The 144,179-nt window shown below is 42.7% G+C and overlaps 3 protein-coding genes across 3 annotated transcripts; all 3 read right to left on the bottom strand.

Moving 5' to 3' along the window:
- Positions 1–48,040: 48,040 nt before the first annotated feature.
- On the bottom strand, positions 48,041–62,133 carry PLCXD2 (phosphatidylinositol specific phospholipase C X domain containing 2). Its single transcript, XM_041464071.1, has 4 exons — positions 61,979–62,133; positions 52,053–52,513; positions 50,613–50,854; positions 48,041–48,204 (listed from the first exon to the last, which is right to left on the bottom strand). Exons 1-4 carry the CDS (start codon positions 62,058–62,060, stop codon positions 48,048–48,050), a joined length of 942 nt encoding a protein of 313 aa, XP_041320005.1. The 5' UTR covers positions 62,061–62,133; the 3' UTR covers positions 48,041–48,047.
- Positions 62,134–63,340: 1,207 nt separating this feature from the next.
- LOC121351735 (translation initiation factor IF-2-like) lies at positions 63,341–72,170 on the bottom strand. The gene is made up of 2 exons (XM_041464106.1): positions 71,695–72,170; positions 63,341–63,946 (listed from the first exon to the last, which is right to left on the bottom strand). The coding sequence occupies exons 1-2, from the start codon at positions 72,168–72,170 to the stop codon at positions 63,673–63,675; spliced, it is 750 nt and encodes a 249-aa protein (XP_041320040.1). The 3' UTR covers positions 63,341–63,672.
- Positions 72,171–74,145: 1,975 nt separating this feature from the next.
- CD96 (CD96 molecule) lies at positions 74,146–101,324 on the bottom strand. The gene is given in 18 exon segments (XM_041464118.1): positions 74,146–74,257; positions 75,303–75,426; positions 81,193–81,267; positions 82,144–82,188; positions 83,964–83,992; positions 83,994–84,015; positions 85,194–85,371; positions 85,749–85,835; positions 86,913–86,926; positions 87,181–87,187; positions 87,698–87,738; positions 92,221–92,291; positions 92,293–92,441; positions 93,896–94,003; positions 97,923–98,128; positions 98,131–98,196; positions 98,199–98,345; positions 101,267–101,324. Coding segments are annotated over 18 exon segments (1,539 nt in total).
- Positions 101,325–144,179: the final 42,855 nt, after the last annotated feature.

Below are 144,179 nucleotides of genomic sequence, written 5' to 3'. Positions count from 1 at the left end.
AAGAGTAAAACTGAACTGTGATCATGCTGACTGTACAGTAAAGGAAAAAACCCAAAACCTCCAAGTGCAGCTCTCACTTTGCCATTTCAACTCTAACAAGTAAATATTGCTATACAGAAAGCTCCAGTAGAATTGATTTAGGCTAGGTGGGTCTGGTTTGTGTTCTATTCTTACCTGTCCTTTTCTTTCTAATTAATGCTAATTTATATTTTCCACACTGGAATCTGAAGTTACATTCCAAATAAAAGGTTCACTTGCTTAACTACAGTTAAAAGCTGAGACACCTGCTTCTTTGCCACAGCAATAATGAGATCTATCAGAGCATTGCCATGTTGTAACGGGTCAATACTTTTGCATAACTTTTTTTTTTAATACTTTGCATAACTTTTGCATAACCTCTTTTCACGTGGACAAGAGTTGGAATCTGGTATTGCATTTTTTTTATAGAAAGCCTTGTGATTTTGGAGTAACTCATTAAACACAAGTTCTCACATATCAGTGAGAACTTCAGAGCAGATAACACCTTGCTTTCCTGAAGCTCCAGGTGCCTGACTTCTGAAATCAGCTTTTATTCAGTCAGAGAGAAAGTATTTATTTGGCTGTCACTTTATGCCTTCTCTGCATGCTGCCCTGTTGTCTTTCTGGTTTCTCTTCCACATGAACAGTATTCAGCCACCTGCATGTTAATTCAGCCTGTTGTCAAACCCTCCACCTACACAACACTTTCTTAAACAGCTTTGTACAGAGCCTCATTTTTGGGGTGGTGGCTCCTATTGTTTCAGCTATCTATTCCTTAAAGCCTAATTGCACTCTGCAGTTGATTCAAATGAACGGTGGTTGTTACACCCACTATCTTCAGCAAGTGCCAGCATCACAAGATATGCATTTTTAGTATCCAGGCAAGCCACTGTGTTTATGTCCCTCAGAACTACTCAGCAGGACACTAACCATGGTTTACAAGTTTGCTCATATACACAGATATCTTCCCAGGGAACTTCTAGAGCTGCAGACAATCTTCCTCTACATTCCTACAGTAATGAATACCTTGTATTTAAATGCAGTGGCTCCCTTTTTTTTTTGACAAAACTAGACTCTGAGTGCTTTGGGAAAATGACCTGTTCCAGTCTACCTCTTGCTCTATAAATAATTTTCCTATCCCTGGCTAAATCTATTTTCCAGTTAAGTATGCCAACAGGCTGTTCTCTTTGCTGAAAGATCTGGATTTTGCCTTAACTGTAGATTCATAACTTTGTGAAACGCGACTCTACACATTTCAAAATTAACCTGTATTGTCAGCTAGCCTTAATGTGGTAAGATACAGCAGGGCCAGAGTAAAGAGATTTTTACCTTTCTGTCAAAACTGTCTTTTATGGCAATGAGTAGAAGCTGGCTTCATTCTCTGGAAAGCTCTTGACATTGGGACACCCACATTCAAGTTCCTGCTTTGTTTATCTTAGTGGGTCTGCATTAAAAACCACTGATCCAACTTGGGCAGAACTTTTAAGTGGGATACTATATCAGGTCAGTGCCTGATACCGCAAAACAAATATTCAGGAATTAAAACATCCCATTAGCATCCAAAAGCAAACATTAGTGCAACTGAGTTAACAAGAAAAACATATATGTAAAAAAGAACATTTCAAACAGTTCTCTTTTCACTCCATTGAATGAGTTTTTGGCATTGAATAAACAGATTTCAAACAAACAAATGAGGCATTGAATAAACAAATTTCAAACTTCCAGTACTGCTGAGGAGCAAGCATTGCACTTCAGCAGTAACAGAACTGCAGCACTGGTAGCAATGGGGTTTGGGCAGAAACCTTTAAGATTCCACTGTTCACAGGGTGTTTCAGACTTTTGCATGGTTCTTCAGATATGAGTCTCTTAGAAGCCAAATTGTGCCAACTTGTCTCTTCCCAACTTGTCCAGGTTTCTTTACTGCCTTCGCTTCCTGGGCAAAAGCTGGCACCTAATGGAACAGACTGCTGCCCCTTGCAGAGCTTCACAAAGCACAGGATGGTGCTCTGAGGGCAGCAGCAAGCTCTCCTCCCTGCGCTGCTGCAGATCCTCCACCCTGACCCTGCCCTCTGCAATCATCCGCATTAGCACAGCTTCCAGATACTCGGCTCTGTGTTGGACCGCTTCCAAGGCTGAGGAACAACCCTCGTTTACCTAATGACACCAGCCTGGCCTAGAGCAGGGATGTCCTTTCTCTGACCCATTCGACAGAGGAAATTTATCAGCTTTGGAGCTTTTCCACTTTAAACAGAGACTTCAGTGCTGCTTGCCAGGACCTGCTCCATAGACCACACTAAGGAGCACAGTGTCATGGAAATAAATGAGCCACCTCCTTGGAATTCTTCAGCCTGGCAGTCATGCCCTGGCAGGAGCCTCACCTAGCACCTACTGTTGTCGACCAACAGGTCATAACCTAGAGGCAACATGCTGCTGCGAATGAGCTGTTCATATGAACAAAGAAAAGTGAATGCATGGGCAGGCTTTGGAAATCCCATGGAAGTTTTACCTGATGAATTACAAGGAGATTGCAAAACCACTTAGATACTTCTGGGAAGTACCCAATCCCATAACTGCTCCCTCCCAGGAAATTGCCTCATCACTAGGCAGAGCAGTCATGCTACCTCTAGCTTTTTGCTCTGTGTTTTGATGAATCTCCTTTTTCTGGCGAAATCATTACTTCACATCCACAGGTGAGGTGAAGAGCATCTCCGTGTCAATTCTTTAACAGGAAAAGCCAATTATCCTGCACAGGGAGTTTCCTCAGGAAGGGGAGGAACCTCATGCTGAGCTGATTCTCCTGCTTAGTGGATGAGAGATGGGCACACAACTCCAAAGAGAACAGCAAATCCCCCAAGTGACAATGCAAGTGCCTGAGCCCAGGCTATGAATCTTGATTTCAGATAATCCCTCATTTCAAAGTTGTGAGCAGGCAATCAACTTGGGAGAGCACAGGAATTTTTTGCACATTTTTGTTCTTGTCAACAGCCCCATTCCTGGGCTGTTTGCTCTCTTTATTAGGCTATGGCTAGTAGCCCCATTTTGGACACTTGGACCAGGACTTGGAAATGCAGCCCAAGCCCTCAGCTTTTAAAAGTTAGACATGTTGCAACTCCATGTTCCCATTCTGCTGTTCTCCAAAACGGCATGTGCTGCAGAGTAGACCCACAGAGGAATCACACAGGTGACTGAAAGCTGGGAATTTTCTAACTTTCAAGCACTCAGTTCTCTTTTAATGAGGTTCTAAAAACACACCTCGATATGTTTCTAAAAGAAGGTTTAAAAAAGTGTGGAAATTATATCACATAGAAATTTCAGAACTTAGTGTGAATCCCTGATCTCCGGGGTTAATGGCAAAGTACGTGCCACATCTCTGCCTTGAAGCATGAGGTACTAATATTAGTCTCTGAAAAGGTATGTACATTTCCTAACCTAAGCTGAGAGACCTTCAGTGATATTCATTCTATCATATTCAGCATGAGCATGTTTCCACTTACTGAATGGTCCATGCTTGACATTTGGAATTCATAACATCTAAAGCAGTCAAATGGAGCCCTTAATGTATATATTTTTAAAGTATCCTTGAATGCACGTATTTGTATCTGCTCTTTCTGTAACAATACTGCGCTCCTCAAGGGATGGCTGACAGATCATGGATGCTTACTTCTATAATGGGCAGTGTGGGAGAGAGTGAGCTTTTGCAGTGCTCAAGAGGAGACAACAAAACCAGCTGTTCAACTTAGCTGGCTTGTCAACACGTTGTCCCCATAATTAGCTGTGCCCTCTGCAACCTCTTATTACACCAGCTGACCTAAGAAACATCAACATCTCCTCGGACCTGAAAAGTGTAGAGTCCCGGTCAAGAAGTGGTACGAACTCACCTTCACAGAGGTGTGGTAATCCTCAGTGTGAATGACTCCTCAAGTTAAGCTGTCACTCTCCAAAAGCTGGGGTTAGGACCCAGGACTTCATTGATGAAGACATATTAAACCCTGTCCAGCTCAGAGCACACACACTGAGGCTGCTGTAGGCAGAATAACCGTACAGTCAGAGCCAAGTCACACTGATATTGTATGGAGCCTATGTGGAGGCTTGGCCTCAATTACCATATAAATGAAGTGGTACACGCAGCTGCTGCTTGCCAGAAAATGAGACAAAATAATCTCCCCAGTTTGGCAGCTCTCTAGAGCATTTAGTTTGTGAATGAAGAACCAATTTTGAAGAACCAACTTCAAAATTGGCACACTTTGAAGCCAAGCTTGGTCCACAGCTTTCAGCTTTGACTTTATGTGGCAAAAACATGTCTTGAGAAGCCATGAAGGAGACCAGTGCTTTTCCTGCTCTTAAACTAAGTTTCTATTATAGGAAAATGACTTTACAGATATTCATCACCATTCCAGGAGACTGATAGCATTTCACCTACTGCATCCACAGGCCCAGATGAGCCGTAGTATGGCCCTCCTGGTGCAGGCTTCTGGCCATTAACAGAATGCTTGATTTTATTCCAAGTAAAGGAGAAGGAAGGGAAAGTGCACAGGAAAAATGATACAGAGAGACATGACCACATAGCTGGTGAGCTTAGACACAGACAGAAATTTTACTTAAGGAGCTTTATTAGGTAAAGAATAAGGACACAAAAACGGTTTCAAAGACCTTCAAAACTGGTGCAAAACAGCATAGAGGGAATGAGTAGCCATGTTTACTTTTATAGCCTATACAATTGAGATAGAAGAAAGAAGGCTTGTGTTTTTGTGCAGATGCCTTTCACATTCATTAGGGTTTAGTTTTTCTTCTTTAAATATTTTCAGTTGTCAGGGGCTCGGCTCAAATGCAAAAGCAGGGGAATGTAAGCACAAAGGTATGCAGATTTTTCCACAAGTAGTGCAAGTCTTATAAATACATAGTCTGCTTTGGAGAGACTTGGATTTCTAGGAGAGAAAGCAAAATAGATTTAAACATAGGTAAAATACAAAGGGAAGATCAGCACTGGGCAAGAATGGTATTTTTCTTCATACTTTAAACTCTGCTTTAAATATAGCACCTTTAAAAAAATGCATTCTCCATTTGCATTAGCAACCACAGTCAAGCCTACTTTGACTATACACATAGCTGCATCTTGTTCCCTATCCTGGGAAAAATGCTTCTCTTCATTAAAGGGTAGAAGTCGCAAGAAAATCGTAGAAATCTCTATTAAAATCCTCTTGGCACCCCTTCAACTAACTTACAGCTTATTTCTACACTGAGTTTGTCCCTTCCCTAGTTTTCAAGCTTCAGTATAGTGCTTTCCTATGGTGCTGCAGCAGCTGCACTCTGGAATTGCACAGGTGACTCACACTTTGACAGAGCCCTGAGCCTCCTCCTCAGTGGGGTGAAGTGGGTGCTGTGCTTCTGCTCTTCTACCTGTTTGGCCTTGTAGGCACCTGAACATGTGGGGTCCTGGAGCTGCTCTAGCCATCAGGGAGATACTGCCAGAGGTCCCATCTGCTCCTCACAACCAGGAAAGCTGTGATGTGAATAACCTCTTCTTCCATGGCATGAAATAGTCAAATGAAAAGCAGAAATGACAGCATGCTTGAGCAAGAGCTGGGAATTTTAACAACTTGGATTAAAGAAATATGTGACATCCAACTTGATTCAGTGCAAAAAAAATTAGATTAATATCACAAGACATGAAACATCAAAACATAGGTACTCCTTGAAAAGCCCCCCCTTGCCCCTCTCATTCACATTACCCACCCCTTGGCAATCTGCTTTCCTGGTGAGCCATTTCTGGCACAGCTATTGTGTAAAGGGTGGTTTCTGATCTTGCACTCTGTAATATCCCATTCAAGTTCCAACAGGGGAGAAATATTTCACTGAGAAATTAGCATTTGTTTAACCCACCTTCACAAAACAAAACAAAACAAAAAAATAGGGAGCAAAGTGGTTCATCAAAAATGAGTATAGCAGAATGAAATAATCCTATGACTCAGGGTTGAACCAGAGTGATGATGCAGATCTACTAATAACTTCAACTTGCATCTGTTCAAATTAAAGGGCAAAACTACTGTAATCTTGTTAGGTCTTGTATATTCTGACAACACCACCTGAACTGGAACAGCAACATAATTTTCCAGTTGTTTGCACTCTTTGCTTTCTTGTGGTCAGGAACCTAAAAGCAGCTCTGGAAAAAAGAGAGGGCTGCTTCCAAAAAATTTTGCTCTGTAAATACATTTCTTATTCATGCTTCTAGGCACATAACATCACCTCCAGGATCATGAAACTTTTATGACCATGACCTCCAGCTTAGAAACTACAGTCTGTTACAAAACGAAAATGCTGGCTCTGTCCTGAACTCACCCACAAAAGGTCATGCACAGATTAATTTGTAAATCTTGTCTCTATCTATCTTCCCCCACCTCAAAAATGCAAAAAAGCAAAGGAGCATATCTTAGTAGAGCAGGAATAATGATAATTATATAGAGCTTTTTCTTTGTCTGTATTATTTTTGCACACAGTCACACTGGCCACCTTCCTCTGCATCATTACCTTGGAGGCTGCCAGAGCTGCGTCCAGCCCTGACACCAGCGCCTGCCTCTGGTGCAACTTCCAACTAGGAAAGTGTACATATACACTTTGTAAGTATTCACAAAGTATTGAGCCTCCCTCTACCTAGTGCTTGCAGCACTTAGGTCAGGAGGAAGGTTGATTTCTCATTTTAAAGGAACTGACATGTAATACAAAGATCTCAGAGAAGACAACTTTTTGTGCGCTTCAACATAAACTACAGAGACCAGCTGCAAAATAACAGTTGAGTTTCAGCTATAAACAGACTGAGTTCCACAGAGGGTTTTTATATCTATTTGTATTTTTGTTAAGTTATTTATTCTACAGGAAAAATGCCCTTTTTAAGGCCTCAGGAAGGCAGGGGGATGAGACAAGAAAAGGAAGTCCTGCTTATGTTGTTAGAAGCTTCACTTCTAGACTCAGAAAGGGACTCTAAAATAAATGTTTCACAAAGGCACAAATTTGGAAAGTCTTCAAGAAAATGATACCTTTTAATAAATAAATAAATAAATAAACCTCACAGCTCTTCCATCAGGATATTTAAAGCTACTTTCCTGCCTTTAAAAGTCTTTTGTTTCCTGGCTGGGTGGCGGAAAAAACCCCACAGAGGTACAGAAATTACAGCCCAAGGTAAACAAGAATAGTGTGTGTTTCAGTATCTGAATGAGGCAGTGAGGCAAATGGAATGGACACTGGATTGAATATAAGGAGAAGAAAGAGACAGATTGCTCAGGTCAAAGACTCTTTGAAGATACAGATGAAAAACTGTCCTCTGTGGCCTTAATACAAATAATACCTTTAAAATTAATTAATTTTACTCAGTTAATTACTGCCTAAGGGTAAAGCCCACGCTGAAAGAAGGGCAGCTCTAACTAAAAGAAGCTTCTAAATGAAAACAGGTGATATCTGTCGTCTTCATCTAGTGTAAAACACACAAATACTAAAACATGCCATTTCTCATGCTATCCTGTTTTTTCCCTCAGAGAAGTCCAGTTTCTTCCATAGCTAAAACTGAAAAGCAGGCTCTTTTGGTTTCTATTTAAAATAATCAAGTGGAGAAAAACCAAAATATGAGGTATTTATTTTTTATTCTCAAATTTCTGCAAAACACCAAAGTGGTGTGAAAACCCAATTAAGAGTAACAGACACCCAAATGACGCCAAAGCAGGAAACATTTCCAGAAAGCCCCATGCCAGTAGGACCCTGTGAAACCAGCACAGCTTCACTGAAGGGCCAAACTTGTTCATTCCACAGAAGAGTTTTGGGAGCCAGGAGCCACAGATTCTAAGTCTTAAGACTACATCAGCCACTGATTTGTCATCACTTGGTTTCTTCTCCCACCATAACCTATCCTACAGATGTTTGGGTGTTTAATCATTAACTTAAACTAATATTTAAAAACCTAGCCTTTTTGTCCCTCTTTCTCTGCTTTCTGATTTTATTCTCTCTATTAACAGTGGCTGAAGGGGTTTTCTTCTTGTTTAGTATACAATAAATACTATATTTAAATATATATATATATATATATATATATACACTCTGCTAGTTTTGTCACTTATATTACACATTATATTTAATAATTTAATCCAAGAGCATGCTCTACGCTCTTGTTTAATGAAATTTGATGTATAAATAAAATTTTCTTATTCAGTATTAGCAAGAGAAGAAGTATTAGCACAATATAGTGAGAAATTTACTCAAACCAAAAGTACAAATTCAGATCAAATTTAACCATTTTAGGCCAAATAGACAAGAGCACAAGGGCTAACAAGTTAGATTTGTGTGCTCCTCTTGGTGAACAGCAAATGCATTCTTGTTGGAAAAAAAAAAATCAAACCACTGAGATTTTTACTGCCCATCTCGTTCAGAGCCTGTTACTGTCGCGTTTCAGAAGGATGGAGTTCTCAATCAGTATCTCCAGCAGCCAACCTCTGTGATTTTTGTTATCTCTGAGCAGGAACCCTTGGGACAGGAGCATTGTCACATTGTCACGTGGCACCCAGGCAGCTGTGCCAAAAGGCAAGGCATCTGCAGGGATTCTGCCAGGAAGGATGGCCCCAGGGAAACACTGCCATGGCCCAGAACCAACAGTTTGGCCGAGTGACATGGTGTAGGGGAATTTCAAATGTTATCTTCTATCTCAGCAGGTGAGCTCAAGGTGTATCCTGCTGGGCCTGGGAAGCTTGGTAAAGTATTAATATGGGTATTTAAAGCAAATAACTCACATTTTCTAGGAACCATTGTAAGGATTCTATGGGGACAGACATTCATTATTCTGTTTTTAACTAGCAGGTTGCCCTTTCAGGGATTAATGCAAAATGAAATTTCACTATTGCCATTTTAAGGTCTGCCTACTTGTTGGTTACAACTCCTAATGCTCAATTCCTGCAACCAGGCTGTTAAAATTGAACTCACAGTATATTATACATCCATTTAACTCTAAATAAGCAGCTTTTCCTTAAGTATATAGTTCCACTTAATATTATGTTTCAGAAAATATTTTAACAGGGTGCAACCAGTATCAATTAAACCATGGCTTTATTTTCCACAATCAGAATGCTCTGTACTTTCAGTTTGAAATAATGACAACGTAAATATACATTTTAAGACCTATGTAAACATTTTAGAAGTTTAATCTGAGGTGATTCATTTGAGAAAACTGGAATCTTTATTAAAGTTGCAGAAGTTACCTGGGCAATATTTCATTCGCTTGCCTGTAAATATGTAAATTTGAGCTATGTATTGATTTTGGAAGAATTATTATAGGTCTGCATCAGTCAGAGTAGGGATTTTAGACCTTATCATCCAGTGTAAAGGAAAGGAGTCAGAATAATTTGCTATAGCTGCAAATGCTTGCTTTTTCCCATTTAATTTTTGTCAGCTAACAAAATTTATTTTAATTCATCACAAATGTATTGACATTTTGGTAGAAAGCCAAGGGTTTTTTCTTTGAACATCTTTTGCTCACGTGTCACATATGGAAAAATTAATATTTTTGAAGTCTTGCTACACTTCACTTAGGTTTTGGTTTGTGATATACAAGAAAATCTAGATTTGAAAAAAGAAAAAAAAGAAAAATCTACAAAAATTTAGTGCCATGATCTAGTTCACATGGCGGTGCTTAGCCAAAGGTTGGACTCTTTCTCAGAGGTGTTTTCCCACCTAAATGGTTCTGTGACTGATTCTCTGAAAAAGACTGCCAAAAGTCACCATGTAACCAAACTTTTAAACCAAAGACTATGATTTTTCTCTGCATTCAGTCAGAACAAAGAAACCTTATTAAAAAGGCTGAGATTTTCTTTGCACTACAAGAATTTGAAGTCTTACAACACTCCCATTGCTTAGGTACCTACAGCAACAAGAATGAAATTGAAAGACTGACAGCATCCATGTCAGTGGTGATCTCAGGAGAATTAACCCTGGAAATAAATTGATGAAGAATAAATTTTCTTATATTTTAGTCCATATTTTCTAAAGTACCTCTGAGTTTCGATCTCTGATTTGCCAAATGCAACGCACAGAACTGTTCAGATGATTTTGTTTTTCAGTTAGCATTGAAGACTTTCCCTCTGAAAACCCAGATCCTACAGTGTATTTTAAGTAGACACCACTGTCACTTCAGAAAATTACACTATGCAATTTTAGCCTGTGACTTCATTGCAGCAGTGACTTCATTGTGGATTACACATAATCCACGTGCAGTTTTCAGTCACAATACTTAAAGTAAATTGTAAACAGCTATTTTCATTGCCAAGGGAAGGATAGGGTAATTTCACTGTCTAGGCTGCATTACAGGACCAGTCTCCTCATGCAACCCCCTTTCGCCTTTGATCTTTCTATCCAGGATATATTAGGGAACAGTGTCACTAATACATCTTTGAAGAAGAGACAATACAGTATGCAGGAGCTCTGTCAGGAGAATCCCTTTTTGTTTCCTTTGTGAACTGCCAGATACCCCTCCCATACCATGGAATAAGTTTGGTCCAAGGGGGATTTTAATTCCCTGGGGGAAGTGACAGCATGAAATAATTGCTTCTGTAGATCCTTCCTGGCACAGGTTGGTTGGGACAGCAGTGGCCTGAGCCCTATATGTGAGCACCATGGGGCTGCCATGGCAAACAAAGCCCTGCTGTACTGTACAGCACCCACTGATGACTCCTGACATCTTGGATGTAAGGAATGGCCAAGTGCTTCTCTGTGGCAATGCTCCTGCTCCAAGCTGCCTGCCTGAGTGAGGCTTTCTCAGCCTGGCCCCACTATTTAAGTGGACCAAGTGCCCTTGGCACTTACTGGGGAGATACAAAACATCTGCAGACATCCAGCCTGAGCCCTGGAATTTTTTGGCAGCTGACATTCACCTTCAGGAGGGTAGTCACTGACCTTGACAGCATTCAAACTGCACTGGGGGCTAGAACATGCCTCAGCTTCTCCCACCACCCCTCATGTCTGTTCTGCCTTTCTGTCCTCACATCCAACTCTTGCATGCTCATGTCCCTAAAAGTGACAGAGGTACTGTAGAGAGCCCAGGAAAAGCGATGGGTGTGCACATACATGTGCTGCCTTCTCCCAGTTTCTGGCCATCCCTCTCCTCTAAACTCCTGTGAAAGGGGTGTTCAACCACCTCCTTTTCTACTTCCCCCATATACCAGAGCTGCCCATGTTCACTGACATCATTAATGAGTCCAAATAATATAGTCAGACCTGTTGGAATATCTTCTAGAAGTGCAGAGTAAAGGAGGTGGAGTGAGAAGACTCATATTAAGAAGATAAATCTGTCAGAAGTGTCAGTGTTTAAGGCTGGCTAAAATATATATATATATATATTCAAAACTGAAAACCTAAGAAAGAAAATCAACTGAAAAACTGAAATCTTCTACAAGTTAAGAAGTTCCTATACAAAAATCATCTATCAACAGAAATAGCCTAAGGAATGTTCCTATAGATTCAAACCCTAAGTTGCCTGCAGGTTTTATGCAGATGTATCTCCATTTTAAAATTGAAAAGACTGGTTTTCTGACTGACTGTTCAATAATGACTAAAACATATTTTTTAATTGATCAGAAGCAGCCATCTCTAGAGGCTGGGAGGCACTAGGCAGGGGTTCTGCTTGCAAGAGAAACCCAAGCTATATAGCCTAAGCAGGCAATACATCACAGGACCAGAACAAATGCAGCCATACTAAGGTCCATCCTCACTCTTTTCTTTAGATTTTGCTCTGTTAATGAAGAATGATGACAGATTAAATATCCTCCTCCAGATTATTTATTCCCTTCACCAGTGAAAGAAATGTTTAAACTTACAAGCCAAATAGTCTCAAAAAACCATCAGTAAATACTACCTAACAAGGTAAAATAATCAAGTACCTATGCCAAATAAGTCAGCAAATACACATAATCCTTTCTAAGGAGAAGAAATGGCATACCAAAAGCTGAGTCTGTTTAGGCAAGTTCTTCTGCTTCTTACAGACAGGCCCATATTACCAGAAGTGATGACACTAGAAAGACTGGGACAGGGAATTATTTACTTCAGGATATCAGTGACTCAGTGAGGAATGGAAGACTGCTTTTTTTTCTTCAGTGCTAATATTTTCTCCCTCAGCAACAACATATGCCCTTATGGAAAGACTGCTACTGCCCATATATCCCTTTGCCCTATATATCATCTATGGCTGTGGCAGTATTAGCATGAGACTGCAGCATGTGAACCTCTGTGTTCCATGGATCATCAGAATTTGTTTGAAAAATGGCCCACTAAGACAAAGCATCACTTTACAAGATGAAGAATCACATGCTTAATTGCCTTCTCTGAGCAAGAAGAAGTAATTGTAATACTTGGCATTGATGGCTCCTCTACAGGTAGGTTCAAAAGGAGAAACAAATGTGACATGTTTTGGAGACATGTTTTATGGGACTACAGAAAGGGGGGACTCTGCAATCAGAGCTGTTTTTCTCATATGAAAAAATTATTATTCAAACAGTGCTGACTGTTTAAGAAGGAAAAATAACAACACGGAACAAATGAGCAATACATTCAGCTGAATATTGCTGCACTCCATTGGAGAAGAGCAAAAGTTTTACTATTAATTGCCCAATCATACAATTTACCCTTCAATATAGAAAGCCACTTGCATGGACCATTCAGAGATGGAGCAATTTGCCTACAGCTGAGACACTGCAGGAGGTTTATTGCGCTTGCATACATCAGACATTTCTAAGACATCATGCAACGCTGTAGAAATAACCAAAGAGATCTCTTACAGGGTAAAGTTTAATTTTATTGCCTAATATTATAAAGCTGTATTTTCCTCTTGAAGTTTATGGGATCTAGCAGCAAAATGATTTTTATTTCCAAAGGATGCTAAGGGACTTACATAATTATGTGTCTTGCTTAGTTTGTATTTAAAACAATTAACCCTAAAATTTAGGAGCCACACAAATAAATCTGACATCCCAAAGAGCTAGACAGTTAAAATCTTTGCAAAGTTTTGAGCCTGTGCCTCTCTATTGCCTGTTCCACTCAAGGTCTCCTTTGGTAGTCATTAGATCCACTACTCACATGTGATGTGCAAGACACATATCAGTTGTTTCTTAACTTTCTTTCATGAATTCAAGAAAAGCAGAAAATGGAAGTCTGGTACCAAAAATAAGAGGCTCACAGTTGAGGCTCTAGGTAAGTCCATGACATCTCCTCATTTCTACATCCAGCTGTAGATGTACAATGGTCTTCATTAGGGTTTTCTAGATAAGCTGCATGTCAGATGTTACAGAAGCTCTGTCTGAACAACAACTATCTCTTACTGTTCATGCACAAAGCACAGAGTCCAAAGCTCCTGCTGTTACCAGCCTCAATAGTGGTGTAAATTAATTTTCAGAACCATACTTCTAAATGAAGATGTATCAGCAAACATTTAGGAGATGCTGGAGGGAAGAAGGAGATATGGATTTTTTGTGGGAAGGTGGTACTTGCTGATAGCAATCATGAGAGCTGCCTGGAGGCACAGGTCAGGAGCTTTCTGTGCTTTGTGCACCAGCCAGTTGGCACAAGGACCATAAGAGCGACTGCCAGTGCCAAAAAATGTATTTCTTGAACTAAGTTGATGTGGTGGGTTGAATCTTGCATGGACACCAGGTGCCCATTAAAGCTGCTCAATCACTCCCCTCCTCAGCTGGGCAGGAGAGACAAAATACAGCACAAGGTACAGGCTTGCCACAGTGTTTGCCTGCTTTGGGCATGCACCCATTCTGGCATGGCCTGCTCCATGGGCTGCAGGTGAATAGCTGCTCCATCACGGACCTCCATGGGCTGCAGGTGAATAGCTGCTCCATCACGGACCTCCATGGGCTGCAGGGGCACAACCTGCCTTGCCATGGTCTGCAGGGAAACCTCTGCTTTGATGCCTGGAGCACCTCCTGCCCTTCCTTCTGCAGTGACCTTGGTGTCTGCAGAGATGTTTCTGTCACATGTTCTCACTCTGTTTTTCTCTGGTTGCAATTTGCTTCTGCACAATAATTTTTTCCCTTTCTTACACACGTTGTAACAGAGATATTACTATTACCACTGATGGTGATGCCTCAGGTTTTAGTTTTTATATTTTTCAGATTCTGTACTGCTTTAGTGTATAGTTCTGAGTTTCGTCTAGACAAAACAATTCCTTCTCTAGCCGGGGACCCAAGGACAACTGATCCAAAGTTCAAGCCCAAGAGCACAAACAACAGTGGACTGAAGAGAGAAAAACAAGAAAGATGGGACTTCATGGGCTTGAGCTGTAATTGGACAATTAGCTCCAATATGCTAATAGATCAGAACTTATAAAAGTGTGAGACCCCATGACCGGTCGTCCATTTTTTGACCATTTTGGGCTCACCCGGGCTGTAGCCCTGGCTGGGCTCTTCTGTTGCCCAAGGTGGATCTGTTGAGGTCTCCTAATAAATACCTACTTTATTCTTTAGCTCCATCTAGTCTCTGTTCTAGGTCAGCCTTCACAAGGCATCAGTGGGCTCAGCATTGATCCACGGCAGGTCCATCCTGTGGCCGTGTGGCTTTGGGTCCATCAGATGTGGGGGAGGCTTCTGGCAGCTTCTCAGAGAAGCCCCACCTGCAGAGCCCCTGCTACCAAACCCTTGCTATGCAAACCCAACACAGTCGAGTTGCTGCTGCAAGAAAGAAAGAGAAAAGCAGCCAGGGCAGCAGTGGTGAGTGTGGCCATGTGCACGGCAGAGACCCTGGGAACAAAGCACAGCAAAGCAGCAAGAGAGCTCCCAGCCTCAGGAACCCAAAGGCCCTGGCTTCCTGTGGAAAATGATAGCCTGTGACAAACACAAACGCCTGTGCCTAGCAGCAATTTCATCAAATACAGTAGCATGGGGAAAGAAAGCTTAAAATAAAATACAGCTTTAAAAAGAAATTAAACCTGTAGCTTAATTTGTGTTCATTTACCAGACCAGAATATTAAAGGCTTGAAAATGTTTGGAGATTACCAAGTATTTGTAAAACTATTCATGGCTCCTAAAACAGTGATCAATATTAACGAGATTATGAATTTTAGGATGTCTAAATGCCTTTCTTTTCTTTAATGCTCTTCTGCCAGTGTGTTTTGGTCATATAGTAAGGAAATAGAAATAGCCTAATCGGGATTACTAAACCAAACCCAGAGTACAAATAGCAAATTATCTGAAAAAAAAAATTAAGCAAACCATATATACACACCATACAAAAATGACTAATGCCACATACATCTGGAAGAAATTAGAGCTAATTGGAAATAATGAACAAACCAAGCAGGGCCAACTTTATATTCACTATTATTTGTGGTGGCTAGAATAGCAACAGTCAAAAGATACACCCATATTTGTATGCTCCATTTTTTAGCTGTCACTGCAGCTCTACATAATTAATTCTCTCACATCCCCCATCATCCAGATATATTGCCTAATATGTAAAAATAAATTGCTATATTTCTTCTCATCTCTATTCTATCCAAACCACAGATATCTCCCTTATGCAGCATATTATTAAAACTTTGAGAAAGGCAAAAGTTAATAACTGGTTTCTCCATAGGAAAATATTTTATGCTATGAAGGTATTTATTATCTGAAGTCAGGCAGGCTGCAAAGTCTGCTGATGAGAAATAACCCCTCTGCCATATTCAACTATTTTGACAGCTGTTAAATACAAGTGATGACACAGTGGAAATACCTAGTCTGAAACAAGATAAGATGAATACCTCACATTAAATACTTTCTTGTACTAACGCCTGTTTTTGCATGTATTAGCACCAATAGCAGAACAGCACTTGATACAGATGAAAGGAGAATTGGACTTGTAACCTTTAGGTGAGTCAGATGGATTCATAGCTCAAGCTGTAACATCCCTATCTGTACTTGCTTATTTTGCAATAAACAATGGACCTTTTATATTCTAATTAGCACGGGATCCATAGCCTGGGCCACATGCTGGCCATTCAAGCCTAGGACAGAGAATGAATGGAGGAAACACTGTTGTTGCTGAATAGGGAGGCTCACTAAAAGACATCCCAAAACCCCAGCCAAATCCCCAGCAGGCCAAACACAGGGATCTTCCCACCTTTCCTGGATCCCAGCCCAAAGCCACTCTGTTTCTCCCAACATCTTTTCTTATTGAGCAGCAAAGTCACGGAACTGGATCAAGGAGGCAGGTCTGAGGCTCCATCTTATGAGCAAAAATCCCTGTGCTCAGCAATGAGACTCACCCAGCATGACAACAGTTCTCCAGCATCCCTCCAGAATTTCCTCAAGGACACAGCAGTCTTGGGAAAAAATGCCCTGAATGAAAAAAATCTCAGTGCACAGACTTATGCTTGGAAAGATATTAATACATCAACAATATGAAAAGGCAACAGGCAGACTGGAATTTCTTTGTGAGTAGCTTGCCAGTAGTCTACACAATAGCTTGCATGGAGTGAATACTGAAATGTTGAAAAGAAGTTTGTTGTCAAAGGCCAGTAGAAAGCCTCTAAGAGAGAATAAGCATAAAGACTACTTTACTGCTCTAATGTATTTGCTGTGTGGCATTTTATAGGCAGGTGAAAAATTCTGTTCTCAGATAAACCAATCATGTATTCACAGCCCACCAAACTAAAGCTGAGATTTTTGTACAGTGTGGATTTCGTTAAGTTTAGCGTCCAGACTTGGCTAGCAGAATGAATTATTTTCCTTTGATACATACCATCAATATCTCATGAACATTATAACATGTCCAAGTCCAAGCAACTGCAGAGTCAAGCATTTGCAAGCAGGAAATGACAGTGCAGAGCTGTGATGGGATTTGTCTCTCTAAATGCAATCATGGGATGCCAGTGCACTGAGATGAAACCACACTCAAAACCAAAGCATTTCACACAGCTGCTTCCAGAGCAGGGCAGTGACTCTTCTGGTTCTAGAAGGTTACCATAACTGGTTAAAGAAACACGGAAATTCAGTCTACAAGAACGAAGCAAGGAAAGAAGCAACCGAAAATTACGCTAGGTGTTTCAATAAAAACACCACTGGTTTTCAGCTGTTCTCATTTACACATTCTAGATTTACATACAGTATAGTGGGATTTCTCTACAGAGCTGACAGCTCCAATGGCAGCACAGATTCAAAAGAAAGCTTATGCAACCCTAAAGTGAATTTCTCAGCTTTGTAGTGTGAAAAGTACCAATGTTAGATCAACAGCAAAGCACACTAGCTTTTCTATTAGAAAAACTTCCAGGAGAGGGTAGGAGAAAGGGCTCCAAGTCAGTGCATTGCATCTGCATGGCAGATCTGTATTAAAGCCCTGCTGAGGGAATGTTATCTATTTCACCATCCATGAATCTCAAAAAATAAATGGAAGAGGAATATTTCTGCCCTGCCTCACAGAAACATGTAGAAGCAGCTCCATCTCTGTGCCTGTTCTCTCCTTCTTCATGCAATCCGAAGCAATGAGTCTTTCCTTGCAGCCCCCTAATTCAGGCTCTGGACAAGGGTAATCACATTTCACACTGCATGGTTTAAACTGATCATCATATGGATTAGGAGAGAAACTGTGTCTCACTGCATATGAAATGATCACACATGTTCATAGCTCTGAAAGTGGTTTGTTTGCTGTAGGCTCACAAATTGGGTATTTGCCCCAGAGGGAGATGTGGATGCTGGACATGTATATCTTCTTGCTGCTTTACTTTTCTAGCTCTGTGTCTCTGTGTTTCTGAAACTTGTCCAGAGCAGAAATTAAGGCAAGCTTCCTTGCTCCGAGCTGAGCATACCTTTTAGATATTCAACACATAGCACTTTCACATAGCAATAATGACTTGCTAGGAAATTCCCTTGCTCTGCCAGTTAGAATGCACTGGAAGAATGGCTTTGATCATCTTCAGATGGATTCAGTCCACGGATTTATCATTTCAGATTAAGATTTAGCATAGTATCCATAAAGACCTTTAGTCATTTTGGGGTGTTTTGATTTTGGAGGGTTTTGGTTGGCACAAAAGGCACAGATTTTGCATTTGAAAGCTATTTTAGGGAAATCAAAACTTTATAAAGAATTTTTTTTATTTTTTGGTTAGTGCACCTACAGTCTGCCTGTCCAGGTGACTGTCCTTTACAGCTCTGAGAAACCCACAGGGCAAAACAGCTGAGGACCTTAGCAGTTTCCACAATTTTAGTGGGGAATATAACAGCAGTTTCAAGGGCCTGAATCTCCATATAAGACATGTTGTACCTCCAGCAGCAAAGCTCTCTGAAACAGGGCAGGTGATAGGAGTAACTTTTTCCAGTTTTTCCCCACCAACCAAAAACCAAGCAGCATATGGCAGGAGCGTTCATCAGAGGCAGAAAGCAGGAGGGCAGAGAAATGGAAAAAGAGAAAAGGCTTTTGGCCCATTTCAAATAGCTTTGGATTCTTCAGTGCTTTTTGTAATCAGCTCTCAAGCAACAGAGCTGCCATTCCTTCAGAGACCATGTCCAACGGGAGTCACTTGGCTTCATACGCTGCATCTGCAGCCCCTATATCTCACTCCCTCCCCAGCAACTATTGTTCATATCATCTCACTTTGGAAAATCCTAAGACTTTCTTTTCATCACCCCCTTTCCAAACAAATGGGCTCTTTCAGCCGTCTTTCCCATGGCTGGAGTTTGCTCCCTTTAGGAAGGCTGCACACACATTTCACACAATAGGTGCCATCTCCATGACACCATGTGCTTTCTGCACTAGGAAGAGCCACAAGTTTGCCACATAAATCCTACCATGTAATCAAATTTTGTGCCAATATTTCTGGGTCACAGCAAGCAGTAATGCTCTGGGGAGCTTTTCATAACCAAATGACTTCAGATTGCTCTGCTCTGAATAATCTACTCTGACAATGGTTATTGTTTATGCTTGGAGCACCAATCAACACTGCAGCCCCGCTGATGCCAGATAAATAGGCAGGTAAACACAGCCCCTGCCTGAAAGGACTGGCTGCATAGTTTATGTCAACAAGCAGGCAGAGCAGAGTCCGAGTTCAGGAATTAGAAGCATGAGATTGAAGACAGGCAGAAGCAAACACTGGCCAAAAAGTTAGACCACCACAGGTTAAGGGTTCCTCCCTCCCCCACCGCCTCCCAGCATGATCAGAAGCACAAGACCAGGCAGGACCTTGAATTCACACCACACAGTCACGTTCCCAGGCAGAACCAGCTGACTATACACCACCCCTGATGGATGTCACCTACATGGTTTGAACAAAGAATCTGCAACTTGCCTATTCCAGCCACTGTTACTTTCAGCAAAGCCATCTTAATGCATTTTGGCCACCATGGACCAGAGAAAAGAGCATTGCTTTTGTCTTTGCAAACAACTCATTTGGTTTCTTTCGGCCTTGCTTTCCTTAAATTCCACAACCCATGTCTTTCTCTTCCCTGTGTAGGGCCCCAGTCTTTCTTCTTATTCCTTTCAAGCCTCTTCAGCTGGGTTTTAGAGGGAGCAGGATCCCTTCGCATGTATTATCACCTCTGTCAGTTTAACCTTGTGGAATAACTGACAATATATATTACTGATAAATATAAATATATTACTGAGAAAAAATACTATTTTTCTGCAGAACTGCAATCTATTAATTTGTTTCCCGCCTTGTGACCAACTGACCAATTATTGTTTGTTACAGTGAATAAATTCACATCTGTCTTCCCTGGCCTACATAATCTGTTTTCAAATAATTTTTAAAATTTCTTTCAGTTATTTTGAACCAGAAACTCATTGCCTAGAAATCCTGAGCCCCATTTCCAGCCCAAATATTACTTTATCAAACATATTTAATCATGAATCACTGTTCCATCATCCAAATCTTTAGGGAAAATACTGACTTCAGACCTCTCTGATGAATGTTTTCATTTGGATGATGATCCCAGCTAGTACTTGAAGAGCACTTCTCTAATCTGTTGTTTCATTAGATCAAGCAAGACAACACCAACATTTAGATAGAACGTTTGATTAACAAAGGACACATCCACATTTGGCTGTATCATCTTTTAAAGGCTGATGCAAACTACTGTGATGTTGAAAAGGGACAATCAAAGCCCTTTTTCCTGCAGAATTCTGACAGAAAACTTGCAGATTAAAAGAACTTCAGCAAGCATGAATTTACCAAGCAGAAAAGGAAGTGAAAAGTATCCCATGCTCCCTCTCAGAAGACACAGCCACCTTTTGGCCTCTCTTCCAAAAGCTGATCTCCTAACATCTCCTCCTGAGGCTTCTCTGCAGCAAATGGGGTTAGCTGCTGCTCATCTACTTCCACCAATGCCTTGAAAGACAGGTCCCAAGATGCTCTTCATAGGATCATAGAATGGATTCAATTGAAAATAATTTTTAAAGATAATCTAGTTCCAGCTCCCCTGCCATCAGCAGGGACACCTTTCACTAAGCAAGGTTGCTCAAACCCCCATCCAATCTGGCCTTGAACCCTGTCAATGATGAGGCATCCACAATCTTGGGGGAACCTCACCACCCTCATCATAATGGTCATTCTTCAAGAGGACCACAGAGGTTTGATTTGCTGCTTGTAGTGCATCATACAAAACTTCTTTTATCACTCCAGTTTAAGGAATTTTGGCTCACAGCCCAGCCCACAGTAACTTCAGAGCAAGAAGTGCTCACAAGGACCAAGCCCTCCTTGCAGGCAGTCACTGCTCCTTGGCATACAAGATCCTGCTCCCCTTCCCACGTGCACAGCCAGGCCATGTCTGGTTTTTGTGCTAGGTGGAACAAAAACATTTTTGCTTGCTGCACCCTGCAAAAGGCAGAGTGTAAGAATTGCATTCACAAGTGTAAAGGCTTAAGGTCTGACCAGTTTCAACAAAGCCAGGATCCAAAAAGAACATAAAAAGAATAAGAAAGGAACAGTACCAAAAATACAGTGCAGCTCAAATTGAAAAACATCAGCTGATAGTGTCCATGATCAACATGGTCTGCACATGCTTGGTTTTATTTCCCATTTAATTCCAAGGGAAATATAATAGCACCATAAAAACAGAGTTCTAAGAGGTCTGGATCTGAAAGTATTATTTGATGCACCCAAAACATTCCATCACCTGAGTCCCACAGAAACTCAAAATCTCCAGATTTCCAGAACTGCTAAGTTAAACTCTTTTGCAGCAATTTTCTGTTTTAGTGTTCACAGTTGTACTATTCTCTTCCACAGTCAAGCACGGCATTACAGAAACTGTTCTTTGTTGACTCTAATAGCATCATTCTTCATAAAAACTAGTCGGTAGATCTTTCACTTTGAGGACCAAAGTAAGCATGGTCCTCATTGATTTGCATGAGAAAACAATTATCTTTGACTGCAAAAGTCATTTAAAGTTGGAAATCTTGAGACACTTAGTCATAACGAAAACTTCTAGAACCTTACAGGTCCAGAGAGATTTAAAAACTGCCTACTGCCTACTACCCTGAGATTTTTCCTTTCACTTGTAAATTTCAGTGTTTCATAAATCTTACAATTCTGCTAAAGCCGATTTAAATTCTGTTACGTATTACTTCATAAAATAATATGGCGAGCACATCACTTCCACAGTGTAGGAAATAGACAATAAAGTAGTAACTTGGTCTGTTTGAGAATCTTTAAAGAGAGAGCACAGCTTTTCCACAATGAGAAGTGTCAGCAGCAAAACTGCCATTTACATTGTACCATTGCTTCAGCAGGATTTCCTGCCATTGCTCAATATTCCGATTCTGGCCACCAACAGGAACAGGCGAGCTCTGTTCGCTAAAGAACAGGCTTTATGCCATTTCAATATTGGCCACCACAGTGTGGAATACCTGAAGTTCTGTCTTGTTGAGCATTGTCCCAGCACTGTCACATCCTGCCTTCACACAGTCTATAGAATACTTTGGAGCAGGTTTCTTCCCTGTGGGCACAAAGATGAGACTCAGAACAGCTGTAAGGAAGGCTCAGTATCAACACCATGCTCACCACCCAGCACTCCACACTGCTGTCACACATGGCACCTGAAAGCAGCCATGGCCAATCCCCATGGCAAGAAGAATTCAGTGCTCTGAAACTGAGCCCTGCAATGTGATGCTTGAGAATCAACTTGGGCAGGACATTTAAACTGCACCTCTCTTTAGCAGGTCCAGTAAACAGCTCCACCATCTAGTAACAGAAAGCAGTACTAGGAAAAACCTGAAAAAAAAAGTGTTACATTTTGCGTCTGTGAAATGGAGCCTTATAAACATCACACACTCTTTTGCACCATCTTTTTCATTTTTTTTTTTTTACATATTTACACAACTTTTAAACACAGAGGTAACCTTTAATCTCTGCCATTTAATAGTCATTCCATACTCTAAAACAATTCCCAGGTTGGGAATTTGCACATCTTGACTTCACATTTGTTGCTAGAGGCACAATTCTTCCCCCCATGCCATGCTGCTCATTGCTCAGACAACTGACCAACCTCAGCTCTGTGTTTATAGTACTTTGGGTTTGTAATACCTTTGGGCTGGCATGCAAATGTCAGTGCCCATCACCATTGCTACACTCTGCCACCTCCATTCTCCAACAAACAGGACTTTGCTGAGCACATCATGGTGTGACTATCCTACTAAAACTATTTCCATAAAAATGCTAAAAGAGTAGAGCCTAACCCACTACAAAGGTGGAACCTCTGCAACCTCCCAAGAGGGCTTTCCCTGCCACAAGGCCTCCTCTGCATGGAATCTCTGGGGTCTATGCAAGATTGTAATCACCTCTAAGTTCTCTCTGGGGAACAGCAGTATCTTCACCCTTTTACTGCATTTCATTGACAAAAATTAATCAATTTGAATACCTTCCTCCCACTATCACACCTAAAGTTGGACAATAGATAAAAAGAGTTTTCAGGCAGAAAAAGACATGCAGATACAATACCAGGTCTGATTAAACAGCTCTGCATCCTTAGAAATCATGTTATTTTTTTACCTGCATTAACCCCCTTTCTGCTCCTAGTTTAACCTTTTAAATTTCAGTGTTATATGACTCTTCAATACATACTTTCCTATTTCTAGGCACAACATGACAATCAGCACTAGATTCACACTACTTTGCAATGCCATAACAAGTTTAAAAATAAGTGTCCTAAAACATTTCCTTTTACACAAAGCCTTATAAGCCATTCCTTCAGTTTTAAAATTAAACTTACATTTCAGATCAAGGCAGTTCTGAGTCACATTTTCAAAATGTGGTACATGAGAAACATGCAACATTGGCTGCAACTGGCTACAGACTGGTGCCAGTTTAAAGTATTTTTGCAAGACAGGAATAGACAGAGGGAAATAACTGTCCCAAACCCTACTGAAGAATATGTCCTTTCCCAGGCCCTATGTTTTGCTCAGCCCATAATCATTTTCCAATCTGCTGGAAGCCAGTGGTTCTGCTGCCAGGGAGTCTCTACTGACTTCTTCAAAAGCTGGTCAGGGACTTCTTTCCTGTCCTGCTTTGTCTCTTACACTTCATTTCACAAACATACTTTTAATCTTTTTTTCTCATGGCTTTTCCATCTGACTGTTGCATCCTCTAGGACCAGTGCAGCACAACAGAAGACCTGCATCCATGTTGTCTTCCCTGTGTGTCTGAGGACAATGAGCATATCAAGTATACAAAGAGGTGCCCACAAATGTGATGATTTTTAAGTTCCCTTGTGTTTCAGGATGCTACTAAAAGGGAGTTCTATTCACACTAGCACAGGTGGGGGGTTTGATCTTGTACAGCTTGCCAGGGCAGCACCATTTGGGCTTTTTCTTCCAAGAATCTGAAGCAAGTCAAGCTCAGGTGTGATGTTGGGCTGCCTTTGTCTTCTCTACCTGTTCCATGTGGTACAAAAAGCTCCTGACAAAACACTGTGACTGGAGAGGGGGTGTTATTTCAAGTGAAGAGGTTAGCAGCCTAAATGAAATAATTAAAACACAAATGTCCTGAAGGCTGTTTAGCAGTTAGATAGCTACTTGAATGAAATGCTTTATGGTGGATAAGTCAGTCAAGAATCAGGTTTTGTTCTTGAAAATCATTGTGACGTTCAAGAGTAATTCAGTCTTAATAAGCAAAAAAGACTGAAAAATTCCCAATTCTAAGACTAATAAAAGTCTTTCAGATTCACATTTCTGATTTCAGTCAAGCAAAACCTAGTGGCAAACATTCTTTCTTCACTTTCAAATCCACCTGAAGATACCCAATGCAGTTGGGGTTGAGTTTACTCTCCAACAAACAAAATGAAACATACTGCTTTCTCAAAAGACAATTGATTAGGTATAGACATTTCACTTTCACCAAACAGAGAAAACAAATCACTCTTCTTTTTTTTTTTTTTCTAAATAATTTTTTTCCAGGATCCACAGTTTCATATAAGGTATTTTAGTTTTGATGAAACTGCATTCTCTATTCTACAGAAAATCTTTTCATCAAAAATTTTTCCAGCATGTTAAGCTATAATGCTGGAAAAACCTACTAAGGAAGTGCCTCATCCATGGCATCATCAGTTTTTTCCACAATGGATACCAGTGTTTGCTGGAAGCTGGAAGCACAGCAGTTTCATCTGTAAGCTGTCTGCATGCTTTTGACAGACAGCTATTGTGTCTGCATCACACAGCTGCTATTTGATTATCCAAATACCTCATTATTGTTTCCAAAGGAAAAGCATGCTTCCCTTCTTTCTTCTCATTTCCTTAAAAACAATTTTATTTTTTTAGAAAAACTAAAATCAAAACCACTCCCTGATTCAAGAATTCAAGTCAATTATCCACAGAGTTATCTCAAATTAACTGTTCTGATGGCATTCATATTCTACTTTACTGCAGAATAAGGGGGGTTTTGTACATTGCACAAGATCTCATTCCCTAAGCTTACCCTGGAAGCCTCCCCTTCCCCACGAGGGGCTATTCTTCTGTGTCCTGCTCTGGGGTAGGATGATCTGGAGGCAACTGCTGGGTCCCAACTCAGACATTCCTCTCACAAGTGTCATGCTTTGGCTGGTGCCACCAACCACCATCAGCCTCCAGTTGCCTCAGGGAGATTGGAACTGTGCCTGTTCTTCCAACAGGAAGCCAGAAGGGTAGATGAGGATATAAACAATGGCTACCTTGTAATTAGCAACCACACAAAAAATTCTGGGTTTGAAGGGGCTACACAACTGCTTCAGAGAAACCCTTGTGCCAGATGAGCTTACATCCCCAGCTCCAATGTATTTGGCTTATTCATATTTTAAATCAGAAAGCAAAGAAGCTTTGGTGTTATAAAGGAGCACTGATAACACATCATTCAAACAACTTTCAACTTTGCACAGACACTTTAAACCATTCACCCATGAAACAACATGTCAAAGGCAGCTTCTCAGCACAGGTCAGATGCTGAATGGGAGGCACATTCCACCCCATAAACATTTAAGCCACCAGTAATTAGCTTACGAGAGCCCTTTGGTCTGCCAGTGCCTCCTCCAAACAGACAGGCAGTGGGAGTGGGTTTGTTGGTATGCACCAGGCATTTCAGGCACGAATCCCATCCTTGTCCCAATGTACCCCAGAATGTGGGCGCCGGCAGCTGGTGGTGAAAGCCTCACAAACCATGTCTGAGAACGTGGGTGGTGCTAGGAATCAAAACAGAGGCAGCCGAACAGCGATAACATCAGTATTACAGAAATCTGATAACTGCCTGGCTGAATCTTATTAAAAAGCCCACAGGGGCTGCAGGAGTGGTTTCATTCCTGTAGCACATTTTGCCTGAGCTAGAGGAATAAACTGGCTCTTGTGAAAAGCCACAAGCCTGCTGCATCCCTACTTTTGCACAGGTACTTGGCTCCTTGACAGTCTCCAAGGGCATGAGAAGATTAAGCTTATCAAAATCCTATACCTTCTCCATAGAAAGGATGCAGAAGAAATAGTCAAATTTGTTAGCCTTGGGTACAGGCCACAGGGACTAAAACAAGCCACTGTTTAAGGGGACTTTGACTCTCTTCAGCTCAGTCCTTCATTCACCCTTTCTCCAGCTATCTCAGGACCTAAACCAGAGCAGACTCCTGAACTGGTCACACATTTCCAAATTATAACAGTCATACAGCCAAGTGAAACCAGTCCTCAGCAGACACAGTCATCTTCTCCAAATATCAGCTCACTATCATGCAACAGTGATGTAAAAACCCAGCACCAGCTATGAGGAAAAATTGCAGCAAAATTTCCAGGGCAACATCCCTAATGCAGGTGTGGAGCCTGAGATGCCTCAGCATAACTTGAGATAATCCTGAACCACCTTCGACTCCAACCAAAATAATTCACTCTTACAAATATTCAGGTACAAACCTGAGCACCAAAAAACAAACAAACAAACAAACAAATCAGTGGTCAGCAGTTATGTTTCCCTTGGATATGCAAATACATTTGATTTTTTTTGAGCTCTTTGCTTTCTGCCTTTCAAAACCATTTGCATGATAACTGAGAATGTCATTCACATCAAAAATAAAAGAAGTTTTGTAATGCTTCACTTGTTCATAGTTCTGCCAAGTCTTTAATCCACACAACACTTATGGGAACCAATATTCCTCTCCATCCCACCACAATGTACAAATATTCACAGGAAGTCTGAAAGCAAGGTTCCTTAACTTAAAAATCCTCTTTTCACAGAAAACATTTTGAACAGAGATAGCAAGAACAGTCCAAAGCAAATTGTTCCATCAGCAGTGTCCAAGTAAGCAGTAGGAGCTGTTTAACTATTTACACATTTTTCCTAATATCTTGGTCCTGATAGCTCCCTGACTGCCTGTGACTTTCCCTGTTGTTCTTGCAAGAGTTCTTCAACCTTTTGTTAGATTTTGAAAACGTGGCTATGTAGTTACTGCTTTATGCAACAGATACTTTAATAAATACTTCTCCATTGCTGTCCACCTTACACTCTTCACCTCAGCCCAGGCATCAACAGGTTTCATGCCTAACAAATTCTCCCTTGTGAACAGGTAAATAAACCCTGCAGTCAGCAGAGCTCTTGATCGGATACCACTCCTGTCCCAAGAGCTACATTTTATAGGGCACACCTCAAACATATCACTTGACCAATATCAGATACTAAGTCAATATTTATTCCCTAAAACTATGCATATTATTTGGCAAGCTTGTTTAATCTACTTGTATTTTTCTGATGAATTGTTCACAGGAAAGAGAAAAATTTTGCAAAAAAGAAGAAAAGAAGACATATAGTCTCAGCTCACAAAAATCACTCAACTCTGATTCTCTGTTTGGTTTCATTTCAAGTTGTTTTAGACAAATATAGCTGTCTTGTTCCCAAACTATTTCCCAAGATCCATGGCAGTTGATGTTGGCACATCCCTCCACTCCCCCTACCTTTCAATTCAGTTGCAGTCAAAGTCAAAAAGCTTGATGCTAGAGGACTCCTGTGTGCCTGCCTTTTTAACTTGGAGGACACTGGTAATCTGTCACTCTGCCAGCAAACAGACTCATTTGTTATTAACACAGCCCATATTTAGCCATGCGTCTCCCAAGGAAAAAACACATACTTTCTTCTTAACAAAGACCAATCTCTGCACAGCCAAATCCCTGGGGACCGCTGGATCCCATTCTGCATGGCCAAATAAGGTAAAGCAAGAATTTGAAAAATGCAAACCTGGCCTGAGATTGCCTGAAGCTTTCAGGAGCCATTTTTGCATGTGTTAACTTTTTGTTAAACATCAGAAGGTGCTTCAAGGCCTTAATTTCATCACTTTTTCATGAATATTTAATTTCCAATTAAGTATTTTGGAACACAAGTGAGCTTTAAGGCGATGTAGTAGGAGACCATGTCTGAGAGCAGGAAACAATACTGGAGAAAACAGTGTTAAAGCTTTACTCAAAATAAAAATGGTGCAATTCACTGGGAGATACTGATTGGACATTCTCTGGATTACAGGCAAAGACTCTTCTGAAATGCACATGAGAGGGAATGCAGTATGTTATATAACACACTGTACTTCTCAAGAGGATTTTAATTCTGGCTTCCCACTGAACTTCAATACCTTCCTTCTGAAGGAGTAGCCAGAGATGTCTGTTTCTCTAATGGAAAAAAAATATTATACATTTAAGGCAGAAGAGATAGGGTGAATAATTTGTGTCTACGTGTAAACACCATGTAAAGACTTCCTTAAGGAGGGAACTTTGACTTCATTTTTCTCTGTCCATCTTCCACCACATATGTATCCTGCCCTCCAGCACTGTGCTTCATGACCTACCACATCTGAGCAGCAGGCAGCTGTTCCACAGGAACCCAGAGATTCAAGATCCCCATTATCATTGTGCATCGAAACTAAAAACACATGGAGAAAAGAGAGCAGTTTTCTACCATCCCAGCTGAAAAATGTGCATGCAGAAGTTATGTAGCTTTACACAGAGCAAATGCAAAGTAACACCATGTAGCTCATGCATGCATGGACCAAATTCAAGGGGGTGTGGCAAGCACAGACTTTTCAACCAGCTGGAAGTGAAAGCAGCAACTCAGAAGAAATTGATTTTTGCTATTTGTTCTAACTTGGTCATGAGAAGTGATTAGGCATGATGGGCCTTGTGTGACTGAGAAGATGCTCTTGGCTTCCCTGAGAAGTGAAGACATTGTCATGCCCCAAAGCATTTTATATTTTCGACCATGACCAGTGGTCTTCCATAGGATGATTTTAACACTAACTCAGCACCTCAGCCAACTACCAATTTTTGTGGAAGCATCACAACATTTGTTACCTCAGCACACTGCTTGCTAGTCCTCTGCAGAGACTGAGGAAATACCTGTCTCCATGCAGAACAAGCAATTGAAAGTCACTAGGGAGAAGCAGTCATTCCCTTCCAAACCTCTGTGTTCTACAGGAGATTAGCAACTGAAACTGTTAATGTGTGAACTAATCCCTTTAAGCATTGCATATCAGCAGCACTCAGCCTACTTTACCAATTTAAAGGTGAAAGAGCAGCTTTTAACATTCTCATTCCCAGGACACAATTCAAACAGAAACATACCAAAGTGGAAAACCAACAAATTTAAATATGAGAAAGATTTACCTTTGCATTCAAGGCACAAGGAACACAGGCCAGGTTTAGCCCAGGTGACCACATTGAGACTTCCAAAGCTGCAGATCTCACCACACACTTTTGTACCTCAGGTCTGTGGCCCACAGCAAAGAACAAAACAGCAACACTGATCCACCAGGACCATCCAGGTTTCAAGTGATGGAGTATTGGGCAATCCCGGACAAAAGCAATCTTCACTGGAAGAAGCAATCATTGAGAGCAGCCCTGTGGAGAAGGACCTGGGAGTTCTCATGGACAAAAAACTGGACATGACCTGGCAATGTGCTCTTGCAGCCCAGAAAGCCAAACACATCCTGGGCTGCATCCAAAGCAGCCTAGCCAGCAGGTCGAGGAAGAGGATTCTCCCCTTTCGAGAACCCACCTGGGGTGGGAGCATCCAGCTCTGGCGTCCCCAGCACAGGAATGGCATCAGCTTGTTGGAGCAAATCCAGAGGAGGGTCACGAAGGTGCTCAGTGGGATGGAGCACCTCCTCTACAAAGACAGGCGGAGAGAGCTAGGGCTGTTTAGCCTGGAGAAGAGAAGGCCTCAAAGGACACCTCATTGCAGCCTTCCGGTACCTTATAGGAGGCTCATAAAAAGGAGGGAGAAGGAGTTTTTATATATGGGCAGACTGACAGGACAAGGGGCAATGGTTTAAAGTGAAACAGGGAAGGTTTAGATTAGACATTAAGAAGGAATTGTTTCCTGTGCGAGTGACGAGGTTCTGGAACAGGCTCTCTAGGGAAGTTGTCCCATCTACTGAAGTGTTCAAGGCCACCTTGGATGGGGTCATGAGCAAAAAGTCTAGTGGGTGGTATCCCTGCCCGTAGCACAGGTGTTGAAACTAAATTATCTTTAAGGTCCCTTCCAGATGAACCATTCTATGATTCTGTTTCTGTAACAGAGGAGGACTTTGGAGGTTCCTCCCCTGCAGACGAATCACATTGCTCATCACATAGGACCACATATAGGACTGCTGCTGGTCATGCCAACACAAGAGCTTTGAAGTAGGTAAGAACACATGGATTTTAAGACCCATGACAGGACTTTAAAAAAAATTTTTAACAGTCTGAATATCACTCAGGGTTGTAGGACTCAGAGCTAATTTTGCTGCAGATTTCAACCCTGTTCCACCCAGTGTGGGATTAAGAAACAGAGACATAAAAATCCTCCCATCCAGTCCTGAATGACGTAAGACACCTCCTTCCTGCCACACCAGTGCTGGTGTGAAGCAGCAGCACCCTCCCAAGGGAAGCAGGGGTGGGCTCCTTACAGGTCCTTTTCCTGATTCCTAGAGGCTCAGTTCTTGGCCAGCTGCATCCTTATCCAGCAGAGCTGTAGCATTCCAAGTTGGCCAGGACCCAACTCTCCTGCCTGTGGCCAGACTCTGTGGCTCAGCTGCTGACCTGCAGAGAGCAGGGCTCCGTGGGGAAGGCTGAAAGCTACCCCGTGCCAGCTGGCCGATAGCAAAAGCATCTCCCTTTCCAAACCAAAACCAGAAAATACCATGAAGGCTCTGACTCCAGATTGAAACTAGACGTAAAATTATAGAAACTTTTACTTTTTCCACAAGGTTTCCAAACTGAGGAAGGTCCTTTAAAGCTCTTCCAGGTAAATAATCCAGGTAAAATTTGTACTCTAATGTACTTTGTCTCTAATGTAGTGGAGATCAGTGGTGGAAGTAAGGTTGACCTAAAGATTTTGTTTAGGTTTTAACTAACAGCAAACCAGAATCAGGACACTTCTTGTGAACTGAAGGTCCCAGAGGTGTTGGAAAGTTAGTTGCCTCATTCTGGAAATACTTGGTTTGTTGTTTTTTATTTTAAAAAAGCTGTGTCTAGCTGAGGAAGACAATCATGCCATAAATACAACCGCACAGCATAATCAACAGGATTCTCTATTTAGTTTAGCTTGGGATTGTAAAAGAAACACCACATGGAAACACAGATTTTTATATTTAGACTTGGGAGGCAGGAAGATGAAAAGTGGATTTGACTTACCTGGATATCACATCAGGTACTCTACAGAGCTGGCTAAGTTTTCCAGCAGAAATGGGATTTACCAAGTATAAATATGAGGTGCTGTTCTGGAAGAAAGCTTGAGGGGGTTAGCAAGGGGAGGAATATCTCCTGATAGTTGATTGCATCTGGAACCTTGCCAGATACATGCCATTAACAACTTCCTGGATATCCACAGAAAATTGCCAAGCCAGTTCTTTGACTGACAATTCTCGTGCTACCACATCACATACAACCAACCCCAGGAAAACCACATCAAAACAGAACAAGACCAACACAAAAACACACACACACACACACACGAGAAAAAAAAAAACAAACCAAAAAAACTCAAAACCAAACAACCAAAAAAAGAACCCAAGCCAATGCTAGCTCTGCTTCTGCTAACTGGAGTAAATGAAATTAAACAGACCTTTGTGTGTGATTACTACCTGCGTGCTCCAGTACAATACAGAACAAAAGGCAACTTTATGCTTAAAAATTTCTTTATAAATTCTGTTTTCTTCATCAGGGTGAAGCATTGGAGCAAGGACACATTTTCAAATGCTGTACTGGAAAAAGGGCTACACATAGGTTTAAAGTTCAGGGTGTGCTTATATGACAGGCTTGGGACTTGGACTGCCAAAGCTGATTATTTCTTCCTCGTACTCACTGTGAGAAATAACTGCTCACTTTGAAAATTTAAAAAGGTTTATTAAACCTTAACAAAATACAACAAAAGGACTACATAAGGAAAAATTCGTCCTTGTGGATACCACATGGCCTGTAGAGAATGAAAATCAGGAAAACAGGGGGAATGAAAGAGAACAGCAAACTTACATCTAAAATACTGTTTTGTTTAGTTTCTGAAAGAAAGCTTCTGGAAAAAGATCTTCAGCTTTGGTCTTGGCGTACATAATGGCCAACATCCTATGCACTTACCCAAAGAGTGCCCGAGGGCAGGCGTTCTCACAGCTGGAAATACAGATAGCTGTGAGGTGGGCCTGCAAAGGGGCCTGGAGACCACACCCCTGTTCTGAGGTTGGGAATTCAAAGCTCTGTGATAAGGGATAATATGAGTAAAAGCTGGTCCAAGAAGTTTGGAAATCAGTGCTGCAGCTTGAAGCCATAGTCATTCTAAGCAGAAAACACGTATGCTTCAGTTTGCAGAGATGAATTGCAATTTTGAACATCAGTTTATAGGCAGAGGAAATTCTTTTTTTTTTTTGTTTCCACCCTCCCACTTGTTCTTCCTCCTCCCTAGAAGATTTTTATACTCACAGTAAACCAAGCATGAAATTATTTCAATGTGTGGTTACGCTCAGAGAGGGTAGAGACCCTGACAAAGCACATAGGGTGGGGAATCCATGATTGTCACATTGTTCTTTTCCCTGTGACTCACTTGCAGGCTATTTCAATAAGACAAATTAACTACTTTAAATTCACAGCAATTTTTAAAAGAAAAAGCTGCTAAGAATCAAAATAAGTATTTTTCTCATTTGACTGCAAAGATTAAAGAAAGTAGTTCTTTACTGGTCACCTGAAGCTATTTTAGGAAGACATCTGAAAGGCATTTTATCAGCTACTGAGCAGTATTTACTTGTGAAACTGCTCTAATTGCTTTGGAATGTGCACCCTTACTGCAGGAACAGCTCAGCCCTGCTAACACTGAGCAAAGCTGGCTCATAGGACATGCGACTTTTATACAGCATTTTTTCATACAGCATTCATTCTTCATTCTCAAGGTAAACAGCATGGAATTTGAAAAGAAAAAGCAGCAAATACCTCATAAACAATGACTTCTGCAGAGATGCTCTACATGTTTACAAAACCATCAACTCATCAGCAAAATTAATCGTTGCCATGACTGAAATCATCACAGATCAGTAATTTAGAACTAAGCCCATTTTGCAGCTGGAAATTGCATGGGTGAAAACGTACTCCTGGTGCCCCGTAAATAAGTACTGGAGCCACTACCCAACTTGGGAGAAGTAGTGTGTCCTGGCCACAAGTAAGCCCTATTATAGCTTGCAATCTTGCCCTCTCTTAGTAGATCAGCATGGAGGTCTTGGTAGATCAAAGAAAACCTACTCAGTCTTGCCTTAATCTTCTAAAACTGAAGCAGAACTCTGGTCTGCATTGCACATGTCCAGGCTCAGTAACAGCCTAACAAAAAAAAAAAAAAAAGAAAAAAGAAAAAAAAAAGAAAAGAAAATTTATTTTAGCTTTATAGCTCTATCTGTCTTTAAGACAAAGCAATCCTGAAGACTGAGTCACAACCTGGAAAGTGCAGTGGTTTGAACAGCACTTAACTCTTTGTCTGCCTATATCACAAAATCTCCATGTACTTTACCCAGCAGAGTTGGAAAAGCACAAAATAATTGCTATTATGCATGTTGAGGTGTAAAACATAGAAAATAAAGAACAATAAAGGACAAATCATCCCAATCCTCCTAGCACTAATACAGACATGAACTGCTATTTGTAAGAAAGGACTAAGCCAGTCCCGCTGGCCTGGGCCAAACTTTATAAAGACTTGTAAACTTCACATGCTTTGAGTTAGTTTCAGAGGAGGCAGGAATGTCACATGCCTATGCCCCCCCCACCCCCTTTAAACTTGAGTTAATCGAATCCTTGGATAAAGCAGCTTCAGACAAAACCAGGCCAGGCTTGGAGATAAGCAGCCCTGGTGGCTGCTCAGAGCCCAGGGTCCAGGCCTTGACAATGAAATCTTGGAGAAGGCTGAAGGTGACACAGGGTTAGACGCTCTCAGCTGAGAGGGCTCTTCTCATTTCTGACTCATTCCACAAGAAAGTTTCTTGACTTTTCTGCCTGACATCCCAACTAGGTCTTCTCCTGCTCCACGAAGGCATTGTTTGCAGTCCTCTCATCTCTTCTCCAGATCTATTTAAGCAGCCCTCAACCTCCTCAACAGCTGCTGCCAATTTCTCCTCCTGCTGTCAGTCACAGACTGCCTCTGCTGACCAGCTACATGCTCCACTCCTTCTCTCCCATCACCAGGGAAAGAGTAAATGCCTCTTCATTTCCTGCTTTCCCCTGCCTTCCTTCAGCTATCCACAGTTCACATTTCCCTTTGTTTTGTTTCCTACAGCCAATTATTTTTTTAAAAAATAGCTAGTTTATTTTCTTATTGGAAAACCTTTTCTGGCCTTAAGGCAGCATGAACTTCTCCTTGTTTTCTCCTGCTGAGAAGGGACCTGACCTAGAGGTGAGAGCTTTGAGGCTGCCAAAGTGATCTCCCTGCATGACCTTTTTAATCCTTGGCCTCCATTGCTTCAGTCAACACCACAAGTGCCTTCTAGTATGACAATCACCATTTGTTGCTTAGGAATTAAACATTGACTAAACACATCATTCTGCATAGGCCATTGAACTGGAAGAATGTTTAGTGAGGTCAGCAGCTAAAGCTTTATTAACCATCTCTGGTGACCTTCTCCTTTGCTTTCTCCAAGGCAAAGGCATAGCCGGGGCTCAAAGACTTTCCAAAGTGCTCCTTCTATAGCCCACAATGCTTTTAAGGCTCTAACACCTCCACACAACAAAGTCTGCCAGCTCACAGATGCTAACTTATCCATCCCATCACAGCATAAAGTTTTTTATTCCACTCTCCATGCTGTTCCCAGCTCTCTTCAAACCAGTTTAGCACCACCCACAGCACATCTACTGCTCCTTCTGCCACACCAGTGAATCTAAGTGCTGCACTCCAAGTTGAGAGAAAGATTAGTTTCCTTCCTCAAGCATGCCTGCAATGTTTAACAGTTCTCTGGAGCATAGGTCAGCTAAAGGTGTGTTGAAACAGAACAACGAAAAGACAGGGCAGCAAATGGAGTTTTACAAACATCAGCAAATACAATAACAGGAGTCCAAAATACCCCTGGGGGAGGATGTTCCCACTCCAGGTATCAAAATCACAAAGAAGTGTGTCTAGGGTAATAACTAGAAGACATGTTAAGGTACCGGCTTCTCACTCTGGCACTTTAAAACAAGCAAGGAGAAAAGTGAAAAGAGAATTCTTTGCATTTTCTGAATTCTCCTCTTCCTTAGCTTGGCACACACAAAAGAGAAAGGCATGGGAGAGAAGAGCTCACATTTCCCTTAGACTCAATGCTATTTATACATCCTGTTCCCATCAGATCAGAAGGAAAAATTTGGATGGTGGTCTTTTGTGGTTGTTCAATAAAAAACACCCAAGTAAGAGAGCAGTTCTACCACCTTGCTGGAACTGGACTCTGTCCCACATGGTGGCATCTTACCAATGCTAATAATTTAGTAGCATAGTTAAGTGTTTTGAAACTAAAAAGCATCTTTCAACTATATTCCTAGACCAATCAGATCTGGAAAAAAACCCAATCAGCTGGAATACTGACTCAGCTTGGAGCCAGAAACCCATATCTCATTAAACTCTTGCGGGACACAGTTACACATGCCAGCTACCTTTGAGTTAGGGAAGGAACTGCACCAGCATTAATGAGAGACTTGCTGGAGAGAGCAGATTGACTCTGATAGACAGAAATGAGACAGAGGTCTAAGCATGAGCTTGAGATAGGCCAGCAGGTAGTGTCTGCTCATTCTTCTCCTGTCCTACTACATCCAGGACTCTTAAAGAAGAGAAGAATAAGGTGTGGTGCCCTTAAGTGTTAGAGATGGTATCTCAAAACGTGTGCTTGAGCCTAAGTTTGACCCTGGAGGTCTGGATTCCCCAGGGAGGTGTGTCACAGGAAGAGCCAGGTGAGAGAGCACCCCAGCATTTCACAGAGGATGTTCTGGGAGTTTGGTTTCATCTGCTCAGACTAGTGCCTGTGTCAGGCTATGGGTTGCAGTCCTCAGCACTGGAGCAAGTGTTCCTCAGGCTTTAATGAAGGTAGTGCAACACCTCTGTCATTGCACAGGTATAATGATCACCACTGCTATGTGCAGCATATGAGAAGGCAGTGTTTTCTTCTAAGCAAACATAATAACACAGGTTTTTCAGTTTGCCACTTCAAAACTTCTTGTAGTTTTGGCAAGGTTTGAGACCCATGAAAGGAATCCTGCCTATCCATTTCACAGGCACAAAGGGTGTGTGACAACAACTAAAGCCATACCGGCCTCCAAAGCGAGGTCCCAGGAACAGGATGGGGCAACTGCATATCAACAACAACAGAACACATGGCAGGCACCTGGGACACACTGAGCCTGGGCATCTGCCAGCCCATGTCCCCCAAGAAGCAAAGGGGACAGCAGCACAGACCTGCCCACTAAATATTGCATTTCAGTAGGTATAAGGACAACAAGAAGGATTTTTCTTCTCATCTTTTCTAAAGTGCTCTAACCAACCAGTCACAGAGAGTGGGGCACAAAAAGAAGGATTTCAAGCTGATTACTTGTCAGCCATCTACAAAAGCACACAGATTTAGTGGGTACTCCAATGTTCTCCAGAAGCCTGTTTTCCTCAGTCTCTGCTAAAAACCTTGCTCTAACAGCCTCTTCTGCTCCAAGAGTCACAGGATCATAACAGAGCAGTGACAAAAATCACTGGCCAAGTCTCTCATTTTAGTTTTGGGTAAACAGAATTGCACTATAATCCTGATGTTGAGAAGCCAGTTGCTGGTACATTTATTAATGCTGCCTACATTATCCTTCAGCCTTGGAATGAGGCAAACTTAACCTCAAGACAGGAGGAAGGAACACGTGGAAGGGAAATTAAACTACTTAAGAGCTCTTGTTCTTGGCAATAAATGCAAAAAGACAAGATTGCAATTATCTAGTTTATTGCCCTAAACAAACAATTTTTTTGTAGCTTAGTTTTTAGTAAATCTTTCCAGGACATGACAGTCAAATAACTATCTGAGAAAGCAATCTCTTTTGTGCACAAAATCCAGGTGATATGAAGATCATAGAATGATGTAGTTCATTTGCGGGAGGGCCCCCTAGGCTGTGAGCTGGCTGGCAGCAGCGGGCAGGCAAGGAGACTCCACACGGCTTCTGAGGGTGCTGATTGATGAGGGTTTATTGGGGGTCCCACCCCCGGGAACAGCATGGTTACTGAGGGAGAAGGGGGAGGGAGGGGGAGAGGGAGAGCCTAGGGGAGAGAAGAGCCAAGAGAGGGTCTGGTCTCCCTCGCACAGTTTAAGAGGGAAATTCAAAGTGGGCGCAGAATAACACTTGGGCCAGTGGAATTACAGATACATGAGACTTCAGGGCAGGACCACAGGCTTGGAATACAGCATACATTTTGGGGGGGTCAGACAGAGCATACCATTTAAATAAAATGCAACTCAACAATAGAATGGCTTGGGGTAGAAGTGACCGTAAAGCACATTTAGTTCCAAGTCCTTCTGCCACAGGCAGGGACACCTTCCACTAGACCAGGTTGCTCAAAGCCTCATTGAACCTAGCCTTGAACACTTCCAGGGATGGGGCAGCCACAGCTTCTCTGGGGGGCCAGAGCCTCACCACCCTCACAGTAAAGAATTTCTCCCTAGCATCTAATGTAAACCTACTGGCAGTTTCAAGTCATTCCCCCCTTGTCCTGTCACCACATGTTCTTGTAGAAAGTCCCTCTCCATCTTTCTCATAGATTCCCTTATAGTACTGGAAGGTCACAATTAGGTCACCCCAAGCCTTCTGGTTTCCAGGTTGAACAACCCCAATTCTGTCTCCCAATCTGGCACCACCATAACTTTTTCCTGAACTAGTACTGTGTAAACAAGCAATTACTTGATAGGAATTTCTAGGATCCTCCAAATTACATAAACTCTGGTAGTGTAAAATATTCTTGCAGCAGCCTTGCTCTTCCTTTGTGGACATTTCAGGAAACCTACACTGAGTTTCAAATTCATTCTGGATCTTAATGCCTGGAAGGATATGTTTGTCTTCAAGTGTTTTTGCCAGCATTGTGCATGCCTGCACAGTGACCATACCCAGCAGATGGGGGAAAACCAGCCTTGACAAACACCAGTTCATCACTGCCTGCACGTGGTTGTGGTGCGCAGCAAAGGAGTCAGCCCGGTGAGAGAGCCTGCGTCAGTGATCCTCAGACAACCCTGTTACTAAGGGCAATTTTCAAGACATTGATGGAAGGCCAGAGGGCGATTATCTTTGCAACATACACTTTATTTTTTGTTTTGGCAATGACCAAAAGCACATTTTCCAGCACTATCCACTGTCACACAGGATAAGCTGGCTGCTTCTATTGCTTCGGAGTTCAAGTTATGATTCTTCAAGAAAAGCAGAAATAAAGAAAAAGAACAAAAACTATTGGCATTTGAGATACTTAGGCTGAAATACTAGCAATTGTTATTTTTCTCAGGAGAAATGCCTGGCATATATTTTATTTGCTGCCAGTATAGCCTTCCAAAAGATGCAATCAAATCAAATTCAGCATATTTGCAAATGTGGGACTGCATTTAATGTATCAAATGAACTTTGTACTGGATGTGGTTCAAAGATTGAACTTGGTGTAATAATTTGTTCTGTCTCAAAAAAAGCATTCCAAACCAAGAGCTTTATTTTCTGTTCCAAAGGGCAAGTTACAGCACTATCACTGCTGCATACCTTTCCTCCTCCCTTTCCACTGCTCCAGCCTCTCTGGATGATTTTTGTTTCTTTCTTGCATTCATGATTTTAAGTTTTGTGATTTCAAGCTGGAAGAAAACCCAAGAATACCAACACCCAACCCTTTGCTCAGTTGCTATGAACAAAATGAAGAGTGAATACTCAGTAAAAATATTAAAGAAAAATATTTTTGCCACCTTTAATTCTCATTTACACGGACCTCACCAAATAAACAACATGTTCTTCTCCACCTGATCTGCCAAAGGATGACTTTTAGGCAGGGAGAAACACCTCCTAGGCAGTGTTTTGTTTTCCCTTTCTTAGAGAGCATTTGCAAGAAGCAACATGATAGAAATAACTTGACTCTCAATTTCTTCTGTATTTGGCATTCACAAATGTCCAGTCCAAGAGGAATTTGGTATTACAGTTGCAAACATGCCTGAAGTGGCAAGGTGCTGTCCCACAGTATAAAGTGAGGGACTGGGGGGACATGGCTGGGCCAGCCATTTGTCTGTCTCTCTGCTGAGCCACCCAAACAGCATCTCCACAAACTGTATCAAAACTTCATCATGATTGTATCAGAGATGAAACAACAATGGCACCTGCAACTCTGGTCAAACAGGAAATACCCTTTCAAACCCAAGCATGAGATACCATCTGGGCTTTGCACACACCAGTCAAGCTTTTACGCCATTTCACTGAAACCTGCAAGTCTTTGCATGAAGACCAACACATTGTCCAGCATCTCCTGAGCCACCAGAACCCTTTTAAAGGTTCATCCATCTGCCTCATAAAGGGACAGTCTGTGCTGGCATTGTACCATACATTTCCCACTTTATGCATCTAGCAGCTAAGCTCCCTTGATGCTCTAGTGCCTAAGGTACTGCCAGTCGCTTCCTTTCTTCCACCAAGAAACTGCCCACTACAGATAAGGCAGCAGCAAATTATCCTTGCACCAATTTTAGATTAGAAGCCAGGCTAAGAAAACATATCTTGCAACAAATAGTGTTGTTTTAAACTATAGAGAACAAAAAATAATCTCAAAGCAGACATGAGAAGAATTCATCTCTCTGAAGTACTACCCAATTTACAGACATGTGCAATTTCAGCCCATAGATTATTCTGGAAACTTGAATCCACAAATTTGGCCATGTAAGCAGTTCTCCCATGGGCACGCATTCTCACTGGTTGCTGAAAGGAACAGTAGTAACTCTGAGGCCAAATTTTTGTGGAACTTGCAGATATAAACCTGTACAAAGTTATGTGTACAACAGTAGCTTCTCCCCTGAACAGACTCTGCACCATCCCAGAGTACTTCCCCCAAGGTATTTTTATTTCTACTGCAGATAAAGAATATACAAGAAAGAACAAAAACAACAAGCCATTTTCTACTCTAAGCAATTTTTTGCTTTTAATTTAAACAAATCCCTAAACTGAGAGAAAGTTGATTTACAGTGTGATTGCATTAACAGCTTATCCATACAGCAAGTTACCTGTTAATGATCCTGGTTACACTCACCATCTTTTCCAGAAGAATCTGCTTTGTCTTGACTGCAGGTGGTGGCACAATCAGCTGAGTGGATCAAACCCTGATCCCCAAGAAGAGCAGCTGGGCTCACTAACAAGCAGTAGTTCAAAATTCACTTGGTTTCTTTTTCCAGCATCTGCTCACCCAAGAGCATGACCAACTGACCCCACCTAGTACATTTAAATTGGAGAGAGGCTTTTGGTCAAATGCTCTTCTAGTCTAACGCACGTGCCTGGTGTGTCACCTAACTGATGAGAAGAATCAGTGACATTACCATTACTCAGCTCCAGAGCCTACCAGCATTTTGCTCACCTTCCAGCTAGATGTGGAACGAGAGCTGCTGGGAGCATACACCAGGTTCCAAGCTGGCTGTCCTTCAGACAGCATCTCCTAAGAGGTAAATAGTAAGACAAATGCAATTCAGGAATGATTTTGTTTGAACAGCTAATAACAGGTTTGTGGCAACAGTGAAACTCAGTATAAAGGGCGTGCATAAATTTGTCACAGAACATGCTTCTAGTTTTTGCTGTCTCATTGCAAGCTTCAAAATAACAATTTATTCCTTGCATATATGTGCATGCATATACATGGGTGACCTTGTCCAGCATTGAACATTGTTAAAGACACACAGACTTAAAAAAAAAAAAAAATCCATTGAATCCCCCGGGGAAGTAATATGATGAAATCATGCTCACCCTTGCACCTGAAGTCCCCTCTAAGGTACATAATTTTCATGGCCTGGGGAAACAGTATATTGGGGGGGTGGGGGGTGGGTTGAAGCCACAGTGCCACTCCAAGCTAACTTTTGACACAGTGGCAGCATATACCAGTCACTTTAGATTCATGTTCATAGGTATATTCTGAAAAAACTAGTGGCACACTCTCTGCCTACAGCACATTGCAGACATTACTGACACCAATGGTTAGCTTTGTGTGAGTCACTGCTAATGAAGGCTGGTTGGGTCACCTCCTCTGAGGTCTGAGACAACAGGTTGTGATTAAGCTCAGAATTTCCAGCTCTAACTTTGGGATTAAAAAAAAAAATCTACAGATAGCTCCCCTTCAGTCACAACTGTCTGAAAACATGAGGGAATCAGGACCATCCCTCCCCAGTATTCCCACATCTTCAAGACAGGCATGCTGAAAGCAACCCAAAAGAAGGGTGTGTCCAATCTCACAGGATCAGACATTAGCCCAGGATCCAGGAATCATTATCAATGCTTTGTTTCCTGATCAAGTATTACAATGGAGCTTCAGCACCTGTGCTACATCAGGAGAGGCTGCACAGAAGTTGTACTTGCCTTCCAGGACAGAACTGGATCCATGATTAGCATGCTTTTGTCCCGGTGCAATCAGGCAAAGATGTTAGCTGTATGTACACACAAGTGCAAGCACACACTGATTTCGAATCACTTTCCACTACTACTTCCACTGAGAAGCTGTCAGCATATCGTAGAAGTAAGGATGTTGTCTGGGTCTGCCTACTCAGAGGACACAAGTACAGCCAGATGTAGCACCTCAAAAAAAATCCCAAACCAACCCTCCATGACACCATTCTGCATCAGAGAAGTTACTCAGCCCAGCTGATGTTAGTTGACTTACAACGTAATCATCATGGATCAAAACGGTCAGCAGTACAGAACACACAGCAAACATGATTAGCTCAAGTTGCACTTTTTATTTTCAGGATTAAAACTCCCAATGACATAAAGCAGAAGAAACAGATGTAAACCCCAAAATTATCTGCAGTTCAGATGAGGTATCCTGGTTGCACAAAACTGAATCAGAAAGGTGGGTAAAGCACAAATTGCCATAAGAAGACAAACTGCACAAAATACTGATAATTGGTAACTCCTCTTCACTTGGTCCCTTCTGCACCCTTTCACAGTATAAATAAATAAAAAAAAATCCATCTGGAAAATACATTTGACATTGAGAAAAATCAAAGAACCATCTAAATTATTTTTATATAGGATGTGCTGATCAACATTTCTTTCGAAATTAAGAATACACTGCAGTTCAATTAGATGGTATGACAGGTCTAACAAAGGATAAGAGAAGTACTGGACAACACACAATGCATAAATATTCATGGATATAAAATATAAGCTGATTCAGCATACAGTTCTAAAGTTGACATTCCTATTGCAGTCCCTACAACTAACAGTTTACTTGGTAAGCCTTTTAGAGAAATAAATATGCATATAGAAATAAGCACACTTCAACAAGAACAGATGTATTGAATTAGTGGGACTGATTCTTTTTAATGCAAAAGAGGCTGATTTAACAGCCTAAACCAAAGAGCTAATAGGATTACCATTAAAGGTATCATTAAGTAAATCACCATACTCTTACCACAGTTAGTCTTACATACATGTCCTTAGCATAAAATTTATTTGCTTCTCACCATATGCTCTGGCTCTTCTACCCACCTGTTGAGCTAAAAAAACCAAAGCTGGAATAAGAATTAGTCAAAGAAGTAGAAAAAAAATATTTTTCACTGCCAAAAGAACTTCATTTAGACCTAATCAATACTTCAAATAATTTTTTGAGTCAGTTCTGTTCCCCACATTAGACAATTTCTCTGTGCTTTAACAAGCATTGAAAAGTTGCCTGAAGTTTTGTCCCAAACAGTGGTCCTCTGACCAAAAAAATTTGCTTATTAGGGTTTGGTAACTATGTGTTCAAGTCAAGATGAAAGTCTTATGAAAACAGCACATGGATGTCATATTAAATAGTGCACATTCAAGTAAACCTCATGTCATACATGCTCAGTAAGACTTCCACAGGCAACCCAATTCTAAATCAAAATATCCATGCTCTATCTCTTTATCCTTCTAAGTCCTAAATCTTGGTCTGCGCTAAATGACGCATCAATGAACTCTGACATCTGAGACAGGTACACAAATAAATTATTTCCAAAGGCTTAGCCAGATGAGACTAGATGAGCATGTTGGCAGAAGCCCTACTCCTCTTTGAGCCAAAATCCCTGCTCAAAAGTGTTTTTCAACCTTACAGTCAAGGTGCTTTTAAACTCCAACATTCAGTTAAGTCAGTAGTAACAACAGCAAAGCCCAGCATACGTTAGGAGCAAAGAAACCATTTCCCTATTATTCTTTCCTCCAAAGAGGCTGTTTAATAGAATACAAGCATTTCTGCAGTCAGCATATCTACTCTGAATCACAGAATTTTTAAGGCTGGACAAGACCTCCAAGACCATCACGTCCATCACTGCTGTCTTCATTACTACGGTATATCCTCAAGTGCCATATCCACACATTTTGAACACTTCCAGAGACAGTGACTCCACCATTTCCCTATGCAGTTCAATATATTATGACAGGTGTCCCCAAGTAAAAGCCAACAGATTGTCAGTCTGCAAAATCTAGCACTAGCTCCTTTTTTTGTCACCTATGAGACACAGTAAGAGGGTAAAAACTCAAACTCATAGATGCTCCATATCAGGCATTGACTACTTCCTATCAGGGATACACACAGAGGTCTACTGTACCTGAAAGATCACTAAATTGCACATGACAGCAATCAGTGTGAAAAGAGGAATGCCACCAGTGTGCTTGGCATTCAGAGACTGCACACCCGAAAGAGAAACACCAGTCATAAAACAGTATATAACTAACCTGAACCTTTAATAACAAACCATATGTGTAATTATTCAAGAATACACAGTTTAAGTACTTTGCCTCAAGCAGCTTCTTGTTTTCTGGGTTCTCCTCTCCCAGCACCTACCAAATTGTCAAGGGGTCAGAACAATTCTTCTGGGGAGGTTTTCTTCCCAGCCTGTTTAAAAGTGAACTCTACTGCTTTAGGGATATACAAGGAAGACTAAAACTACTCTGTTCACCAGATGTGCATCTACACCAACAGTAAGAACCCCACCTCCTCCTGTGCTCATACCCATCTTTATTCTCCTCAAGCTCACACATCCTGACCTTGCAGGCTGTTATTTGCAGACTGCTCAGGTGTCAGACTTGTCCAAGTGCCTCAGTGTGAGCTGCAGTGCTGTTGCTCACCTGCCAGACCTGCTCCACTCTGCTGCCCAGAACTGGGCTAAGCACTGCCACACCTTCCATGTGGGCACTGGATGCAAACTACTGCCCTACTTCCTTGATCCACCCTTCCTGCCCAGCACACCTTTTCATTTTGTAATGCTGGAAAATAGAGTCCACAGGCCAAAGTCCAAACCTAGATGAGCTCAATTTTGCAAAGCATGAGGAAGTCTGGGTATGTTTTGGTGTTGAGTAAGCAAGATAAGCCCATTATATGGATAGCTTTTCCCTGTGTAACAGAATAGATGAAAGGTAGTTCATGTTGCTTGGGATGGTTTCGGACAACCCTAGGACCAATTCTAAACACCAGCATGAATGCTGCCCAGAGTAGCCAAGGGAGGTGTCATGTCATGTCAGAACCCAGGACATCCCTCTGGCTATCCTGGATGGCTCGAGCCCCTGGCAGGGGGCTCAGAGACCCTGGCATGAAGCCGAAGACACCTGTGACTTCGATTTTGACCATGGAGCAAATTACCAGCTTTGTATGAAGAATTACAAGTCACGAGAGTTTAAGTAGAATAATAATTCGTTGTCACAGGGTGAAAAGGTAGAATTTTAAGGTTTTAGAATAGGGGTTCAGGAGGCAAGATGGAGGGATTTGGTTCCCTGTCCTTCTTTCTTCTTCCTAGCCTCCATCTTCTGTGTGATGCTGGCACTTTTAGATTGGTTTAGAGTAGAGACAGACTGTCTAACATAGGTGATAGGTATTGGAAAATAATTGTAAATAAAGTACACGTAGTTCTTAGTATAAAATGTTGACACCAGCCCAAGGGCGGGCAGTGTGCCACAAACCAACCTGCTAGGCAGACCTCTGTGGGTCAGGAAAAGAATGTAAGAGATAAGAGAAAATAAACAATCTTGAAAACCAGAGCCAAGGAATTTCAACTCCTCCTTCAAGCACCAAGCTGGGAAAAAGAGACTTTCTAACACTCTCGGGGTCATCTCGACCAGAGATCCCGACAATGCCACAGACAAATGTTACCTGCCAACTGCCCAACTCACCATTTAAGACTGTCAGGCTCCTCACTCTGGAAGTACACCACCAAACTCTGAAATGACACACAAGTCTCTTCTGACAGGCCAAACTTACAGAAATGTTGTCCCCCCCACATACTTAAACCATTAATACTAAATCTATTTTCCATTTCTTTTCCCTCTGCTAACACTCTTAAAACCCAGCATGTTTCAAGAGGCAAGAACTAACAGCCAATACATTAGAGAAACTTCTGTGTTTGCACTTAAAAATGTCTAACCAAAGCTCTGAGCCCATCCCATCTCTACTCAAATAAATACAGCAGAAGGACTAATAACAGTTATTACTGTGCACACACAATACAAATATTGGTTAAGCCAAAAAAATCCCTTTTGAGGCAGATATATATATATACAGTACAAAATATATTAAGGGTCAAACACAAACATCTTACACACTTCAGTTTGCTTTGTCTTCCGGTTCTGCAGCCCCTTTTGAGGCAGATATATATATATACAGTACAAAATATATTAAGGGTCAAACACAAACATCTTACTTCACTTTGCTTTGTCTTCTGGTTCTGCAGGGGAACCCTGCAAAGGTATTATTTCTGCCTCACTGGCATTCAAGCCAAGTTAGAGAATCACAGAATATTCTGGGTTGGAAGGAATCTGTAAGGGTCATGAATCCAGCTCTTAAATGAATGGCCCATACAGGGACCAAGCCGCAGCCTTGGTGTTAACATCCAGCTGAGCTCTGAGCACCAAGACAATTTGCAGAAGAAAACCAATGAAACCAAATCCACATGGAGTTTCAGCTGGGGCCATGTGTAAAGCAGTTGTAAAGTAAACATAAAATTCAGATAAGGAAAATCCAGGTATTTTAAACAAACTTTCAGACTGAACAGAACTGTTCAAAACAGGTTCTGATGGTTTCACCAACAAGAAAAAAATTACCAAACCAAATAAAAACCTTCTGCTATGGTTTTAAAATGAAGTATTAAACTAGAAATTTGAACATAGTTCCCAAACCCTGATTTTTATGACTTGTCCCCTATCACTGAGACACAAGTGGAAAAGAGAGAGACAGTGAGTGAGCACTTCCCCCAACCCCAACTCCCTCTGAGAAACAATTCAGTTAAAAAATTCAAGGAACTCTAATGAAAGCCATGCAAACAACAGATAAATCAAATTACAGTCTGCTCTGAACTCGGCCAAGGTTCACATGGAAGGTTTGCAAACCTTTACATTTCTCCTGAGTTACGACAAGCAAAGAAAGCTGGGATTTTTCATAGCTGTCAGACTACGATGGCAGATACAGGATAAAACAATGAAAGAAATAATACATCTGGAGATGAATTTTTCCTTTGAATTAAATATGAATATAGACAATCCATTCTATAATAAATAAGCTTAGAGATAAATGCAAATTCATTATCAGTGAATAATCAGTGCACAATAGTTTCTTCAGGAAGACGACTGAGCAGAGAAGTATCTGCTATCAGTCCCTGTTGTGCTTTTTAAAAAAACAGTGATGATAAATCAGACCATAGGATACTACCAGCTAGTAAATTAGCTGCTGATAAGTACCAACATACGATTGCATTGGCCCAAACGTACATGGTCACATTTCATTGTGAACCAGCACAAAAGTGTGACTAAAGAAAGAAGCAGTACTAACACCTGCCTGTGCTTGTGTGACTATTGCTTTGTCACAAGCAGGTGAAGACTGGAGAAATTTCTCCCTGAATAGGTGTGGCTCTCTAAAAGCACAGTTTTCAGGTCTGACTGCAGAATTCACTGTCCTATCACAAATCACAGTGATCCAATATTTGGGCTTTGAGCAGTCCAAGTCAGCTCCAGTTCTCTGAATATCAAGCAAGCCCCTACCTGGCCCACCTCCTTGCAGAGAAGGGCTGCCTGGGTGACAGACTTTCCCCAAAGGAAATTTGATGGATTAAAAAACCCCAAGTGACCAACAGGTAAAAGAGAAAGGTTATGCTGTAGTTTCCTAAATGTCCCAGGAATTCAGCAAAATGAATGTTCCCTATATGTCACAGGAAACAGGAATTCAGACTTGAGTCATAATCCTCAAAATTTGAAGACTGAAATATTCTTCAAATTAATGCCAAAAGAAATACACTTAAGCACAGTTGCAACTAATTTATTGAATAAAGTAAAATAAAGAGGTCGAGAAGAAAGACTGTGCCAAGCCTTCACCTCTCAGGCCCAAAGGACAGTTTGGATATTTTAACACAGTGTTAACACCTTCCTCCTGAACAACAGCAGTATTGTCTCTTCAAGTAAGTCAGAGGTAGTGTCTTAAACAGCATAATGAACAGAGCAGCAGCCTCCAGCTGAGCCCAGTTATGCCAGAGGTGGCCCAAGAACAATGTCACCTGGCCAGCCTGGTCACACTGTCATGGGATCAGCAGTGATGCCTGGAGTGAGCCCTGGCCATGGGAAGCAGGCAGGATGCACACACAGGGGCGCTGGGAGTACAGTCACCAAGGAGATGCATGCCACAATGGGGTACATCTGCTCCAGAGGCCAGCCCCTGCCAGCAGCAGATGTGTGCACAGCTCAGCCAAACAGAGCACGCACGCACAGACACACGGACACAGCAGCACGCACACAGCACTCGGCTCACTCAGGTCCACACAACTCAAGGACCTGGCTGTACGTGACGTTTAACCACGTTTCCTCTAGGAAACTTTTTTTCATAAAGAGAGATTACAATAGGTTTCACTTGACAAGTAAAACATTAAGCATAGTTCAAAGATGTCCACTGAGGAGCACATGTGGAACACAGCAATCAGGATTTAAGTTGCAGATTCGTCCTCTTCCAAAAGAAGGTCATTCAATGCAATAACTGTAGCAGCAAAATCAACCAGCTCCACAAAGTCTGATGTAATTATGTTAACACCCATAACACCAGGCTTCTGTGCTTTCACCCAATTCAAAATCATGGGCAGGTTCCTAAAGAAATTGAAATAAAGAAAATTAAACATTTTAAAAGAGGCACTTTTCTATACATACTCCACTCATTTCAAACACAACACGCTGTTTACAAAATATATTATGTCATATTTGTGACAGGGCTGTCACCCTAAACGCAATTGGCTGATGAGTGCTTGACACAGCACATGATCATTAGCTATCAAACAGAGATATTGGTCAGTCATCAATCCCAACTAGCAGGCATACAAAACCCCTCTATATTCACTAGGTAGTCTGTGCTTCAGGATTTAACACTACACTACAATTTTCTCCACCGTGGATTGTTTACACCCAAGTACACGTTAAGTCAAATGCTCAGTTTCACAGCAGACCTGGCCCAAGATGCTCCCTTCCCCCCTCTGCCCTCAGAGCAGGCAGGAAAAAAGTTGTTGGAGGCAGCAGAACTGCATTTCTCCCAAACTCTCTCCAGCCTCCAGACACACGCAGAGGAATGGGGTCAAGGAAACCAAACCTAGAATGAAGCTGCCAGCTCCATTGGGGCTGAACATACTGCTATACATCACTGTAACTGCAAAAAGGAGAGGAGTGTCAGGAACTGAGTTAAACATTGTTAGAAATTCTACCATGGGGAGAAATTTCAAGTATTTCTTGGACAACAGTGCAAGTCAGGAGTCTGCATCAGCTTTCTTGCACTCTAACATGAAACACCATGCTTTTCAGTAGTTAGACAAAAATGGCTAAATATGTTAGCATTTTTAGGTTAGTGCTGTAACATATATATATTATTTGAGAAGATGGTAGGCCAGCAAATTAGCTAACAGGATGATGAAGAGAAAAAAGCAAACCCAAAAAACTTAAAGCCACCTCACTCCTGATGAATCAGGACAATAAAAAAAACGTATCAAGAACTATGAGTGAAGGCATAACTACTGCCAAGGGAGACACCAGACTTCAGGCAGCTAAGTGTGACTTGTTGCAAGTCTCCTTTAGCAAGAGCTGAGAACATTTAAATATTCAATTCCAGGGCAAAATTTCCATACAATAAGGCAGTCATCTACATAAAACTGCAAGGACAGATTTGCATATCAGCTAGGTTGTGCAAATGCACACAAGCAATCACACCTATGCAAACAGCAGCACCTTTCTGCAACTTTCTGTTTAGTGGTAAACAAGTGGTGAGGATGAGGCAAAGGGCTGGACTGAAGGCAGGCTTCCCGCTAACAGTGGCTGAGAGCACAGATGTGTGCCAGGAGTCCCTCGAAACAGAGTTGCTCGCCCATTCCAGGAAATGCAACGATCCTCTGGCAGCTTTGGCGCAGGAATTCCGCCCGGCGCTGGCGCGGGGGCCCCGCCGGCCGCGGCGCTCGCAGGCTCTCAGCGCCGCCTGCTGCCGAGCGGGCCGGCACGGCCGCGGCCCCGACACCGAGCCCACGGGGCCCGGGCCGGACTCACGCCTCTGAACACGAACGGCACTGAAAATGCCGAGATTTATACCTAACCTGCCATTTTCTTATTCACAGAATCACTGAGTGGCCTGGGTTGTAAAGGACCTTAAATATCGTCGCATTCCAACAGCCCGTGCAAACGGTTTGCAGGGACGCCTTCCACGAGACCAGGCTGCTCAGAGCCTGACCCAACGCGGCCTTGAACACTTCCAGGGAATGGAGCATCCACAAATTCTCCAGGCAACCTGTACCAGGGCCCCACCACCCTCAGAGTAAAGATTTCTTCCTAATATCCAAGAGGACTTTTACAGTTCTGGTAATTTTTAGCAAACAGGCTACAAGGTGGTAATTCCATAAAAACTATCCTGGTCATGCTGTTAATGCTATTAAAAATCACTGGCACTCTGTGCTAATCAAAGCAAAACCCTCTTACAGTGACCTTACTCACAGGGAAACTAATTGTACAATGGTCAGTGGTATTTAAAAAAGTCAAATGGTCAACCTAATTTTTGAAAAACCTCCCCCCAGCCCCCTTAAAAAACAAGGTGAAATACTGCCCTAGGTCATACATCTCTGGCCGTTAGTGAAATTACTGAGACATTTGTATGGACAAATGCAAAACTAAGTCCAGAAGCAATTTTCCTCTGTGGCACAAGCTTTTTCCACCCCTGCTTAAATACAACTTCAGCCAGTTTGAAATGAATTACTGGTTTGAAGCCACACATCCATACTACATTTTACAAAATCATATCACATTCCAAAAGTTCAGATTACCAGGAAACACATATATCCTGTTCCTTTATTACCTGCACTAAGTATTTTCAATAACTGTAAATATCTCTCATGAACAACAGTACTGAGCAAAATGGAATGCTTTCAGCAAGCCTAAGCAAACACTTCCTAGTTTCTCTCTTGCTCGGTGCCTCTTTCAACACGAGACATGTTAGGTAAAGAACTGAGACAATCAAGACAAGTCCTTACCTATGAACAAGTGTGTTCTTCAGACCACGAATCAGATGCCGTGCAATCGTTTTCACTTGAGGTGTGAGAATTGCTTGAGATACATGGAAAGTCCCATAACGACTTCGTTCCCCAAGAGTGGTCTCCAGGAACTGGAGCAGTTTGTGCACATTAGTTGTATTAGCCCATGGTGCTGGCATTTTATTACCTGGCCACAGGAAGGGATATTCCTGATACAAAGGGTGGTGGTAAAATATGAGAACCTAAGAGAACAAAAAAAAAAAAAGAAAAAAAAAACAAAACAAAACCAAAACAAGTCACAAGTATTATGTTTTTATTTACACAGGCTGCTGCATTGGTTTCTGTTCATACAGTACTGTTGCACCTAGCATAGCAGCGAAGAGGACCAAGCAAAAAGGTTGCTCTTGAGTCATGAGTGTCAGTTTATTTGTTGCACTATAGCCAAAGGAGATTGAGATCATTTTGTTCAGCTTTGAGGATAGGATTGCTTTAGGCTTTATGGGTCATCAGCTTAAAATGACAAAGTTGCCTCTGTCATTTAAAGAGCTCACCTTAAAAGCATTGCAACTTCTTAATGCCAGAAAATACTATATCTGTACTTGAAGGTACATTTTAGCAGCCTTGCCATCTTCTGAATACCTCCTTCTAAGAGGGCAAAGCTTGCTGGGCTGATTGACACATGACAAACATACTGCCATCATGCTCACACTTGCTGCATGAGAAACCAAAGCCAGTCCTGCTGTCAGCAAAACCGTGAAATCCAAAGTTAGTATTTTTTACCTTGTAAGGTGCTTCTCTACAGCACAAAGAGGGAACATTTTCTACAAGCACCCACACTCACAGAAGATTATTCTTGAAGCCCAACATTGATAGCACCAGTTCAGAACAATTCCTCAAGGCCTCATTTCCAGTTCAAGAATTATGTGCTGCTGCTGAAACCCTTTTCTGTTCTCAGATTTTGTAAACCTATGGGAGCAGCTGCCACAGAGAAGAGGCATTAACCTCACTTCTGCAGATCTGGATGGCTGCAAAGGAGGTAAGAAATTCAGTCCATACCTTAGTCATGCTAAAGCTTATATGCTTCACACTGGCTAGAAAGACAACAGTTAATAAAATCCTCAGCAACACAAGTCTGCATTACGTGCCCTTCCAGAAAACCCTCTGTAAGGAGCACAAGGCTCCAAGGACACTTTAGTTTGATTATTTAACAAATGTGCTTCGGAGCAGGACAGACTGGCCACACCACAGATGAGGGGATACACAGCGGCATGTAAATGAAGGAAAACATGCACACTACATAGAGGAGGCCCTAGTGGGCTTTAACTTGACCATCAGCAGCATCCTTGGTCCTATATCTGAGAGTGGGAGCTATACCTGGCTTGTCTCTTTAAAATCTTAACATTTTGCGTCTGAAAAAAACATCAAACATCCATTCCTTACCTGGTGTTTCTTCTCCCACATGTACAGTAGCGTCACATATTCTACACATTCAACACAACAAAGTTTGGATTCAAATGCTGAGTGGATCCTGTTGATCAAGAAGTGGTGATGGCTGTCATCCATGGCATAGAAATGATTGAAATCCAAGAAGATTACTTCCTTGGGGTGCTGCTCAAGAAAACTATTCATCTCCTTCAGCCCATCCCATACTTTGATGCCAAACAAGCCATGTATGAAGTAAATCTCTTGTCCTATTTCCCCAGGTTTGGAAGATACACGAAGATCAAAGTAGCGGATCCCGCCTTCCAACTGCTCTTTGAAAGTCAAATTTTGAGTCACTGACCATTTCTTCATGATCTTTCTAACCAAGGAAATTCTGGCCAAACGTTTGATGGCTGTTGCTTGGTCTGGTCCCACTGGAGATTTGTCATCAACCCAGTAGCTGAAAGAATCATGTGATCCTAGAAAAAAGCCGAGAAAAATTGATTTCAGAAAAAGTGACTATCCCGTAACACATGTACCCATGGGCCCCAAAAACTGAACAAAGTCCTACAAGTGTGACAGGGGTGCAGAAGCATTATGCTCATGTCTGAGTCTTTCAGACTATCCTTTACACCTTACTTTTCCCGGACAGTATAACAAGACTTAAGCATAAGGTCTTCAATTTGAACTGCTTTCTTTCATACACTCCCAATTTCAATGCTCTCTGAACACCAGAAAACAAACATTTGTGGTGAAGGGAAACCTCCTACTAACCTTCCTTCACAAACTACAAATCAACCCCCAAAGCTTTCCCAGAGCCTGGTACATGACTGATCTAGGATGAGACTCCAGAATAATTTTAGAAATCGGAGTTTTTATTTCCACCAGGTATATCCAACTGTAACCTTACACGCCAAACATCTTGGAACAGGTGTCTTTAGTCACTTAATGGACTGAGGCATCTGCACCTGCACATGCCTTACCAGCACATCTCACTTCAGCCCCGAGATGGCAGATAAATGAGTAGTAGTTCCAACAGTGGGCAATGACTGGCTGGACTCAGACGTGGAACAATTGAACACACCACCAGTCACAGTGTGGATGGATACCAAGTTCATGTCAAACAAATTCATGAACATGTCTTTTACCTGGCATGCTTTTGAGTGACCAAAGGCATGGTGAACAGAAAATTAATCAAAAAAGTATAACCAACAATCAAAATCATCAGTCCCAACTGCATATTGGGAAAATAATGCACATCCAAAAAAGCTCCTGTAACACAACCTTCGCAGAGAAACTATCTCCAATATAAAATTTTTGCTTATTAGAAAAACCTCCCATTGAAAATTCAGTAGTAAATAGGAAAAAAAACCTGAGAAGTAACAAAGCTCCAAAATAAAAGTTTCAGAGTGAATGAAATACCCCTACCATAACCAAGTCAGCAACAGAACAAAGAGTAAAAAGGCAGTGTATTTTGGTCTGCACCATACCAGAACAACATAAAGCAAAGACTGGCAGAAGCTGATCAACCACAGACCGGGGTTTACCAAGGATTTGTGATCATTTGCACCAGGTACCAGCAATCTAGCCAAGAAGCTGTAGCTGCTCCAGGCTCACCTTCCTTGTGAAGCTCCAGCCAGCAAAAACACTATTAGGAGCTCTAACAGCCCTTGCTACCCTTTGTCTTCAAGACAGGAGAGAGAGTTTGTCCATTAAGCCAAACCCCACCTGCTATCTGTGCTGAAGTGTAGAGAAAGCGTCTTCACTCAAGGAGCGCATTTTCCAGCTGCCCCAGGGTACAGTGACCCAGCACCTGTGTTTTACATTCCTGCATGCTTGCCCCTGCTTCTAGGACTATGCTTTTCTCAGGTTTCCTCCTCTACCTCAGTCTGCAGCTCTTTGAAATCCCAATCTGTCATGTCCAATCTCAAAATAACATTTGAGGCATTCACAGACTCCTTTATCCAAAGCTTTTATTCCTGTACCAGTGCTCATTTGAACACTGATGCATTTTTTGTGATGCAAGATCAGAGCTACAACAAGATTATGATCTTAATTGGATTATCTTGTCGGCATTTTTAATCCAGATGAAAGAACAGCCTGTGCATAAACTAAACATCTCTTCTCAATAACCTTGAATGCACTCTGTTTCCATGGATTTCAACTAGTTCAAAACCAGTGAACAGGTAGTGTGAAGATTAGTTTTCAAGCTTTACAAATGAACACTAAAACTAATTCTGACCAATTCTCCATGAATTCTTCACAACATTTGTATAAGTGGGTCTCTGTTAGGGCATGCCATTCAGTCTTCTAGACAGAAGGGAGAAGTGCCAAAGATGCCATCTAAAGCAACTTTTTAGTACCTGTCCCAGTAAACTACATCACGAAGTGGCTGGAAGCAACACCTAGATTTTTTCCCCCATCTCCATATATGCAACCCCAAACAAAATCCAGGAGCAAACATCTAGTGAAAACATTTCAGAAGCCATATGATGCTACAAACTGTAGTTTACAGATATTTGGGTTTTATCTACCTCCCTGTACAGCAGAATGAGTCATTCAAGCTTCTACAATATTTGGAAAGTAGACTTTAATCACAAGGGACTTGCCTTCCGCCTTGGAATTAGTAGCTCTGCACAAAGAAACCTTTCACTTGGTTGTGGTTTTTGTTAGTTTTTTTTCCTAGTTCTTAATTCTATAAATTTTTATTGTTTTCTTCTGTTTAGGTCATTGTAGAAGATGGTTTAACATTGTAGCATAATGACATAAGAAATATTTTCATATTAACTACGACAGTGCAGCATCCTTGAGACCTACAGGAGTCACTCGAACCATTATGCTCCCTCACACTGATAAATCTGACTTACAAAGGAATAAGAATTTTATCTTGCCACTAATATACTGTTGTCACCTCAGAGTTGTCTAAGTAAATCTGAACCAAAGAACAACTAATTCTCCTAATTCTGATAATTCACTTTGCAGCTACAAAAGTCTTTATAGTTTCACAATTACAAGGCACTTTTAAGGATACAAAGAGCAAATTTTCTCCCTGCACTACCACAAACCAAATTCTATTTATAGCCTAGCACCAGAAAGCAGTATCAAAAAAGAAAAAAAATCCACAAAAAACCCAAACAAGTCACCACATTGCAACTTTTTCAACACATACTTTAAAAACTGCACTCCTTAACAGGAAACTGAACTATGTGTGACATGCTTCTATAGTTAGAGAAGATCCTATGAACTCCTGCCCCATTTTTTCCCAAAAGCCTAGGAAATGGAGCTTTGCTCCTACACTGAAGTCAATTTGTATACCTAGATATAACCAAGAGGAACACTAATTGCATTTGCAAAACATATCCTCCTTTTCACTGTTGGTATCACATCACCTTCTAAGGAGGACAGAGGAGCATCACCAATGTTGTCAATCATTCTATGATCAATACTGAGGCTGGAAAGACAGCCCAAGTCCAGTTGGGTCTTCAGTGGTCATTTAAAAAGGCCAGTCACCAATATCTAGGCCAAACCTGGACCCACAATGTTTTGACTCTGTCAAAAAACTGAAACCCTGCAGCAACAGCACTGGATACTTGTGGGGCTGTGGAGAAAAAGCAAGGCGAAGACCCACACCATCCACCAGACCATTCTTTAAGATCACTGTGATATACTACCAGCTCAGGCACTGCCTTTTAACATAGCTTAGCTGTGATGTTAAGTACGTGCTAAGCTGATTGCATCAAGATGTCAGAATAATCCCTGGTCTCCTTTGCTCTATCCCTAAACTCATAAAGAGTCTTGCCATTCTGTTGCTATGGCAGGAGCAAAGCTGCTTGCTGATACATGTGATACAGCATGGCTTCTTTTTGAAAAAGCATAACCTAAACCAACCCAAATCTGTAAAACTGCAAAGGCAAAAGGCAGAGCCTACATGGCAAGAATGGAGCAGACCAGCCCCATTTTGTCAGGAGCTCAGTGTAAGAGCTGCCTAAGCAGATTCTCAATTCATGTCTGACACAAGGATGTGTGAAGGTGCTTGGACATTGCCCAGCGACAGCAGCAAGGCTGGCAGTTCCTGGACAGAGCAAGAACCACAAAACTCTCACAGCAACACACACTGTAAAGTCTTTTCCATGTGTAAAAAATCCCTCACCATCTGTTGTTCCCCACCACACAAATGATGGGCATTGCCGCAAATTATGCTGAGTACTTTTCTTGGGGAAAAAAAGCATCCTCAAGAATTATTGAAGCAAGACATTTCACACGATTATTAACAACTTAAATATAAATAGCACACTCTTCAGTAAAGCTATTCCTTAAACCTATTGATTATGGACAAAGCAACTAACAAAACTAGGTATTTATAACCTCCACCTCACCCACTGAGAAGTCAAAAGGCAGAGATGAGCCAAGAAAATTTATCTTAATTGTCCTTTAGGTAAGGAGAGGCCAGAAGTCCAGCCTGAACTGCCTCAAAAGCATGTTCCTACATGTTCAGGACATGGAATCGCTGTACACAAGACCGGATTAGCATTCAGACAGCAAACCTTACTGAGCTGCTCCAGTGACATGGCATCAGACTGGTGCTCAGCCCATCCCAAAACCGAGTCAGGCACAGGCAATACAATGAAGAGATCACGATTTGCCAATTGCTTCTAACTGGGTGAAGATGTGCAGCACCAAGCAGCAAGCATTAAATTTAATCATGAAAGAGATTGCACATTCAAAGACAAATTAGGGGACTGCTAATCAGCTGTCAGCTTTATTTCTGTTTCATTGCTTTCATCTGACAAAGACTGGCAGCTTCAAGGAAAGAAGTCACACGCCATCAAATGCTCAGATATTTAACTATCAAAAGCTGTGTTATAGTTAGAATAATATTATATAGGTATCTTCCAGATGCCAGACTTAAAATTATTAGACCTCTTAATTTTATCCCAGTAATTGCAACTGTGGATTAAATTTCATTCATACCTTTAAACGTCTTTTTTTTTGCTTATACTAATTCCTCAAGTTAATTTTATGTTAAACAGCTCACTTTTCAGTTCAATTTATATGTTAAATAGATTGTATTTCACTGTTCAGGATGACTTCTTGTTGAAGCCCTTGTGCTGACTGTTAGACAGCAGACTTTTATCATCACATTTGCAGTAAAATCTAACTTCCCAGTGCATTTATTGTCATGCTACTTACTCACAGATAGTCAAAGTAACCCATGGTGGAGCTGAAACAAATGACACTGATCAACAGAATGTTATCAAGCCTCCAATGTCAACAAATACCAGCTATAGCTGTTCACTCTCAAGACCAGTGACAGAACTCAGGAAACAGCACAAAGCTGAGTCGGGAGGCTTACACTGGATCTTGGGAAAAGGTTCTTCACCCATATGGTGGCTGAACAGTGGAACAGAGAAGTGGTCACAGCACCAAGCCTGTCCAAGTTCAAGCAGTGTTTGGCACAGGGTGTGACTCTTGGGGGTGTCCTGTGCAGGGCCCAGTTGGACTTGATGATCCGGTGGGTCCCTTCCAGCTCAGCATATTCTATGATTCTGTAGCATTTGGTAACATCTTTTGAATTCACGTAATACTTCCTGCAAATACTGCGGAGGCATAGGGATTAGCATCATGTCACCAACCCCTTGTAAATTTACCTTCATGGAATATTAAAAATATGATTATACAGCATGTAAAGTGCAGAGATCTTCCAACATAGAAGATTAACTGTTCATTGTCTATCACTCAAAAACAAGATGAAACTCATGGGGTATTTTGGATACAAACATCTCAGCATACTGCAAGCCTCCCTGGTTCCAAGGCTGTGGACTAGTCAGAAGCAGCAGCTCATGACACTTTCTGCAAACATCTGGCCAACCAAGAAGCAACAAATTAAAGCACAAGGGCAGACAAGGGTGATGTGAGTAAGCTTAAATAGATCTGAATAAGCTGGATTGATCTTTACATTAATACATAACAGGTTGAATATTGCAAGACACAAATGTTTAACATAGCATGAAGTGAAGAAGCAAGGTCAAAAGAACACACCTGTTTCTTTAAAAGCATTACAGGGTCACTTATGACCAAAGAATCACCTGAGCTGTAGTGACGCTTAACTTCTTAGCACAAGCTTTGCTAACTAGACAAAGTACATTCCCCACACGTTACAAACCACTGCACATGACACAGCACAGCAGGCATTACACAGCCAAGATGGGCAGAAGAACAGCAACCAAGCTCCAAAAACACAGGATGTAAGTGCTAGCGACTCAAGGCTATCCCACTGATGTTCTTTTAAATCAGATGTCCTGTGTGTGCCAAAACTGAGGGAAAAACAGGATAAGAAAAAGTGCCTCTCAAAGTCTAGAAGTCCTCAGAATTCAGGTCATTAACAATCCAGATTTTCTTATTAGAAGATTAACATCTTAAAAGTTCATCACTAATGAAAAGCACATAGTTCATACTAACTTGTCCAGCAAAAGGAGATGACACAGAAATAAGAAACATCCTATTGATAATCAATTATCTACAACTATAGAGATGAGTATATTTTAAGAAACCTACAAGAATCCTTTAGATATTCTTAATGCAGTCCCATTAAGAAAGACAAATCCTAGTACAGACCAAATCCTCTTAGGAAAACTCCCTCTCTCTGTACAAGAGCTACCCTGATTTCCCCCACTGCCCCTTTCAGGCAGTGCAATGGGATGCAAGAGCTTAAAGACAACCTAAAAATGTCAGACACAATGTCAGAGTAGTTTGCATTTCTTTCCAGACAGAAGAAATCCTTTGGGCACTGGCTGGACTTATTGCCATTGAAGGTTAAGGTCACTTAGCAATGATTTCTCATTTATCAACATTCTCAGCTGTCTGCAATGGGAATGCAAGAAAGACACAGCATGTCTCTACCATCTCAAAGCCTGACTGGATCCACATGCTCAAAAAGGAAAAAACCCTTCAGCTTAGAGTCCTAAACTCCTCTTTTTTGACCACTCAGAACTGAGTGGACCAAGGGTTCATTCTCTTCTGAGAAAGCTATAGAGAAATTTTTATTACATTCTTTATTACATTCTAGTACTTTTCCCTCTTTCTAGGAAAAAACCCTTCAGCTTAGAGTCCTAAACTCCTCTTTTTTGACCACTCAGAACTGAGTGGACCAAGGGTTCATTCTCTTCTGAGAAAGCTATAGAGAAATTTTTATTACATTCTAGTTACTTTCCCCTCTTTTAGCATCTTTGCTGGAAAAGCAGGCAAACTTTCACAACATGGAAAGAGAGCAACAACCATTTATATCAACATTATGACTAGTTTTCTCCATTGGAAGTAAAACTTTGGCATGTTCTGCACTCATTTATCGTTCACATCTCTCCTTGGAGATCAGTGAAAAGTCAAGTTGAAGACATTTTACCAGACTCATTTACCAGACACACTTAAGTCCCTCTCAAGGGTACAGATTTTAATAAGTCACAGGAAGAAATTTTTTCCAGAAAAAAAAAAACCCAGATTAATTAGGACCTTCACATACTGTCTGAAGAAAAATTTGTAGCATTTCAAGAGTAATTTGGTTTTGGCTAAACAGATGACAGAAGTTCTTTAAAAAGAGAACCCTTAAGACTGGCTTTTCAGGGGAACTCCTGTACAGACCCAGTGTCTGCCAGACCAGTTCCTCACAGAGAGACATACAAAAAGAATACTTGGTTACTTAAGAATAGTGGAACAACTTCCATCAAATGTTCTCACCAGTCTAACAGTCTGGATAGTTGAACAGCCTCTCTAAAAATATTTGAGAGTTGCTGTTACAATCAAATAGCCTAACAAGGTAATAAAATAACTTGTCTCTTCAGAAAATTCAGCATTTACAAATCATACTCAACATCATTATACTTATCCAGATACTTTATTCTGGTGGTTACCACCTGATTCATTGGTAGATGTGAACTAAATTGAGAGGGAAAATAAAGCTTGGTGAAACAGAACATACATCTTATATTTTTTCCCTTTGAGCTTCAGCCCAACACATGGCCAGTTCAGATGATTCAATGATCCTTTTAATGAGAACTCCAAAGGAATACCGTTTGGGAGGAGGATGCAGCCTCAAGGTCTCCACCACTCCTCAGCACACACGTCCACAGCCCACACCAGCCCATAAACAAATAAACAAGAAAATCATAGCATTAGCAAGTTCAGCAGCTCACCTCAAGGTCAGGCAGACAAAGAAGAAACACCCAATCCAGTCAGAGCCTAGTGGCCAGCTCTCAACTGGACAGCACTTGCTGGTTCTTCTTTTCAGAACCATTTTGGCTCTGCTTAGCCAACTCCAAGTCAAGCAGCTCACAGGGCTCTTACGGAGCAGCTACGCTGTCAGGAGAGCAGAGTTGGCCAGTTGGTGGATGGGAAGATGGCATCCTATCCAGAAGATGCTCAGGGCCTCATCACCTCCAAGTGCTGGAACCTGGCACATGAGGACAGTCACACTACTGCACCAACTCAGTCACTTACAGCAGGTTATCAACACAGGAAACAACACTCCATGCCTTCCGTCTCCCCTTTAAGCTGAACCACGGGCTTGGCCAGCAGGGCTGCTCCTTGTTAAGGCTGCCTACCAGCTGTATTTCTAAAGCTTTGTTTTCCAGGGATGATGATTTCATAGTACTTTGATCATTTAATCAAAATCAGGAAGCTTCTTACTGAGACTCTTGGGATGAACTTCTCAGAGAAGGGCAGAAACAGCAGCACACTGTGATGTGGCAAGTTTTGGGCTAGTCATACTGACACTGCCATGAACAAACTATGGAAAGTTATTATATTACAAGAGAGTGTGTGTGTCATAGGGGGAATTAGGCAGCTTGACTATGCTATAGTTTGGAGCAGCAAAGATTTACTATTTCAGAAGTGCAAGGATACATCTCTCCTTGGGGATCAGTGAACAGTCAAGTTGAAGACACTTAACCAACTGTTTTGAGTCTCCAGTATGCTCTTGTTCTGGCCATATTCAGGTCCATATGATTTTCTCCGTTAAAAAAAAAAAATGTTTCTGGGACTGTAAATCCCATTTTTTATGTCAGCTCTGGCTACCTACAACCCAGCATCCCACAGGAAACTCCTCAGCCATTGTCCAACCCGATGCTGACAGAAATGGCTCCACATTCCAAATGCTCTGCACGACTTAGAAATAAGATTCTGGCCAGCCATCCACATGCTTTCTGAGGAAGCAAGAACACACCAGCTGGGATCACTAGAAGATGACACAAGAGGCCCTGTACACCACCAGAAGCCACAGGTGGAGAGCTGTCCCACCTCTCCATGGAAAGGCAGCCTGCACATTGCGAGCAGCAGAACACTCTGCTGAGTGTGACATTTGGCTCTAGGTGTATCAGTGGTTGAAAAACTGGCTTCTGATGGCAAAAGCTACCTTACCTTTCAAATCAGCCTTAGATACATCAAGTTTGACCTACAATACAAACATCTTTACTTCAAAAATTTTGAAAAAGAACTCTTACACCCTTAAAGATGCCATATAATGGTCTGGGTTGGGAGGGAGCCTGAAGATCACATAGTTCCAAGCCCTTTGACACGAGCAGGAACACTCCTCACGAGAGCAGGTTGCTCAGAGCCCCACCTCAGCACATAAACCTCCAGATTTGATTTGATAAACCTCCAGGTGCTGGGTGAACGCAGCCAAGCCATTCTCCCCATCCGACTTCACTCTTACTTAAAGCATCTGCAAACGCTCAGGTCACAGCTGCCTTTTCTACAGGCAGTGAAAGCAGCGGGTCAGTGGTCAGCGTCTCACAGCAGTATTTACGGGAGATAAGCCCGCCATTCTCTGCTGCGATGGACAGGGCTCCTTTCAGCCCCAGCACCTCATTACGGGGGACGCGACGCCGCGGCCGAGGCGACTCCCCCACCACCGCCCGGGCAGCCCCGGCCCCGCACACCCCGTCCCGCCCTACCCGGGATGGCGAGGTTGGAGAGCGGCAGGGAGCGCAGTGAGGGCGGTAGCGAGCCCATCCAGTCGGCGTTGCCATCGGCCATGGCCCCCACGGCGCCGCCCCGCCGGCGCTCCTTCTCGGCTGGCAGGCGGCGGGGCCAGGCCCGCAGGGCCGGAGCGGCGCTGGCACCGCCGCCCTTATGTAACCGGGGTGACCTCACGGGGCACGGCGGCTCACCATTGGCCGCTGCCCCGGCCCCGCCCCCGGCCGCGCGCCCCGGCGGGGTTGGTGGGCAGGGATTGCGGCGTCCATGGAATCTCGGCGGGCTGGGTCAGGTGCGGCGTACGGCGGGGCTCTGCTCCCACCGCCCTGCTCCAGCAGGGACAGCTCGGGGCACACGGCACAGAATGGCATTCTGACGGGGCTGGTGTGCCGCCAGTATGCCACCCCGTGCGTGCAATCTGCTCTAGTGCCCTGTTCTGCACGGGAAGAAAGCTCTTTCTCGTGTTCAGCTGGAGCCTCCTGGGAATCAGTTTCTGCCCATGGCCTCTGGTCCTGTTGCTGGGCTCCACTGAGCAGAGCCTGGCTCCATCCTGTTGCCTCCCTCCCTTCAGATGCTGATGGACATTGACAGGTCCCCTCTCAGGCTGCTCCAGACCAAACACGCCCAGCTCCCTCAGCTGATGCACATCAGAGTCCCGAAAAATTCATCCATTCACTCTACCGTAGCACCTGAGAGCTACCCCTGACACAGAGGGCCAGCACCTTGGTTTTATGGTGCTGGCAGGTGAGTTAAGTGTGTTATCTGGAGAGATTTACACACTGTCTGGCAAGAGCCAACACCGCAGCAGAAGATTTAAGGAGCAAGATAACACAGGATCAATCCCCCACCACCTGCTCTTCCACAATTCCCTTTCCCTGACAGTCTCACACTTGACCTTTCACTGCATTTGGTTGTTGGAGAAAGAATTTTCTCCAAAATAATTTCTGGATTTGCCATGATACACAAAATCGATCTTCTAAGATACACTTTTCCTCCCTTGCATTCTTACGTGACTTCGAAGGATAATGCTTTGTGAGCAAGTTTTCTTAACTGCTCCTTAAAAATATGTATAAACATACTATTTCCCTACTCTTCCCATAGGATATAGAGATGACCAGGTATACAACATTGAGACCTACCCAATCACCTTAGTGGAAAAAAAAAAACAACCAAAACAAAACAAAACAAAAAAAAAAAAACCAAAACAAAAAACCACAAAACCACAAATGTAATTCTGAAAGATAATTTTTCACTGTCAAGTTACTAAAGGCTGAATACAAAACACCAAAGATAAGTATTTTGGAAGTCCTCTGTTTTGTCTGTAAGGAAGTATTTTTTATTTAAGCAGATATTTTTCATTTGATATATTACAGTTTGCAAATTATTCACAGAATACTTTAATTGATATACAGTGAAACTGCTGATTGAACTGTATATTTAAAGTATACATAAACTTAATGTATTTGTACATACACATTAACTATATATTTTCATAGAATTGTTATAGGCAACAACCAGATCAGGCCAATCAATAATTTGAGAAAGCCAGCTTAAAATAAAAAGGAAATAGATTTTATTTCGCGAATCAAAATACAATCTCTGCGAGCCACAGTCAAAGGGACAGCGTTGAGCCCGGGACTCGGCACTGGGTGAACACAGTTCTGACCCCCTCTCACATCAGATCTGTGGAGTTCACAAAGTTCGTATGGTGAGCCGTGGTTATATACTGTTTTTCTTGCCCGGAGCTAGGTTTCTTTTGTTTCTTTCTCTTTCTCTGAATATTCATGCGGTCCCCATCCTGTCCGCTGTTGGAAGAACTCTGAGTAGACAGAACAGTGTCCGGGGAGGGATTCGAATATTCACGTAGTGCTCTGTCCTCCGTCAGGTGTTGGAGGAATCCCGTCTCCTGCTCGGACAAAGCTGCCTTGGGACAAACAATGCCACATCTGGGAACCAATACATGTAAAGTTTGAGTTATGGGAACCGAGCATTCACACGCTAGTCCAGAGCTGTCCTCGGTCCTTACTGGCCGATGATGGCTTGAGCGCTCTGAGACTCGCTCAGAATTTCCATAGGAGCTACTCCCTTCACTTGCTAATTTGGACTCTTATTCAGTGAACAGCTGTGTGTGCTGCAATCTAGTGAGGTAACCAATTTCCCAACCCTTGTGTAAGGTTTCTAAAACCTGGGTGCTTTCTGTAACATATTCTAAAGCGTGATTCGATATATATTTCCCTAAGTATGAATATATTTATCATATTTATATGAGCACAAAGTTAACACATTTATTGCAGAATACAACCAGATTGCGATCTCCTTCCATGAGTCAGTATTTTTCTTCTCAAGGAAGCCAACAAAGACATTTTGCTTTTAGATCTTTGATACTGAAGAGGCTTAAACTCAGTGCAATTTGTATTACAAAATTTTCACAAGGCACTCCTGACCCTCACACTCGAGGAAGAACATGGAAGGTAGGTTCTGCATGCATTCCATTGTTCTGCAGCCCTGCTCCCCCTTCCCATTAAGACCACACTTGGCCCAATGTAGGAGACAGCAGGGTACGCTCTTCAAAGCCATGTGTATGAGACCATGAACATTTTCTCTTCTAAATAAATTTTTACCTTCAACTAAGAGAGTGGTTATGTTATGCAGGATCTCCAAACAGTCCCTACCCCTGCAAGTGTATCTCCTTTAAATATCTCTTCTGCTGTACGTTATTCACTCTTGTGAGAAACAACTGCTCACTTAAAAAACTTAAAAAGGTTTATTAAACCTTAACAAAATACAACAAAAGGACTACATAAGGAAAAATTCATCCTTGTGGATACCACGTGGCCAGTTCAAGATGGATGCTCAGTCTTTTATACCCCTGGGGTTGCATCAACCAGCCCTGGCCCCTCCCAAAGTCTGTCAGTCATCTCTTCTTTGCCATTTATCAGTGGAGACTGCTTTCTTGTAACTTGATTGAGATCAGATGTTGCCATGTCTCACCCCCCAAGCAACAAACTTTTCCATTCCCAGCTGCCCCAGGTAAGGGACACACGTGCATGCCTTCTCTGTACCTGTCCTAGACAACCCCGGCTGTCTGATGGCAACAATACAGAGAGGGGGAAAAGGGAACTATGGGGAGAACAGAGGACATCTAAACTACAATAACATAACTATACATCACTAAAGCTTTTCTTAATATTCACACAATTGTTATCCCTTATTTGAGAGAGCCAATCATTTCATTATCCATCTATAACACTCTCTCATGCTTCCACTTTTGCAGCTTGTGGCTGTCCAGGGAAAGAGCACTTGTGAATACCTTGCGTGCAGCTGGCAACCACAGCTGTGCCAAGTGTAGCTTTCCAGGATGAGATAGCCTTGCAGTTCAGAGGTAACCACTTCACAGAGGTTGGTATGTACCCAGGGACATCTTTGTGCCTTTGGGCAGGGAAACTGTAAACACTTAAGTCTAGAACCAAAACTGTTAAAGCTGACAACTGACACAGTACTGCTGGGTGTCCTTGCCAGGCCCCATCCTGCATTTCTGACAATTTCTCGTCTCTCAAAGGACGTAAAGATGGGGTGTGTTTGACAGGCAACAGAGTCTGAAGAGGAACAGGAGGATGTGCTCTGACATGGGAGAAGGAATCTAATCACATCTGCCAAGAGAGTAGGTCTTAGCAGTCCTCTGCCATCAGATCAGCTAGAAAAGAGGGGTCTACAGCTGAAGCAGGAAGAATCTCAAACCTTCTCTCCTCACAGCCTCCCCAAAACCTCTGAGCATTTGCCATCATTCTTTATGGTACTGGAGAATGTGACAGCATCGGGGTACTTCCGTGCTACCACAGTGCAGTGACTTTCTCCCTTGTGCACAGGTAGTTTCAGCATCCCCAGGCTATGATGTGCAGGATGAGCACGCCCTGGCTCTTGTGGTTAAGACAGTATCTAGATCTCCAACGTGCAAAGAACATTTAGACTGTGTGGGACACCACCAGCTCGCAACCAGAGTGGTAAGGGAAGAAGGACATACATCCATTCAGCATTGTGGGGTGAGACCTCAGCTGTGAGCATCAGATGTGGTGCACAGACACTTGCCAGCAGTAATGTTATATGTGATTTAGAATAATTCATGCTTACGTGAAATATACGGGGAAGATGTTATGTTTGTAAGAAATATTCTTAAAGGTTTCAAACACACAAGCTGAGGAGATTGCTTCACAAAATTGCTGCAGCAGGCAGCAGGGAGAAGGATCTAATTAGCAAATGAATGGAAGTAGCTCCACGAAGATGGGCCCTTCTCCAGGACGGTCCAGGAAACACCCAAGCGATGAATACTCGGTAAGCATCTCCGATCAAGAGAGCCAGAGCCATCAGGAGCACACATCTCAATGCGGGTTAGGTACTCGATGATTGGCATACCTTGCTTCCCGGACATGGTTTTGTTCAGGTCAACACAGAGAAAAGAAACTACATGAATATGTGAAGCCGTGATAAGAAGAAAAGAGGCTCTGCCTCAGGCAGAATGAACTGTATAAAAACTACCCAGACAAGGACAGCCTTTGTGAACAGAGGGGATCCGGTGCGGTAGAGGTCGGATCAGTGTTCACCTAGCGCCGATCCTGGGCTTGATTGTGCTATTGATTTTATACAGCGTTTATTTCCACGAATTACTAATTACATTCCTGACAAGACATATATCGGTCGCAAAATAAAATCTATCTTTATTAATTATTAATTTGGCTTTTAATCAATTTTTACCTATAACAGTAACCACTAGCAAAACTTTCTTGTGGTCCAAAAAACCCTTCCTTTTCTAAGGAAGAAGAGTATTAAATTACCTGTTGCTTCCACAAAACCTCAATCTCTTTCCATCTACACAAAACTTTGTAATTTTCTTCTGTAATCAGTACCAAACATTGCAAGCATGACCATTAAATGAGATAGCCAGAGGGAACAAATGGCATTAATAATACAATTTTATTTTCCAGAGACTAAACTCACAAATTATGTAGGGTCTTGTCACTTGATACCATTCAAATGCTCCACTGCAAGCAAGTGTTTAAGTGGCTGCAAATAAAAATGCCTAAGCAGACAGGGAAAACACCACATTATTGACATTTTTTTTGTTCTGTATCAAGACTAGTAGGTTGTTGTATTTTTCCATGTTGCTGGAGCATTCCCATATGAATCACATTCAGCAATGAGGATAGCCTGACTAAAACTTTACTATCAATTTTTCCCCACAGATTATACAGTCACATTTGTGCCTTATGTGGATTTACAGAGAACTCAGCTATTCCCTTTTGCCTGGGTGCAGAGCACAAGCCAATGTCACAGGCAGCCCAAACAACCTAGCAGCTCAAATTCCACTCCCATCCTCCTAACCCTCCTGTTTCAAATGCACAGTAAAAAGATTAGTTGTGCAGACCAGGCTGATGCTATTTATATGGTTTTCACTGTTAGCCAATTCCAAACACACAAATGTGGTTTATTTCAATTTTAACATCTGCTCTGCCATATACAGAACATAAATCCAGAACAATGAACTTTTAAAAGAGCTTTAAAGGAACTGAAAATAAGCTGATAATGTCAGGTGCTACAGGGAGCTTAGCCTCTTTCTCCTTACCACACTGAGTACCCTGATAACACGTCCCATTCTTAAACAGGCCACATTTACACTGTTAGAAAACTTTCTGTTAATGTTTTAAAAATCATCCTTTTCAGCCCAAAGTCTACAGTGCCATGTAAATTCCAAATCCTTACAATGCAATTTATCAGCAGGCAAGAGATCAGTAAGTTATTGGAACAGCTTCTGTGTCTTCTGTGTGTTTGAAAGGTCACTTTGCTGCTGATGAGAAGAAAACTGCAGGATTCATTTGCAGAGAGAGAAGCTAATTGCTAAACATTTCATGTAAATATACTCACACTCTTCCAAGCTGTTCATTACCATTTTTACTGTCACTGCAATGGAATAATTTAACATCTCAAACCATCAGACACACTCAATCACAAAGCTCTGCAGACATCACTGCATTTAAAACACTTCTTTCAAGTGCACCACAAGCAGTGGTGTACATTTTCCATTTTACATCAAGTCAGAAAACCACTGTTACTGTCACAGTTTTTGCACTTCCTAAGCCCACTGCAAATACTTAGATTTCTATCATACAAAATATACCCTATGTAATATTGACTTCCCCTTCCTTTTCTGCCCACCACTCATAGCCTCACTGTCAGTTCTATCAATATATTGCCTGCTTCTCACTCTCCCTTTGTTTGCTGTGAGCCAAGCCCTGGCATCTGCAAGCCTTATGTTTGACAATAGTGAGCTATTCAATTCTTTGTTTACACCACACGAGGGTGTTTCAGGCTGTGCTGCATGCCAGAATCAATCTGGAAGTCACCCCGTTTGGAAAGGAACCAAGGGGCAAACAGATACATTACTTTTCCACTGATTAAAAGTTTTATCAGGGCAAACTGGTACAGGAGAAAGGAAAGGGAAAAGATGAAGCATCATAAACTAGAAAACAGATCAAAGAGGAATTTTAAAGATGTAATCAGATGTTTCCTGAAATCAAATACCCTTTACTGTGGACTTCCCTATCCTTCCCTGAGCTTTGTCTTGTCCTTAAAGAATAATTTCAAATATAATATGATTTCATATTATTGCTATTAAAATCTCCTTAGACAGGATTAAGCAATCATTATCCCCCTACACAGCTTTTCAGGAGCTTTCCTTTGGTTTATTGGTCAAAAGTTAATTGCAGAGTCAGGAAGAATTGCTTACTAACATAATAAATAAAAGCAAATTTCTCCTTTGTATCCTGCTTCTTCTGGAGTCAAAGCATTACAGATCCTTCTAATGTTTGCCACTTCTAACATGTGGTGGCTCTAAATCCAGCAAAGACCATGCAAACAATACCCTGTGCTGGTTAGCAGGTATAATTTCTGTGCACAGCTTTATCAAGCAAACACAGACACAGAAACAAAGCTGGAGCAATTCTCAAGGCTTTCAACACAGCTGCAAGGAGGAGAACATTCCTGAAAAGAGAAAACTCCATACGTTTGTATTAAGATGGGCGAAACAGCCTATCCCAGGAAATCCCAAGTGACAAAGCCTATTATCAGCCACTGTTATCTAAAGCCTGGCACTGGGATGGCTGGGGAGTCCGTGCTCTCCCACAGCCTGCTCCCAGGCACTGCCACACCTCTGCCTGCATTCCAGTTACTGGAGCACACCGTGCAAACTAGTTTATAGGAGTGCTTCTTAAATAAACAAGCCAAGCTTAATTAATTTACAGGACCAAAAGATGCCTTGTAATTGAAGCTGCTGCACTACTGTTTAAAAAGGATGTGTGATTCAGAGTGAGGCAAAAGGTAATTCAGGGGGATTAAGGCTTGGGATGGCTCAGGTGTGCCAGGAGCAGGGCATCCTCTAAGCTCAGAGCTGTCCTCTCTCTTGTCAGAGAGCTGGAAGCCAGGCTGAGGACACCTGTCTGCTCCACACATCCTATGGGCTTAGGGGTGGCAGCCTTTCCTGGACCTCCATCAGCAGGACCCAGCACCACCTGGGTACAACAGGCAGGAATACACACCACAGAGTGCTGGGAAGGGTCACTCACTCCACTGACTTCACAAGGCACATTAGCAACTGCTAACAAATACTGAGAACAAATTCCTTCCTTTCGTGACTTTCCCCCCTCACCCTGTAGCATTCACTATCTTCTGCTACCTCAGTAGCAGAAGAAAACCACTTGTGCATAAAACCAGCTAGCTGCTTAGCTTTCCAGTGCGTTGTGTTTATGGCTGTATAACGCAGGTATTAAAGACCATACACAGCAGGTCCAGCTAGTTTCATTACATGTTATTATGTGACCTCTGATTCTGACTTGGGTCTGCTTTACAGGTTTTATTATGTCATGGATTTGCATTTAGCAATGTGGTTTTGGTTGAGGTAGAGTTTATTCTTTGCATAGTATCTGGTATGGAGATTTATAAGCTAGTGTTTTGGATTTATGGTAAAAACAGTGTGGATAATGCAGAGATATTTCCATTACTGCTGAGCAGTGCTTACACAATGTCAAAGCTTTTCTGCCTCCCACCCTGAAATAAATGGGCAGGAGATCTTACTCCTTTTTAATGCCTTTATTAAAGAGATTCAGCTCAGGTGGGGAGAAATCGACAGGTCGCGCCGCTGCTGCCAGGAGTGGCATGGAGGAGGAGGAGGATGATGATGCAGCTTTGTCCGCTGGTCTGCAGGCAGAGCTGGGGACTCCGTCCTCATGAGAGATTAGGAGAGTCCACCTTTTCGGGCCAATACCTCGGGTCCTCTCTCTAGTCAACATCCTTTCAGGTCAGGGTGAGAAGCAAAAAGGATCCAAGCAGGCACTGGACTACGCGCCCATCCTTAGACATCACCTAGGTCCCCTAATTCTATGTTGGCTCGTTGTTTTTAGGGGTTTTTGTGAAAATTTGTAAGATTTAGTGCAATGCATTTCTCATCTGCATACTAGCTCTGATGCCACTCCCATTCTCCTGGTACTGCAGGGTCCGGGTGTCGCTCCCTGGCAAGCACCAGGGGGACACTGGCTAATCACCAACCATTAACAGGCAATTGAAGAACTCTTAACAATGAAGCTAACTTAACAGCAACTGGTCCAACCGGTTTTAACTCTGCAACCTTAAACAAAAATAGATAACTTTTTATTCATAACAACCCCACCACTGAGTGGGCTGGGGCTGCTCAAGGAGTTGTGAGGTGACACAATTGGGACAGCTGGCCCCAAGTGATGTCCCACACCATATGGTGTCATGTTTGGAATATAAAGCTAGGGAAGAAGAAAGAAGAGGGAGACATTGAGAGTGATTGTATTTTGCCTTCCAATTCATCGTTACACTTGATGGAGTCTGGCTTTCCTGTAATTGACTGAACACATGCCTGCCCATATGAAGCAGTGAATATTTTCCTTGTTTCTCTTTGATAGTGTGCAGCTTTTGCTTTCCCTATTAAACTGTCTTTATCTCAGCCCATGATTTTTCTCACTTTATTCTTCCAGTTCTCTCTGCACCCTACTGGTGGAAGTGATCTGCCAGCTGAGGTTAAACCATAACAAACGATTAAGACTCTCTTTAAAAAATCTTCATCCACACAGCAAGCTTTGAATGTTTTCCACTTAGAGAAAAGTTTTAATCTAATACTCCCATAGCCACCTTCAAGCATCTGATCTGTCCTGGTAACTTGATCTGGCCAAATAATTCCAGAGTTGACAGAACCCAAGTCCAAGCCAATGATTCCAGCTTTCATAGCGGGGCAGCAGCTGCCAAAAATAATCACTGAATCGTAGAATGGTCTGGGTTTAAAGAAATCCCAAAGTTATCATCAAGCTCCAATCCCTCTACCATAGGCAGGAACATTTTCCACTAGACAAGGTTGCTCAATGCCCCATCCAGCCAGGCCTTGAACACTTCCAGGGATGGGACAGCTGAAATTGCTGCAGTTGAGTAGGTTTTTTTTGTTTGGGTTGTTTTTTGTTTGTTTGTTTGTTCTTTGTTTTGTTTTGGGTTTTTTTTTTTTTTTCCTTTAAGGGAGGGGTCAATTTTGAAGTAAATTACAATTCTCGAGTAAACGATATGTTCCATTCTTACCCTGGTGAGGAGCAGACAGAGGCAAACAGAAACATAAACCATCCTACACCAAATTTACCTGCAGAAAACCAGGACGACGGGGCTGGCACGGGGGGAATCTCCTCCCTCGGGTCCCAATCCGCTGGCTGCCCCTTTCCCTGTTCCTTTTCTGAAGCCGGCAGAGGAGCGCAGGCACCCTCGTCGCGCCCGTCCCTGCGCCCCGGGGCGGGGAGCGACAGTGCCGCGCTCCGCCGGTGGGACGGGAACGGGCAGGGACAGGGCGGGACGAGAGGCGGAGCGGGCAGGGACAGGGCGGGACGAGAGGCGGAGCGGGCAGGGACAGGGCGGGACGAGAGGCGGAGCGGGCCCGCTGGCCGGGCTGCGGCACCACCTGCTGGGGAGAGGCGGGAGCACGGCCGCCGTGCCCGCCCGGGCGGCCCGGGAGAGGCTGGAAGCGCCGCGGGCAGAGCGGCTCTCCCGGGTACCCTGCGGAGAGCGGCAGCCTGCGGGGATGGGCGCTCGGGGAGCGGCGCTCCCCGCAGGAAGCGGTGACATCCGTGAGTGCTGCTCGCGGTCAGAGGGAAGCCAGAACCCCAGAAGCAGCCGTGGGGATCAGAATACCCGAGATAATAAAATAGCCCCCTTTGGTGTGCATGCTATGGACAGTCATCGTCGTCTAATGATAAGGAGGAACGTCCTCACTCTCCACATCCCTTCGAATATTGTTATCCATCTGTTTGGGTGGTATTTTTTTTTTTGTTTGTTTGTTTGTTTTTTCGTTGTGTTTTTTTTTGGTGTGGGTTTTTTTTTTTTTTTTTTTTTTTGTGGGTTTTTTTGTTGTTTTTTTGGTTTTTTTTTGGTGTTTTTTTTTGTTACTGTTTTTTTGGTTTTTTTGTGGGTTTTTTCCAATTTGTTTTTTTTTTTTAAGGCAAACAACCTGCCTTCTTTTGCAGTGATGGATCATGTGACAAAAGTTAAATCACTGTGCTTCTACAACACAGACAAGAAATGCTCAAATTAACATTGACCCTTCCAGGCATATAAGGTCGGTATGGTTTTGTAGGAAACAAAGTGTTTTCTATTCAGCACAGATGATGGATTTAGAACTGCTTGTACTACAACATAAATAATACAATGAACTACTCTAAAAAAGGTCTGTTAGATCATTCTTTCCAGTAAGCCATTCATTTAATCTAAAGTTCTAGGAAATACAGTGTTCTGAAACCTGACACTCATTGACCAGTGTTTAGCAGTAAATAAAGCAAATCCCATTCCTAGGTCAGAATATCAGTTTTAAGCCTGACATGATTGAAATTAGCTCATTTGCATTAATTACAGAAATACCATTGTGGTAACAATACATTTCCAAACAAGCTTAGAGGGACGGTTTCTTGGCTGCCTGAAGGTACCACAATTGCTGCCAAAAGCAGGGCTCCTCCTGCAGCTCTGGTGCCTTGCACTGGTGATCACACAGCTGCTGACCTGGCTGAGAGCTGTGCAGAGGGCCAAGCCCAGCCCACCCTCTGCACCATCATTTATTCATCAGTGTCAATATGAGGAAATCTGTAGCTTGGGCAGGAACAGGGGGAAGACTGGATCATCTCTTTCACAGGCTTAAGCCATCTGGGAAACTACCACTGAGGTCTTGGAAAATGTGAAGATAGCAAGTGATGGAAGCTCATTAAGACCAAAGAAAAATAAAATTATTACATTATTTTTTTTTCCTTCACGTATACTGTAAATATAATTCCTGAAAAGCAGACTTAAAAGTATTATTTCAAAGGCATAGCACTTCCAAAAGGACTAGAATTTTCCATTGTCTTTAGGCTTGCTTCAGTCCTTAAGTCTCTGGACCAAAACTGACTTTCTTGTGACTTCACCGATGACAGCTGGGACTTCTTTGCATACACTTGTACCAGGGCTGGTGATCTTTCATCTCACCAAGCACCCTCCATGATCCAGTGCTGCAATCTTGTGCCAAGAGTTGCAGGTTATTTTCTGTCTGTGTATGGTGCTGATTCTTTCTTTTGGTTTCACAGTGATAGAAAATTATATGTTGGGTTATGTTAGTCCACAGTAAAAATAAATAACTGCAAGAACAGCTCGTGTAGGTCTCAAAATCTTGTGTTCAGCCACTGTTTGCTGTGTAACTGTGATGTCCATATGGCAGAGTTGTCATCTCTATACATTGAATAGATGGACAAGCTTCAACACTCTTCAGTCAGGCTGGCAGACTCATATGTTAATCTGCTACCACAGATGAGACAGCAAATTCCCAGTTCATCACCCAATTCAAATTAAGCACGTGTAATCTCACAGTGACACTCACCATGAACGTAGTGCATGCATAGAGATACACAGGATGAAAGGAGTGTCCCAAGGCGTGCTCAGCTTCCAAAATTAATGTCATGTAGGAGCTCTGAATTTTAATATGGGTCATTACCACCAAGCTCCTGTAACCACTGTTCCAAAGGCAGAGGCTTTTAACTGTGCCAGTCTTCTGTGTGCTACACAAGGGCTGCAGGTGGTGTTACAGGTTTTCCAGTTTGTGGCAGGATGGGGGAGTCCCATCACACTCTGCCATGGAGGTGTACTTTATTGGAGGTGGCGGTGGCTTGAAAGATGGAGGTCTGTTCATCATACTGAAATAGAAGAGCGAAAATGCACTATCACATGAAAGTAGCATAAAAGGCAGTTGTAAAAGGTTCACAGGAGGAGGTGGATTGGCACTAAGTCATTATAAGAGCACCTGACATTAGCTCTTACATACTGCAACTTCCCTGAGTCTGTTTTATAACCCCAGCACACCTCCTGCTATTCATTTGGCTTTCTTAGCTCCCACCTCACAGTTTTATTTCATTCATGTTTTAAAAGAACCGAGCATGGTCCTGATGAACTATTCAAAATCCTTGCATGGGCCTTTTGCTCTCACTGCTCTCTGAAAGTATATTTAAAGACTCGTAACTTTTTTTGGGATCAATTTATAAATAAAGGTCCCACCTCAAATTAGTTTAAAAAAATTCCTGGTTTTATCTTTGATATACAGGTTTTGCAGTTGAGTTTTAAGAGGTTTTTCTAGAATCATAGGTGATTAATTATAACTATGATTTTTTGAGTATTTTAATAATTAGTAAGATTTAAAATAATTGTCTCTTAGATATTGCTTTTACCAGTAGATCTTGGAGCGTTTTAGTAGGGAATCAAACTTTGGTAATAATTGCATACTCAATGCTTCTTTGACTGGGATTGAGTTTCAGGTAGCCTACTTTCACATATATTATTCAAAACTCAAATAGAGCTGCCCTAGAAGTACAATTTCATTAAAACATATCCTCAAGTAACCATAGAAAATGAGAGAGCAAAAGCAGCTGGCAGGGAGGCTAATAGAAATGGGGGGCTCTGGGGACAAAAACTGACTGTTATTTTTCCCTTACACCCTGAAGCTGCACTGCAGCTCTTTTCTTAAAGTTTATTTTAAAGATAACCCACAGAACAGATGAAGGGACTGAGAACATTCTACTTTACATACTGCTGTAAGAGAAAAATGGCATTAGTGATCTATGTACTTAAAGGCTTTGTGTGCTATGCGTCGTCATGAAAAGGTGTAAATCCAGACAGCTGGGTTAGAGTTGGTGCTGCCTTCTGTGCCACCCCTCTCACCCCTGTGGCTCCATCACTGGTACTCACATCTCTTTCTGGTACTGACACCATTTCCTGACGCCTAAAGGTACCAGAGCGCTGCAGACGAGGAACAGGACAGCTACGACTGTTGGCCAGGGGAAGTGACTGGCTTTGGTGTTCCTCCTGTCACCTGTAAGGGACACATAGAGCTCATCTGAAGGTCCTCAGAGAGGAGGGAAATCAGGGCTTGATGCCTGGGGCTCGCTGCTCCCTGCCCTGCACAGCGCTGCTGTCAGTGCAGCCCCTCATCACCAGGCTGAGGATCCCAAACTCCGAGAATTGCAGCTTTGATTTATGGACTTAGCCCACTTTAGTTCTCACTGGGTGTGAGAGCTGATTTCAGCCACCCACTGGCTCACTGGACAAGATTATTTAGGCACAGCCCAGAGAGCATTTAATCCAAAACCCATTGGCTTTCTCTGTTCCCCTGTGAGCTGCTCTGCAAGAAGCTGCATGTCACAGTGCAGACAGGCACACCTGCCCACCCCAGCCCTCCTCCCAGTGGTTAATTTTTCACTGACACCAGACACCAGACCCGGCCAAAGCGTCTGGCCAAGGGCTCAGCTGCCTTTTGAGGTGAGCTCTTGTCTTATTCCAGCTGCCTTTCCCCACTGCAGTGCTGGGATTCCCCTCCCCTTCCCCCTTCTGCACAGCCACCCTTGGGGGTGCTGACAGAGGTGACCTCAGGTCCTGGGTATGGAGAAGAAGGAGAGAAGGAGCACAGTCCTCCTCCAGCTGCCAGAGGGTGCAGCAGTGGCCTGGGTGCCAGAGAGATCCATGGGTGATACACCTCAGTGTCACCACCCTGTGCAAGGCTGGCCACACTGGTGTGTTGCCCAGGCTGGGTCTTACCCACCATGGCAACCAGTGCTGTGGCCAGTCCACCATGCTGCATGAGCCAGGAGCTTGCCTTGGGGCACAAGAGTATCACTGGCCAAATTTTGTTGCTGGAAGAAAGCATGCACTGGAATTTTGCTTGCAGATGTGGGGAGAAGGCTGGAATGCCAAAAGCCTGTGACAACCTGTGATATGAGGATACAGCAGCTGTGACTCCTCTTTTCATCTGTTTTCCCTTATTTTGGAATCCCCTGGTCAAATGTACATGATCCTCCAGGTTTCGTGCTTCTGTAGTGGCATGCTGAAAGAAGAGGATTTGTAGGATAGTGTCTCACCAGTACTGTTCAGCAGGCTGCTGGTAGGAAAGAAATCTTTTCCTCTGGTAACTGAAATTGTCTGGTCTGTGATGCTGTAGGATAGGTTACCTATAAAGATATGGGCACAGAACATTTTTAGTAACTTAACTTTGTTTTTCAAAAATGAAAGGTTTTGAACCCTCTGTTATTCACCCAGCTGAAAATTCCAAAGCCAGAAATTTCCAGGATCAGGGTGTAAAAATTTTCTTGGCAAGATGCCTACATTTTTGGCCTATGACCTGGTGTTGGATTAAAAAAAAAAAGTGCTTTTATCAAATGAAATATTATAAGAAGGGAAGGGAAGGGGGAAGAGGGAGAAGAAAGAAAGAAAAAGAAAGGAAAGAAAGGAAAGAAAAGAAAGAAAGAAAGAAAGAAAGAAAGAAAGAAAGAAAGAAAGAAAGAAAGAAAGAAAAGGAAAGAGAAAGAAAAGAGAGTTAGTTAAGATGTTTCAGCAAGCCAGCATTGAGGCAGCTTGGCACCTTTGAGCAGTAGAGCTGTCTGGGAGAATTATAAGCTTTTTACTTCTTTGATGGTAATAAGAAACATAAAGACATTAAGTGGCTTAGCAGCAACTTAAAAGAGTCTGCCTTTGTCATGACTGAGCAAAACCTCAGTCTCCTCTGTCAAGTACTGTTTGAACCACAAAAATCATCTCTCATCTGTTTATAGACAGTTTTTTCCCACTGATGCTTAAGATCAGTGATCCATAAGGACACATTTCTGTTTTTTCTAGCCATCTCTACATTTGCAGCTTCTGAAATAATAGTCAAATACACAACTAGACAATGGCACAGCATTTCCAGAGCTCCCATGGCACTTCTGATGTGGGGATTCAGTGGTGGAATCATTCAAATTTGTACAAAAAGAAATAATGACCTTCAGTTATCTTGCAAGCCTGTACATGACTACTTCATTACGCTCTACTGTGGCTGTTTTGGACTCTTTGACTTTCTCTGATGCACACAACAAATTAAACAACAGAAGAACCTGACAGTCTCTGATATAACTGCTGATTTATAAATCCAAGACAAAAACCCAGCTTTAAATGAAGTAAATAACTAACCAGTTAAATAACTAACCAGTAAATCTCTTTAAAAGAAAATCTCTTTAGTGTGAGATGCTTGCTGGCTTTGACTGAAATTGAGAGTTCAAGAGTATGTGTGCAAGTGTATCTGTGTGTGTGTGTGTGTGTGTATGTATGTGTGCATTAAAAAGATGTATGAAAATCAGTCCAGTTTTAGGGCACTCTAAAAATTCACTGAGATTTTTGGATATTAATTCAGTTTTTTTCTACTTGCTTATCAGGTGTTTGATTTTATGTGAATAGGTATGACACATTTCACATTTGTAAAATGCATGGCATTTTACAAAGTTATATGCAAAAAAAGAAAGGATATACACTTAGAGATCCGATAGCACTTGCTCTATACAGCACATTGATGAGCACTATTTATTCTTATTTACATAATGCCTTATGTTAGAGCATCCCAAGACCACAATGATAACGGTAATCACTGTTGTAGGATTACAACAGTGGCCCTGGGAGGGCACAGGGATACATGTGTATGCCTCAGCAGACTCACTGGTGCCTGTGTGCTCCGAAACTGCCCTCAACTACAGCTGCTGGACCAAGGACCCTTCAAGGCTGTTATATCTTAGCTGGTGTTCAGGCAGGCACAGGTGTAGGGAAGCAGTGGCAGGGATATGGGGATGTGTGGAGCAACACAGACTATCCCCTGCAAATAGTAGAGTAATTCAGCATGCTTTTAGAAAAAAATGCAACCAGCAAGCTGTGCAAGAGCAGAATTATGAAGCATTAGAAGCTGTCAGAAGGTTCTGGTATAAATGCATCGTTGTGGGTGCTACCAAAAATACATTCACAAAATGGAAAGCAGCTGCTACGTTTGTGCTTCAGCCAAAAGACAACTCCCATGGAAATACAAAAGGACAGGTTCTGGCTGTTCCAAAATCACAAAGGCAAACCAAGATGTTAAAAAAGCAAGTCACTTTGGGCTTTATACTGCTGAGCAGAGATTTTCTAAAGGGAAAGACTAGTGAAAAAATGTTCACCCTAGGGGTTTTTTTATTGATTTATTGGTCTTTAATGAGGCTGTCTTTCAATGTTCTATTTGCCAGCCGTTATTACTCCACATTATCTCATTATTTCACTGCTGCTCTGCAATTTTATTTAGCTTCTCTGGCAATTTATTTCATCCATAAACTACCTTCAGCATTCACTACATTTGCCTAGCAACTATCTCAATTGTAATATTATGAAAAGAAATATGTCTAATGAAACGGGGATACTGAAATGTTTTTTCATTCCTCTTTTGCCGCTGCAAGTCCTTGGCAGCTTGGAAACCCAAGTCTTTATCTTCTAACTCGGTGGAACTCAACAGGGAAATTGCTTCTGTGAAGTATTGAAAATCTGGTACACGTTACTCCACATGACTTTGGCCTCTGCTCAGAGACAACTTTTCCATGCTTAGTAATAATTTTTGCAAGGTAATGTGGTGACTCTCAACTAGCAGCTGAAAATAAGCACCACAGAACTAATGCTCTGAGAGAAGGCATCACAAATTGATGACCTGCTGCTGTGGGTTTTGCAAGATGCTCCAGACTAATGTAGGTTTGCAACCCAACATTCACTAAACTGGTGCCACATTTGCAGTTTGGCTACATAACTCCTCTGTTCCAGCCCTGTGAAGCAAAGAAGATGAGTTGTGTACTCACGTGCTGCTGTCAAAGTCTCTCTGGATGCTGTGGCACTGGTGTAGCCTTTTGCCTCTGCGGTAGAAATTAGCGCTCCTGCTGAAAAGCACAAAGGCTTGTAAAAATTGCTGTAGAGAACCATATAATTTGTTTTTCATTTCCCCCTCTTTCTTCCCTGTTTTCTGACTAATGAGGTCAAACAGGTGTAGCCTACCACTCAAGATGCTGGCTTCCCTCAGACAGGCATTACCCAATGCTGTGTCTGCTTTGAAAGCTAGAAACTGAAGAGGAATTTTACTGAGATAGGAAAATAAACTTAGACAAAACATTTGAAGCATTTTTATATTTCAGCTTAGTTTCAGGCAAACCTCAGGAGCTTGAGTGCACTGGCTGGTTTTGACCTGAAACCAGTAGAGCAATGAACAAACATACATAAATCAGAATTTAGACAGGATGTCAGCAGCTCCAGTGCAATAGAACTGTTTTCCCAACTTCCAAAAGGAAGTTTTGAAAAAGTTAGAGTACAAGAGTCACACCTGTAATGTCTGATGCCAAATACCAACTTATTTGACATCTTCCTTTAAGCATTTTTTTAAGTGCTAAGATTTCTAGGGCTCAGCTAGGTATTTATCTGATATTCAAACACAGACAGATGGTGGCTAGCATGCAGGCCTTCATTTTCCCAAGAGAACTATTTCACATTTACTAAAAAGAAACCATATTTCTTAACAACTGTCTCATTTTGGAAAAATATCAAGCCATCTGAACAAACCTGCGGAGGTGAACTGCAGCTGTAACTGATCACTCAAAGCCTCTCTGGCTCAGTGGTGGAGCAGTTGTAGAAACTAAGCAAAACCAGGCTACAGTTTTAGCAGCCTTGGTTTTGCTTCCCCTCTTCCTCCTCTTGCCTATATACGTGCACTCTTCTCTCATATCCATTCTCAGCCGTCTCTTAGATTTTCACTTGCAAAATAACAGGAACTGAACCAAAGCTAGACTTCTGTAGACTAAAGCAGAAGGCTTGGGCTTGGTGTCTTGTCCTGACTGTTGCCCAGAGGATTTGCTCAAGAAGCTGATCTTGAGCACACGGGTGGCACCAGTGTGAGGACCAGCAGTGAGCCAGAGAGAAGTGCTAACCCAGGGCTGTCATACCATAACTGGCACTTGTTGGGACCACTGGTGAAAAGGCAATTGCTTCCCAGGCTACTTGCAGAAGAAAAATGGCTCAGATCCACCTTACATTACAAGTGTGACCTCGTACCACCTCAACCAAGGAAAATGTATAATTCAGTGAGGATAAACCCTCTCTCTTCACATTGTTTATTTATAGCCTTTGTTGTGAGTTTTTTTGTTGAGATGGCAGGGCTTTCAGTCCACTTGGACAAGCAACTTTGCTGTTCTGCTTTCAGCCAGGCAAGTGTCTCTGTTTTGGGGATGGGGAAGGCAGTTTGAGAAGCAGCAAACTTTCATTTCAGCACTGCTGCAATCTGTGTTCCTGCCTTGGCATATCTCAGTCAAGCCTTTGCAAGCTCCTGGGCTTTATGTTGAGTGATTCAGCTCCCAAAGAGCACTCTTTAGGGAAGGCCAAAGCCTTGTGTTTAGTATCTTCTTCCAGTGTTCTATTTAGGCATGATATTTAACTAAAGACAGTAGGTATTATTCATAAACACTATAATAACAATAATTAACTTTTTGTAAACGCTAATAACACTCAATGTCTGTTCAGTTGCCAAAATTAATGAATATATCCTAAACAGAGCATTAAAAAAGATAAAACCAAGTATTTTCTCATATATTTATTCCTGAACGGTGGTTACACTGACAGTGGTTAGTGCAACCAGTGGTTAGTGTGTAAAGCACTAGGAAAAGAACTTCAATGGACATTAAATTTCTAGCTTCAAAAAAAAAAAAAAAAGATAGTTATTGTGTTTATGTGTTTTTCTATTACAATGTTGAAGCAATAGAGAAAACAGTTCGATTCAATTGATTACCTTGTGTTGTGGAAGCAGGAGTCAAATTTTCTGGACTTGTGAAATCCAGAGAGGCCACAGATGTCGACTGGTGCTCTAAAGACAATTAACATGGTATCACACTTACTCAATAGGTTCTTCAGAAAATAATGTTAATAAATCACAAAACAACCTAGATCAAAGAGCTTGCAGTAGCTGCTGGGTAAATGCAGACTGAGCAGCAGAAGTCCTGCTGTGGGAGTTAAGGCTAAATGCTCAAAGCACAACTCCAGTGGGCACTTGCAAGGCAGCTGATGTTATCAATGCTGACCCTTTCCTGCTGGCTGGCTGCAGGCATTGCTTATTTGTGCTTCTGTACACAGGGTTTGGTTTGACTGCTCTGGGGTGGATCGTGGACTTGAATGTGGTGCTCCCCAGCTAAGCCAGGGCCTTGCCAGAAATCATCCGTGACAACAGGCCACAGCCACATCAGCCCAGGAGATCACCTGCTCTTGTGAGTTTTCCTCTCAATTGCTGAAGGTAGTTCTATGTAATTATCCATATCCATGCTCTGGTAAAACAGAGTTAATTATATACTTAATGAATGGGAATGATGCCCTGCTGTTGGGTCAAGGAAAAGTGATGGCTTTAACTTTTCTATCATATGCACCTCTCTGTCACAATAGGACAAATTTATTTACAGTTTTATTGGCAAATAACTCAATTTTAAAAAAATACGTAAGAATGATATATAATATTCAGCATGCCATTTAACATGCTGTCCTAACATGGCAGTTTTAGCAAGATTTCTGTCAGATGTCTGCTGGGGTAACCTCACAGCTCACAAGCTCCCAAGCAGCAGCACATTGGTGCTGTCAGCACCAGCACATATTGACCTTTGCCTGTCACACCTCTGACTCTGGTGCATGACATTTAGGCAGTGCTAAAGTAGAGATACTACATATATTCAATAAGTAATATTTGCCCCCTTACCTGAGGCTGTCATGACAGCTGATGTAAGTGTTGAATTACCGAAGTCTATAACAAATCAAAGTAAACATTCAGCATGAGAAAGGTGTTTATTCTGCTTTAGGAAAGTGGATGATTGAAAGGTTCAGGAGCAAGAAAGTGTATTGCACCTAAATTCCAAATAATCTTTCAATGCGCAACCCAGACAAGTAGTCCAGACGGAAACATGAAATACCTGACGTAACTGTGCTGAGAAATCCTTAGAGAAACAAAGGTTTTGGGGAAAAACTTTGGAGCCCTTGGTACCTCAACTTAAAAACCAGAAATGAATCACATGGGTTTATTCCATACAAAGAGGCACCATATTAGCACAGATGCTGAAACAACATTTATGACTTGGTGGTGGCACCTGCACAGTTTCATACATGAGGCACTTCAGACGCTGCAACTCTGAGGGGAAATTTCAGAGACACTCTGCACTGAAACATGCTCACTGAGTCCTCAGAGAAGAGGAGGACGCATTATTCCTTCTAATTAAAAACTGTTAACCACACAGGCAAGCTCAGCAGAGACAGCATCCTGCCCAAGCAGACCTAGATGTCTGTTTTCTTTCCTATTTTTTCCCAGCAGGAGAGGCAAAGTACTTCCTGAGTGGGCCAGAAGGATGGATAATGTCCCCCTCAAAGAGGTCCATGAAGGAACTGATCTATTAAAGCTCACACATTTCATTAGAAAAATATATCTGAGAAGGCAGCCAGAAAGTGCCTCTGTCTCGTCAGGCACGTGTGGAGGGCACTGAGTGGCACTGCAGACTGGATCTTAGCACAGGCAGGTGACATCCACCCTGCAGCTGCTTTTCTGTGCTAACACTTGTACCTCCTGTGACTGCTGCTCTTTCATTTGCATTTCAGCTTAGGCCTGCCTGCACTAACAGGGATTTCACAGTAGCTGGCTGACATAAAGGACTCCTTACCAAAAATGCAACAGGTCTAAAAACCAGAGGCTCTTTGAGATGTGCCTGGCTCCCAGAGGGTTCTGCAGAGCGTCCAAGACAGAGCAGGGTGGTGGCCTGATGTGAGCTGCTAGGCTTCCTTTGAGTTCATCTTGCAGAGGCCAGTAGAGGAAAAATAATCCCTCTCTCAGGGCCCCCCAATATCTGGGATGGTTTTCTGTGGGTATTGGCTGAGCCCCCAGGGCCGGCTGCAACCTGCACTTGCCGAAGTTTCTCACCAAACCCGTACTTTTTTTCATGCCATCTACTTACAGCATTTCTCTGACAAACTCATGTAACCCCCTGCTACATGCTGCCTCCCATGCAGAGCAGAGGAAAGCAAACTGCTCCAGGAGAGATGTTTCCAAAGGGATTCAGCTGAGGTGTGGAGGGAACATTTATCTGTCTGCAATAAGCTGATAATAAGACAAACTTGCAGGGGAAGAGCAGGGATTTACCAAATTTACACAAATTAAGAAACATTATATCAGTTCTTTAACATGGCAAAAATGTTGAGGATCTTGGCTCTGTGCTTAAACAGAAGGTAGAGCCATTAGCAGGGCTGTTATTTTTACTTACTAGTTCAGTACTGAAAGAGCTATATTCAGATGCCAGCTGAAGCATCAGAAATAACATTAAATGCCTCTCAAGGATGGAGTTTAATTATGCTTGGTCTTAATTATAATAGATTACATCACCAAAATATTGGTTTATAGTATTTTCTGTGAAGTCAAAGCTGCAGAAAGGGGTTCCTTACTACCCATTTAGGGTAGTAAATGCTACAACAGCTTTAGGACTTTATAAACACACCTCAAACACAACCAAAGTTATTTTATTCTCTAATTTATCCTACCATCTGAAACCGTGGTAGTAAAAACTTCAGGAGGCTTCATTATACTTATTGTCTGTGATGGGAGAAAAAAGAGAAAGATTAATGCAGTTCTTAAAAGTAGTTATAAAGGCTGAAAATTTAGTTTGGGCTTGTGTCATATTGTGCACCTTCGCAGAAGGGATGGCTGAGAATTAATGTAATTCTTTCCTTTCTGTCACATCTAAATACTTTAACATTTTTATACAGAGTGGATCTATCTTAGCATTAGCATAGCCTGCAGGCAAGAACACAGACTGCTTTGACTGACAGCTCTTTGATATGAATAAATTTTCTAGAAAACAGCAAATTGGGGGAAATAAGTAATTTTTGAGAAAAAGTTACGATTTATCTCCCTCCCTTCTGAAGCTATGTTTCCAGAGGAGTAAGCTGTGCCTTTTGCTGCAGTCTTACTTTGTGGAAAAACATATCAATAGGAATATACACAGCCACAAGAGTACTCAGCTGAGCTGCAAATAGTTGCCATGGTAGGTGATGTATCCCTAGATGCTGCTAAGGGGTCAGCAGCTCAGTTGTTTTCTCTGTGCAGCAGGGAGCACGCATAATTTAAAAAAATAAGAAAAGGTATAAATATGCATTTGCACCTAAGAGGAGACATGCACAAGGGGGTGCTAAAGGAAATCTGTCTGCCCTTCTCACGAGTCACCCTGCATCATCAGAAGTGCTGAAAACTGTACTGCCGAATCTCCTGCTTTTACCAAAAAAGCAGGAAAATATTTCTCCCCACTTCCCTAATCATGTAGCTAAATCTTACAATACAGATTATAAAGGAGTTTCTTCACTACCCATAGAGGTGCAGCCTTTTGCATGTTTTACTGAAGGTGTATAACATAGCCCTGAGTCTGAGGATTTGATTTCTCAGGGAGCCACAAGTGCTCCATGAGAAACACATAATTATAACAGCTCACTGGTGCCTTGTGGCTGTGTTAAGAGTATCTTTGGGTATGGGAAGTACAGCAAGATTCTGGTTAAACAAATAAGAGTCTTCTGCTTGTGCAGAAGTTTCTTAGCTCATTCAGAGGCTTGAGCAAAGATTTCAGCCAAAAAACCTGCCAGAGAGTTCAAACTGCTTGATGAACTTGTACAATAAAGCTTTTATACTATTGGCATTTCTTCAGTATTTTAAATAACAAGAGAATACATGTGTTTGGTGTTCTTAACATTTTAGAAGTGTCCTATCTAAGAAAAACCTACCGAAGGAAACAAATATTTCTTCAGATGAAATATTCTGTGTTTCATTTTCTGGGAAGGGAAACAGACACACACATAAGAATTTCTTATGTGTCTTATGGGTCCCTTGCAGCATCAGTGTTCATCTCAATGCATAGAAACCTTCACTGTCTTGCAAGTCTTCTTGTACCACAGAAATTTCCTTGGGACAGAAAAAAAAAGAAAAGACCCTCTTGTTACACTCCAAACTCTAAGTCAGAGCTGTGCAAAATATTAGTACTGGAAAGCAGGCTGATATAGCCACAGGTTTCTTTGCTGAGACAATTGGCATTGTTTCTTTGCCATTTCACATTGGCAAGAATGGTGTGGCCATGCCAAACCATAGTTCCCATCCCTGGCAGGGGACTCTGGTCACAGCCTTTTGCCAGCTGTTTCCTTTGAGGAGGCCTGCTGCTCTCCCCTTCAGCCACATAGACACCTACAGTTTCCCTGGGGCAGAAGTGGATAAGAGTCGTGGCTTTCCCTGGGCAGCACTCCTGCAGCTGTGCTGTTTCTCTGTGGACAGGTTGCTTTACCTGCAGGCTGCTCTGTCAGGCTCACTCTGTCCATGTACCACAGGAGGCTTGGCTTAGGAAATGCCTTCCTCACGACACAGCTCACATGAGGCTGTGGGGCAGCACAAGGCAGTTGTTAGGTTACACACACACACACAGATATATATGTATGTATGTTAGGTGAGCCTCTGACATTTCCCTCCTGGCTGCCAGCTTCCAAACTCCTGCACGGACAGTGCTTGCTTACTCCCAATCCTGCTCTGGAAGGAAGCACTTGCTTTCTCCTTATTGTGTTTCTTGCCCCCTCCTCTCATTTTTCTGATTGCAGACACTGTTGAATGAGAGCCCAGGGACAGCCCTGTTGCCCTGGGTGTCAGGACTCCAACTCCCTCCAGTCCTGTGCTGTGGCTGGGGAGATGTAGAGTGACCCCCACTCTCCTGTGCCCACTCTCCTGCTCCCAGTGACAAACACTCACATGGAAAAACACTGGAACTGGTAACGGGCACAGTGTGTGTGATGAGAATAAGACACTTTCTGATTGCCATGTAAATCCTTTCTTCATTAGGCAGATAGAGACAATTCCTATGAAAAAGACTGCCTAGCCCAATGATATGTTGAATATGATACCTTTGTAGCAGACAGAATATGTATGCCATTTCCAGAAATCAAAGTAGATGCTTTAGATGCAGTAGTCCTGGTTCTATGCCAATTGTTCCAAAGATCTGTGTTTGTGCTCTGTTTAATTTCTCAGCAAACAATAGATGGGCAGGACCTCAAAGTCAAGGCTAGGTGAAGGGTTGGGCTCTAGAAGGGTGAGAGGTCTCATCCTCATGCTGCCCGGACATTCCCAAGTATGTTTATTTAGCAGGTTATGACGCTGTTAAGTACTAAACACTTTTATAAGAGAAATGGCCTTGTTCATTTCAAGAGAAGAAAAGAGCATGTGCTACTCATGCAGCACAAACCTCTCTTGCTCCCTCATTCAAAGAAAGTGGTTCCCACATTTAGTTGGAAGCAAGCTTGATGTATTGAAGCCAGCAGAAGTCAATCATTCAGTACGAAGACTGAAACTATCCAGCTGAAACTCTTTCCCTGCCATGGTAAACAGCACCTGAGCTTGTAGTGAGCTTTCTCCCATTTTCCTCTTCATTATTCCCTTATTTTTCAGGCACTTTTATATCATAATACTTTATCAATCCTTCCTATAAAGAAACAGAAATCTGATATCCTCACTAGATTTAAGCCCTGCAAGAAAGGCAAAAAAGAGAAGAAAACAAGTCGGCGTTTGTTTGGAGGTGAAGAACAGACAGAGGCTCTCAGGGGAGTTTCCATTTCACAGTCCTGTGAGAGCAGGAACCCCTTGCTCTGTTCAACAGGACAGTGCAGACAAAAGCCTGCAATGTCCAACACCACACCAGAAATAGGTCACCAGGAAAATTACACCAGTTTGCAGAACCAGCTGACTCATGGATTGTGTGAAGTGGGTGGTTATGGATAGTACAAGGTTCTGCCTGCCCACAAGCTCTGTTTCCAAGGAAAACCTTCTTGATTTGAGATTTACTTGCAGCTCAAAAGGTTTAACTTGGAGACATGGAACAGGAAGCAAAGCACCATACCTAATAGCCAGAGAGGCTTACTAGTCAGTCATATGAGCCATAAATATGTTTTATACAAAGCTTGGCCAGTGCAATTCAGCAGGCTTTTAGGTTTTGCTATTACCAAAACTGAAACAGAGGCCCACACAGCAGAGGAGTCCTTAGAAGTCCCTGGTTTGTGCTCACTGCTGTGGGGGTGGCAGTGGCTCAGAGGAAAGGGCGCGAGCACCTCGAGTTAACTCAATGCCTTGCCTGCTGCCCTGTGAGCTCTGTCAGTTTGGAAGATGCCTCCTGTGCCTGATTCAGCTCAGCTTGCCTGGCCTTGCTGGGGTGGCATGGTGGCAGTCACAGGCAACACTCTTTGCTCCAAAATTGCACACCTTCTGTGAGGTGCTGGCTGATGAAGATCTCAGGGTAAGCTGGAAAGCAAACATAAATGCATTAGTGAAATGGACACTGCAGATCACAGTAACAGCTCCTAATAACACTTAACAGCCTTCTATTGTAAGAAGAGTGGAAATTAAATCCTACCTCCAGCCACACATCAAGCAAGATAAAAGTGTTTACAGCTGCAATTTGAGGTCAAGGAAGTGGTTTATAAGACTGTATCACCAGCTATTGCCACAGGATCCAGGATGCATTTCACCGCCTACCTCAACTAGGCTTGGGTGGCTTTGCTGGGGAAACAAACTGAAACCATCCTGCAGTCACAGCTCCAGCAGCAGAGCCACCTTTCCCGAGCCCCATGAAATCCCAGTTCCTGGTTCCTCTGTGTGCTTGACAAAGGCATCTCCAAAGGCTTTAGTCATCCCCCAAATGCTGATTGATTTTGGATGTCAGCTACCCAGATGCTGTTGCCTGGACAGATGTGTGACAGTGTCCCCACAGATGCCTCTTGCCTTGCCAGGAAGCCCAGAGCTCGCCCTCACAGCAGAGCACTGATGACCACATCCACATGAAACAAAAAACTGTTTTCTTCTGGTTTTTTGCAGCATTTTGGTTCTGAGCACAGCTGATTGTATAAAGTAAAGCTATCAGGTACCCTAAGCCTCTCTAAACTACATTTCCAAATTAGCCATTGGGATGCCTGGTTTGGAGCAACAGTGGCTGACTTCTTAAGTAAGGACTATTGAAACTGTGTTAATGTATAACAAATCTCAAAAGCCTCAGATAAATTTGGCTTCTGGCCCTTTCTGAGCCCTGAAACTGGATTGGAAACAAGTGCTCTCCCTGAATTACTTAGGAGATCCAAAATTCTTTATCTTTCCAATCTAAACCTCACTTTAATCTCCACCATTAAAATAATTTTCTATTTTTCTTTCCCTGTTAATTGGTATAGGACTACCTCAGTTAATTACAATCCCCCCTGAGGTGAACTATCTAAGTTTCCCTCTTTTAAACAGCCAATCCACCAAGGACTCTCCTGACTTCATTTTAAATTTCCATTTTTCTGCCTGATGTTACTGATGGATTCTGCCTGGGCATGACTTACATTTAGTTATCATGGCCTTCTGGTTTTCTGGACTTATGGTACTTTTTTTTAGTGGAATTTCCTGGTTTTTTAATCTCTTCTGGATTTTGAATTTTTCTGCTTTTTTGGAGGGTGGGGTGGGGCAGGGGTTATAGATTCTTCCTATCAGGAAATGAGTGTCCTAAGATTTCATTCTTTCTTCTTTGCCAAAACTGTACAGGTGGTAGTGGAGCTGGCAGAAGACAGACAAACTTTTTTGGATGCAGGGAAAAGTCTGGTAAACTGGATCCTCTAATTGCTGCAGAAGTTGGCTGGGAGGCTAAATGATGTCTGGTCTAGTGCATGCTCTTCCTTTTGTCTTTTTCATGAGAATGGGTATGCTTTGCCACACCTGTATTGAGTGCTGTCCTCTGCTTTCTCAGATGTGTTTGCTGGGTAGCTGTTCTGGCAGGCAGCTTTCATGCATAGCTCTGAAAGGTCTAATAGATCTTTTCTAATTAACATCTCAGCCCCTGTTAACACTTTGACATTAATTTGTCTTGCTAGGATATTTACCAATGCTTTGGATCTAGCAGAAATTCAATATTTAGTTCAGCAGTTTCTCCTGTTGAGCTTTTACTCTTACAAAATATTATATTTTCTTCCTCAAGCCGGGTCTTATAAGCTCTCAGAGGAATATAATACACCCAAGATAGCTCAGCTACCTTTGGAGGCATAAAATAAGCAGGATGTCTTCTGTTGCAGTGTTGGAAACAAAAAGGTTTAATAAAAGGCAAAATAACAAGCAGAAAAAACGGAGCCAGATGCAAGAGATCTACTCCTGGTAAAAACACTTCACAAAAACCCCTAGTTCCTTTGTTCTCTTCTTTTTCTACCCAATTGGTCAGGCGGGACTTTTTGGCTTCTATCCAGTTAGCTGCCCTTAAGTTTGAGGTGAAGTCCCTGGGGTCCAATGAGGTGGCTTTTTACCTAATCGATGAGAGAAACTTCTGGGCTTCTTTCCTTTTTAGGGGGACAAAGCATAGTTTTGTCACTCTGTCAACAGGGGGCACACTCCTACACCAAAAAGGAGAAATCAATATTTGGCAAAGTTTGACATGAAAAGGCCATACCTTTTCACAGCAACTTGTATCTAAAAGAACTCTATTCTAGAAGAGAAATATTTTAAAGTATTTAAATCCAAAAGCACCCTCCTAAAAAAAGCTATCTTGATTGAATGTCTGTTTTTACCCAACATACCAAGACTCTCAATTTCCTTGAGCGATCTTTTCATGCCTTCTCCATCCTCTCCGGCCCAATTCTCAGCCCCATTGGGCCACCTCAAGCAGCTGTGAGGGAAAATTATTTGGCACTCCTCAGACTTGGCCTGCCTCTGCTGTGTTTAGCCCTGCCTGAAGTATTTTCCAGAGGGATCCTGCATGAGGAGTTTCCCACAGGCGCCTTCTCCTCCTCCTCCTCCTGTCCCTTCCAGCTCTGTGCTGCAATAGCCGCCTGCCCTCCCTGCCCTACTTTTAAGCCACCCAGCCTGAGGGGTTCAATTGCATGAGTGTTTGGGTGACAGGGGTGATGCTGGCTTGCCAAGAAGGGAAAACCTCCCCAGGTTTCCACTGGGCTTCTTCCCTAGCTGTGCCCTTGCTAATGGCCAGAAAGACAGATACAACCAACATAAGGTGCTGTTGACTTTGTATGCATATACTGTCTTCAGGTTCTGTCCCACCCATGTGAGGCTGGATCTAACTGCCAGAACACAAATATTCATTTCTTTATTCTCTGGTCAGCACAAGGAACAAGAGAGGTGCTGCCATCTGAAAGAGATCTTTGTCCCCAGATGTCACCTAGAGAATGCTGGATTATCCTGGACAGTGTCTCTGCCAGTGCTGTGCAGGGATGTGGGCTGGCTCAGGGCACAAGGGAGCACATGGAGAAAGGCTGGGATGGTGCAATCAAAAGTGGCATGACTTCAGCAAATGGTAACAGGAAAGTGTGAGACAAGATGCAAAATAGTTATTTCACCTGCAAAATTCAGACATGAAAGGGCTAGAAGCACATTTCCTCCGAGTGGTGGACTTTACTTAGCTGAGGTCTAAGAGACTTTCCTCAGTACCCACTGCAAACCTCAAGGCTCTCAGGGAGCCAGCTCTGCCCTTGGCACCCCTGCGAGAGAGGCTGGTGGCACAGCACCCTGCTCCAAAGCCAGCCAGCACTTACTGGGAAATGCAGACTGTTCACCACCAAGGGCCACAGCTGCTTTCTCTAGTTTGCCTCTCTACCCTCCTGTACTGATACTTTGATGTGGGTTCATGCATAGCTAAGCACGTATCTCTCAGTAATTCAGAGAAAAAGCTAAATAAAGCAACCTCTTAGTAAGAGATACACAAATCTAGGCAAGAGCATCAGCAGTGATGGAAGAGAGAGTTCAAGTTTATTAGTGTCCTTTAATGATTACCCAGGTGACACTGTTGGTATTTGAGACATGTTGATTTCAAAAAGTGGCTGAATCATGCAAACACAAGAGGAGGTTTCAGATCATTAACGTCTATTTTTATTTCTTTTACCTCAGTGACCAACAGCCCTCAGACACATTTTGCTTTTTTTCAGCTGCTCCCTGTTGAACTTTTCTTTGAATTCAGAGCATCAGCCTTGAATGGCCATGCCATCCACAAGCTGTGGGCTTCCTTGGACAATCAGCTACAGTCAAGGGCCTAAACACAGGCCCAGTGTTTAACACTCATTTACTTTCAAAGCTTTGGAAATATGTTTTCCTGACCAACTGATCTCTAAAGAGAAAAGAAAGCCTGGTTTTTAAGTGGATAGCAATTTTCTGATTGTTAGTGATAAGCCACTTGAAATGGAGCAAGGCAAGTAACTAAAGATGGGGAAGGCTTACAAAATGAAATGCCAGCCCACATGTTTGCAGTACACAGGCTCTGCCACTCTTGGCCAATTTGAGACCCCCACCAGGACCCTCATTTCCTCATTTTGTCAGCAGCTGAATGTCACATGCCTTTGAGGATGTGATTTTGCTACAACTGTAGTCCCAAACTCCTTACTAAATTATGGCCATGATTTCCTGACCACAGACAGCATGGTTATTGGGACATGAAGATCTTGGTGACCACTGTGCTTCCCTGTAACCCACAGAATCCCAATATAAGCCTACACATCAGGGTAGATTATTGCATCACAGTGTGCACATATGAATCTACTATTTTTTCTTGCCAGAAACTGAAGGAAGGGACTCAAATTCTTCTAAGAACTCCAGGGTTTACTACTATTTACTAACATTTTATGTCAATGCAGCTGAAAAAAATGACAAGGTGAGTATGTTTACATTTAAAGAAAACTCAGTATCTGTCAAAAGTTATTGGCTTCAGAACCAGGCAGGAGTGTCACCTTTCCAAGGGCAAGGCAATTGGCATAAGCCCCTTACCAAATACTCTCACAGTGGTGCTGCTTTTCTGGACTCTCTCTGGGTGGTGCAGCACGTAGCAGGAAAAGACTGCCATCATCAGTGATTTTGGTGGGGAAAACCTTTAGGGCATTGCTCAAACGCAGGAGGACTGCCTGCCCATACAGCATCCTGCTGTTCCTGTACACAGCAGGACAAGAGGGCTCCTTGGTCACAATTTCCTCTTTCCTCCCATTTTCATCCTGTGTACAGAAAAACCAACAAAATTGTGAAGTTCGGACACACACACAGAGAAATATTTTTGTAAACCAGCTCTATTCCCACTATGAAAATCTTCCCTTGCATATTGTGTAGCAGTAAGTGGACATTTGAAACATCTGGGTTTTTTTTTTCCAAATATATTCTCTCAGAACTTCAATACCAAGAGCAGTTGTCATCTTGACAATAAAATATGGAATAAATAGCTGTGTCTTGTGAGTTCTGATCTCTGTATCCTGCAGAGAGAGCAACAGAGGTGCTTTCTCACTGCACCAGTCTTCAAATTATGCTGAACATCCCATACATATTAAATGCAACTGAAATTTCAAGGAAAACTTTGCTCTTTTAGAATTTTAAGTAGAAAACCCTGATAATAATAACTAAAATTTATCTCTCTTATTGTCTGTGTGGCAGCCACCCTTGGTTATAAGTACAGCCAGCATGTCCTGGACATCTGTGCCTCAGTACATATTTGCAAGTTTTACTCTGTACGATGTGTGGCAACCCACATATATAAGTGTGCTGATCTTTGGGGTTTTTTTTCCCCTTTCCTCTGCTACTTTGTAGAGTGAACCAGCAAAACTGATGTAGTAAAGGTAAGGGTGTTCCCTACAAAAAGATTTAAAATTTTAATATTAAGAATGACCTGTAGAAGGGAGATCTGAATAGATAATGAACCAGGACAGAAGGTTTAAAAACCTAAACTATTTGAAAATCACCTTTAAGGAAATCCTCAACAGTTACAGCTTCTCAGTGACAACATATATAAATGAACAGGAAAAGCTCAAGGACACTGCTCACTGATACTTGTCTGTACACACTGAAATGAATACTAAAAGGTTGCATTAAAACATGCATATAAATATTTATCCAGAAAGTGAGACAAAGCACAAAAATACAGCAAGCTTCGTATCTGACAGAAAATTGCTTAAAACCAGTTTTTCATGTGGTTAGCTTGATAACTGGGTTTGCATCTCTTCAGCAGCATCTGTGACACAGAGATTCACAAAACCAAATGCATTTGCCAGTACCTTTATTTTCTGTGTCAAAGCAGCCTGATATCTCACTGTCCTACACAGTAACCAGGTATTTTTCAGATACTAAAGCTTCACTACAGAAAAACTCGCCGGAAATCCAATACAAGAAATATTTTAGTTTTGTCATATTAGCCATTTTCCCTAGACCTGCTCTGTATGTGCTCCTGAAAAATTCAAAGCAATTAAGATGGAAATTTTCCTCTTTGCTTCTTTAACAGCTATTATTTGCAATGTATCTATGGTTATACTTTTCCCCTTTATTATCATAGTCCAATATAACTGATAAGTTTTTTAGCAGATTCTGCAGGCAGGACACATTGGAGTAGAACATTTTCATTTCAATCTACAAAAATACCCTGTAGTTTTTTCTGAACTTTATATCTGAGATGAAAAGTACTTACCACTAACCATTTCAAAGGATAAGTGGACAAATTTTCTGAGGTCTCGTCCTCAAGGCATGGAATTTGTAAAGTCTGCTTTAACCACACTTTCTTCAGGTAGTGCCTTTCCTCTTTTATCATTGGAACAACTACAACAAAACAGAAGAAGGAAAATTAGAAACATGATGTTCATTGTGCTTTGACAACCAATGCTAACTAGTCTTCTATTCAAGGAACAGGCACTTTTTGGTTTAGAAGGGAACTGTAATTTTCAACCATTACACCTAGACACATTTTTTTAAGTGAAAGCCCTGCATCTGATTCTAGTTACAGTTTCATGACTCAATTCACAGCATTACCAGAACTTTTTGGCAATTCTTAAAAAAGCTTTTCTTAACTGCAGGATCACGATGTCTCCTTTAGGAGCTGAGAATAATTGGAAGCTACAATTTTTATCTACAATTCTTTTTTTCTGTGGCAATAAACCTTCACATCAATTTTGTGCACCTCTATTTCCTTTTCTCTGAAGATATCTTCAGAGACCTTCTTTTCACTAAGCAAGCTATTCAGCATGTCAGTTAGGTTAAGACTAACCCTGTTTTTCAGTGTAAGTGCTCCTTTTGTTATTCTCCAGCCTGCCCACTACCACAAAACTTGTCACTCTTGCCTTTCTTACCCATTTCAAAAGCCATTTCACCACCTCCTACTCTACCCATTCTCAATCCAGGGCTCCATCCAGCTGTGGAGGCTGGCCAGAGTGGTGCAGTGAACAGTGCTGTGATCCAGATGTTGGGTCTGTAACTGTGCATGTGTGTATTTAAGCAGGAAGAGCAGTGGTGATGGGTGGGAGATGCTCTGAGTGCCATGGTCAGCACAGACCTCTCTGACCCTTGGCCACAGGGCAGGCAGGGATGTGGCACATCCTGCCATCCTTCTTTGCCCTCAGGCCTGCCTTCCTTGGAGGCAAGGCATCAGCACTCAGCACAGGAAATCTCCTCAGCTCTTCTCCCCTGGTAGCTCGGGCTTGCATGTTGAGATAGAACAGGTATGTATTCAATTTATTTCTTATCTTGAGGGGAGTGAAAATATCCAGCTGTCCCAGACTGCCATGTTATTTGTCAGAGGGGACTTTCTGGTGACTGAAACTTCCTTCGTACTTGGCACCCAAGCACAGAGCAATGGTGCCAGCATCAGCCTGTGCCACAAAGATGTGAAGAAAGGCAGTGCCCTGAGCTGTGCCCGGGAGAGCCAGCAGCAGAAGCAGCTTCCCTCCACTGTCCCTGAGAGTGAGGGACCTGGGGAGCCAGCTCTTGCAGCAGGACAGAGAGCACAGAAGCCCTAACAGAGCTGGGTAGTGCGGAGAGGATAATGAAAGGACAAAGCAAGTAAATCTATAGTTTCTCCAGGAACAAAACTGTACAGAAGATTTTGCTGTGACAAACCACCATGCAAAAGTGCTGTGCACAGTACAACAAGCATGGAGATGAGCAGTCATCCCAGAGCTCAGTCTGGGAGCAGCTTCTGCCTACTCTCACAGTCACATGTCCCAGCTGCTGGCTTCCCCCTCCCATCTCTGACTCCAATCTCCATTAAGAGCCTGTTGGCTAGAGTCCTCTGTGACTGTCTGTCTGTCCTATGAAGGCCTGCTGCTCTGTGAGCTTTTTACAAGTTGACTGCATCTGGATTCATTTCACTTTGATGTAAATAAAAACTGTACGTCATCATAGACTGTCACCTTTATCCATCCCACTCACTCATAGGCTGGATTAAGGATTTTTTCCTTCTTTTGAGTCAGAGTGGTTTATTGCAAAAGATCTGGTTACCTTAAAACACAAACCTGCAAAAGGAGGCAAACTCAATTTTTTAGTTCTCTCTAGCAAGCAGTCATCAGTAGCGCAGCTGGCTACCTCTTGTGGTTACTGAAAAAAGCCAGAATGATGCTGATATGAACAAGGGCTGCCCAAACTGTAGACAGCAATAACAGCATTGAACCCGTCTGTATCAATGAAGAGCAGAAGAAGAGAAGCAATGCCTGATTAGCTCAGTTACTGTACTAAGAAAGAGACAGAGAAACTTTGCATGAAGAACAGAAGCATGGGAGGGTTTCACAGGGCTACCAGCATGGTTTGTACCTCACGGCACTCCTTTTGATCCCTCTGCCCTGTGGAGCACAAGGAAGTTCCAAAAAGTAGCCTACCACAACACACACTCATACAGCGGGCAGAGTGGCAGCTTCAGCTTTGGCACAATTATTTGGCATGTACTGTTTAAACACACCCATCCTCTGTGAGCTGGGCAGAGGTGCTGGCTCTCACTTTGCCTCTGCGAGTTCATCAGGGCAGGCAGGTACCACAGGGTTGCCCCAGATATGTCTCCAGGATAACAGCACCAAAATTATTGGAGTCACTGCCATGCAGGGGCCATCAGTGTTAAACATCCCTGAGTATGAGTCTTGCGCAGGACCTCCTCTTGCTACGGGAGCAACATGGTCCAGCATGGGGGCTACCAGTCTGGCCTTGTGATGTAGGTAAAAGGGCAGTGGAAGCACATCAAAATACCCCTAAAATAACCTGCACCCACCCTACTCCTAACTCTTGAATGTCCGCTGTGTCTACAAGCAGAGTGAGCACATTGGCCTTGCTGTTCTGAACTGAAACAGTGCCAGGTTTGCTGTTTATTTTAATCCTTCTTGAGTTGTTAGCAGAAACCTGGGTCAGAAAGAGGTTTCTGAGGTCATCAAATCCAGTTCCCCATGTGCACAACAACAGGCTGGCTCAAAATCCATGCGAAGTTCCATCTTCACAGCAGTTTGGGCTTTTGCCCTCACTGCTGACACTAAATAGCTGTTCCCAAAGTTGCTACACTGACAGCTGCCACTGTTTTTTAATTTGTTGTCAAATCCATTCTCATCTGATTTAAATAAATTTGTTCCTTTAACAATAATTTAAATATCCTCCCTGGAGTTTACACTCTCCCCTGAGGCTTACTTACCGAGAGCAGTCATGCTGCCTTCCAGCTTCCTTTTGCCTGACAGAAGCAGCCAAATCTCCATTCCTGTGATTCTCCTACACAATTCCCCACTTTGCTCCAGTGTATTTTTGGGGGTGGTGGTGATGCCTTAAGTTTTAACTTTTAGATTTTTCAGATTCTGTGCTGCTTTAGTGTATAGTTCTGAACTTCATATTAAGGCTTGGTAAACTTTCTTCACAGAGTAGGTAGACAAAATAATTCCTTTTCTAGCTTGGGACTAAGGACAATCAATACTAGTTTCAGGCCCAAAAGCATAAACAATGTGGACTGAAGAGAGAAAAACAAGAAGGATGGGACTTCATAACCTAAAGCTATAATTGGACAATTAACTTGAATATGCAAATGGACCAAAACTTACAAAAATGTGAGACCTCGTGACTGGTTGTCCATTTTGGGCTCATCTTGGCTGTAGCCCTGTCTGGGCTCTTGTACTTCCCAAAGTGTATCTTGGCACCTTTTTGAGGCCTTTTAATAAATACCTACTTTATTCTTTAACTCTGTCTAGCCTCTGTCCTAAGTCAGCCTTCACAAGGTATCAGTGGGGACACTCATCCTTCCATGGAGCTAACACCAAGCAGGCTCTGCAGATGCCAGCCCTCAGTCTCAATCAGACAAGGGTGTTTTCTCTTCCTGGTGCCCAGTGCTGCACACCCACAGCAGCAGCAGCCCATGATTTGAAGATCCAACATCCTTAATCCCACCATATCCTAAGCTGCTCATCCAGTCTCCTCCACAATATTTATCCAAAATGAAAATGCAGAAACTGCCCACCTCACCACCTTTTTTTACTTTACTATCGAACTTTTTATTCCACTACACAATTAAGGTTTCCTAATCATGAGTTGGATAAAAGAGTAAAGAGTGCACTAAAGAGTGCCTGGTAAATAGGAAACTGTAAAAGCAACATTCAGTGCCACTACTGTGAATCCCAAAAAACTCACCATCACTACCATTTATCCTGACATCTTCCCCCACCTCATTAGGAAACAGCAAAATCTCTTACCTTGCAATCACTTACCTTCTGCTTGACAGTAAGTTGAATTTTTGCGGCCTTTGTCCCATATGGGTAAGTAGCAAAAGTGCATTCGTACTGCCCAGTAAGTGACACGGTAATATTTTCCAGATGCAGCATCCACCAATTGCATGCAGATGTGACATTTGGATTGGTGGAACACAAGGACCCTGTGTTGTCCCCACTGCAGCACATCCTTGTGCTGAAGGACATGAAAAGTTGTAAGGAGCCTCAGAAAACCTGAAGTAATGGGTGCCATAGATGGGGTGATATACAGCTTTTTGGTAGAGGGGCTGCCATCAGTCTTGGACCACTGTGTCTGTATGATGTGGGTGCTGTGCGGTTTTGGGAACAAGAACACCAGGGTCATGTCAGTACCTGGCACAGCATGGACCACTTCTGTCTGGGTAATGACATCTGCAGTCGGGCCTTAAAAACAAACAGGATCATCTTCAGTGCAAGTAATGTTTAAACAAAGCTTTTCCTAATCCATCTTTGACGTGATTTGGTGCCTTAGCCACAGACAACTGCAAAGGCCCTACAACTCTAACCACAGGCTTCCCAGCAAATCTCTACCAGTACAGACTGCAGAGAGAAAACTGGGAGAGCAAATGCATGTGTGTCTGGAAGAGGCGAGGGAGATCCTGTCACACTTCTTGGAGAGAAATGAGAGCTCTGAGGGCCTCTGTGAAAATGAAAATCTTTCAAGCAATATAAATAATGCAGAAGCTGGACACAGTTATTCCCCAGTTCTTTTTGAAAGAACAAATGTGCTATCCCTGCTGGCTAATTCCCTGCACCACCCCCCTGCCCACTGCCTTTGTGGGTTCAGCAGAGAAAGCTGTTCTCCGTGTTATTAAAGAGCTCCTGCATGTCCTAAACCACTGTCTGTCTAGTGTCAAAGTGCGCTGCTCTGGTGTGTGTGTTTTCTTCCTCTATTAATTTCATAAAGCAGGTGGCAGTCCTTAGTGTGCCATATAAAGGAGTAATGGATCGATGAAATGAAGGGGCATTCAGCAGGAGCCTGTACCACTTGGTTTAGCTGCTGTTGTAGTAGAATTGATTTATATCCCTTTCTCCCTCCTCTAAGTAAGAGTCCGGCAGTCCCCAAACCCCTGAATGCAGGGCACTGACAAACTCAAGGAGATGAAGAATTTATGGAGGGGGTTGTTGCAGTGAGATGAATAATCAATCATTTTCATAGAGCCATACACAAAAAGTCCCTTTTCCAAAAGAACATCCAGGTCCACAAAAACAATTAGTTGTGCAGTTGTCCTTAGGTACAGACTTGTTGCCCCCCTTTTACATTCCATTTTATCATCCTCCCTGTGTATCATAACTTCCCCATATATTTGCTTTGGGAATTTGCCCTGCAGTCCTGCCAGCTGCAAGTGCCCACTGCTCACTTTCTTTCCTTGAAAAAGCCAGGTACCAATTCCCTTGCTTTGACACTGGCTCTGCTGTGTGGTACACGGCTCTGGGGCACCTGAGCCAGGGTGCCCCTGCCAGGGCTCAAGCATCCTCAGTGGGGCTGCAGTGTGCCCCACACTCCCCCAGCTCAGCCAGGAAGGAGCCAGGCAGGGACTCTGTGTACCCTCAGCTCTGGCTTGATGGAGAGAAGGCACAAAGGCAGTGTGACACATCCGCACAGAGCTGGCTCTGATTTGGTATCTGTGCACTGAAGGGTGACCTGGACACTTGGAGACTAGATGTGTGGAGAACAAAGCTACTCAATTGCCATGGCCAACATTAATCTCTGCTGTTTCATTGCTGCACGTCTTCTGCTCATCTTTTATTCTAAAAGATGTGATGATGTAAGAAGGCAAATAAAAATAAGCCTGAATGACAAGTCTCGCAGCCTTTTTCTGTGAGAAAAATTACTAAAACTATTTTTGTCAGTCCAAGGAGCTTATTATAGGAAATGTTCTCTGATTTCACCACAAGTTTTGCATCAGTAAAAGTTAAGGGAAAAGCAATTAGGAATCTTGCAATCAGACTATCAAGCAAAAGATACACAGCATTTTTTCTCTCATATTCATGCTGCCTTAGGTCTAAGGATCATATAAAGAATGTCTATGAAGAACCACTTGAGTAACTTATATTAAGTTGAAAAAGTTATATATGTAGAAACAACATTTTGATTTGCATTATTTCTTAGTAGCCTAACACAGTAGATTATTTTAACTGAAAACATTTTGTGCAAAATAGTTCTTAACTTTTTGCTAGCATCTCAATATAAGTAATCTCATTTTATGTCAACTTTATTTTTCAAAATCAAATAGTGTCCATTAATGCATACCTGTGCTCCAGCTGAAATTTCTTAGAGTAGCTCCCAGACATTTAAGTGTCTGATCTCCACAAAGGGCATAGAGGCCTCGACTTTCACCTTTGAGTGACTTCAGTGAGGATTTAATCTCAGAGGGAAAAAACCCTCCAATCCCTATTTTTCTGTATTTGCTATTTCTTTCTTACATGTGCATGCTGTGAGGTTTCTATTCCTTTCTTTGCACTTGAGATTTTCTATTTTCTATGAATATATGTATGAATTATTTTTATTTTAAGAAAGTTTGCCTCAGTGATGTAGCAAAAAAACTAGCCTATGCCAGGTTGTGAAATGCATCCTTCCATGCTAGTGAAATACATCCAGTTTTTCCCTTCTTAACTGGAAAATTGTGTATCCTACAAAATTGTTGTTCCTAGCTGGTAACAAGTATTCCTGCATTTATCATGGTCAGAATTTTAGGGAGCGGTGGTGGGGATTTGTGAACACACTTTTTCTTGGTTTTCCTCAGATTGCTTTTGGTTTAAATGCCCTTAAATTTAAGGGGAAAAAGGTGCAGCCCTCCTTAGTCAGCTTTTCTGAGTGTTTTACTTGAATGACAAACTTGTTTCTCTAGATGTTAGCACATGGGGCTAGGTGGAGAAGAGGAAGGGTGTAACCTTTAAGAGGTTATACCTGTACAATTTACTCCTGCCTTGAAGTGTTTCAATTCTTCCTCTCTGCATACACGGGTATGTAAGACAGAGACAGAGAGGTGTTTTTTATTTTTCCCTTGAAAGCTGTTTTCCTTTTGGCCCATTTGAGAGGAGCACACATTGCCCTACTTCAAGTGAGCTCATCCCAGTGATTATTCCAGCAGGTTAGGCATATTGAATTAAGTAATCTGCTCAGCACAAGGCATTTACCCCTTACTAGCTGCACATTATAACTAGGGTTATCAGAAAGTTGTCAGGAAATAGAAAATCATCATCAGTAGCTACAGCTCACCCTAGTGAGACCCACTAATCCCAGCCTGCCCCTCACCACCCACCATCATAAACTGAGTCAAAGTGTCCTCCGGCACTCTTACCTGTGACACTGGGCGCTGAGAGCAAACAAAAGAGAGAGAAAAGCCACCTTGCTTTCATCTTCACTTGATGAAGTTCTGGTGAATATGTAGCTGTCTTGGTGCTCCCTCAGAAAAGCAAGTTGAAGTGACCTGCCCCATGCAGACATGCAGCAGTCACTCAGCATGACTTCAAAGAAATACTTCATTAAACCGAAAGCCTCTGTTTCCCGCCAGACTGAAAAAATAGGTAAATCTTGTGAAACCTTTAAGACAAAAACATTACCTACATTTTAGCCCATGTTGAAAACAATTATTTTTTCCTTTGTCTTTTCAGATTAACTCAGAGTAAGTAGTTTACCAGTTTACACACTCTCAAAAATATGCCAGGTACCTAAGTTTGAATATATAATTTCTGGGGATATGGTTTAGGGGTGATTATGGTGATGCCAGGTTAGTTGTTGGAATTGTTCTTGAAGGTCTCTTCTAACACTGATGATTTATGCTCTGTGTACTATAAGGTAGATTATTGGATTTTACCAATATTACCGAAGGGGACTGCCTTGGTCTGTCTGGCCTCAGCTGCTGAGCCAATCGTGGCACCTGTGGTGTTTTGCACCCCAGAGGCGCTCTGGCTAGCCATGAGCACATGGGGACAAGTCCAGGCACATCCTGAGCTCCAGTGCTTACGGACTGAGGCTTGCTGTTGATGAGGGTCACTCCTCAGGCCTCCCTGAGTTGGAGAAACCTTTAAGGGGATGGTGAAGAAAGGCATGGGTCCTGGCGGAGAGTTTTTAATCCAGAGTTTTTATTCTGGGCCACATGGCCTCTGAATCCTGCAACAACTCCAACAGAACTCCCACCTCATGGTGTGCTCGTCCTTTTACCTGGGGAGAGGGCAAGGGGAGGGAACACAGGGACCACCAACCAGGTACGGGGGGAGGGGGTCTCAGGTGAGAGGGACACCTGGGTGGGCCAATGGCCCCCCAGGGGGTGGAGAGCATCCTTTGAACCTGTGGAGAGCATCCTTTGAACCTGCCAATCACTCGACGCTCCCCTTGGAATTTCTGGTTTGATGGACAGTGCCCAACAGGGGTCAAGGGTGGGGAAAGGAGAGGTGATTGACAACCAACCTGGGGAAGGAAACTTCAGGGGAGGGACTAGGGAAACTGAGGCACCCCATGACAACACACCGCAACAGTAGATAGCATACAGAAGAGCTGATTTTCTTTCTTCCTTCATTTCCTTCATGCACTAGTCTCACATATGCTATTTCTATACTCTCTACACTATCTTTTAAGAACACAGCAAAACATCATAAACAATCTCCAGAAACTAATATGGATTGAAATAAGGATTTCTCCATTTTCTTCCTAAGAAGAACACCAATTATTTTCCGCAGTTTGATGAATTCCAATATCCTGTGTGACAATGTCCCTTGGTGTGGTTAAAATCCTTCAGCAGTCAGTTTTGGTAATGGCAGCACCCTCAGGTGGAGGGGCATGATTCCTGGCAGTCCTGTCACCTGTCTTTATTGCAAGTCACTTGTACATCCTTCTGAGCTGTCCTGGAAGCACACTGCATTTCCATGAGCTAGGCACAGACCTGTCAGCAAAGCATCTCATTGCAGGCAAATAATGAAAATTTGCTGCTGTTGGCAGCTTGACAGAAAGAAACAGGTTTGAGTTCTTGCTTATCAGGCTTCTTTCTACCAAGCCAAAGAGCAGGGCAGGACACCTCACATACACAGCGTGGATATATGTTATGTGCTGGCTCTTCACAGTGTGGATGTTTGGCAGTATGGAAGGCAGGACGCTTGTTGCCCCTGATAGCTCCATCCTTGGGAGGATGGAGCTATCAAGGACAACCCACCATTTGGACTTTGTGACAGAGCCTATTACAACCCATTCCTCAGGGAAGAGACAGCAAGTGTCACAGTCCCTTAAACAGGCACCTCTCTCTACCAGCAGTGCCCTCCCTCAGGAGGGAGTCCTTGACTGAGCTGAGTCCTGACATGTCTTTTCCTGACTGTCAACTTCTGCTAACCATGGAGCTCCCCATACCTCTGGAATGCAAGCTAAAAAGTAAAAGCTGAAAAAGGACTCTGGTCATTTTCCTATTTGGTGACCTGCCAGGTGTTAACAATATCTATACCACATCCCTAATTTGTCCATATGCAAACTTTTGATGTCACGTTTAAATAGGCTCCAGCTGGAGCTGGTAGTGCTGGCCAGGCTACATCAGGGCTCCACATCTTTTGGAGAATAAATGCTACTGCACAGTCTTCTTTTTGTTTGCATTGCTCTTCTACCTGAGGAAATGTACTAAGAGCACTTGTAGGAAATGCACTGGATGCCCAGGTTACTGCTAAAGGAATTTCCCCTGGGGATGAAATCTCTGCTTGTCATTCAGAAATCTGACAGAGAAAGATCTGTCCCAGATGATCAAGAAGTCCTGAAGCTGAGGACGAACAGAATATTCAAGCCATCGTTATTGACAGCCACAGAAGGGAGTAAAAATACTAAAGGAATATATTCTGGTTTCCACTTCAGAGCAAGGACCACAAAGAACACAGAGATTACCTGCAGATACTAGAATCCAAAAAAATCTGACTTCAGTCTAAAATTTGGATTTTCATTTATAATTGCAGTTACCTTTGCTTCTCCTGCTGATCAGGTCATGTAAGCTTTGTACCATGAAAGAATGTATTTTGTGTTAAATGAGATTTTTTATTGATGTGAAACACACATCACAAATTGACAAGATAACCTAAGCGCTGTGTGGCATATTCAAGAGACAAAGAAATCCCGGAGCAGCTTGTTTGAGTTTCTAGATCCCTGTATCTTGCCCTTAGAATCTGTTTCTTCCCCACTAAAATAGCATCCTAAAAATACACTGCTGCCATGTTTCATTGTGTTGACTGAATGCAGCCACCCAGCTCTGTTGCTGTGCTTGGTGATTAAAGACAGACAAGAAAGAAACCTCCCAGCATGATGGAATTTTGTTCCATTCAGAGCTGCGTTTTGCCCCAATTTCTACCTTAAGCCCAGGCCCTGAAACAGTCATCCTGCTGCCGACATTCATGTGTGTGAGCAGCATAGCCCTGCCTCTGCAAATGATGGCAAAACCCATCCTGAGACACACCACTTATCTCACCTACTGGCAGGGAGACATCTCTTCCCTGGAGCCAGACTTGAGGTCCTGCTCACAGCAAATTATTATGAGAGTTTCTTCCCCCTCTAACCCTTTCCTGGAAAGTTACTTACAGACAGCTTTGCAAAGGCCACAGTTGGATGTTACACACCAGGTTACGGACACCGAGGATGCAAGGAGGTACTGAAACATATCCAGGGATAGTGGACTGTAGCTATGATTTTATTAAAAATCCTTTCCTAGGATTTTTTTCCCTCCTGAGAGCTGAGAGCCTCAGGAAAGAAATGTAAACAATAACTATCTTCTGCTGTGGAATGCAACAGGTGCATCTTCCATTGGAACATGTGGATTGTTTTCAATTGATGACCAATCACAGCCACCTGTGCCGAGGCTGTGAGCAGTCACAAGATTTTGTTATACATGCTATTCTATTCTTGTTCTTTGTAGCCTTCTGATCTTTCTTTTCTCTCTGTTCTTTTAGTATAGTTTTAATGTAGTATTTTAGTATAATATATAACATAATAAGTCAACCTTCTGAGAAAAATAGACTCAAACCTCGTGTCTCCACACATGGGGTGTTCACCTCAACAGTGGACCTTGTTGGCAGCTGGAAGGAGGATGCACCTGTATTTGGCTTTTCCTTGGTGAAGAAGCTACAGGGATGATTGTCTCAGATCTGGGATGTGCAGCTTTTTTCCTGCCATTCCAGTGACACACAGAAATCGCTGCAAGGCTGGGAGGTTTCAGAGGAAAAGAAGCTGTGCTCAAGCAAGTGACACACCTTGCCAGTGGATGTGTGAACCACAGTGTTTTCTTTTAGGCTGGACAAGCATTTGACCTGGTTGATAGTTCCCTGTGTCCCAGGTGGTGTCAGGAACAGATGGGCTCTGAATATCATTGAGGATGGGTCCTTGGCAGTGCATGGCAGTGAGGGGCTGTGCCCACTGCACAGGAACACCTCATGCAGCATTAGTTTTTTTTCCATTCCGGTGGGAGTAGAGGACGGCAGTGGGAGATCTGTTACTTATTTTCTGCCGATCTGTTCACAACTGAAGGAAGTATTTTAAATGCTACAAATTACTCTTTCCATTGCAATCACCTTATTATGCGTCATGCTCACAAAACCCTCCAGTGCAATACATTTCTTCTGCCTCAATTACAGTAAGCTGTACCTAAGGAGGAAGCACAGCTACAGTCAGTCCTACAGAAAAAGAAATCTTGAACTCAAGAGACAAATTCAATTATTCACAAAGAGAGACTTTTTAGAAATGCTAGTGCATGAGCTGTTTCCGCCTGGGGCGAGGATGATTACCCTTGCAGACTGGTGTCCTCTAAACATTGCTTAAAGAAAGCACAGGTCTCCAGTGGATAAGAGAGGAAGACTTTGAAGCAGGAATTTCATTAAAGACTAAACTAACCTTTCAGGTTCACTTGGCACTTGGTACAGAAACTCCCACTTCATCACTGTGTTTTGGTTTTGAACTTCTTTGAAACCCGCACTAATGACTCCACAGCCAGCAGGCCCCTTTGACCACAGCCCCTCATGCGGGGTTGGATGAGTGGGTGGCATGGGCTGGGGGGCGCAGCTTTGCAGGGGACAGGGCACTGAATTGGCAGTGGGACACCCACTAGGCTTTTTCAGTGACCCCCTGCTTCCTCTGTCACCCCTTCCCACTCCTAGCTCCGGTGCCTTTCTCCTGCTGGCAGCACTGCCTCTTCTGCATGTGGGGGACAAGAGGGAAGAGGGTTTCTTCCTCTGCTTCCTCCTTGTACTCCTCCTTCCTCACAGCTGCACGTGCACACCTACCTCCTGTGTATGACACAATCCAGCCCCAGCTCCAGCCAGGGTCTGGAGGCAGCATGGCGAGGCATACACACTTCCTTCTCACCAGCAGTTTCTCCATCTGAAAGATGTTAATGCTCTGAGTGAATTTTTGTTCACTGACAGGTCAGAGTATGGGAGAAAACCAAGAACAGCTCATGCCTTGGTGTCTTTCTGCTTCAACTTTCTAATTACTTTTTCTAATTAGAAGGCCTAACTTACAGGTCATGTTTCAGAGAAAGAGAGCATATGTTTGGGGATAAACAGAGGACAATGAGCTCCCTCACTCTCTCTGCCATTCCAGCCACAGGTTCCTGTGGTACTTTGCTCCCATTTAATGCAATTTCTGACCAATGATGTTCTGTTGGGGTAAGCTGTTGAGCATTTTGTTTTGCAAAGTGCAAGTTGTTGAAAAGGCAGAGTACAAAAAGCGCAACCAATGAGCAAAACAAAACAAATAACAGGCACATTGACCCAACAATTACCCACTAATGAAATACCAGCGTGTGAAATTCAGCTGAATATTTCCATCAAAATTAAGGACTCTACACAGCCATTACGTCTAAAATGAAAAGGAAGGCACACATGAGACCAGCCCTGCTTTCTTTGGTACTTTCTTTTTTCTAGAGACAACACAAGCTGTGACTCCCCACTGTTTCCAACAGCATCGGCTAAAGGAACAGCCGATGTACATCTCATCTTCCAGGTTTTGTAAGAAAATGTTTCAAAGTAGATTAAGAACTGTCTAACAAAATGTAATGGCACCCATAGCCTTGAAAAAGACATTTGTTTGGAAAGGATAACCCACTGCCAGTGTTGGGAAACACCTGCTCATGTGAGACTACATGGATAAGATTCCACTGAAGCCTCCCAGAAGGGCCATGTCATCCCTTGGTCACTTTGGCAGCAGCTTGAGAAACTTGGAGAAGCTTTTGTGAATCACTCCAGCAAGAGGAGTCTGCTTGTGAAAGAATTTTTCCCAGACACAGCTTGTGGGGTTTATTTTGAGTGATGCACGACAGAGGGAGTTAATAAGACAAGCACCAGACCACCTGGTCAGAACTGGAAAGTTTATGTTCACTTCTGAAGTGATGTAAACCTAGATGGTCTGCACAGCTCATTTTGCTACGCAGACTATTTCCAATGGGTTGTGTTCCCCAACTAATTTAAATTCATCCATACTACTGTATGAAAATACCTTCTTGAAGGCACACAGCCACCTGGCGAGGGCACAACATGGCACCCTGGTTAGAATTCACCACTGAGGAAACACATAAAATAGAAAAGATTAAAGGTGTGAACAAATAGAAAAATTGAAGGTGTGAAAGTTAACTTTAGATGCAGTAGCAGTGATAATTTGAGGGCAGCAGAGCTGTCTTTATTAGAAAATAAATAAAATAATTTACAACAATAAAAGACCAAGTTTACAGTGACACTGAGAACCATAACTCGGATCTTTTTTTTTTTGACAGAATGTTTTGGAAGCATTAGATGTTAATGAATTTGTTTGCATGCCGTATCTTTTTAGCCTATAAATACCTTTCACATTATCAGCACGTCAGAAGCAACCACAGGAAAATGAAGTATCACTTCCATCACATCCATTATCTATTAAATTGTCCACTAAACTGTAATTTCCTATCTCTTTAGAAGTTGGAAAGTCAAAAAAGCAAAGCAGAGGTTGTCTCTCATGTTGAGCCTGACTGCAGAGAAGAAAGTGTATCGCAGTGGAACCTATGTAGAAGAAAGTGTATCGCAGTGGAACCTATGTTAGGACTCTTGAGGTACTTTGGCCCGGAGCCTTACCTAGCAGAACACCTCACCCTTTCCTGGGAAGAGCAGTGTCATCTCCAGGACGCTCTGCAGAGCTGAGTGTTTCTTATATGAGCACAGCGTGGGATATGAAGTGTGGTAATCACATAGTCTCTGAAGAGAGAGAGACATAGTTCTCCCAGCATTTTCCTGGGAAACTAAGAAGCTGTGGGAAACTCAGAGAGAAGAATTCAAACAATTATTATCTCTCTTTCTGTAATCATTGTTTATAGATATGGTTCTCCAGAGTGTGCTATTCATAGTTCACCAATGGTGTGAGAGGTTTTCACTTTGAGACCAATCAGGTCTCAGCTTAGTGAGTCAGACTATAAAAGTCGCACTTTCTTCCTAACAAAGGTTCTATTTCACCTTCTGATGACTGGAGTCATTCATTTCATCCCTGCCTCAACAGCGTCAGTGAAGCATTCCTGAATCAGGGCATCTCAATAGACTTAGCAGCCTGCAGTCAGGTGGGATAAACACAACCCAGCAGCCACAAGAAGGCAAAATGGAGAGTAGGAAACTTCTTGGATATTTCTGCATAATACTATTTTCCACACCATAAGCAAAGTAACAGGTAGCTACTGCAAATGTGAATCCTTTTGGTTCACTCTGTGCTCAAAGGCATGTGAACGTGCCCTGAGGAGCCTACAAGGAGTTTTCAGAGCGGCAACACACACTGAGTCCTTCCAGAGCACTCCTGGCCAAGTAGCTGAAAAAAAGGATGGAGAATTAAGATGGGTTTTAACATAAACTCCTTCTTTCAGCATTCAATATGACGTACTAAAGTTTCAACCACCACTAAAATTAACAAAGACTTATACTTTTAGGTTGATTTGTAAGGGTCACTGTCCATGTAAAATATGCGTTCAGTTTCTAGCTGAATCTGTCACCTCCCAAAACAATACTAGCCACTGCTGCTGCTTCTTTCAGTGAACTTTCATATCTCAGCTAATGGGGATTTAAAAAGACACTGCTCACACATTTTTTTGCATAAAACAGAAAAAGGACGACCAAGTAATGAAAACCATCCTTAAGTGCCACCTGAACTGGAGTTTTGGTTGTGAACAAATAGTAGGTTAGTAGTCATCACCTCTAGCCCTCTTTTCAGTCTGACCCCTTGTTCTCAATACTATTTCCATCCCAGTCACTGATGTGTTACCTAACCATTCTCAGGAGCCCGCTTGTGACCCACTGACACACAGGCACCACTCGACTGAACACTGTTCTTCCTCTGCCTGAAATGAGATTATGCTTTAACTTCTCCACAGCTGATTAACCTTAGCAATGCTGCTAATGGCAATGAAATCATTTGAGATCTCTAGCAGAGCAGTTAACTTCTATTTTGCATGATTGCCTCCATTTTCAAAATGAGTATGTAGTGGCTCAGTGGGTTTAACTGCTCAAGTTGATGGGTAGCTCCTGGGTGCTTCCAGACTGTGTCCCGAAAAGAGCATGACAAGGAAAGCCACTCATGTTACCCAAGCCTTCTTTACCAAAAGGCTGAAGCCACCTTCTGCCCCTTGGAAAATCAATAATTTCAGTAAATGAATTTCAGTCTGTTACTGTAATTGGATTTGAAAAAAGGGCAGCATCTTGCAAGACTTATGAAAGTCTGTAAGCTAGAGAATTGCACTGTGACTGAGCACAAATCAAATAGTCTATTTGACATTTTAATTACAAATAAGAAAAAAAAAATCACTCATTACAGAACTGAACAAAGTTGACTTCTATGAATCAGACTGTCCAGAGAACTCTTTCCTCCCCTGTCCTCTGCTCAGCTGGATGGCAGCTGCAGCACCAAACATCATGCAAACTATGGCAGCTGTGGCCATTAGTGGTCATCCCTTCTCCCTATAAAATTGCACTGACTCACATGGTAAAGTAAAGAGCATGTCAAGGAGGAATGAAAAAAGCCCACTGTGGCAGTGGGGTTTTGAAGATTATATGTTTAGTCTCTCCCTGAATTTGCTTACTACCTGTGTTCCCACCTTTTCCCTGTGGCAGTTATGATAATTCCAGATTCTTCCCTGTCTATCCTCCAAAATCCTGCCCCTGCAGCCTGTCATAATTTGCTACACCCATTTATCCAGAAGCTTCAATGTCAGTTATATTTCTCTTCTCTCACTGGTATGCACCTTTCCCGTCCCCTTTTCTATCGGTATTATGTTTACATGTGTATCCCCCAGACCCCTCCTATCTAGTCCTTGATTCGTTAGATGGTCTCCTCCCGGGAATCCACCCCCCCCCCATAAAAGCTGCTGTTTTCCTTTGTTTCCTGCTCTTTTGCCGCAGCACCCCTTCGAGCCACGCCTCTCTCGTGCGGCGCTCCCACGTGGCGTTGCAGTCCCATCCTAACCCTAACCCTAACGCGCTGCCGCTCCCACGTGGCGTTGCAGTCCCATCCTAACCCTAACCCTAACGCGCTGCCGCTCCCACGTGGCGTTGTAGTCCCATCCTAACCCTAACCCTAACGCGCTGCCGCTCCCACGTGGCGTCGTAGTCCCATCCTAACCCTAACACGCTGCTGCTCCCACGTGGCATTGTAGTCCCATCCTAACCCTAACGCGCTGCCGCTCCCACGTGGCGTTGTAGTCCCATCCTAATCCTAACCCTAACCCTGACGCGCTGCTGCTCCCACGTGGCGTCGTAGTCCCATCCTAACCCTAACGCGCTGCCGCTCCCACGTGGCGTCGTAGTCCCATAGCCGCTCCTGTGCGGGAAAGAATAAAGATGGCTCGGGGAAGCAAACAAAGAGTCCTTCCTTTGCCTCGATCTTTAGATGTGGGTCCACATTTCTCAGCCGCTCCCGGTGATCCGGGACTCCAGCGAGTGGCCGAACCGCTATCCTGCCTGCTGGCAGCTCCAGCGGGACACGGCCACTCCTGGCGCATGTGCCGAAAGCCAAAGGGGATTGGGGCACGCGGGCGACCGGCGCCGCCACCCCTCCCACGATCGGGACACAACGGCCCACCACTGAACTGCATGAAAAGCACAAATTTAGAAGGCACGGATCTGTTTGCAGGAGGCTGGATCAAAGTTGCTTCAGGCTCATTTCAGCGATGTACCCGAATACACCAGAGACGTGTTTAGCTCGCAGGGCTTCTGCCGCGTCTTGGCTGTGGTCTTTCAAGATGCAAGAGCAAGTACTGAGCCTGGAGATCAGTGTAGCTGACCAGCTGCTCTGAGTACAGGTACAATTTTAGAAGTCTGATTTAATATCTGGTTCAAACAGGAATGCTCATGGCTAAATTGGAAATAAAACTAATCTATCCTTATTAGATTGGGGCTGTAATCTCATAACACCCTCAGATATTGGACTTCCCTGACAGACTTCCTGCTTTGTACTGGCTCTCATTCCCAAGAAGCTGAAGAGAGTGAAGTGAATAATGAAAGAAATGTAAGTTCAAAGAAAATTCATATATGGTTCAGTGGCTCGTACAATAGAAGCCTTTAACAACCTATATAAGAAACAAAAAGGGAAAGAAGCAGTCTATGAATGTGGTCCATTCACCCAGAAGGTAAGTTTTATTATACCAGTGTGAATGCTGCCCAGATCTGAAAATACTGGGTGCAACAACTGTATGCCTTGGGATCCTAGGGAGGATTGCTTAACTCTTCCCCGAACAGAAAAAGTACATGCTTAGCTTTATGGCATTGGTACACTGGCTGGCCACAGGAAAGAGCTAGGATTTTTTTTTCAAGGAAGTAACCAGCTGCTTCAAAAAGGACAAAATATTGAACAGAGCAAGTATACTATCTTATTATTAGAATTATTACCTCAAAAAAATAGCTTAGGTGCTGTTAGTCTGACTTTGGCAAAACATGAAGAATTAGATCTCTTGATAGGCTCTCCAGCATGTTTTCCTGCAGTGTTCCATTTTCAGTTGCCATTTTCAGCAGTATTTCTTGATGGCTGACTTTGCCTTCTCTCACCAGAATCATGTTTTGCCAGCCCCTGACTTGCTCTGTGTGCAATAGCTCCAGTAGCCAGTCTGTTCCTCTGGAGAGGAGGTTCCCAGACTTCGGAGTTACCTCTGCAAGACCTCATCCACCACCCCCCAACAGGCAGGGATAACCTTCTGTTTTGTCTTATTTAATCCCTCACACCAATTCTCAGAAAAAAACTTCACCATCCATTCATCATCTGTACAAAACAACACAAGTTCCTTGCCAACAGCAACAACTTTTCCATAGGACCTGAAGCGCACCCAAAAGCTTGACATTTACTGCTTTGCAGTTTTGAGGAAGCAGGATTTAGCCACCCACATTTAAACACCACAGAGAAGCCTGTATGTTTTTTCCTGGTTCTCCATGCTGTGTACTTTCTCTTTGGGAAACTGACAAAGTATGTCTCAGGAGGTTGCTATTTTGCTCCAAGAGACTAAAATCAACCAATCTGGTGGAGTCAGAAGATGTGGAAAGGTAAGGGCCAGACACCAAAGCAGGGATGCCTTGGGAAGACTCTCCCACGTAGTTTAGAGTGAGGGACTTGAAATTTTCCCAGAGCCCTCTGTTTCTACTATGTAAAATAACCTGCCACTCAAATGATGTGTAACTCCTCTGCTCCAGAAAGTTCTCTATCCCTTGTCTGCTCATTGGCCTCTGCCTCAACGCCTCAAACCCCCCACCACTCCTTTCCCCACTCGTTGCCGTTGTGTCATCCCATCCTAGCTCCTCCCTTCTTCCCCAACCTATTGGCTTGTTTGTACCCTAACCTCTCCTACCCTTCCCCAGTTATATTCCAATCCTCTCGCCTGCTGGGTGGTGGGTGCAGGGTGCATCTCTGGAGAGAGGTCAGCACCCTCTCTCTCTTTGGCTTCTTGACCCTGAAACCCTTCAGCTGTGGCTGTGAACCTTCCTGCCTGCCCTACCTTTCACCTTACCTGCAGCCTATGTTCCCTGGACCCTTTGCTGTTCCTTTAATAAAGCCCAGTTGGATCCTCTGTGTCAAGAGCCCTCCTTTACCTTCTGGTGCTTGTGTGTTTGCTACATCTACGCCTGAGTGTAAGGTGGGCTGGGGGAGCTGGTCCTTTGGACCGGGAGGGGATTGCTCTCAGGAAGGCGGTCACCCTGACAGCACCTGCCTAGGGGTTCCTGCAGGAAGAGAAGATTAGGACTCCCAAGGCAGATTATAAACACAATCACCTCAATTAACTTCTCTAGGATGGGCTACAGGTGGTTAGATCCTCATTAAGTTAATGATTAACATGGATGGTGAGTATGCATTGTTTTTATGACAGCTTGTATTAATTTCAGGCCCAAAGCAGAAACCCAGAAAGAAGCTAAGAAGCAGGGCTACTGCCCTGCCGGCCAGGCCATGGGAACAAGCTTCATGGAGTGCATTTGGCCCCTGCAGTGTGTAAACAGCCACCTTCCCTGGTCAGCAATGCCAGGGCTTTTCCCAGTCTCCTTGGTTTCCAGGCATTTTGGACTCTGTGCCCTACCTATCTCTCCTGAGTGCATTGAAGAGATGTCATTATTAGAGAGACCTCTGAATTATGCAGGTGGTGTTGGGGGTGCTTTTTAAAGCCACTGCTTTGCAGGCCAAGGCTGTGTTCCTGCTGTGGTTTGGGGAGAAGGGCTGGTTAGGGCACCTCTGTCGTCACCCTTCAGCACCTCCCACAGCTCTCACGTGAGAGAGCTCCCCAATCCCTACCCTCTGCATGGAGCATCAGTTGAAGGAATCGTGTTGTGCCTGTGTAGTTTAATCCATAACTACACACCTCTCAGGGAATATTAAGCACCCAGTTTTCTGGGCCTGAAGGAGCTTGCCAGAACACAGGAATTTTTTTCCTACTGGAAAGCAAGAACAAAACTTGCCCTGAAATTGCTGTGACACCTTAGTCCTGAGGCAGTTTTGCTGCCATTAGGATAGTCATTCTCAAAATGCCTTTATATAATAGCCCGTTGCATTTTTAACAATAGAACTTCACCTGCCTTGTTCCAGAATTCTTCAGGATTTAACCTTAAAATTATGTCACCTACAGTTAATCTTAGTACAGAACCTTGTCAAGAGGATGGAAGCTATATATGGAAGTCACACTTTTTGGGTCTCAGACCCTGCACATAAAGGCCAGTTTCCCTTGCTGATTCATGCCATGCCTAAGAGGTAGCTTCTTCATTTGATCCTTGTGGGGTCAGGCTCTCGGTATGAAAAATTAAAGCATTCATGGCTCTGTCAGAAGGACGCAGAAAACAAAGCAGTTAACACTGAGCGTAGATTGGATTCCCCTTCAAGAGTTCAAAGGGAAGAATCTGAACTGTGGCCCCGAAGGACTGAAATTGGTTAAAAAATGTCCTGTTTGATGACACAGCACTAGATCCATGCTTCTTGCTCAGCAATAATTTATTAAAACTCTTTACTGCCTAAACAACATTTAAGGGCAGCTACATGAGCAGCAGCACTGGCAGGCAGTACTCTGGACTGTCCTATTGGGTGATTAAAACTGTGCCCAGCAAGTGTCTGGTTTAACCTTTTGGTCAGGGCCCTGTAGCCTACTGAAAACCATACCAGATCCTGGCAATACTGCTGACCTCCAGTAAAAGAGCCTCAAATAGTTACCCTGTGAGAGGCTGGCAGATGGACCTTCTCCAGTGGCTGATGTACTTGGCACAGCCTGAAGAGTGACTGGGAGCAGCCCAGTGAGGGGAGGGAAGGGCTGGCAAGCAGCTGAAGACACCCAGATGCTCTCAGCAAAGCAGATGACATGTCAGCAAGACCCACCAGTGACATGTGTGACTGGCTAGGAGCAGTGACAGCTTGAAGCCAAAACTGATTCTTGCATTCATCCATCTGGATAAATATTTGCTGCTGCTAAGTGTGCTCACCAATGGGAATACATGATTAAAACGTTATTGATAATTCTGGTTGCTGGTCTTGTGTTAGCACATTTTTGTTCTGCTCAATACCCCAGCTGACAGGATTCAGAGTAGGATATGTATGACCAGGGTTCTTACCTAATGCTGACTGCTCCCGGTGGTGATGCTTTCTTTCTTACACCTCCTTTTTCTGGTCTTTACACAGGGTAAGGTAGCGCCAGCCAGACCAGAAAAGCAGGAAGCCTAATTGCTGGAGCTGTGTAACTGAAATGATGGAGTTTCCTAAGTCTGCAACTGAGATAAGAAGCTGCCTAATATGCAAACAAACAGGATGTCTGTAGTCCGTCAGAGAAGTAATCAAAGCCTGGATAAGACATTTGGTGTACTTTAAGACAAGGCTGTGCAGACTTGGAAAAGTCCAATCACAGCATCTCAACTTATATAGAATAAATTGAAGACAGGGCTGATGGTGAACAGACCTGGAATGAAAGCTGAGCACTTGGCAGAAGGCAGCGATTGACAAGGAAACAGAATTCTCTGTGTATTCCTGTAAGAAGAGATTCCCTGTAAACTCATTCAGTTTATACAGAAGGAAAGCCCAGCTCTAGTCTTTAGACAGGCATTTCTCCAGTGTTGGACCCCGCCAGGTGCAGTTTTGTGTTTGCTGCTTTTCAGCCAGTGAATGAAGAAAGCTGGGGATGACAAATTCAATACTGAATCAGACCTGTGCTAAAAGACAGCTGAGTACATTAGGAATCTTGGCTGGGGAACTGGAGGGGGCAGAAGGGGCAAGGACAGCCTGCTGAGCACTCTTTATGACCAGCCTATGATTTCACGCAGGCAGCTCATCAAATCACCTCCGTGCTGGTGGTGACTGGGGGAAGGCAGCTCCTGGGGAGAAAGCAGCAGCCGAGGCTACATAGCAGCACTTGCTAAGTCCAGCACAGCTTCCTGACAAGCAAGGTTTGAAGCATTCATAATTAGAGAGGCTGCACAGTCATAAAGCTTTTATCCATTTTAATTTCTGTTGGTGATTTAAAGAAAAAATGTAAACAGGCTACCAATCTTTTTTTTTCTTAGTTTAGAAAACTATCTAGGAAAATGGAATTTAAAATAATAATTTCCAGGAATATACCTTTAATCATAAGAGCTCTGGTGGTACAGAAAAAGGATACAGGTCTTGAGCTGCTCTGGCTGAAGCCAAGTGGGGAGAGCCCACTTCCCGTGGGCTCTGACGTACTTGTCTGAGGCACCAGATGCATCCAGCTCCTGCATGCCCAAGGTGAAGGTGGAGGAAACAACATTGATACAGTCATTGTGCCCTAAAAAGGGACGTGACCAGACACCATCCCAGACCTCAAAATCCCCACAGGTGTTCCCCAGCGTTTATGACACTTGTGACTTTTCCCCCCCTCTCAGCTAAAGGTATGGGTATATGCTGCCTGTAACATTATGCCTGTAACCCTGCTCAGACCTTTAGCTACTCAAAGAAATAGACTCTTTTTGAGATGTCCTGAGGCCAGACTCAGCTGAACCCCGTGGCTCTGCCTGGCCCCAGCCAAGGCAGCAATCCTACAGGTCTCTCTCCCAGCCCTCATATTTGTAATCAGTGCCTCAACGAGATGCTAATGGGTAAGACAAGCAATTCTGAAGGTTAAACATTTTTGCAGCTGGCGATGCTGTTCCTCTACAATTAAAGGCAAATGTCTCAAAGGTACTTAAATCCTTGTTTGCTGCCAAGACAACTACAGTTCTTAGAATGACAGGCTTAAATTTTTCAAGAGACCTCACATTGCTGTGCCTCTGTCATTTATGGGCTTTTCAGAGATAAAATAATTGTTATGCTTCAGGCAAAACCATGTAAAACAAAAACAACAACAAAAACCTAACCTATTCAGGCTAAACCATGTAAAACAACAACAACAACAAAAGCCTAACTTATTAATGAATCAGAAGTATTTTCCTTCAAGAAGAGTAGAGTCATTAATAGCAGCAACAGTGTAATATGTGCTAATGACATGTTTAGTAAATGTTTTCCTGGAAAGAGACACAAGGCAGTGCCACAGCCCAAGCCACTAACATTCAAGGCTTTACCTTTAAAATAGAGACTTGGTTTACAGCTATTTTGCCTGGTGGTAATTTCTCCCACCACCTCAGCAGGGCCATCAGCTGGACACTCTTGGATTTTTGTTCATACTTAGTGCCATTCTCCAAGCTCAGCTCTCTGTGAGTCTGGGCTGAGACCAGCTGCTGCTTCTTACTTTAATTTCTCCAGTTAAGTTGTTTGGGCTCTCCTTGGGCCCATACTACTTTGAAACCTCAACTTTGTCACTGCTGCTTACCTCATAGCAACCTTCTACCATTTTCAAAACTCCATCTTCAATTCTTTAGTGTTTGCTATTGAGATCTGGGGAGTAACCCGCAGAAATTAGTTTTTTTATTATTTTACAAAGATGGATTTGCTCTGTTTATCTAATATAGGACTTTTTAGTATGGAAAACTTGTCTGCAGATTCAGTCTTTACAGAGGACTTATACAAAAAACAGTTTAGCTGAACTTCGGCTCAGCAGTGTTTGTGCCCATTTAGGGAGAGCAGGTGCTCCTGAACAACATGTACTGACCTAGGATATTTTATTCCTATTTGTTCTGTATCCAAGCACTATTCTCATCCCAAAATCTACAGAAGACAAATCTAGCAAATGCTGCATCCCCTCAGTGCTTTGTAGAGAATTATCTTTAGAATCTCAACTCATCAAGGATTAGGAATTCTGGCAGGTTACCCCATCCATATATACTGCTCTATCCAGAGTACATCCAAACACATTGTGCTTGTTCTCTACACACTAAAAAAATTAAAAAAAAAATAATTCCCAGACTTCCTTTAATGCTGGGGCATTTCCCTGGTCCAGCGAGCAGTATTTTGCACAATTGGTTATCTGGGAGCAGTAGTGTGGGCAGAGCAGAAGTAGGGACAGCTGGAACTCCCATGGTCATCGGAGGAGACATAGCTCCTGAAACAGTCTGTTGGCACCACGAGGTGGGGACATGGAGCAAAAGAAACCCAAACTCACACATAAATTACCTCTGGAAATGTGCCAGCAATTTCTTCAAAATAAGTCTTACGGGAAAGCCTTCCCTGTCTCTCCCTCAAGGCTGGTCTGACTGCTGAGTGCAGTCTGTCTCAAAGCTAAAGTTTGCTGGTGCCTGTGGTTTTCCAGCCACAAGGTTAGCTCATTCAGTCTTTGTCTGGGGCTTTGTCCAGAGAAAGTATCTGTGACCTGCAGCAGAAGTTGGTTTCCCCTTTGCTGTTTATCTGGCTATTGGGAGGCTCCCTCTGAGCCCACCAGTGAATTATTTTCTTCCTGCCTGGCATTTCGCAGTCACGTCTGCTGCTTCAGTAGTGACAGCGCATTTTCAAACAAGCTTAACATTCAAATTGACTCAAATTGTCTCAAGGTAATTTACCCATAAACTGCCAAGGTAAGAGCATCAGACTGTCCAGGTATCACTGAAGGTAAAGGAACAAAACTATTTTGAGTACACAGGAACAAGCTGCTCGTAGGTCGTGCCTTCAATTGCTTTTAGTCCAACAATTCACCTTAAAGCAGGCACAGAGCAGAATATCACCCTCACTGCCTCCTAAAGTACTTTGCAATGAATTAGGTTTTAATATCAGAATATTACAGTTTCCAGTACCAAGAGATAATGGGTGAAACACAGGGTTTCCATGAGACATTGGTGTGTATTGTCCTTACGTTTGCTCTGAGCTTTGCCTTGGTGACACAATCCGCTGATTACCATTACAATAAATTCAATTGTTCACACATTCTCTCTCAATTTTCCATCCTCTAGCAATAAAGCTACATTTAGAAAGGGCTGTCTTTAGCAATTGCTTACTATCCTTTTATTGATTGATTCTCAGAGCATCTCATTGCACTGTTTTTCTATTATCCATTTAATGGTTTTTCATTTACTCCAACATAGATGGACCAAGGAATGTTTTACCACAATTGCTGCCACTTCCACTTGGGCGTATGTTGGGGGGTGGAGGGAGAACAGTGGGGATTTTGTCCATTATTTAATTTTTAAATTAACTCTACTTTTATATACTACATCCTTACTGCCCTGAAGAGTTTTCTTATTCCCTGTCCCTCAAATATAAGAATGATGAATTTTAAACTGACATTTAGAATTCTGCTAAAATAAGTGTTGGCTGTTTAAATATCTGCTTTGTATCACAAAGAACTCAAACAAAAAATTTATTTTAAAAATTATTTTGACCAGATTTAACTTACTAAACTTACCCTAAGACATTGATGTTACTGGTAAAATCAGGTGAATTACCATTGTTTACTGTTTGTTCCCATGAGTCTTGTTGCATCTGGTTGCCCAAATAGGATGTATCTGAATTAGGGAGGCACTACTGTTTCTTAGAAATACAGTGGTCCATAGATGTAAGAGATCTGCCAGGAAAAGGACTATCTTTCACAAAACCAGATGACAAAATAATTAAAAAACCCACAAGAAGAAGGCACACAGCTCAGCACCTGAGACTTCTGGTATGGAGTATAAAAAGCTATGAACAGTTTTAATTATGATATACAAAACATGTAAGAATGAAATGACAGTGGACAAACCACTGTTTCATTATTAGCTTATTTTATTCAGCCAAACTGCTCTGTTGTTTAATAAACACAGTCTAGTCTAACAAAGCAATGTCTATTCCCTCTATGGCTTCAGCAAAATCCCACAATCTGAAGGAATAATTTTTCTTTTGTTAAGCCATTTAACATCCATCTCCCTGCATATCGAGAGGCTTGGCCCTTTCATGGCTCAGAATCCTTCTTACCACTGCTTTGCTGCTCTTGCACAGAGATGAATTGCATCATCTTGGGAAAATGCCTGTCTTTTTCGTCATGTTTATAGTAGGGTGTGCATTTCTTCAGGAGGCTCACCCAAAGTACTCACTACCTGAACTCCTGCACAATGAACAGTAACACAGGAATTACTCAATGCACTTTCAGGCTGAATCTGTCTTATTAAGTGCATTTTCAAGAGGCTATTTTCTGTCCTCATGGTGGGGTGTGAGCAGGAATTAGCTCCCAGGTTCTCTCAGCTGAGATATTCATTCAGGTCTGTGGGAAGCCAGGCACATGGGAGCTGTGTCATCAGCCTCTGAGGGACTTAATGCAGACTGATGCTGGGATGAGAGAACTCAGTTCTGGCCACAGAAGGGCAAATTGGCCAAAGCAGACAGAGGATTATCTTCTCAGCAATTGAGTAGAAATGGGTACAAATTAAATCTGGCCTACTGAAGTGGTGAGGTGAAATACTTAACACCAAAACCCAGAAATTACATTTTAAAAAGTTTTAGAAAAGCAATTAAATCTCAGCTTAGGGTTAAACAATCATGAGTTCAATAATGTTTGAATATTGGATTAAATAATATTTATATGGCTGAAACAAGAAGTAGCCATCAAAATAGAAGATACAGGCAGATATTTACCTGTTGTGTTTGTAGGTGCTTTTGTCATTGAAACAGGAATCTAAGACATGTACTAGATGTCTTCTTCGAGAGTTTATTAAAAAATAGTTGAAGGCTGAATAATTCTCCACAGCATTGTCTCTGGGAAAAAAACCCAAAACAACCCACCCAAAAACCCCCGTGACCAACCTCAGCAAACACTTAGATGGCAAAGAGAAGTAAAACAGTAGAATAAGGGGACCCTCCCCCCCACCCCGCCAAAATACCACCCTCCTGCTACTCTTTTTTCTAATGTGCAACTACATAGTCTTCCATTTCAGGATTATGTGGGGTTGTGTGCAAGGGCAGCCTCGGGCCCCAGGGGTTGCCAGATGTGTTTAGCAGAGGGACAAACCTGGCACCCTGAGCCAGTGGGCCTGATGACACTTGCCCACACTGGTTACAGGTGAATTGTTTAGAAGATGAGCTCATTTACAGAAAAATCCTGCAGGACACAGATCACCTCATCCCACCTTAGCTAAAAAATGCACAGGCTGACTGGCTGAAACCCTGAATTCCCGAATAAGAATTCCTGAACTGACTGAATAATCATCCAAAGGGTGAGACTGGACTGCAGCAGGTTCAGAAGTTTGTTCTATGTTTGACCACACAGAAATAATTTTATTGTTACTGTCCTGCAACTGAGAAAACCATCATCTTGTCATGAATTTACAGATCATTTCATTCCTGCAACAAAAGAAAAAACACCTGAGTAGCATGATCTCTTTGTTTGAACTCAATCATTCATTCTGCTCAATATTATTCCAGGCTGAAATTAAGTATTTTCCTCTTCTCCACCTAAATAAAATGTGATCCAACATATTATGCAGTTCTAATCTATTTTGGCCAGCTACATTTTAATGCTGATAATGGAAAATTAATTTAACCATATATGCCTAGGAATATCATCACATTTTGCATGGAAGATAAAATCTCATGAGGCACTTGATTCGTGAATGTAGCTTCCAGGAAGATGTTAATTTCCAATTGCATTTTCCCCCCAGTAGATTCTTAATTTGTCTTGTTCTATATGGTTTCCAGTTATTATTTTGTATGGCAATAAAAATCAGTGAAGCAGCAAAAGCTTATAGGCCCCTGCCTAGGTTTGATTTGTATAATGAATGGCACAATATCCTTGGTCTGCGTAATTGAAATTCATTCATCTCCCACTGTCTGTAATGCAGTCATAAAGTGCTTTATGTATTTGTTGATAAACAATCATTTTATTTGCATTTCTTGGGGAAAATAAACATGCTATCTTCATTTTCTTGTTCCATGTATGATTTACATGTGTGAAATTTGTAGATATATGTTAAACCTGTTTATTCCCACCACCTTCTGCTTTAAAGCCCAAAAGGTCCTTATAAAGCACCATTAATCTAAAAAAAAAAAAAAAGGCAAAAATATAATTTTTCTGAGACATTTCCTGTAAGAATTTTTTTTAAAAATAACATTTGTTTAAATAAAAATTTGAAGTCTCACTCGAGAAACCTCAACTGCCTCTTGCACAAATGAAATCAGGTGTTTTAATCCTACTGTCAGGGAAAATTACATGTGCTTCCCCCACCACCTCTTTTCTTTTGGAAATGCTATGTTCTATATTTATATCTCTGAAGGCATCATTTTACCATTCTGCTTTCCTCTGTTGTCCCCTTTTCCTCATGGTGCAATTAAACAAAATAATATTTTCCATAAAAGATTTATTAATTCTGGCAGAGGTCATTAGACTGACAGCTTTGAAGTGTGAAGTATTTGAAGTGAAGAAACTTTCATTTGCCCTACAAGAAACCAGGAGAAAAGCAATAACATGCCTTTATCCTAACCCTGAATGAACTGCTTCTGAAGACTGTTCAGAGTACACACAGTCTCGAGGGCCTGCTCCGGTTCATGACACCTCTCTGGGAGTGCTTGAAAGGATCAATAGAATTTCCTGTACAATGAGAATTCAATAACATGTTCCTTTCTATGAGGGATGTGCCCATCTCCAAAAAAACTTATTTCATAACAGCCAAATCTAAGTCGCTGAAAGGTCATCACTTTACTTTAGGTCTGGATTGTACTGGGTACTTTCAAAGTCCTGTTTTTTGAAAATGTGGCATTTTACTGCACCAGATCCTCGATTTACCACATGAAGGTTTCAGTAGGTTTTACTCTGTGGTAGAAAAGACCATTATTGCATTTTATTCCTTGGCTTCAAGTGGAACTCTTTCAGAGATGTCTCAGGCCAGCATTTAGACTTGGCAATCTCCTGCACTGTGCCCTAACATTGGAATCTGCGTCCACACCTTTCAATGTACTCTGCTTCTTAATAAATGACACTAATGGGAACTGATACCTTTGGTGCCAAAAGCCAATGCTGAAACGTGCTGCAGGGCAGGGTAAAGAAAGTGTTGTTGATTACTGTCTATCCACACTGCCTGCAGGAAAAGGATCTGGTGGTAAAGGGAGAGGAGACTTCCTTTTTCATAGCAACTAAACGTGCTATCCAAAAGCGCTGTCTGAAGCACTGCACACCAACATTTGCCTTTACAGCAGGCTGCAGCACTAGAGGCAGCATCTCTCTTTACTGCTCCTTGTGGACAAAACACACGAGAGCATTGCCCCCGAAACAAACAAGCAAAACCCAAAACCTAAATCTAGACACAGCCTGGTATCTCTTGACATCTTCTGACCAAACCGCCTCTCCTTCTAGCAATCTAGAGGATTGATTTATGGTGTTCAAATGTCATTCCTGACACACAGAGAGCCATTGGTATTGGCACGCAGTGTTATTTCAAATGGTCGTTACTACTTTTGCTCTTTTAAATGTTGGTGGTAGTTGGATTTAGGCAGTTTCAGCTGCTACACTCAAAAGTGTATATGGACTGTGCTATTTGCTTATTTATCTTTGATTTCTTGCCATTGAACAAAAGATTTAGGAGGTTCATGGGGGTCTGGTTGATACAGCAGGGTACCAAACCACTGATTTTGGATACCAGAGCTCTCACATGGGGTTTCCTATGGTGGTGTTTGACTTCGGAAAGCTGGTCTCACGGCCTCCCTCCCTGACAGCCGTGATGCTCTGAGGACAGGGAAAGTTCCCAGACATTTGAGAGCTGGATGCCAAGACGAAAAGTCCAGAGACAAGAGACCATCATGGATAAGCTGCTTTTACAAGCAGCCCTAGCAAGGAGCCACCCCACACTCCTTGGTTACAGTGTTCATGACAGAGGGAACTTGCAGGGATGGCAAGATGAAGAAATCAAAAATATGCTAGAGAACAGTTTTTCAGGGGCAGAGCTCTGTTCTGGTGGTTCCTTTCACAGTGACAAGATGACACGAGCACCAGTGAGCAGATATAGGTTTGCTCCACCATGACTAGAGTTGTGTTCAGTTGGATTTGGTCCAAGAGATATCAGAACTGAGGCTGGGTCAGACCATTTTTTTGCTAGCTAGTGAAGTCTGGAAAACAGTGGTTCCCCTGTTCATCCATCTCACCCACAAATATGTGGTAAAAAAGGAACTAATTTTGCTTCATGTAAAGAAAACTTTATATTTAGGATGGTTTTAAATATTAAAAGAAGCTTGAGCTTGAACTAGGATATGATTTTTTGGTTTTTTAAATCTATTGAAAAGTAACATTCGGTTGTACAAATATTTGTCTTCTTCAGATTAAACTAAAAGCTGGATTTCTCAATTACTTTGGTCATCTTTAAATTACTTGGTCCATTCAAACATTCATTTGAAACTCCTCATGAATCTTTTGCTAACATTTAATGACATTTAAAAAAAAATTTATTTTACATCCCAAATGCCATAAATCTCCTTCCCTTTCCTATACTTTATCTGATATTCTCATTTGAATCCTTACATCTTGTACCTGCCAACTTCACTGACCAATGTGTAAATGAGCAGCTATCTGTGATTTTTGGTGCAAGGAAAATAATAGCACACAATATAGGGCACTGAGAAACTGAGCACAGAAAATTTTAGCACATCAAGTGAAGAATGTATTTGAATGTTTGGGGTTTAAAAAGAGATACCTTGGACTGGGAATTTTTTTTCTAGGATGTGGTTTCCTTCCCCCCACTAGAGAATATAAATAATTTTTTACAGTTGTCATTCAAAATTACAGCATGTGGATTTGTTAGTGTTGACCTTCCTTTCCCCTACTTAACTACCAAACTTTGTTGCTTGTAACACGGAACAAGCCTCAAACAGCTTACCAAATTCTAAATAAAAGAACTGGGAGAAATGGTGAGTTCTTCCTCCCCACATCCAAAAAAGCAAAACCAATCATTTACACTGAATGAGAACAACAGAGAAACCCTTCTGAAAATTCAGGTACCTTGCAGACTGCTGCAGTTTAGCATGCAGTTCTCAAGACACTCTAGCATGTACTAAAATCCTGCTTTCAATAATGTGTCAAAATAAAAAAGAATTCTCAGTTTAAAAAAGATGAGTTGCAGAGAGGGATTGGTGAAGTTTAATGATAGAAGAGTTTATGCCCTTTCTAGAAATGTTTCTCTAGGAAAAAGTAAGTAATTATACATGAGAATTATTAAAATGCAATGGGTAAGCTTGTCTCTCTCAAGTTTGCTTGTGATTTATAAGACTCTACTCAAAACAAGACTTCAGCTTTTGTAGGCCATTTATTTACAAATTAAAATGGAAAAGATGGACATATTTAAGCTCTTTGCTGGCATCATAACCAAAAATATGCACCTTCCTCCACATTCCTGTAACAATGAATGTGCTGTTCAGATATGAGATGGTTCCAAAATAGTCATACTTCATCAAAGATGATGACAGCCACAAGGAACTAGGTTTTTGGATGATTCACTGCTTTGGAAATTGAGTGTGCAGTAGTTGACAGGGATAGCTGCCTGATGACCAGCAGAACACTGCCAGTACTTTTTAAAGGAGTTTCTACAACTTTTCTCTTGACACGAGGAACTTGTGCTCCAAAGCACAGAGCTGGGCATGCTGGTTGACGTCCAGCTGAATGTGAGCCAGCATCTGCCCAGGTTTCCAAGAAGGCCAATGGGACCTGGCCTGTGTGGCCAGCAGGAGCAGGGCAGTGATTTTCCCCCTCTATTTGGCACTGGTGAGGCCACACACCTTGTGTGCTGCGCCTAGTTCTGGGTCCATCACTACAAGAAGGACATGGAAGTGCTGGAGTGAGTCCAGAGAAGGTCAGTGGACCTGGGAAAGGGTCTGGAGCGCAGGTTCTGTAAGGAGCATCTGAGAGAACTGGGGTTGTTCAGCTTAGAGAAAAGGAGGTTCAGGGGTGACTTTATCCCTCTCTACAACTACCTGGAAGGAGGGTGTTGGTTTTTTCTCCTACGAGAAGTGACAGAACAGTAGTAAAAGTCCTCAAGTTGTGGTAGGAAAGGTTTGGATTGGATAGTAGGGAAAATTTCTTCACTGAAAATATGGAGAACATTGGAATAGGCTGTCCAGGGATATGATGGAATCTCCATCCCTGCAAGCATTCAGAAAAAATGTCTGGATGTGGCACACAGGGATAAAGTACATATGCTTTAGCAGTGAACAGAACAGCACTGGGTTACTGGTTGGACTGGAGGAATGTAGAGGCCTTTTCCATCCTCAGTGATGCTATGGTTCTAAAGCTGGTGGCCAGAAGAAAACTACCTGGTACAACAAAACTCCTCAATGACTGGTTGGAACAGGCATGGTAGAGACTGGTCGTGTGAGACCAGGTTTCACGTACACTTGAAAGAGCTAATTGTCTGTCTTTCAGGTTGTCAAAGAAAGCCTTGAATTTTGAAAAGCTCCAGTTGTGATTCTACAAAAGGAGGTTTTGATTCTCTCATCCCGACTTTATGTATCTGAGCACTGGAGATGACCCAGTGAGTATCATATCACATCCTCTTCTAACTGAACCGTAGCACCCCTGACTTCTGAATGCAAAAAGCAGCCATATCCACAGTAACTGTTTACAATGAATAATTCAGCAAGCTCCAGCCATGAAACCCACAGCAAGCACTGCAAGGAAGATGAAGCATTTTTGTTGCCCATCATTATGTATGTTCATGCCATAGGGATTTTTCAATTATTGAACAGTGTAGAGTTGCCTTTGTTTGCAGAAAATGTCAATTTGAATTGTGTGGCTTCTACACATTTGTTTATGTTCGCCAAAGGCTGCTTAATGTTAGCTTGGCTTTTTACTCCTTTGCCACATGAAGGTGCAAATCAAAAGTACGGAGTGATTACTAACATTTTACAAAGCATCTTAAGTTGGATGCTTTAACTGTCAAGACATTTCCAATAATTTCTTATGATGTTTTCTTACCAGAAAAAGCCCTGTTAACTTTATTTTTATCCACCAACCTATTATAAACGGCTACTAATGTTACAAAAGTTCAAGTGTCACAAGTAACAAGACATGAAAGGTGAAGCAGCTACAATTAAGTTTATAAGCTTAAAACTGGAATATGTTGTTGCTATTGCTTAATTAATCTTGAAATTCAACCCACAGCTTAAGAAGGAACTGTCTTTTCAATTTACAGTGGGTATGAGAACAGCGCTTTGTGCAACAATATTGTGCATGCAGATATACTGAACTTCAGTTTGGTGGTGCAAATGACTTATTTTAGCTAGCAATGATAGAAATGAAGGAGTTCCTGATGTGTGAGCTTGGAGGCATCTCCATTGGTTGGAGGCAAGCAATCTTCCATTCCTGGGGCACCAGCAAGAATGGAAATACACCTTGGAAATTACTGTTATGTGCAAGAGCCATAGTTGTGAGTGATGAGAAAGAAACTGAAGTTTGTTCTATAATTATAATTGTGGTGTAATCAAATCTGTTCCTGCTTGTATGTCCTGTGTCTTTTATGTCCTTAATTCCTTGGGTTCCAGGATTTTAACAGATTCATGTTAACAGAACAGGCTAATTTCTGCACAGAAAAATCAGTGAACTGGTAAGAGAAAAGTGGATCTGGGGTATGGTGTTGACCCAACTTCTTGTCTGTATCACAGCAACACAACTAACTGTCTCAGGAGCTATTCAGGAAGGAATTTTGGAAAATGTTATATTCCCCCAGGTAGATCCCTGCTATGGGTAGAGCAATGTCTGTGCTTTGGTGTGCTGATGATCACCCGAGGTGGGGATCTGGCTGTCCCAGGGACTCCCCGGGCAGCTCCCGCTGCATAATTGAACAATTCCTTCATAGGTGAGAGTCTTGGAATAGTAGAAATGTTTTCTGCTCCTGCAGAAATGGTCACCATTGCTTGAACAGTTCAGTGCTCGGAGTGTAATTTAGACACTCAATAGCAATGGATAAAATGCTGATACAAAGGCCCTCCAGTGGAGAGCCCTGTTGCCATCCTGACTACAAACAACCATCCTGTTCAAGAGATTTGAGTCCGCCACAGCCATTACCTTTACTCAAAGGACACTCACATCTATCAATGCCATAAGTTTTCAAAATTGGTTTTGCTTTGGTCTGGTTTTTTAAGCACTCCATCCACATCTGCATCACCTGAGTGCAACAGAACTGAACTTACTGCTCTCCTCTGGATGGTTCCTCCACTGGATCAGAAAGTCTGAGCATATGCCACAAGTCTCATGTTAAGCAGAGTTTTCTATTAGTCAGATAAGTCCAACAGATCGTGAAAATCACAGTTTTTTAATGAAACAAAACTGAAAAATGTGAAGCGACAGTTTGTTGAACCAGGACATCCCAGAAGGGTCCTTTATTTCACAACCTCTGTATCATCAACATCTACATATCATAAATCATACTCCAGAGCAAGCTGTGGTCAACAAAGCAATGACAAAAATCACAAATAGAAATTTTCCTATTAATTTAAACTTAAAAATAATCTCCATAGCCTGAAATGGATCACTCTTGACATTGAATCAGCTGGTAAACATTAAGCACCAGATTTTCATGATCAGCTTCACGAGTAGAAGCTTAGAGAATAGTTCCTTTCAAAGACAATCCACACTTTCCTAATTGTTTAATAACTGACGTGGAACAAAATCATCCCTGCAGAGCTGAACACTGTTACCTTTCTTAACACTAAAATAAACTTTGAGGTACCTTGATGTAGTTTGTTTGGTGGGGGGGGCACCCCGGGGAGTCCCCAGAGGGTCCCCTAGGCTGTGAGTTGGCTGGTGGCAGCCGGCAGACAAGGAGACTCCACACGGCTTCTGAGGGTGCTGATTGATGAGTGTTTATTGGGGGTCCCATCCCCGGGAACAGCATGGCTACTGAGGGAGAAGGGGGGAAGGTGTGGGAGGAGGAAGGAGGGAGAGCCTGGGGGAGAGAAGGGCCAAGAGAGAGTCTGGCTTCCCTTGCACGGTTTAACAGGGAGATTCAAAGTGGGTGCAGAATCAGACTCGGGCCAATGGGATTACAGATACATGATGGTTCAGGGCAGGACCACAGGCCTGGAATATAGCATACATTTTGGAGGGGTGAGACAGAGCATACCATTTAAATAAAATGTAACACCACAGTTCCTGAAGTGATTTCATTCTCATTGAGACAAAGTTAATAATTAATGTTGTGACCATCAGTGAGATCTGAGGCACAACTTTCGATTATGAAAGATTTTAACTGAGCAAAATAAACTCTAAAACAAAATACAACAAAGTTATTCAGAAATTAAACAGTTCAAGAGTTTTGTCTGAAAAATGCATTCTCAAATACCAAACTATCTGTATATATGCCCATCCACACACTGTTTTAATTTTTTAAATTTACTTATGATCTCCAAATACTTTCTGCTGTAAAATAATTGGGAAAAGCCAGTAAAGGAAAATTCAGAAGAAACGAGCAGGTATTGTTGCATATAAGGATTTCCAATTAAACATTCTTCTAATTAACACATTGCAGCAAAAACTGACAATGCAATTGGCCTTTAAACATCATATGCCATTTCTATTTCTAAATATGTGCAATAATTGTGGATTTTGCCCCCAGTTCTGCAGTCTGTGTTATAAATATTAGAAATGCATACTCATCCCAAGACACTTGCCAGATATCACTGGATATCTGTGATAGGCATTATGAACATCAAATCTACTTACACACCAGATGCATTCTCAGTACAGGAATGTGTGTAAGCACATGTTCTGATGGACTCTGCTGACCCAGCTTCCCTTTGGTGAAATGCAGCCAGAATCTCTGCCCTTTACCTTCCTCATCTGAACTCCTTCCCTGCAGGGACACCTTAAGTGAGAGTCACTCCTTTAATAACTGGTTCCTTACAGCCATCACCTTAATCGGAACACAGTGAAGGGAGCACAGCCATCACCACAGGCTTTCCTGACAGAGGCAGAGCATGATCTCAGACCAACATCTCAGGAAGACTAACCCGAAAATCCATAAAAGGAAGTTACAACGTTAAGTTATTGCTGGGGCTGCTCACAGAGCCCCTCCTCCTTATACCTACCCTGGGATAAGATCTCAGGTTTGCTGTGGTGGTTCTCATGGACACACTCCTGCTTCCCCTGCACAAGTGCCCCCTGGCAACCAATCCACAGGCTGCTGAAAAATAGTTATTTGATTATATGATACAAAAATTGTTCATTGGCCTCATTTCTCCTTGGAGGAATGCAGTTGAATGTACACTGTATCTGACATCGTAACACCAACTCACAGGGAAGAATTACCACTGGAGTTATCCACCTCTGGTAGAGTTAATTTAACTCACGGTGTGATCCTCTTGAGACACCATTTCCTGCTATCTGCTTTGCAGTGTATTTTTCAAAGGCACAAAAGGAACAGTGAAAAGGTATTATTGAAGAGACTTATGATGAATATGAGGTCGAGCGCAATCACTGTGTCCTGCTTCTGACCTTTTTGATAATTTACCACTTCATAACTCAGAGATATTTATGACATCCCCATTACCTAAGCCCATTTTCCCACTTCTAATTTGCATAAATCAGAGTGACTGTTATGCATCTGTCCTTCCATAGACACATTACGACAGTACTTCTAAAATATGTTAAATAAGGTAACTACCAAATAACAAGCTCAGTCTTTAACAAGTTCAGCTGGGAATCATTGTTGTATCTTCCATGCTTCAGAAAACCATTTGTCCTGCCAAAAGCAAGCCAGGGAGCTTGTGTTCCTGAAAGAAATTTTTCTGTGTATATAAGAAGAAACACAGATACTTTTCAGATTCCAAATACCCCAACTCTGTTCTCAGCTCCTGAAGGCTTGGTAAGCCTGGTGAACCAGCTTCACCTCTCCATCCTTCAGCTTTCCACATAGTTGCTATTTCTCCTCCATTTTCCTTCAGGACAGGATCCCTTCATCTTACCCACCCCACCAAGTCTGACAGAACTGGTTATTCTAGCTATTGATATCCCACACAAGCTTCATCTTGAAGCTATACCAAGTAAAAGCGCCAGTTTTAAAGCCAGCTTGGCTTCAAGCCAGCATTTTTCCTGTGGGGTCTGACACAGAGCCACAGGATAATTCAGGCTAGAGGGGAGCCCAGGGGTTTCCAGTCCAGCCTCCTGGCTGAAGTGGGGATTGTCATGGGGGGTTCAAATCCTGAACAAAAGTGGGATGCTGCAGCACTGCTGTGTGCTGGGAGAAAAAATACATGGTCCTACTGCATAGGCAACAATTTTTAACAAAGACGGGTATCTTGGTCAACTTCACCCTTGACCCAACTCCTTCTGTGGCTCTGAAACAGACTTTGCAAGTAGGTGCAGCTCTGGCTGAAAAGGTACATTGCTGATAGGAAATACTGTGGACTTCAGGCTGCTGACCTCAGAAGATTTTCAGAAATTGGCCTCACACAGCTTTGGGTGGTTTTCACCACAGTTATTCATTTGGAAATTTGTGCAACAACAGCAACACTGTGTGGTGTTGTGTGTTTTTTCTTAATGACGTTATTGTTTTCTATTGGTAGAATGGTTTAATCCCCTGTTCCCCCCTGTCTGAGTCCCTCAGAATGGTTGCTTCCCAAGTTCTTTACCCCCTGTTTTTCCCACCACTGGACTGCCCCTCAAAGTGATTGATCCCCTGCTCCTCCCCTAAAGCCCTTATATGTGTGTGTCAATCCCTAAGGTGCTGCCCACCACTCCGCCTGTCATTGTAACCACCCCCCTTTCTTTCGAGAAGATTCTGTGTCACTTATCCCCAGTCTTGTCTATGATTTGTCCCCAAGGCTTCCTCCCTCCCCTGTGCAATCCTCATTGGTTCCATACCTCTCCCCGTACCTTGGCCTATTGGCCACCTTATGTTTCCGCCCCTTATGCCCACTCCCTCTATAAAGGCTAGCCAGACCCCTTGCCCCCTGACACTTGGCCTGGATCCTGTCTGGGAATAAAGCTTCCTTGGCATTCACACAAGTATCCGCTCTCTCTTTCCTTCACCTTGGGACTTTGTGGCTTACACCAGTCTGTGTCACCCACGCCGCAGACTGCACCACTACCTGGGTATTGTCAGGAGGAGAGCCCGGGAGTGGCCGCTCTTCTGGCCCCTCCGGTCACACGAGGAGCAGCCAGCCGGCGCCTCTCTGCTCCAGTGACCGCAGTGTGAGTTGCAGTTGGCGCGCCACCGTGGGGCTTTCTCTGCCATCTTCTTCATTTTTGGCACCGTGTCCAACGCCGCCTCTGAGGGACGTTGTAGCACGAGAGGAAGCCTCCCAGAGTGAACAGTTTCTTTGGGCATCGACCCTTCAGATCTATTGTTCCTGGCAGCACCAGCGTCCCTGAATGAGCACACCAACTTTTGTCCGGTGGTGCTCCCAGGGGAGGAAGACACAACCCTTCCCTCAGTGCCTGGAAGGATGTATTCAGGACCAAGGACCCTCATTGTCGTTTCTTTTCCCGAGGTCAACGGGCTGGTGAGTTCCCCTCGTGGCAAAGGGATGGACCCGGCTAGGGGGCTCCCGGGTAGGCAGCTACACTCCCAACAAACAGTGTGCAGTGTGCATGTTTGCTGCTGTCGGCTTTTGGGGCCCTTTCTTTGATTTATTCCCTCTTTCTTTCCAGCAGTGAGTGGGTGGAATTACGTTGAGTAGGCAGCATGGGTATTCGCCTGTCTACCCAACAGAGAGAGGTATATACCCAAGTTGTGGGAGTCTTGAGAGAGGGGGGTGAGACTTTTTCTAAACATTTAGTTTGTTCTTTGGATATTTCTTAAGTTTCCGCAAATGTCCATTAGTAATGTGAGGGACAAAGATTTTTGGAAAACTGTGGGGTGTTTGTTGACTGAGGGCACCAGAAGGGGTGACCCCACAGTTCAGGAAGGTTTTATGAGGATATTTCTTCTGATTGTAGAAGTTGTAAACGATGTCAACCTGAGTAGTGGGTGGGAAAATAAAAAATGTCCACCAGTGCAGTCCACAGTTCTCCCTCGGTCCCCTTCCCCACTCTCTTCTCCTACCCCCACTTCCCCTACACTGGGTAGACGGGGGGAGCAACCCATCCGCAGCAGGCGCAGGGTTGCCACCGTCTCCCTGGCTCCCCCAGGTCTCCTTGGTACCCTCGCCCTGACAGTGGTGGCCACACTGTCAAGGATCCTATCCCTAACCCTCTTCCCAACCCCTGTATTCCCGTAGATAGTCCCAAAAGTACCCAAGGTTGCTTCATTCCCCAAAACCCATTCCTTGTTCCCCCTGGAGAAGTGCCACAAAATGGCTGTCACTTCGTGACAGCTGCTTCAACACCCCAAGACAGCTGTCACCTCGTGGCAAAAGCTTCTCCTCCCCAGAATCCCTTCCTTCCCGCACTTTCCCCAGACTATGCCTTTCCCTCTATAGACCCCTCCCCTTCCCCTGCAGCGTTCAATCTCACTCCTCCCATATGTCATTTTGTGGCCCCACCTATTGCTCCTCCTCCTCCTCTGTCTCCTCCTACATCAGTTAGCTCCTCCCCTTCTCCCACAGTTTCACCATCAGCTCCACCCATCATGCACACTGTCTCCACCCAATGGTCCTCCCGTCAACCTCAGAGCTCTGCCCCCACACTTCCTGTTTCCCACGCCCCGCCTTCCGGTTCCCACGGTGATGTGGTGGCCGGGGGGGGAAGTAGCCTAGGAAGCGGGACACCATAATAATAGTCATCCTTTGTTCCTAGCTCCTGTCACTTACAATAAGAATGGGCAACATCCAAGGTGGGAGCCTCTTTCTTATGACAGTATACGAGATCTCTGCAAGTCCAAGCGCAAATTCGTCCCTAAAAGTGAATTTTTTAGGAGCCTTTTAGGGGCAACATTCTCCAAAACATTAGTCCCTGATGATCTTAAATGCCTTTTTAGTTGCCTGCTCCCACTATCTGAATACAAACTATGGGAGAGAACTTGGAGGAGGTTGACAGGGGGACCTCCTCCCAGAGATCTTGAAAAATGAAGAGTATGCTACTGGTGCCCAAGAAAATCCTATCACAATAGAGCATCTGTTAGGTGAAGGTGATTGGACTTAGCACAAAAACAAGCAGGGGGAATTCCTAAAGAGGTGTTAGATATGGTTAGGGGAGCAGCAGAGCACGCGTTCCTTGGCATGCCCTCCAAGGAACCAGTTATACCTTACATTGCCACAAGACAGTCTGTTGCAGAACTGTTTATAGACTTTGTTGACAGAGTTACAGCTGCTGTGGAAAAGAAGGTGGAGAATCCACAGTTACAAGAACAATTGACACTCGACTTTGTAACCACCAATGCCAGTGAGGTATGTACAAGAGTCATTTTAGCCTTCCTGCATCTCCACCACCGACGCTTGACCAAGTTATCAAGGAGTGCACACAAAAAGCTGTGTCATTGTAGAAGATATAACCAGAGCCAACCCACCCCTGGAGAAATCAGCGGCAGCAGCCTCCCTAGCCCCAAGAGGACCTACCTTCCCTCCAAGGAACCCAGTACCACCACCAGGGCACCATTGTTTTCATTGTGGACAGGAGGACCATTTCATTAACCGTTGCCCCTTCTTGGGGAAAGCTCTTCCAAGTGGGAGAGGAGAAAGGGAGGAGAAAGCCTCAAGCCATCAGGCACAAAAAAACCTGAACACTGAGCGCGAGTCTACCCTGCGCTGTGACAAAAGTAGGGTAAATAGCAGAGCCCAATGGACTGTAAAAACAGTACTCAAATAACTACAAATGACAAACATGAACCATACCAATTGCGACTAACACGACCCATTCTTTTTTGAAACCAGGACTGGCATGAGATTGGCACGGAGCCTGGACTTCTCCCTCACATCCAACAGTCAGAGACCCACAGGCGCATCTTGTCTTTAGACTGCAAGTGCCTCTTTGTTGGGGACACTAAATATACTCCCCTTGAGACTGAAGTTGTTCCTGCGGTATTAACACTCAACCTGGAACACTTCACTCTCATGGTGCACTGTGTCCAACCCCCGCCTCTTCCTGCCGGAGGTCCAGATTGTCGCACAGGCCATTCTAGTGCCTCGCTTCATGTGCGACGATCTGGATCTCTCTGCTCTTTACACCGAAGTGTTGGGAGAGGAAAAGCCCCTCATGTGGTATGGCCTTAAGAGCGAGGGGCATTCTATACAACTTCAGGGGATGATGGACACAGGGGCAGATGTGACGGTCATTCCCGCACACAAATGGCCGCCACGATGGGAGTTGCAGAATGCGCACAGCTCAGTTTTAGGTGTTGGAGGTTCCCAATTGGCTAGATAATCCAGGAGCATTTGTCCCTGTGTAATCCTCATTGGTTCCATTGTATTTCATGCCTCTCCCCGTACCTTTACCCATTGGCCACCTTATGTTTCCGTCTCTTACGCCCACTCTCTTTATAAGGGCTAGCCAGACCCCTTCCCCCGACACTTGTCCCGGATCCCATCTGGGAATAAAGCTTCCTTGGCATTCACACAAGTGTCCGCTCTCTCATTCCTTCGCCTTGGGACTTTGTGGTTTATACCAGTCTGCATCACCCACGCCGCAGACTGCACTGTGGCATTGCTGTTTTAAAGGTATATGTTTATGTTGTTATGAAAATTAGTTGTTCTTTGTTAGTTTAAGAAATGGTTTGTTCCTTTTTCCCCCCCCTCCCGTGTAAACCCCTCATGATGGTTTGTTCCAAAGTTGTTTTTCCCCTGTCTTTCCCGCCACTGGCCTGCTCATCAAAGTGAGTGATCCCTTGTTCCTCCCCTCATGCCCTTATACAGTTGTGTCAATCCCCATGGTGCTGCCTCCTGCCCCTGTCTGTCATTGTGACCCCCCTCCTTTTTTCGAGAGACTTCCATGTCACTCATCCCCAGTCTAGCTCCTGATTTGTCCTCAAGGCTTCCTCCCTCCCCCATGTGTTTCTCATTGGGCCTTTTGTGTTACATAAACCTTCCTTTGCCTTCACCTATTATTGCTTCCCTCATGCCTCCTCCCCCCACGCCCACTCTCTTTATAAGAGCTAGCCAGACCCTTCTCCCCTGACACGTGTCCCTAGACCCTTCTTGGAATAAAGTTTCCTTGGAACCTATACAAGGGTTCCTTCTTTCGTTCCTTTATCTCGGGACCTCGTACCTCACGCCAGCCTGCGACGCCCATACTGCAGCTGTCACCCCTACCTGGGCAGTCTCAGTGAGAGCCCCGGAGTGGCCAGTCTTGTAGCGCCCCTCTGCAGCCATACAGGGAGCAGCTAGCCAGCGTCCCTTCGCCCCAAGTGACCGCAGCGTGCGAGAGCTACACTGCACCGCTACCTGGGTATTGTCAGGCAGAGAGCCCGGCAGTGGCCGCTCTTGTGGCCCCTCCGGTCACACGAGGAGCAGCTAGCCGGCGCCTCTCTGCTCCAGTGACCGCAGTGTAAGTTGCAACACTGTGTTTTCATTGTAGGTTGTCTTCTGTCACTCTTTTATCATAAAAACTCTTGGCTCTACCATGTGACCTCAAACTTACCTTTCTCCGGCTGCTGCTTTAACCTTCCCTGGTACAGAGCGTTAAGGACACAATGGCTTGCCTAAGACAGCTTTTTTCCTACAGAGGCCCATTAAAAAGCTCATGCATTTTACTGGGTACTTATCTTGTCCTCATGATATATTTCTCATTATGGTAACCTGAAATTTCATTTCCACGTCCATGGCTTTCAGATGTGTCTTAGTGATGGAAAAGCCATAAATGCTGTGTTTCCAAGTTGCCTTTAGAAAACATAAAGACCGTATTAGTCCAGGCTTTCATTCTCAAATGTGTCCTGCTAAGGCTTCAAATGGGTGCTGTGTATTCTCAGACTTGGTCCCTGACCACTACATATACTGATGCTTCAAAAGCATCACTTGATGTCTGAGCAAAGACCATGTCTGCAGGGAGAAAGCTCATACTGAGCTGATATTCAGTTAGCTTTTTAATTAGGCAGACCGTGAGAAAGACAAGGCTATCTTTCAGATCACTATGTTTTTTCAAGCTGTCTGTTGGCAGCTTCCATAAAATCCAGCCTTTGGACATGGTAAGAGTAAGAGTCATGTGGACCACCAGCTCCACATAAAATGAACTCTCTTCTTTCATCAGTATCTTTGCAGCATGGCTGCCACAGAGCACTGGCATGAAAGATGGTTCAGCAAACACAGCAACTTTATTTGCAATAGAGAATGCTAAAGGAAGAAAGATTAGTTTCAAGGTTATGGTGCTAATGTGCAAAACATTTTTAAGGGATAAATGCTGACTGTATTTGCAGTTTCATATCTGATTGCAATTTACTTCTTTTATTTGCAGTCTAGGTAGTCACTCCTCCTGAGCCTTGACATCCATGTGTCTTAGCAACTATGACTTGCTGGATTTGTGTTCTGTACACAAAAAATCTCCCTTGGGACTTTAAGCCTCTGAATAAACTCTTTTACTTTCGACTCCTGAATTTTCTCTTTCTATTTATCTTATTTCCCCTTTTGGAATGGTTGCATTTGAGGGATGCAAGTGCAAATCAGGCTTGCACCAAGCAGGTGTCAGGCACTGAAGTAAGCAGTTTGGTAAGACTGAACAGTGAGGTTAATCAAATAAATTAATAGCACTGAAGCAAAGGAAAATCTAAAACAAATAACCGTCTACAAACCCACATGGCCATTATGACTATGTCTCCCATTTTAGACTTATTTCTTGTCTTTGCTCTTAGTTCTGGATTTGCACGCCTTGGTCAGATATAGTTGTGGAGAAAGAAAGAATTGAAGTCTGCATGGCAATAAGGACAGGGTAAACACAGAATTCTGAAGAGAGTTGGAAACACATGCCAAACTCTTGGCACAGTGCCTCTTTTTACTAGGAAATTTAGGTCCAGCATGCAGTGCAATATCTCCATTGGAAAAATATGTTTAGTCCTAACCAAAAAACCCCCAAAAACCAACGAACCAACCAAATTTGATTAAATGTTATTAATTTTAGGTTTCCACTTACCTCTAAGGCCAGAACTGAAGTTCTGTGTAATTTACACGATTTACATTAGAGAGAGAACTTGGTGAAATGCTGGCCAATAGGACCAAGAAAGTTTGCAGTCATGTAAAGAAAGGATTTTTTTTCAAGCCTCTATGTTTTTAATTGAACTTATTATTAGGTGCTGCAAAGAAAGGGGTTTTCCTTCTTTATCAAACACATTAAATGAGACTGGGAGAATCCTTTCCTTGTTCTTGTTTCGTTTCACACATACACTCTAAGTCAGATCAGGAGTGTAAACAGCCCACATTGTTGCTAATGAAGCCATGTGAATTTTATAATGAAAAAGCTTGGTTTATTAATCAGGATAAAATCCTCGCTTACTAATATTAGCAATTCTGTTTTTAATCTACAGAGTAGAAACTAAAGTAATGTATTTTTACAAAGACAAGGATAATTACAGTATAAAACTAAACAAGCAGGTCAGCAGCTTCTCACTCAAGAAAGTGAAAGCTGTTTTAGGCCTAAGCAAGTTAGATTTTAGAGGACTTTTCATTCCAATATTGTACTAAGACCAGTGATTTATTTCATCCAGGTCAACAATCCTTGCTTGAAGAGCAGGGATCACATGGAAGGCTGCTTTCTTGCAGGTTGACACTGCAGAGATGGATTTTTAAAATGTGTCAGAGATTGATTCCTAAAACCTACATCCTTGCTTTCTTTGCAATCAAAACTCATCACACACTTCTAAGCTGGTATTCTATTTAAAATCTTGAAATTGCAAAGTCCTCATATGATTTTGTCCTGTTTTCCATTCTATTACTTTTTAGCAATTTGCCACACTTAAGTTGTTTTGACATGCTTTTAGGAAGGTCTGCATCTGCCACAAGGATGGGTTTATAACAAGTGTGATATTAATTTTCCTCAGTCTCAGCATGCCTGAAGAAAGAAAAACCAAAAAGAAGTGATGCGAGTTATCAGCATCACCACTCTGCACATGGGCTTTTGTAAGAGAATGGTGAAACAGTTTCACAGCCATACTGCCCTGCCCACATGATGCACCTCAGTGCTGGGGTGGGGGGAGAATGGGAGGGCAACGTAATCTCAGGAGACAGAGATACTCAGCCATTTCAGGAAAAGGATGCTGGTTTTGGCTCTCCAAAGGACTAGTGCGTGAAAGCTTGGTTACAAGGAAAAGTGCAGACCTTTGGTGACAGTCGAGGGACCTATAGTACCTCCAACAAATATATGGGTAAAATGCATCCAGATATGAGAAAATAATCCTGCTCTGTTAGTACATTTTAAGTACGTCTAGTCCCTATACCTCAGTGACAAGCTGTGCCAGAGATTTTGTGCCCCTGCAGAGAAGGAACAGAAAGGTCTAATATGTCTCTTCCTTTCAGAATCAGGAAAAATCATCAGCCCCTGAAAAGACCTTAACAGACCAGCTCATACATAGGTGTCTGTTTTACACTTAGAACAGTAGCTGAAGAAAGGAACACAGGAAGAGGGGAAACAAAAAGAGAAAGAAAAGAAAGTAATAATCTTGTCAAGATCTAACACCAAGTTCATTGGGTCAGGCCAGAATTTATAACTTTTGTGCAGAATACTTAAATACCAGCTGTGTCATGAACATACTACAGTAATTTTGCCACTATTTTTTCAGGCTAAGAAGAGTCAGCAACGTCACCTGTTACCATCCAGAGGTGCGATACATCCCAAGAATATGATTCCAGGCCCAGATAGCTAATTTTGTCTTCTCCATGCCTTCACTTATAAAAAACCCCAAGGACTTAATATTTTAGAAATAAATTGAATTTTCCTATTCATCATGCATGGTCGTTACATTGCTAGGCAAAATCTACTGCAGGCAGGTAAAAGAAAGATCTTCGCCTTACAGTGTCACACCTATCTGAGCTAAATTATTGCACTGCTATGATCTTCACAGGGCAAGGAGATACAGTAGCAGAAAGATGTAGTTGTTTATGGGACTAATGATGACCAGTTCAGGTTAAATCAAAAGCAGGGAGTACAGTGTATTACTGCTAGTTCTTTGACAACATTTCCCAAGCTGCTTGCTAGCTTTCAGCAACATACCTTCTGTGTCTGATTAGGAGCCGAAGGAAAAGCCTTACATATTTCTGTGCTAGAGGTAAGCAAGATTAGATCCAGAGGTTGTGTTTGTGTTTCTAAAAGGTTATACCCCTTCTTCAATTCAGCTTTCCTTGTAGAAGCAATGATGCTTGCCTGTACCACAAACCAGACCTCTACAGCTCCACTCAAGCCCCAGCTGTTTAAACTTTTTATAGGCAAAAAACACCTCAAACAAACAACTAAACAACTAAATATCCCATAATAACAACAACAACAAAAGAGGAGCACCATCTAAACTGTTGGGAAGCCTTTTTGGTAGCATTTGTTGCAACTTGAGGTCAATTTAAATATGAGCAGAAGGAGCCAGAAAGATAATGGATCCCAAGGGTAGTGAATATGCATGGCATATGTTAATCCTCCAACTTCCGTAAGGACTAAAATCCACCAGGGAGCACAAATTCCATCTTTGGCTTTGGCTCTTCAGTGAATTTGGGGTGAACAGCCCCAGCTGTGTGTAGCAAGAGGGGCATGGAGATGAACCAGCACCCCTGCCTTCATCTTGTTCCAGCAGAACAGAAATGGGAAAAGTTGAGACTGACCAAGGCACTGGGATGAGTGCAGTTTCTGCTCCAAACAGCCTTGGTATGCTCAACAGGCCACAGTAGCCGCATGGAAGTGCCTGCACAGACAGCAAAAACCAGACCTGTGTCTTCTGTCTTGAGAATATTCATTATTTTGTTTGGTTGGCTTGAGGCTTGTTAGAGTTTTTTTGTTTTGCTTTGTTTTTTTTCCTAATTCAAAATCTCTTACATGTCTTGCACTATAAAGGTGGCTATATGAGCATGAATTTAATGAAGACTGTGGCCATTTAGCCAAGTCTCTTGCTGCGAACAGCAGCAAAATGCAGAATGAGGATGCTAAATTTGAGTCCGTGAGGCCTTCAGTACACAAGTTAATAGCTCTTCAGTAAACCACTGTTGGCAGATCATGAGTAAGTTTACCTGTGCTGAGATTTGGTGCCAGAAGTTAAGAACAGTAGCTTTAAAATGATTGCTTTTATCTGGGGAGAGCTGCTGTCAAAAGCTGTTTCTGACAAAAGCTATTTCTGTCACATCAGAGTCTACACAGTTACATAGGCATTTGGACAAGGTTTTATTATTATTTCTCTTTGGTGAAGCTTTATTTCATGTTCTTGTTCTTGTAACTGAAATCTTTCCAGTTTTCTTAGAAAATAAATAAAAATTAACTGTAGTTAAACAAATTAGGGATTTAAATTTGAAAAAGCAAGGTGTAGTATCAGGAAGTCTCCAGTGAGCTCCCCCACCTTCTGTTTTCCTGAGGCTCTCAGGACCCTGCCAGATAGATGTGGCATAAATATACAAAGTGGGTCTTATCCGCTGTGTATAGAAAATAATCCAGTGCGTGGCCAGCACAGCAAGTGGTGCTGCTCTGTCACTGTACTCATAGCATGAAAAGCAAGACACTGAATAAAGCTATCAGCTGTGCCACTTACACAGCATGGACCTCTCTGTATGACACCATTTCTGTCTCTAGAACAGAAAAAAACCAGACTACAAAACATCAATTTCAATCTGTCCATATTTCTGAAACTTTTTTATTTTCAGTTACCAGAAGAAAGCCCCTAAGTGAGAGCAAATTTCTCTTTCATTAGATTGCATTACTGGCAAGAGCAGTTCTCCTGGACACGAGTCTTTCACCAGCTTTGGTTCATCCAGGAGGATAAACTTGCAGCCACCCACCTGTCCCCTCCCTGGTTCCTAATGGAACAACAAGGCTGGCATCCTGACTCCCATCACCAGCTCCTCTCCCTCTCCCTGTGGCCCATTCTCATGCCTACCACTTGCCATCACTGTCAGGTGTCAGAGCAAGGATCTGCCCGTGAAAAGGCTCCATTGCTGACAGAAAACAGGGAACAGATCCAGACCTCAAAGAAATTAAGGCAGAAAGGAAAAAGGACTTAATTCAACAACAGCTCATACGATAAGGGTCTGAAGGATTGAAGAAAATCACCCCTTGAATGCTGCCGTCTGCCTAGGGGCTACACAGGACCATGGATTTCACCTAAACCAAGGCATTTCCAGTCACAGTAGGGCAGGTTGAGAGGGTCATAAGATACAGCAAAATGTGAGCAAAGACAACTCCTCACACACTCAGATTGTCCCAATTCCCTCGCATGTTTAACCTGAGACAGGAGACAGCCTCTGCTGAGCACAGGCTGCTTGGTGGGGCACAACTGCTTCGGGGGAAGCAGACAAAGAGGGGAAAGCAAGAGCTGCCACAGCAGCAAAGACTGAAGTTCTGTGCGAAACATGACACAGGAATAGCGTGCCTTTCCTAATGACAGGTCAGTGCTTCCCACCGTGTGTCCAAACACCTTTGGGCTGTCAGTCTGTTGACAGTAGTAGCTTGCACCTGTATTGGGCTGCATAAGCTGAAGGCTCCCCCATCCCACCAAAGGAAAGCACATCTATCTCCCTGGTCCGACTCCTGAGGTTTACTTGCTGGCTCAAAGAGCTTTCCTGGTTACACTGTACGTAATTAAGATTTTCTTCAGTGCTTTGTGCTGTGGATGATGATTAAAAGAGCAAGCTTTCCTCTTCTTTTGTCAGCATGTAGTATATTTCATCTCTCATTATCTCATAAAGTGACAGTTTGATTATAATGTAATTACTTTTTTTTAGTGAACCTAGAGCATAATTTTATTTCTGGATGGGTTTATGCTCCTTATATTTAAGCTCATTAGAAACAAGCAGGCTGCACAGGAAAAATACAAAGTAACCTGACTCTTTTCTTTAAAAGGTGAACATTTTGAAAGGCCTACATTGTGAGGCTAAAGATGCCAATGTCACATGGTAGAAAAGATTAATTTCAAACATGAGAGCACAAATGAGCTTGAGAGCCCTTTAAGGCATTTACATGGAAATTGAAAGAATAAATGTTTAATTTTCATTGCTTGGAATGGAATCTGGTAAAAGCTAACAGTCTGAATAGCTTCAATATCCAAGAATCAAGAGCAGGGATCAGCAAGTGGCTGCAGACAACCATGGCAGGGACAGTGCCAGTTCAGAAATTGGTGAAATGAAAGTCTTTTTTATATAGTCAAGTCTGCAAGCCTTCTGTGGCTGGGTACTTGCCAAGGAGCTCGTTTGCAAGTCAAGTATTATTTGCTGATGCTAAGTAAGAAGCACAAGCTGATACATTTTGCCAAAACATGTGACAAGAAAATCCATGTAAATCAGCGGTGCTTTGCTGCAGAAACTGTGGTTCCTCTCTGAAAACTGTCTTAGTAAAATGGCACCCTGGGGCTTCCTGTTTATTGCATCCCAGTAACATCCAAATCAAACATGATTAGCTCAAATGCATGCAATAATGATTTTTTTAATTGCTGCTTCTATGAAAATAGAAATAAGATGGTACAGTCAAGATATGCTGTCTGGCTTACACATTGGCAGCACAGACCCTACAACTGCTATTTAGTCAATAATCTTATTTATGACTCACAATGCAGTTTCTTTTCTATCATCCTGTTTGCAGTTTATTGGCAGTTATGGGAAAAAATACATCCAGAAGGAAAAAAAAAAAAAAAAGTAATGCCAAAGCAAACACATTTACTTATTCCAAAATTGAAATCAGATCCTCATAAGGGTCCATTGTTTTAGCAATGCTTTTACATCTCCTTGGGCATTTGCTGATGCATCTCTTCTGTCCCAGCTAAAGGTGCAAGGCAGTTGCACTTTGTTGATAACACATTTTCTTTTTCTGAAGTGGGAAATTACTTAAATAAGAACCAATAGAATCTAACATTTTACCGTATGGATGTAAGACAAAAGCAAGTGATACCTTGAATATAAACACTTCTCATTGTCACTCTGCCACATGTAGCACTGCAGATGTGGCTGAACAATAGTGACATTTGAAATCTGTGACTTGTGTAATTGTTGGCACCACCGACCAGACTGCAACCGGGGAGCAAGGGACCTGCTGCTGAAAACTCCATTTCGCTCCTTGCAACACCTCAGGCATTTCACACTTTGACCAGAGGTTGCTTCAAAACATATTTGCTGAAAATCAGCAGATTATTACTTTAGAAATATATAAACATAGGTTCCTTTTTCCAAAGTGTTCTGACCTCATTTCCCCATATTTCCAAGTTTTAGGCTGCTGATAAGCCACCTAATCTGCTGAAACAAGAATATCATCTGCTTTTCATGCAATATCTGTCCAGTAGTTCTCCTGGGACACTTTAAACTAGCGTGTAAGATTTTGATATTCCAGGCACGTATTCTACCTTATTCCACTGCCTTGCCACAGACCTCAGTATACCAACTTAATTGTTCATTTGTCTGGGCCTGTCAATTCCTCCATTTCTGCACTCCCACTTTGGTATGAGCCTTCTGTCAGG

Source organism: Pyrgilauda ruficollis, unplaced genomic scaffold (genome assembly GCF_017590135.1).
Source record: "Pyrgilauda ruficollis isolate IOZ18807 unplaced genomic scaffold, ASM1759013v1 scaffold17, whole genome shotgun sequence".
In the NCBI taxonomy this organism is placed as follows: Eukaryota; Metazoa; Chordata; class Aves; order Passeriformes; family Passeridae; genus Pyrgilauda; species Pyrgilauda ruficollis.
This window is presented reverse-complemented; position numbering and strand designations above follow the sequence as displayed.

What these genes read in the sequence shown, in the direction of transcription:
- PLCXD2 (XM_041464071.1), bottom strand. Translation starts at nt 62,060, where the DNA reads ATGGCCGATGGCAACGCCGACTGGATGGGCTCGCTACCGCCCTCACTG. An exon ending in CTCCAACCTCGCCATCCCGG is followed by an intron (nt 52,514 to 61,978) that starts GTAGGGCGGGAC and finishes GCTTTTTTCTAG; the next exon opens with GATCACATGATTCTTTCAGC. An exon ending in AAGAACACACTTGTTCATAG is followed by an intron (nt 48,205 to 50,612) that starts GTAAGGACTTGT and finishes CAATTTCTTTAG; the next exon opens with GAACCTGCCCATGATTTTGA.
- LOC121351735 (XM_041464106.1), bottom strand. Translation starts at nt 72,170, where the DNA reads ATGTCACCGCTTCCTGCGGGGAGCGCCGCTCCCCGAGCGCCCATCCCC. An exon ending in GTCGTCCTGGTTTTCTGCAG is followed by an intron (nt 63,947 to 71,694) that starts GTAAATTTGGTG and finishes ATTGGTTCCCAG; the next exon opens with ATGTGGCATTGTTTGTCCCA.